The sequence below is a fragment of the Corvus cornix genome, chromosome 7 (assembly GCF_000738735.6).
Source record: "Corvus cornix cornix isolate S_Up_H32 chromosome 7, ASM73873v5, whole genome shotgun sequence".
NCBI lineage: Eukaryota > Metazoa > Chordata > Aves > Passeriformes > Corvidae > Corvus > Corvus cornix.
This window is the reverse complement of record NC_046337.1, coordinates 26,722,955-26,845,496: the sequence shown is the minus strand read 5'-3', so window position 1 is coordinate 26,845,496 and position 122,542 is coordinate 26,722,955. Positions and strand designations below refer to the sequence as shown.

Genomic DNA, 122,542 nt, shown 5'->3' with positions numbered 1-122,542 from the left:
CCAGAGCAGGTGCAGATTTTCCTGAAGGAACTGCAGTCCATGAAGAGGAGCCATGCCAGAACAGGCTTCTGCTGAAGGACTGTGGCCGGTGGAGAGGACACGTGATGGAGCGATAGGAAGAAGCTGTTACAGACTGACCCTACTTTGCCCTGTGCTGCCTTGGACAAGGGGAGACAGAGAATTTGGGGGTTCAAAGTGTGAAGCTGAGTCTGAGGAAAGAAGGCAACATGAAGGGAATGTGCTTTTTTAATTTTCCTTTGTTTCTCAGTGATGTAATCTGTTTTAATTGGCAATAAATTAGTTTTCCTCATATTGATTCAAGTACTGAAATTTACATCTGGATGCAAGTCATGGTAGAAAATCCTGATTTCTGTTTGATCACTGCAAGTCACTATTGCCTTCAATTTTTTAAGTAAGACAAAAAATTGATCAAATTTTGATTTTTAAGAATTCATTCTGTGTGTAGGAAGTAGTTTACCATGTCTGAATCAGGAGTTGCATTTCTGGATGTATTCTGGTTAGGCCTTTCAAGTTCAGCTTACTCACCTCTTCACTAGAGTAGCTCTGAGCTGGAGAATTAACTCAGGAACATGTGTAATCCATTACATTTCAGCTGGAAAAGAATATGAGCCATATCTTTACAGCTTTGAGCATGGGAGAATTATTCTGAGGCAAGGGTGCTGTAGCAGTAGATTCTACTTTATCTACTTTGGTAAAGCTGTTCTTACAGGTGTTAAGGGTGTGGCATCTTCCCGGTGTTACGTCTTGCAGTGCTTCAGAGTGGGGCAAGGTTTGCAGTGAGTGGCATCTTCGGTGAAAGTGCTGTTAACTTTGGGAAAAGAAATACACAGAGTTTGGGAATAAGATTTATATTCTTGTGCGTTTCAGAGATTATTTTCCTGAATAAGAAGGGAACTTCCTTGAGAGGGTAAGTTTTATATCTATGTTCTTACACCACCTTTGGAAAATACCTGGCACTGGACACCAAGGGCATCTAGACAGGGTACTAGGTGACATGACACACTTACTGGTTTATACTGGGGGCTCTGTTTGGAATACAAAATTGATGGATAGCTTCCTAACGTTAGCTAAATTAATCTCTTTTTTTTTCTTCCGCTCTCTTCACATCTCACCATAAAGAGAAAAAAGGAACATGGTGAATTGTTAGTTGTCCATAAAACTGTTTATGAAGAGTTGGGCGAAAAGGACTTCTTTGATAATTAATTAGATGAGCTTCAGAAAGAATTGCACTGTCATTGTAACTTCATCAAGTAATTTCTTCCAATGATATCACTCACTGTTGATTATTGTCTTACTGTTTATTTGCTGTATAATTTATTCATTAAACTTCTCTGGCCATGTCAGAAAAGAAATAATAGAAATAATACATATGGCAATTCTCTTTTCTCTGGAAGTTTTATAAAAAGGAAAGGAATTCCTCATTTTGCATTTAGCCACCAGCTGCTCTGGAAAAGTCCATGATTATCCGTGTTCCATAACTACCAAAAAGTCTTTTGTGCTGAAGTACTCCATAATCTTGTGATTTTTCCTTGGATCAGGCAGAGTGAATCTGACATCTTTAAAAAAAAAAAAAGGCAGACTACACTGGAACCAAATTTAGCATCTTTAGGAGCTGTGACCTAGGGTTCATCAGTTGCAATTGTAAAAAGATTGATGTTTTCATAGTGAAATGTTTTCATTCATCTAGTTTAATCCATGAACAAAAGTGTCTCCTCTTATTTCAGACTTCTGAACTCCTTTGCAGAATGAGGGATCACTAGTGAGATTAGCTAATAACTGCAAAAATGGAAAAGTTTCCCTGTGGACAGGTGCTAACAAAATGTACCATAAAGTCAGCCAGCATCATTAACATTAGTAAGGTAAGATCTTCCAGAGATTAACCACAGGCTAATACTTTTGGTCGTGCACTGATGTTTATTCTGATCTTGCAAACAAAAATAATGTTTATGAGCCATTGCAGAAATAACTGGGAAATAAAGCACTTTGTAAAACGTCAGTCTGTGGTGGTTTTGGTTTCTGTTGGCTTTGTCAAGCTTTTACTTGGTGTTCGTTCCTTTGTGTATCCAGTGTAGGGTCTGTTTTATTTGATCTCTTATGCAGAGTAAGTTAAAATAATTTAATAGTTAATACTTAGAGCATAAGACACAAGTACTTCATTGCAAGATATGATATTTCATATATTTTCTAACAAATAGTAAAAGTTGAATATTCTTGATAATTACCAAGACATTTCAGAGAGACTTCACATTGTATTCACTCTTTTTATCTGTGTTTCGGAATTGATGAATTACCATTTCTTTGAAGTTGTCAGCATTTGTTAGCAATAAAATGACTATTTTGAAATGGACTGTAGGTTCTTGACTGCAGCTAAAATGGTTTCAAGTAGGGAAACCAGGATTGTATTTAATTTTGAATGGCCAGAATTTCCAAAAAGAAGAGATGCTGGAGCCACCTCTGCACTCAGAGAAACATACTTTTTGGGCATAATGTTACAAAGATAAACAAGGTTTCCAGAGAAGTCTGACTGGCATCATAGCCATGTGGTGTGAGGCAGTGATGCTTCCTGCTCTGAGATGCCTAGAATACTTTGTTCATTATTCAGTGTCTTGCTGCTGACATACCAGTGAGATGATAAAAAGAAGAGTCCATGATAAATGTTTCATTTAAACCCAGAAACAGAGGCAACAGCTGGCATGTTTAAAATTTTTACACTGGTAAGTGTCTTGAGATATTTGAGGAATAAAAAGTTGTTGGTTTGGGGTTTTTTCTCTCTCTCTATAGCATTGTCTGGTAACAAAAGATAATGTTAAGCTTATTTGCCGAGTTTTATAGGATCCAGGATCAGGTAGTGCTAATAATATTACAGATTGGTAATAGTACAATTTGGATGCTTTTTTCAGATTTCCAGTTTCTGTCACTTAATTTTTCCAGGGAATTTTTGTCAGTATATTCCAGTAGCATGCTGTTTCCACTGTGTTGAAGTAGTATTGTTTACTAACTTAGTCAGAAAAAATTTTCTTTCCCATTACTTAAGTGATTTACAGAAAGGTTAGTAGAGTTGGCTGTCTAGATAAAACCTTGTCTTCTGGAGATGGATTTATTTAAGGCTGCTGAGAAGGCAAAGCTGGCATAATATGGTGAGTACTGACGTTTTGAGGAATGAGGGGAACAATTTTTTGATGTTACCATTGTTGAAGCATAGCATTCACCAAGGCTGATATCTGAAGCAGAACTTCCTTTGCACAGGTCAGCCAGAGTTTACCATCCTTGCCCACAGAGGAAGAACTGAACTAGGTTCTTGACTATTTGACCAGCACTGACTCTGATTCCTTCTTGCTGTTTTAGAATGAATGGTTAACTTTGGGCTACATGAGAAGTGCAATTTCACAACCAAGTACTTTAGCTCTCTTCTAGGTGACAATGAGCTGTGTCAGAAATTTCTAAAAGAGAAGCAGTGGAAAATACTGAAGAAAGATCTAGGAAAGTCTGTACCACAAAGAAAATGTGCACCAAAACTAACTCTTGCTTTTGAGAAGCCCATGGAACATGTTCTTAAATCCTGGAGCATGAGCTGCCAAGCTGGGATTGTGGACCTGAGCACATGCTATCGCAAACCTCCAAAACCTTCTCAGCAGCACACACACAAATTTGTTCCTGTTCAGCCCAAGCCAGAAAAGAAGTCTCTAGTTGGGCCACATACTCAGTTAAAGGTAATTTTTAGTGTCATTTTACTGCATCCCAGTTTAAATGGGTTGCTTGAGAAAGCAGTCTAAAAACGATGCAGTCAAAAATTGAAGCTCCATTTTTTAAAAGTAGAAGCTGAAAAATTGAATCTCTGTTCAAATCTGTAGTTCCTGTTTTCCATTAGAAGGGAGACAGAGGGAAAATAATATTTACCTGACTATTTCTACCTAGTGTAATAGGTAATAGTCTGATTAATTTGTGCCAGAAAGGAGTGCTCATATTGACTTAAACCACTGGGACAAAAAATACCATTTTGGGGGATTTTTAATTTGTTTTATTTTTAAATTTTCTATCTATATTTATGTGAACTGATATTTTAATATATTGTATGAGGAAAGCAGGCAATTATTTGATTTTTTGATGGTGGGTTCTCATTGCTAATGCACATCTTGACATTCTAATCCACATTTATAACATTATCACTAACACAGGGACAAGCAGTGTCAGACAGGAGTAGAGAATTAGCACAGAATGGGGCATCCAAAACTCTTTCTGCTGGCTTTTATCAGATTTTTGTTTGAGTGGCAGTAGATAACTGACAATAATAATTAAGAGCCCACTCCTTCCTTGGAAGGTCTTTGCCCTGCTGAAAAATTTTTGTCATCTACCGAATCAAGCAGAAGAGATAGGCTGAGGGTGCTGCTGTTTGGAAGACAATGGCTGCAGTTATTGAGTGTTGGCTGGGGACACAGCCACCATCCCTATATCCAGCAGATGAGAGAACAAGGAATGAAATAGAAGATGGATGTGAGCCCTGTTTTAGGTGTTACCATGTTAGATCAAAAGATTTCTAGGGGAATTCATGAGCAGCACTGCAAGAGAAAGCAGAGGTGGGAGGTTGGTGATGGCATCTGGTTGAACTCCACAAAGTCATCCAGCTACTTCTGTAGCATTAGAAGTGAGAAGAAAATTTCCCAGTCTTCTTCAGGCTGTTTGGAAGGAATATATTCTGGCCCAGGCTATGGATTCCCTAGTTCTTGGCTTTGGGAGGGATGATGCCAGCAGGTCCTTAGGCCAACAGGTTATGAGAAGAGATGGATGTTGGATAAGTGCACCCTGCTCAGACACCAAACATTAGTAGCTGTTCTTGTAAATGCTGCCAGTTCTTTCTGCAGCAGGTTGCTCTGTACACATCGAGAGATGGCAAATTTAGGAAGTAACTCTACTTCTGGAGGCTGCAAAACCCCTGAGATTTGTGTGTGTGTGTGTGTGTAGCCTCATGCAGTGCACACACACATCCAATACACATGTAACTATGTCATAATTTGTTAACAGTAACTGCTACAAAGAGCTTGGCAGAAAGCTGCTTTCAGTCATCCTATGAAAAGCAAATAGCTTGTTTTCATGTGACAGCTCAATAAGGCCTTAGAAACTATAGAATGTACAGCAGTTTGACAAAGACAGTGATTAAAAAATTCATATTTCCTGAAGTGTAAGGTGTTTTGCTTGCATGTTAAAAGAATTTTAAACATTTAGCATGGCTGTTACCATGTATTACTGCTTCTATGCTGAGCAGGCACTGAAGTCTACATTAAAATTACGTACGCAGAAATTTGATTTTTTTTACCTTTGATTAGAGAATAGAGTCTCCAAGCTGTTTTCAAGCTGGCATTATAGGAGAATTAGAGGATTTATTCTAATTAGATACTGAAAGTTAAGAAATGTAATAAAATCACTAGCAGCTGTAATCAATGACAGTCTTCAGTGAATTGTAAAGCCAAACTCTTGGGAAGGGTCTGGATTGTGAATCATTAGTGACTGTTTTCTTCAACTGACATCAAAAATTCATTTTCAGCTTGTATTAGCCAGCATCCAGGGATTGCTTTGTTCTGCAAATGGAGAGAGAGGGATTGCAGTGGGGAGGCCCCTGCAATCATAGACAGGGGGTCTGTGAGACGGTGCATGTAAGACATCAGAAAAGGTAGCACTGAATGAAGGGAGAGGCAGTGCCAAAGTTCTAAATGTAGATGAGCGCTAAGCAATTACCAACATAATTAGGTACCATTTCTGGAACATCAGCACTGATATACATGTGCTTATCTCAGCCTGGCCTGACCTGGTTTTCTACATCAGCTGATTTCCCTGCACTTCACCCTTTCTGTCTTTCCCCCTGCCCTGGGCAGTAGGCATGTGTGGCAGAGGGTGCAGTGTTTCTGCTCAGCACTATGCTGTTCTTTTCTAAGAATAGCCACAACAGATCTGTTTTGTGTGTGGGTAACTGGGACTCTCCAGCCACAACATGAGTGCATGAAGTTAAAGCATCTCAGACTGTATGAAGGGAGAAGGAGAGATTCCTGGACTTTCAGTGCTGTGTATTCTGCAACTTGTATTCTGCAACTTGGAATGAAGTCTGTGGTCCTCCCAGCAAGACTGGACCAGTTTGGATTAAACAGAGAGAAATTCTTGCATTAACAGCCTCTTCAAAACTGAAGCCTTGCAGTGAATTTAATTAGGTGCTTGATCTTTCAGGAATATTGGTGGCACTGATGGACACGTGATGTATATCAAGGACAAGACTTGGATGTCAAAGACAGGACACCAGACGCTAGCGCAGAGTCATTGGGAATGTCACAAACAACTGAAATCTGCAATGCCTGCCCATACTACAGAGTTGTGGCTTTCTTCTGAAGATGGGAGAAGGAGCTCTCTTAACTACTGAGCACTCTTGTGAAGAGTGCCATAGAAGCTGGTGTTGCTTCTATGTACTAGTTTGGCTTGCAGTTTTGGCCAGCAACTATGTGTAGCAACAAATCCATTTGACCTTTCCTCTCTCGTCAGAAGTTCTGCCTCAATCTGACATTCTTTGCTCCCTCTGTGTTTTGAGAGAATTGCTGTGCCATAGAGAGGGGCTTCCTGGCCCTGGGCACAACAGAAATACTATAGTTAGTGGAGCAGAGACATACAGGCTTTAGCATGTTTGTGCTTGTCACCTCTAAAACCACTCCCAAATGCCACCAAAAAAGTTGTTGGTTACATCTCTTCTTCTTTCCCTGGATCTGGGGAAGGAAACTTGCCAACACACTCTGGAAGATTTAAACCATAGCCCTTAGATGCCTTTCTCACTCACATAATTTTCTCAAGGAACACCATTTAGGTATTCCTGGGGAAGATGAGCTCTAACACCACTGGAACAATCCTGTTTTGCTTCCAAATGCTATAAAATGGAAGTAGTGACTAGAGAATCTCTAAATGCCCAACCTGCATACTGTCGGCTGAGGTACTCTAAAGGATTAGTTCATCCATTTATTATCCAAGTTAGTTCTCTTTTCTCTTTTTATTTCCTTTCTGGTGACAATGATTATTTAAGCAATGAACACATCTTCAAGGCCAGAATCACCATCTTGCCAGTTTATACACTTCTGTGAAAGCTGAGAACCAGAGTGGACTTGTACAATCTGTACCTGTATTTCATGGATTAGGATGTAAACTAAGAGCCTGCCTTTTTCTGTCCTGTGAGTGTGTTTGCCTCATCGTTCTGAGGGTGACAGTGTTTAGCTATGTGCACATAAATAACTTAAAGGATTTTGGTTTGGTGTTTGTTTTTTGGTTTTTGAGGTTTGGTTTCGTTGTTTTGGTTTTTTTTTCTTTTGGTTTATTTTTTGTCAAAAAAGAAGAAAAGAGTCAGGCTTCCTTCGTCTTTCTGATATTTCCTTGTATTTGCTCTCTGTTCCTTTAGGATGACAAAGGTACCAACTGCATTAATCCTTTTGGATGCTAGAGGGAGCCCATGGCTTGAGCAGTCAGAATGAATCACTATACCTTGTACAATTCTTGAGGAAACACAGATGGAAAGTAAAGTGCTATTGATGACTGTAATGCACCTTTTTCCATCACTGGCAAAATTAGAAGGGCTGAATGTATCTGCTTAGGAAATTACACATGGCTTTCAGAGACACTCAGATGATGAAATGCTGTAGCTGCAATTTCTTCTATATCTGAGCAGCTCTCTGTTGTGACTGGATTTATCTTCCCAAGTTCCTCTGAGGAAATAAGTTGTCTCTCGTATCCCTGTGAATACACGGGAACTGTAACACAGGGAGCACTCGTGTTACTATGTGTGTGTATATATATATACACAAAGTAGTATTCCAAGCAAAATTTTCCAAAGCACCCAGGAGGAGGCTTGAAAACACAAGGTAACATCGTGAAACGTATTGACTGACTCTTTTGCCATCTCGTTGTTTTGCACTAGGGATCTGTCACTGTAACAGTGCAGCTGACAGCACATTAGCAGCCAGAATTTGGGGTCTTTGGAGGCTGAAATACAGCCACACTTGAACTGACCTAGCTTAAATATATTAGTTAACTTTGCATAATCAGAGCAAATTTTAATTTACATTACATCTATTTCTACATTCAGAGTTCTTGACATGTGGACCTCTAATCCTAGTGAGCACCACCTCTATCCTGTTTAGTTGTATTTCAGCAAATCATTATTCCTCAGAAGTAGCTCAGCTGTCACTGTAATGCTTGGTGAGGTTACTTTAAGTGTCAGGGCAACAGCAAATGGACATTCCCACTGCTCCAGTGCCTGAGGCAAAGCAATCTTACTTGCTGTGCAGAGCTTTGGCAAGCCGGGCTTGGCGTTCTTGTTGGGGCAGCTGTGCCCGGGAGAGGGCCGTGATGCCCGGCCACGTGCTCCGGCAGAGTAGCCGTGGTGGGGAAGAGGTAACATATCGGATAGGAAGGTCCATATAGACAGGCGGATATGAGATACGACACAAAATCACTCAAATGCAAGTCACAATACTTCAGTGGAATATTGCTGCCAGAAACATGATGTCCTGCTGGATATAGATCCTGTTAAGGAAGCCAGACAAGGGGGCTCTTGCAAAGGGCTGAAGATGGGATGGAATTACAATGGCACTGACTTCATAGATACCTATGCACAAGTATTACAGTTTTCCCAGCATTAAGTGTTGATGATTTGCAGCTCAGTCTGATTTGTGGAATAGAAGATACTTCAGCCCTCTTCAGGGTATACTCGGATACAGAGTGGCTAAGTTTTTCTCCTTGGTATCTTGTGACACAGTTGCATAAAGCTTGATTGCTTGGGCTTTACTCTTACAGGATGCAGTAAGTACAAAAACCAGCTGTTACTCTCTTAGAGGTGACACTGTAGAGACTCCTCTGCCTAAGGCAAACTTATGTTCCTTTATCACCTAAGAGGTTCATCTGCATGAACACCAACATGTAATAAATGAATTGGTTTCGGGGTGTTGGTTGTTACTGTTTGGATGAGATATAAAAGAGGGGAGTTGATAGTTGAATAAATGGGCATGTTAACTGAGGATATTACAAGACTGTCCGGGTGTAATATCAGAGTGTGAGCACCAGGTGGAGACGCAGTTGGGGATGTGATGATGTGATGGACTAGAAAATTACCTCATGCAGGTGATGTCAACATCTTGGACCGCTACTGGATAAAGGATTATCCAATCATTCTGCGCCCTCGGGAAATGATTGGACAAAAATGCATCTTGATAAAGGCCAATAGAACCCCTGGAAGTGAGCCAACCAGAAGGATCCAAAATCCACCCATTGTGAACGGACCGAGGGCATAAAAACGGACCTGGGACTTTATCTGGGGTCCTCCTGCGGAACTTGGGGTCCAAGGGAGCACCCAGTGGGTCGCACTGTCCCAACTGTCTGTGTGTTGGTTTACTCTGGCTTGTCATGCGGAGCCTGGGCTTATCCTGGGTTCCTGCTCTCAGCTGTTAATAAATAAACAAATTGGCTTTTCTTTTCAGAAAGTCTCAGCCTCGTTTATAACAAACACATCATTTTTATTTACTTGGATTCCCTGTTAATTCTATCAGCCTTTTCCCCTTCTTTTTATTTGTTCCCTAGCTTTAGAAGTTAGAATGAAAAAGGCCGAGACTATTATAACACACACTATTGAGGTTGACCATATTCTTGGATGTACTTTGAACATGAGTACCATGATGGGTAGATGGAGTAAAGAGGATTTTAGGTCTCAGGATAGTATTTGTATAGCAGTTGTAGCTATGGGGAAATTATACCTGTGGGCCACATTTATCGTCTTAAGAGCTCTGGTCCTCATACAGAGAGAAAAAGAGCCCTGAGGCTGCTCTAACTTCTAATTTCCATGTAACTGCAGCTGCACCTGAAAGGCTAAAACATCAGCCAGAGTTCCCTGCTCTGCTACTTGCTAATTAAATTAGCATTAAGATGAAGACTCACTGTAGAGGAGTGCAGAGGCAGACACTGAAGGTCTGTCTGTAACTTCTTAAGAGAAAATAAAAGCAACTTTCTAGCAGCAACAATTATAAGCAGTCAATTGTTATAGACTTTTTCAAGGTAGAGTCAACAGATTATATTTGTGAAAGCTTTGGCATCTCAGACTTCTTCTAGATGGGATCTGGGTCAAGGCTTTCCACGGGAATTGGGGTGGAAGTTATTGCTGTATAACATCTGTTCACTCATCTCACTCCAGTTTCAGTATTTCCTTCCCACAGCATTTGCATCCCAGCAAGGAGCTCACATAGGCCATATCCACACTGAATGCAAGCAGTGTCTTGTGAGACACCCCTGAATTGGCTGGAGGCTCCACACGGTTGTGCTGCCATGCAGAGGGACTGGCCTAGGCTCTGGTGCAGGATGGCTGCTCACAGGGCCCCACAGGTAGGTGAGTGAAGTGTTACACAGCACTGAGGTGTTAGTGTTCCTCCCAGTCCCAAAGCTGGCAGGATTGGTGCTGGATAGGGGAATCTCTGCACTGAGCTGCCTCCCGTGGTATAGATACTCCTCTGCTGTATTAGAGACCTCACAGGGCAAGTGAGCAATGTCCTGACATCAGAATAAGGTCTATGCCTATGACTGGGAAGCTGGAGAAACCATGAACTGCACCAAAACAGGTCACAAAAGGCCAAGGGACTGTGTGGGACCAGGACAAGGAGAGAGATGGACCTGGAGCAAAGGCAGGCAGGGAGAGTTCATAGGTAGAGCAGAGCAAAAGACATCTCAGGAAATGAGGATACTGAACATTCAGCAGCATCTCTTAAGGCTGCCTATAGCCCCTTAAGGTGGGGAGGCTAAACACGGTGCAGGCATACAGAAGCCCCTCCTGGTCAGGACAGGATTTAATGAGCAAATTGATTTCTCAGTCTCTATCAGTGTAGAGTTCAAGTGTTCTCAAATGTATCCCTGCAGCAGCATTCCCCTTTCTGGACAGGGAAATTGAGAGGTGGAGACTAAAGCTGCTTGCTTAAACTCACACAGGAAGCCCATGGCATACCAGAGGAGAAACAGCAGAAAGTCACCACCCTAATCTGGCATTCCTGCCTGTAAACCTTTCCAAATGGGGCTACATGGACAGGCAAAAATGTCACATGGTTGCTACTGTCCCCCCTGTTCTAGTGGGCCCTTGGTCTACCAGGTTGCTGAGTGAGTGCTTCTCTGTACCACTCCTGTTATCCAGGAGAATGGCCTGCAGGAATGAAAAGGAGGTGCAGGAAACACCAGTTGAGGGCATTAGAGGGACAGGTTTTTGCTAAGCTGGCAGAACAAGACCGGTTTAGTAGAGAAAGAAGAGCTCTAAGGATACAAAGACAAAGCAGGGAAGTTGCATTGAACTAAGCCAGGATGCACTTGCAGAGATTAATAGCTGCTTCCTGTCCCATATAATATGTCTTTCTCCTTGCAAACATACACAAAGGATTTTCTGGAAATGTATACTTTACTCCTCCTTGCTCCAGTCTAGTTTCCCCTGGGTTTCAACACAGAGGTGCAATTGAATAAATGGCACAAGTCTACATTAAATGAGATCAAATGCAATTCGAGGCACAATCCAGAACTACACAGCCAATGAAGGCCTTTTCATTGTTTTAGTAGGATTCAGATCAGATCCCAGTTAGTTTATTTAAAGTGTAACAGGATAGCAACAGTAGAGTGAAGTAGAACAACTTGGATGAATCCACTTATTGTCTGTTAGCTTCAAATGCTAGCAGAATTAATAATAATAAAAATAAATAAATAAAGGGGGAAGGTGGTGAGAGAATATCTCTGTACTAAACTATAGGTGGTAAAGAGCAAGGCTAAATAGAACTGGCTTGATGAGATCTGATGTAGTCATTCCCTGCTCACTGCAGGAACTAGACCTGAAGGAGAGTAAGTTGGACAAAGACTTGCAGACAAGATGGTGGCTCTTAGACCAAAGCTTTGCTTCCAAGACCTTGCTTTCTGAGTTTCCATCTCTTTTGTACCTGATGCCTCACCTTCAGCTGTCCTAGTCTGGCTGAAGTTCTAAGAACTAGATCCACCAGTCTCTCATTGCCCATCCTATCTCTGTCACTGGGATATAGGATACGGTGAGCTCTCCTCCCTTCTAAAGGACCATCTCATTTCAGTCTGCCATGCACAAGCTGCTCATTGAGCTTTCCTTCATGTGGGGTCTCAAAACTCCCCTTTCTCATGACAATTCTCTGCCTTGACCATCCCTTCTTTACATGCTGCAATTACTTTTTTTTGTGGTATCCATTTCTTCCAAGCCATAAACTAACTTTTTTTTTCACCTCTCTATTCATTTCCCCTTGCTTTGGATATAAATGAGATTTCAATTCTTCCTTCTGAGTCGCTGCTTTGTTTTTGTTCAAATATTGTCTTCATTTGCAACAAAGCTGGCAGTATTATCTGCTAGTGGCAACGAAGGAGGACTTTTAAAGACACTTATAAAGCAAAACCCATGCCAGAGGCCAGGTCCTGTGCTACTAGTAAACATTGCTTTATGCATGTTTAATGATTATTCTTTTAAGAAGAAAAAAAAAGAATATAAACAGAAACTGATTAACACAAAGAATGAAATGCTGAAAACAGGATGGATTTTCTGTATCAGGAGTGTGATCCTGAAGTGTGACTCAAAAGAGGGAGAAGGAATACCAGTGATCTTGATACACTGCAATAAGACTCTGGAGAAAGAACTGTATCAACTTCATAGCTCTGGCAAGAATTTTAGGTTTTATTTAATTTCACTGAGGCTTAGCTCTCTGTGTGTAAAGGGTGATTGCTCTTTCTTTGACCTGCAAGGTTGTTCTGAGGTGTTTTGATCCTATAGAGATGGTGTTCAGAGGAGCACCTTTGAGAAGTTTCTTTTGTTAGAAGAGATGCAGTTACTGGTGAAATGTTGAAAAGGCCAAAATCATGAAAATTTCAAAACTACCAAGCCCTGAGGAAACAAGGGTAAAATCCTTTGTGGAAGCAGTTTCTTCAAACAAGAGTCATGTGATTTAAGAAGTGAGGAGTCTGTCTCCACATACCTTTCTTCCTCTGCTTGTGATAAACCTTTAGTATCAGGACATTTGCCTAAGTGGAGAGGACTGGGTGGGTGCCTATGCAGAGAATTTTGTTATTCCATACCTCAGCTGAATGAAATGAAATAATTGATCATACCAAAAGAGGCTCAGCAGTGAGGTTCCCAAGACTAGTGCCCTGCAAACGTATAGGCACAAAGGCACTGCTTTGTCTCTCCAGTCCATGGACTGGTTGTACAGTACAAACATCTATTTGAAGGTGAGATAGAATAGCACAGTGTCCATGGCTTGGCATCAGTAAAAAACCTTCCCAAATATTGGGAGAATAATTTCCTTTTATTGTTCTTGAGCTTCCTCATTGGCTAAAAATGAGTCTAGCAGTTTTCAGCCGTATATCCACAACACCTTGGAAAAGGCTGTATAGTTTATCATTCGTATCCGTGTGTACCATTACAGTTCCCTCTTTCAATGCGGTCTTTTGCAGAGGCCTCCTGAGACCTCTTGGCCCCATTTCATTGTTTTAGTGACCAGCATGCATCTGACCCTGTAATATTGCATATGGCCTTAAAAATTGGCCCCTTACAGCTGGTGGTTGAAGATGGAGGCAGTTTAGGAGCCCTCAGAAAAATTTTGCTGCGTGCTAATGCAAGCGGCTCTGAAGAACGTCAGGATAGAGGTTCATGCTTGCTTTTGCCTCAGTCCATCTCTTCATCACCAGAGAACTGCCCACAGCCGGAAGGCAGGAGACACTGGCTCATGCTAAATCCCAGCCTGCCTTCTCTGGCAGTGTGGGAAGGGGAGGCTGCTCCAGTCCTGCCTTCCCAGCAGCATCTCCCACTCACAGCTACTGGATAATGGACAGCAGCCCCAGGTTTTGCTGCGAGAACTTAATCTGCACTGTCGTCCCTCATTACTGCCACTCAGTGCCGTCGTGTCTAGCCATGAAGGGTCACAAGATGACATGAGGGAGGTCGGGCAGAAGGTGTACAAAAGGGTCTGGCAAGCATCGGGAAATACGGAAAGGCTAAAAAGAGAACAGCTACCCAAACGATGCTCCAAGCGGCTCGGTGGGGATGGGGCTGAATGCGGCTGGGTTCACACTAAGTTTTCCCGAAGGTCACTCTGCAATATGGTAACTCCCAGCCCGGCTGTCATTGCCCATAAAGGCAGCTCTCCTCACAGTGCGGGGGTGGGGAAGGGAAGGAGGTTTGTTTAGAAGCATTAGTGCGCCCCTCCCCCGGCCCCATTAGTGGCCCTTATTAAACCAACACAGACAAAGAGCAAAGATGCCCTCGTTAATGGAGAGTCTTCGATAATTACTCTGCTCTGCCGCTTCTTTTGGGGTCTGAATAGCCTTTGAATAATGTTTCTCTTGCTGTGGTTGCAGACAATACCCTCGCAGACTGCTTTAAGCGGTGCCAATCCCATTAGCAGAAGAATAGCAGAGCTTTCTGGTTGTGTGGGTGTGTGTGCTCACGAGAGGACAGCGGGCTCGCAGTGGGAATAGACTATTCTGCCCGCTGCTTCGCCTCTCCTGGCCTCCAGGGCCCAAGGAAGCAAAGCAGGCAAGTGCTGGGCGAAACTCCATCTCGGAAACCATCTCCCTGTTTGGGCAGCCCCCGTGCCAGGGGGCTTGTGAGAGCCGTGTTGCTACTCACTGCAGGATCGCAGAGACGGGCATGTCTGCTCGCCAGAAGGGAAGGGAAGAGCTGGGAGGCAGAAACCCCGCAGGACTGGAGTGCCTCCAGCCTTTCCTCATCTTCCCCAGGGACAGCTCTCGTCGCGCCCACACAAAATTCCAAAGGGGACGGAAGCCAAATAATCCCCAAAATCAGAATCAGGCAGCGCTGCTGCTTTACTATACAGAGATGAGATATTCATCCATCTGCATCCAGTTGATTACAGAGCATGAAAATGGTTATACCACCCAATTTTGGGAGGGTTAATTTTGTGCTGCACACCCCACGCAGGAAGCTAATTAGTGTGTTCAGTGGGTAGCTATCAGCCAAACTTGGAAGAGTTGGGATAATTCTACCTGAGCCTTCTCTTTGATCTCCCCTTCTGCATGATAAGTGAAAATAGTGTATAGCCGGGCTGGCTGTGGAGTTTAATTTAATCATCTGATGATACTTATTTTCACAAACATGAATTCAAGGAACAATTATCAGAAAGGCTTCATCTTGTGCTGAACGTTCCAGTTAATGGCCTTTCTTTGAGGAAATAGCTTCTATGTAGGGAGTCAGTAATTAAAACGTGTGAAAAAAGGCCACTTTTTCAGAGGCAGTGGAAGACGGGTGGGTCTAATGCTCAGCTGGTATGAGCTGTCAAAGTCAGTCAATGGCCACAATAAATAGGCATTGCTTCTTCCACATTATGCCAGCAAAGGATATGCCCAGAGGGTTGTTGGGAGTTTCCCAGCTTGAGAAAGATGTTTGGATTCTTTTCAACAGGAGCCAAGCTTAGGAATACATGGTGCAATGATCTGGTCTTTGAAAGATGATTCTGCAGTACTCCTGGAAGATGTTCAGATTGAAGGAGCACTGCAAACTGTCCCACAAGGAAAGCAGCTACAGTAAGTTTCTAGTATTACTAAAGAGACCCATTTTTTCCCCTCTTTCAACACAGTGTTAAAATCTCTCTAGACTTGCAGAATCATAATCTAAAACTAAGGAAAAACTGACATTTGACACATTCCAAGTAGCAGGAAGATGGGTTCCTTTATGTCTTTGTCACATTGACAAATAAGGTACAATTCTTTTACTCATACAGGTAACCACCATATGGCTCCATGCACAGTTCAGTGTTGAGCCATGTGCTGATGGTTAGTGAGTAACGGGGACAAAGCTGGAAGTCAAGTTATGTGGAAGGTTCTGATAGATAACCACCACTATGTCTTTAACCAGTATACCTTACTGGAAACATCTTGTGATTCCATGTTGGGGGACAGTGATATGCTTAAACAATGAAAATTGCAAAATCTGGAGCTTGCATTCTGAAAGACATATATAGTAATAACAACAAAAAACATTTCAAAGGTTCCTACTTCTTTAGAACTGAGAGTATTATTCTGCAGCTTTGAAAGATAATGTCGATAATTGGTTTTTTTTTTCCTTTCTCCATTAGCATACAGACTGCAGGAAGAAAAGTCTCTACTAGAGAAATCGACTAGAGGAATCAGAAAGGAAGAAATGGATTTTTATACAGCACACACTACGTGCCTGCTCTTCTCCCCTGACTGCTGTGTCCCCACAGGTAATGGACCAGCTTGCCCTGTGTACGATTTGGTTGGGCCTCAAAGGGAAACTTTCAGTTTGTAACTGAAAGAGAGGCAAAGTTCTGAAACACTGTCAGACACATGAGTCCTTGAGATTCTCTTTCCTTCTGAGGAGCCCAAGAGATAAATGTCTAAGTACCATTTGAGAAAAGGCTGTCTGGTGATAAATAACGTGGCACGTAATGATACTGCCTTGTCCTTTGTAGGATCTTGGTGCATACAGCTGAATTGAATAAAAAGATCAATCCTTGACTGTTACCCAGTGAAGAAGCCATTCATCTTTCGGAGCAGGACTTGGAATGTATGGTGGTCTAGTAATATGTTATTCTTGAAGGCAAAGATCAATTAATTTTCAGCCAGATTAACTGGTATTTTTTGTGCCAAAGGCTCTCATTTATCCCTGCTGTCAGTGAAGTGAGATAATCTATATAAATACAACTTCCTTAATTGTGCCGGTTACATTTTGCAGTATACACTAAATGGTCGATGTGTAAGGAGATGAAAAACTACTGGTGGAAGCTGTCCAAACACTTGCCTTTTGCAGTGGATTGTGAATCCTCTTTATGGAATCAATTCAGCACCACATCTTCATGTAGTTCCACTTCAGCACTAACCTGATCTCTGCTGCTCAGCACAGCACCACCGACTCCCCTGGGGCGCAGCCAGCGAGACACCACCATGCCCGTGAGTTTTGACACGTGCGTGGTGCTACTCAGAGGTGGTCTGCGAACAGGGCACGTCAGAATTCAGGTGCATCCCTAATCCGGACGTGGCTATTTCTTGCCGTGAGGTTATTTTTACAGGACCAGTATTGCCGGGTGGGTTGCCATGCTACCTGAAATAAGCCATTTGTAATTGTCTTGTAACTCTTTTGTTTTCCTTGGGTTACAGGTTCTGCTAGAGATCCTTTTGCTGCCCTGTGGCGATATGAATTCATGCACCACGCTGCTCCTACAGCCTTCACGCCTAGGTAAGTGAGCTTGCACTTGGGACTGTTAAAATCCGGTTAGGATTTTGCATTTCCCATCTCTCCTGTAGTCAAGTGCCAGCCCCCTGAGAATCTCGGCTGCTTTAAACTTGGAAAGGTGCAACTTTACCCTTGATGTTTATACAGGAAAAGCTGTGGTTTTTCTATTGCTGTGTTTTTAAGGGAAGTGAGACCGGTGGGTTGCCGGGACGGGCGGCGGCCGCCGAGCCGCACTGCTGCGGTTCCGAGGGCTGGTGCGAGGCCGGCGGGCCGAGGCGGCTCGGCCGGGGCTCCGCGGGCGCGGCGCTCCGCGGGCGCGGCGCTGGCGGCGGCAGGAACCTTGGTGCGGCGGAGCCGTTTCCCGCGGCGGCCGGGACGGCTTTGCGGCAGGACGCGGCGGCAGGAGGGGCGCGCTCGGCGCCGGGCCGGGCCAGCGCGGGCCCCTCCCGGAGCACGGGCACAGCGCGGCCCGGGCGGCAGGTAAATAAATCCTCCCTTCGGTCCGCGGGCGGGGCGGGGCCGGAGGGGGCTGCGAGGCTCCCCAGCCCGTCCGGGGCGGGCGGCCGGGCCGGGCTTCCCGCAGCCTTCGCCGCGCTGCCTGCCCGCCCGAGCGTACGGGGCTGTGTGCAAGGGCCCGGGCGCGGCCGCGTTTGCATTTATAGCACAAACACGCCTGTAGTCATGTGCCCGTCTGAAGGACACGTTCACCTCTGCATAAAAAGGCTCCGTGCTTTTGTTTTCCTCACCCGGCTCACGGTCTCAGCAGGAATTTGGGTGCTCCCCGAGTCAGACTCCAGTATGTGTAGGCACAGGGTGCTGACATCCCTCTCTATTTTAATAGCCCGGAGTATGACATAATGCCGTGGTCTTCTTACCTTACAGTAAAATTGCTTCTTTTAAGAAGCAGGCACCAAGACACAGACAGTGGAATTATACCTTCTGGAATCAAACAGGCCTGACAAGAGTCTCTGTTATGTGGGAATGAATGTATGCTAGCTGGAGCATCAGCAGAAGTGCTAGGGTCACTGGCAGTGTGAGGTAAGATAAGGGAAGAAACTCGACTGTACATTTGTGTAGGGCATCATGACTTTCTCCTGATCTGTTCTGCAAATATGCACAAATAGCCGTCATCCCACAAAGTTTTATAGGCAAATCTCATTTTCAGCATTGCATACCATGCTAAGTGACTTCAAAAAGTTGCAATGTGTAAGAATAAGCCTCTGAATCTTAGTGGGTCCAATGCCCATGCACTTTAAGCAACAGTAGTTTTCATCTTGCCACTTTTACATCTTATTTATCCAAAATTAAAGAATTAAATTTGGGACTTAAATCAGAAATCTAAAATGTGAAACAGAGCACTGTATAGTGGAATGAAAGTTCTTATCAGTCTATAGTAGCTAGATACATCATTCTGTCAGGACCTTATCAGACTGAAGTCAGGTTATGTGTTAGCATTTCAGTATCATCAGAAGCCTTGACGTTTCTACAGGGCTTCTGCTATGATTTTCTGTAATGAAGACGTAGTTCAGTTTAGAACAGAGCAAGCACTTGTGCTGAGTAGTCACACAACTCTGTAGTGGTACCTGTGGTTGCAGCCATCCCTCAGGGTCAGCTGTTGTGGCAGGGCTGCCAGGACCTGAGCACTTGGACCGAACTTGAGAATGATTTGGATCATTGCTTCTTTTCCTTCTGCCAATTTATGTGACAAACCACTGTGGTCCTGGCTGTTTGAAAAACAAGAGAAGAGCTTAGTTCGAGGTCTGAAATGAGGTTGTTATTAAGCACTGTATTTCCATCAATGTCAGCATGCAGCCACTAACAGTTATGGGAAATCCAGGTCTCACTGTAGAATGGCTTGTACTGTCCCAGCTGATTCTTAGGGTACTGCAGCTGGAGAGAGGAGTTAGCTCCAGTTGCAGATCTGGGTTACTTAGAAAGCTGTGTGCAGTACAGATTTGGATGTCAAGTGTATTTTCTTACTGCTGTGCCAGGATCTCAGGGAAGAAACGGTCTCTTGTGTTCTTGTGGGAGATGCCGTGTTTCTTACCTTCTTTTGGGCCTCTGGGGCAATGCAAGCTGTTATTTCCAGCTGTGCTTTTTACTTCTGTTCACAGCTCAACAATGGCAAACTGAAAAGTCTTACTTTCTGAACTTTAAAAAAAGAAAAAGTATTTAAGGACTGACTGTCTTTCCTCTTCAACCTAGTCCTAGGAAATGTGGAGTGAGGAGGTACTTATAAAATTTCAGTTAGCATTAAATGGAAATGTTTTGGGTTTTTTTAAAGAAAAGTTTTATTTCACCTGACATGTACAAAGTTGCTCCACATCCTAGCAGGAGCCAAACTGCTCCATAGAGGCAGATACAATTAGAAGTATTAGACTGAGTCATGTCGTTTGTTGTTTCCTGCTTGTCTAGTTTAATCATGTTTTGTCTTGTACTGGAAGAGTTTGTATTGCTCCTCTTGGATACCCTGTTCCCTGACAATTTCTGTACTCTGTGCTGAATTCAGGAGGTGTTCTGTGGTTTCTGTGTGCCTTGGCAGAACAGGCAGTGTTCGAATAGACAAGGACAGCATGTAAAATCCAAGTTATACAACTTTGGACAAAACTGGAGTATAAGCACAGAAATCATTCCCTCTCTTGGGTTGTTATTTGAGGGTTCATGTGTGTTTAAGACCACAGATCCATGTCTCAGGCCAAATCACTACACTGCTTTGTTCTTTTTGTCCCTGTGGATTTTGTGAGGTTGGGCAGCCACCAGGCAGCATGCAGAGCGGGGTGGTCTGGATTTCAGTCTGATGTGATTTAAGAAAGTGCCCACGTGCTGATGGGTTTGGCTGGCTGCAGCCTGGGCTGTGTGTCACCACCAGCTACTCCCCTGTGGTCGGTCTGCTTGGCTTTTTCTTCCTTTCCATGCTAAAGGTCCTTCATCCTTCATCCCAGTCCAGCTGCTGAGATTTTAAATGGTTACTCATCCCCAGGAAGTGATACAGCCCTTCATTACTTGGTGGTGCTCCACAGCCAGGCGGGATGTGTGTCAGATGGCTGCAAGGCAAATGAGTCAGTGATAAAAATCTTGGGAGAGCTGTCCAGCAGTCGGTTTCTGGAAAAGAAATCCTTCTGGTTGTCTGTCTTCCGCCACTCCTGGGTGCTCCTCAGCCTCCGGCCCTGCTTTGTTCTGGTGCAGGCTCTTGTGCTCTTTGCAGCTTAGTGTTTTTTGTGTTTTAATCACTGTTTCCGAATGGCAGTTAAAATTAAAGACAATGTATCCTGTAAGCACTGTTTATTGTGCATTGCTGTGGCTCATCACTGGATGAGCTGCTCTGGAGCTGTGATATGTTAGTTCTCCACACGGGGAGGATGCCTGGGGAGCTTCCTTGTTAGAGGCACTGGGTGAGATCAGCAGCCGGGAAAAATCTGTGCTTCACAGAGCCAGACTCGTGTGTCCTTGCTAAGGGTTTGCTTCTCCTCAGAGAACATGGCTTTCTTCTTCCTGCCTGTTTTCACTTCTTTCTTCAGTTCATCTTCTTGCAGTTGATGAACTGAAGGAAGTTCGGTTTCTTTTTTGTTTTGTTTTCTGTAGAGTAGAAGACATCACCACTATCTTCCAGCTTGACTGTAATTAGGCTCCAAGTTAATTGTAGCTGTTCCTGCTGTTTGCCTCTCCCTGGGTCTAGCAGACAGGATGTGAGAGCTCTTCTTCATTGATAAGTGTTGGTAGTTAATGTCATCCTTAGGCAAACGGGGGTTTGCAACATGGAGATAGTTATGCTTACATTCAGCTACCCACCCTTCACCTGTAGCCAAGCATTCCTGACCAGGAAGTCTCTTTCTCCAGTTTTTGTGAGTTTTTCCTGAATATTGCCAGTGGGTTTGTGCAGGAATATCAGTCAAAAGGTATTTTTGTGAGACACTTTAAAGTTGGGATAGTCTGAAAAATTTAATCTATGACTTTCTCGGTTTGTCTGTTGGGGAAAGAGGCCTTTGGAGAGGGGCTTTAAAAATGTGATCTAAGGACAATTGACCAGGTGATGTTGAACCAACCATTGACTATCATATGGCAACCTTTTGAAACTGTGATCCCCTGTATATGAGGAGTTTCCTGTAGTTTTCTCTTCTTTGCGAGGCACTGTAAATTTCCTCCAGCCATTGAAATGGTGAATCTAACGAGCTTGTGTGCTCTGTCTCACTTGATGTAAACAGCAGTAGGTCATCTGGGGTTTTGGAATCACTTGGGAAAAGGCTTTCCTTGTGCCATGGGAACAAATACAGCCAGGATCCAGGAGAATGTGATAGCTTGCACAGGGACAGAGTCCCAGCTGATGCTCACTCTGTACGGTTGTCCCTTGTGAAATTCCTCCTTATCGGTTGCCTCTCCAAGATGAGTGTGACAGGCAAGCAGGAGTGCAGCCTTCAGCTGCTGCTCAGAGAACTGGCTATTGCATTGCCTGGGGTTCATAACCACTTGGAGTGGAAGCATTTTGAACCAGGACTGCTCTTTGATTACATGTGGATGGCACACAGTGCAACAGTTCTGACTGGGGATGCTGTATGCTGAGGCTTCATCCACAGCAGCTATGATACTGTGCTTCTGTACAGCTGAGGGAGAGGGGGCTCTGCCTGGGAGAGACCAAGGTGCCATCATGCTTTGAAAGAGCTTCTGGGCAGAACAAGATGGAGAGTGTTTGCTGGGTCAGCCTTGCTATACTGCAAATAAAGAAGGCATCAGCTGTTGTCTAGTTGCAGCAGGGTGGTGCTGGAAAGCGGGCACTCCACAATACCTGTCACTGTCAGCTCTTCAGCTCCTTGTGCAAGCACTCCGTGCCAGTGATGTGCAGACCTGCACAGGCAGTGGTAAAGGCTGTGTGTGTGACGGCCATCTGTGCATCCTTTTTCTCTCTTCTGCCCACTCAGGTGTGCCCACCTGACAAATACAGCTCAACTTCTTAACTGTTAGGGAGCACGTAAGTCATCAGCTTCATAGCTTTTTTCAGGGATTCTGCACAGCAGAGCCTGGTTTTCAAGGATTGTCACTAAGTGTGTCCTGTTTAGATTCAGGGCAATACTTGTCTGATGTGACCCACAAAGCAGATCAGAAATCCTTGTAGCAGCAAAACCTGTAGGTTGTGATTGTGTGAGGTACCACAGGAAGACATTCAGGTTGCAGTCTGAGGTTGCTCAGACTGACAGGTAGAAAAGCTCAGTTGGTGCTTAGCTGCTCCAGCCCCAGTGGATTGTATTCAAACAGAGAGTGGATCCACCTCTTCTTCAAATGACCTGTTGTTCAGGTTTGTTGCAGCCCATAAACTGGACTGTAGTGGTCCAGGCCTGCAGCATAAGACAAATGAAAGTCCCTGAGGCGCCTTGAATTTGCTCTGCTACTCAATTATTACCCAACTTCTGTTTTCCTTCTTGGCCTTGGAGTTTCAGCCCACAGTTGTAATGTGGTGTGAGATTACGCAGAGCTGGTTCCTGCAGCAGGTTCCAGTGCATTGAGAAGGGGATAGGGCAAGCTCCTCAGTGTCTGAGGGACCCCTGCTCTCTATTTGCATACAGGTAGCTTGTAAAACTCCTCTTGTGCCCTTGAGATAAAATTCTCAGAAACCCAAATCTTTGCCAGGAATTTGAGCCCAAGAGTCATTAAGAATCAATGAGACTTGAGGGACTTTATATATTACCTGTCTTTTGCTACCTTTTACTGACTGAGAGCTCCTATAACTTATGCATTTTCTCATGAACATCATTGATTGTGGGTGCCTGTTGTGGTGGTACATACCACCTGCGAGATTTACTTTCTGCCCTTGCATTTTCTATGCTGTTTAAATTTTGCCATGCAATGCTTGGATATTTTCCATGACCCATGAGGATCCAGAAGATGTATCAGGAAGTTAAATGATCTCTTCCAGTGTATGTTCCTTGGCATTTGTCATACATGATTTTTCTCTGCTGTCAGACTGTGCTGTCACCTAAGTTAAGTCCATGTGGCTTCTCCAAGGGAGGTAATCTTTACTAAACTGAACTTCAGTGTCTTATGTGCTATGACTAGTAATCCTTGCTGTTTACCTCAGCCATGTGAGTAATGGGGCCACTATAAACTTGTAATAGTAAAGACTACTCATGTTCCAAATGCACATTAATTATCTGACTGCTGCTTGTTCATGCTGGGCAGATATACAGAAAACTGTTTTTCAGCTGCTGCAATTCCTGTATCCAGCAGTTTTTGCTGAGTACAATGCAGCATGTTCCTTTATCCTTTTTTCAGTAAGACTGGTTCCCAGGGGCCTGGATGAGCAGAGATCCATGTTTATAGTTGCCCATAGCTACATCAGTCTTTAATAGTTTGGGCTGATGCTTCTTTCTTCCTCTCATATTCACTGCCTTAGACTGAATGTCTTTGGAAAATTTAAGGTGTCTCAAGAAACAATACATAAGGCAATACATTTTATAGTAACTTAAAAGGAGTTTAAGTTATGCCATTGTTTGCCTTTTTTACCCTTCACATGAAGGAAGTGATTTTCACTGCTTTCCCTCCTGGAGGAGATTCTGATGAAACTTTTTGCTGCCATGTCAGAGTTTGCTTTCACTTGGCACCAAATCCATGCAGACATTTGAATTAAATTTTTGTTGAGTGCCACTGTCAGAAAGTGCCTAATTGTGTTTATGAAGGATACGTGATTGCAGGATCCCAGTGCTAGTGGGAATTACTGGCACAACTCTGTTGGTGTAGGAAAGGATGAGCCTGCCACCACTGACGTCACCTTTCATGTCTTTATTGAGCAGGGCAAACAGACTAGTTTGGAAGGTATGAATGCTGCAGTTTGTGAACCATGTGATACAGGGGGGGCCTGTCATCTTGTCATGACTGTGTGATTCAGCACCCTACTGGATATGAGGTCAGTTTGTAGTTTGGCATCACCACACTCGGCTGCGTGGCACTGGATAGCTCCAGTCTCACAGGATCCAGAGAAACATTCAGCCACTTGAAGCCTCCGGCATTTAAAAATGAACTTGTTAAATGTAAGTGTCAATTTTTATCCCTTGCTTTCCACCTTTTCTAGTGACTTAAAGAACAGAGCAACATTGTGTCTGCTGTCACTAGAATGCTGCAGTGGCGTGTCACTCTCTTCTGGAGTGATTGCCACTCCAGTTGTGTGAGGGAGTGTAAGGCTGCATTCTCTGCCCATCCCTATGAGGTAGCATCTTCAAATGGACCAGGCTGTAGCCTTCACTGCAGGCCTATGGTTATGTTAGTGCTAGTTTTGTTCAAGTGAATGCCTGTTGCAGTTTGCAACTTCAAAATACCATTCTTGCTTTAAAAATATGCCACAGAAGGACGTAAAGTAAGTGGACAGGTTGCACCAAATTATGTCCCTTAGGCTGTTCGTTGAGCTCCCAAGCTCTGTGGTACCAGGGAGCAGAACACTGTTTTGGGGCTGCTGGCAGGAATGAGCTTCAGGAGTAAACTCCATGCTGCATAAGCTGACAATGCAGATGTGCCCAGGATGACTTAATTTCCCACTACTGTCAACTGGCACAGTTGCACAGCTTTGCAAAGAGTCTGCTCCCATACTGTTCTGATTTGAAATAACTCCAGGTCTGTTTTGTTCAGCCCTCTGGTTGTGGTTTTGTCTCTACCTTCAGTGTCTTACTCTATGTTCACTTGTTGAAGCTGATCCTACCCTGGTTCACTATGAGACTAGCAAAGTGAATCCTTGCAAAGAGATAGGGGGAGAAAGATCTCAGTGTAAAGGCTCGATGTTCCAGAGTTGTGTATGTGATTAGTTATTGCTTTCGAAAGTTACTTAGTTGGAGTGTCTTTGTGGAGATCATAGTCTGAACTGCAGATCTGTTAGGAGGGAGGGTGAACTGCTGCTTTTGAGCACAACTGTGTCATGGCTGGCTACGATGGAAGCAGGGGTGAGAGGACGCCACTGGGGGATTGTGGAGGGGATTGGTTTGTGCTACAGAATTCTGTGCCCCCTTCTTGGAGTGCTGCTGGCCACCTTCCTCTCTCCCTTTGGCTTGCTATAGTAAAGGGTGCCTATTTAAGCAGCTTTCCTAATGGAACTTAGGCTAATAGACTGTTCTGGATTAAAAAAAAGCCACCTTAAATAGAAGTATTATCTGGTTTTGATGCTGTTTAATAGATGTTTTTTCCTGCTAAGTGTAAATCTTCATGGGTCCTGGTAGCACTTCGGCAGCACTTACAAGCTAATGAGCTGCTAATTATCAGCCCAGCCTAGGCTAATTAATTTTGTTTAGGGTGTATTAATCTAGGCAGAGTTCTGAGCTAATGCAGCTTTGCTGCTTCTGGGACTTGAGCTGATGTGTTCAAAACTCTGACTTTAAGCTGTTCTGCATGTACAGGCTCTGGGTACTGTGATTTGTTTTAGGAGACGTGAGGGCTGTTCTCCTGCCAGTACAAATGCCCAGTCTCCAGGTCCCAAGAACTTGCAGGGTTCATTTGACAGGTTACCCCAATTTAAACATACCTACCATGCATTTCCTTTCAGCATGGCAGCACTGTGGATGGAGCTTCAAGAGTGAGAAGCTGTATGGCAGCAAACTTGGTGTGACAGAAGTCAGCAATGGGACACCCCCTTACTGCACCACAGGGAATAGAAACTCTCCTCCTTTCCTCCTTACAGGTGTAAGCTCAGGTGATGAATACAGCTCTCAGTAGTTCCAGCCTTAAATCTCTTTGCTTGTCTTATGTTTTGACTAGTTAATCAAGAGTTTGGAAGTAAAGATCTGCGGATTTGAGACGGTGCAGGATATAGTGTATTTTGTTTTGCTGGTAGGATGCACTGTTTCTCTGGGGCTTAGGTTGCTACATGGCTTCACTTAGGTTCACGGTGATATTCTGGAAAGAAACTATATGCAGTTCTGTGCAGCAGCCTTGTAGCACTGGTTTAATTGATAAATGTCACAGTTCTGTTCATGCAGACGAGTAGGCAAAGAAGCCGCTGTAAAACTCATGCTGGTCTCCATAAAATTGGGAGTTCAAGCAATCTAGGACAAAAAGACAAACTATTTGAGGCTGGTTGGCCTATTTTGCGACCCTGTAGTTTATCAACTTTTTCTTAGAGCCCTAAGGGAAACTGTGTGAAGCATTCCTTAGGTGGCTACCTCTCAGTGCAGCTTTCTAAAACTTGGTTGATAAATCACTTTGGTTTCCTGTCATCTGGTGCCCCATCCTGCTCTCTGCAGCTTTCAGTTCAAAAAGTGATTACACACAGAGTTCATACAGAGTGTGCAACAGAAACCACAAAGGGTTTCTGCATACAAGATAATATTGGTGCCAGTTGAAGGACAAAATTGAATGAAGGGGCTATGACTGTGAAAGGAGTCATTGGATTAAACATATTTACCTGGGAAGACTCTTAACTGATGTGATGTTTTGTGTTTCTTTACAGGTACTCTTCATCACTATGAGCTTGTTTTTTACAGGGAACATAGCCCACTTGTTCAGTGGGTGTTAGGTCTTCCCTCTGAAGACAAATTGAGTTGGTTACTTCCTACCACTATGGTTTGGGGTTGGTGACTGTATTTGCCCACCACATCTAAGTTCATGGTGTGCCAAGGACTGATGTGAAGCAGGTCTTTCTCTCAATATTGATGTGGTATCTTCTTAACACTTCGCAACGCCTTGAGCCCACAGCAGCAAAGGATATGGAGGCTCTTGAAGTGGATGACATTAGCCCTGCCTTGGAAGTGACTGAAGACTTTTTCAATAGTTTTGATACTAAGCTTGAAAAGATTGTGCAGCCCTCTGAGGTGTATGGTGTACAGGAGGTCCCTGAACTGGTTGGGCACGAGGTATTTGATCAGATAACAGAGAGCAGGAACCTGAGGAACGTCGCCTCCTTAGCCAAAAGTAGCCTCATCTGGGATCACTGCAAAAATGGCCTCTTGGAAACCAAAGCTCAGACAGCGTTCCCTGGTAAAGACCAACTCACAGCACAGAGGAGAACAGCTGCTGATAACCTTGCTTGGGCAGGGGAAGGGGAGACCACGGCTTTTAATATCTTCAAGATCTGCCAGCGGCGGAGAGATAGGCCTCGCTCAGTGAATGACATCCTGGTGCAGAATGAGGAAGCCTCCATGTTCAAACCAGGACACAACAGGTCACGCTCTGATATCAGCCATGTAAACTGGGGAGTGGTCTTCACAGGCACCTCCCTGCAGCAGCCACCTGCACCTGGTCAGGACAATAACTGTGCTCTGCTCTCCTACCTGGCATTAACCAAGGGAGAGGACATCCAAGGAAACACAGGTTTGTGCTGGTGCTTTGTTTCTGTTTATGTGAGGAGTTTCCTGTTTGGTTTTAATATTTGTCTTGAAAGAGGAGCTGGATGTTAAAACCCACAAAAATACCACCCAAAACCCAACTGTGAGGTAACTCTTAAAAGGAGAAAAATCAGTATGGCTGTGTTGTCTTTGATGTGGCTCTGTGTGTTTGCCTGCCTAAGGATCATTTTTTAAACTTGATTTCTGTTACGGTTTAAAAAACTGAGCTTGTTTTACTTTTTGCTTCTATCTTGTTCAGTTTGACTCAAGAAAAAAAAATTCATTTGCTGTGTATTTCTGATCATTTCCTTGATTGATTTTCCCAAACTTAAAAAAAGCTTTGAATGCTGAAGTTATTGGAAGAATGGCAAATCTAAACAAAAGCAGTTCTCATAAAGTGAAAGAGCGGCCATTAAAAGGAGGGTGTACAGAGCTTTACTGTAAGGCCTGAGATCTCTGCTCTCTTTAAGTGATGTTGACTGTTCAGTCCATAAACAACAGAAACTAAAGCACTCAATTTGTCAATATTGAGCCATCCCTGCCAGCTTTGTGAGGGGTACAGAAAGTGTTGTTATTAGACGGGGGCAGGCATCTCCAGTGAGCCATATGAAGCGGTGTTTCAGCAAGTGATACTTCTTACTTTTCCTTTCCTAAGCACTGCACTGGAAGAAGTTGTGCTCAGGGCTTTGGAAACACTGACCCAGTGTCTCCATCCCTGTGATTTATTTTGTAGATGCCAGAAGTGGACTGGGCACTTACGAAGAAGAAAAGCAGCTAGTGCCACAAAGATTTTTATAATCTAAATAAAGGCAGGGCTTAACTGAAAATCAAGGGATTGTGAAAGCGTGCATGTATGCATATGGTGGATTGACTCCAGTTATGAGTAGGTGGCCTGATAAGGCTTAAAACGAACTTTTTGTGTTGGCTTTTCCAGGTAAGTCAGCTATATTGAAACGTGAAAAGCAGGTGCCTAAGTGTGTTTGGGGAGATGTGTGCGTGTATAAATACATATAACATGTAAGTATGTATAAGTGTATATATAGGTACAAACATGTAGGTTATTGTGTTATATTGTGACATAGTTGCTATATCCCAGAGAAGGGTGTTCTTGGTTGACAAAAGCAAGTATACCTGCTATTATGTTTGTTTAGGGAGATATATTGCTTCTTGTAGAGTGGGGTCTCTGTTCTATATCCTTTCTATGGAAAGGACGCAGAATAGAAGTGCATCCACAGGTCTGGAGACAGAGCTCTTAGTTTTTGTCAGCTGTATCCTGAACATCTCCTGGGTTGGACTTGATGTGTAACAACTTCATGTGCCCACAGAAACTCCATTAAAATGTAGCCATTGAACGTCCTTACATGTCCCTAATAGTGTTTTAAGCTTAAGCTGTGATTCTGTGATATGAAATTCCCATGGACCCACTTCTCGAGGTTGTCAGTGCTTGCTGTGTGCCCTCCAAGAGCCTTTCTGTATGGAATGTTTGAAGGTAGGGGTACCTTCTTTGAGGAAGGAGAGCTTCTGTACTCTGAAAATACACTTTTTTTACCTGTTTCCTTTACCTGTTCTGCTCAGCTGCTCTGCAGGTTTTACAAGGTAGCCATGCTATTTCTTCCCTCTGTGTTTACAAGAGAGCCTCACAAAGAGTTTGCTGCTACTGTGAGCTGAGCTGAAAAGAGAAGCGCAAAAAGGAAAGTACTAGGTTTTGCAGATGTGTGTATCTGTGACTACTAATTATTCTTCAGAAAAGATGGAAGAATGTATTTTGAGGTTGGATAAAACCTGCTGCAGTGGTTGAAGGGGTCATAATGGCTGCAGCCTTAGGAGACATCCCTTTTCAGGGTTTTAATCCAAATTAAATGAATGCAATGAGATACTGAGAGGACCTTCAGCAACTCCTGTTGGTCGTCAGTGCGGCAAAGGACTTCCCTCTGGAGCCTGCAGAGGTCTCCCAGTCCTCCGAAGCTGTCTCAGTTACTGCATAGATGAACTCTTCACTTTTTTTTTCCTTACCTTCATAGTATCCTCAATACTATGAGCTTATCTGTTCCTCCTGCTTGCTTTTTTATAGAATCATAGAATCATTTAGATTTGAATAGACCTTTAAGATTATCTGCTCCAACTGTTAACCCAGCACTGCCAATTCCACCACTAATACAAGTAAAATGACACTGGATCCTTTCCATGTGCTGAGAAAGAAAAGGAGCTGAAAAGAAGCTGTGCCTTTTGGGGCAGTATCTTCTTGGGCCTGCTGGTAAAATGGCTTATGTGCTAGAAATAAACCCTGTTTGTGCTATGAGACACAAGTGGGAAGCAGAGCTAGCAAAGACAGAAGTTGTAAGCAAACTCAAGGCAGGCTCTTGTATTTCTGGGCATGTGGCCTGGCAAAAAAAGAGAGAATACTTCTTCTGTAATATATGGTGAAGGCTGGCTTGGATTTTTGAAACACAGTGTTTTAAACACAGCATGGTTTGATAGTCGTGTGGATGTTATCTTTCAAACACCACCACTCCTGGCAGTGTGGGTGCTATAGTACTTTTTTCAGGTAGCTGTTTGGTTTGCCTGCTGTGCCTGTGAGCTTGGGGAGCACTAGAGCTGTCACTGTGTTGAGCACGTGCACAGTGACAAACCGAAAGATATGTATCTGCAGAGCCAGGTGGGAAAACAGGTGGGAAGAAAAAGACTGTATTTTTAAGTAGGAAGATAGTGGACATTGTGGATCTGAGGCACAGTTTGTCCCGATCAAGCAAATCCTGCCAAGGTGACTAGCCCAACCCAATTTGAGAGCATTTTAGGTCCCAAACATGTTTTGTAAAAATGCTCAGTTTTGTAAAAATGAGAGAGGAAAACTATTGACAAAAACTCTGTAACTTACACTCATCACTTACTAAGCATTAGAGAATTCAGAGAGGAGTGCCCCTCAAGATGCAAACTCCTCACAAACTAGGCATCTCTGCTTCTGCTCTTTTCCAAGTTACTTGGAATGACTGTTGTCAGAAACGTTTGGTGGAAAAAGAGTAAGTTTTCCTGCCATGCCAACTGAGATGCAATTACAGTCAGTTGAGCGTGTATCTTTTGGACATGCGGATATAACATTTGGCCTCTCTCTCCAGGGATGCTGGTTGCACCAGCTGCCCCCAAGTGTGACGAGTGGTAGGTGGGTGCTAGGCTGTCCTGCTTTCAGTGCTGTGTGCTGGGTTCCTACCTGGGACAAGCGGGAAGTTCCCAAGGGAGAGGAGAGGTGCTGAGGAAGATAATTATTCTGTCCCCAGCTGCTGAGTCTCTCTTTGTTTTCCTCTGCCTTCTTCCACCTCTTTCCTTGAAATTATAACTCCAGGTGGCTCAGATGTGGGCCATTTACTGTGATTATTTACTTTTTTTGCTCTTCTTCAATTTACTCTGCCTGTGTCCATAAGGAGGAAAAGAGATGCAGTTTCGGTTTGGAAGGTGGATAGAGAGATGGTGCCATTTGCTCTCTGAGTAAGAAGATATTATCTGGCACACTGCTCATGGAGGAGATGAAGGAGCAGAGCCGTAAGGTGTGTGTGTATGTGTAGCATATGGATTCAGCCTGTCTCTGCCAGCATCTATTGCCCTGACCTAAACAATACGAGGCATTTGAATGTTAATCAAGGTGGCTGCTGGTTCTGTCCCAGTTAGAGCGAGAGCCACTGGAGCCAATTTCACAGGGCTTGAAGGGAAGGAGTGGGGTGAAGGAGGGAGAGGGGAGTGCCTCTGTGAAAGACAGGGAGAGAGATAGCCTTTCTCTAACTCAACAAAGGACAAGCAAATCTGTGTGCAGATGAAGGAGGGGTGACTGGGGGAAGGTTATGAGTTGTCTTATTATGGAGAAGCTTGAACTGTCATCTGTACTTGATGGAAGCGAGAGAGATTGCAGTTGGAGCTGCAGAAGCGCTGCCTCCCTGATTGGACTAATAGAAAGGGAAGATGACTCTAGAATGGCTGTCCATTATCTGCACTACAAAGGGATTAGTGTGGGTTTCAGAGAAATTAATGGCTTTTGAGTTAGCACAGAAATACTAATGAATGTCAGGGCCAGAGATGTACGGTAAACAAAATTGGTTCTCTTTTAGTGTGTCCATGTGTGTGCATATCTATCCATTTGGGCTATCAAAGTGTGCTTTTTCTCTACCGTTTTGGGTTATAGATTAGTCTTCCAGTTTTCGTACTTAGCTGAAATACTCTCAAGTAGTTTATTGATATGCAAGGTGTAGTTATACTGACCTTTTTAGACCTAGTGCCAAAGTAGCGATTTAAAAAATTTTTGTTATGGTTTTAACCATATCTGCAGGAAATCTTTGTAGATGGAGTGCTTTGAGAACGGTGTTAAAACCAGGCTCCATTCTGAGTATTTGGGTGAATGGGGAAGCTGAGGCTGAGCTGTCAAAGTGAAACCTAAGTGCCTCCTTTTCATTAGTGTGGCTGCAAGGTAGCATCCTTCCCCCATTTTTAACCCCCATGAGATTTCCATACTGACATTAAGTATATCAAACAATTACTTTTCGCGTATGTTCATTAAGTTTAACTGGAGCTTGTCTACTTAATCCTTTTAAATCCTTCAAAGTTGGTCTTTGCTGAAGAACTGGCAAAAGCCTTTACACTGCTGCTATTCTGATTCTTTCTCCTGCCCATAGAGGAAACAGAATTAGCTACAGGAGTACTTCCAGCCAAGGGCAGGAGCGTCTTCTTAGAATGAAGGTTACAGTCCAGGGTTGCACCAGTTGGTATCAGAAGCCCCTGGACAGTAACTAAGTTCCTCAAATTGTCAAGGGTCCCTGACTCTGCTTGTGCTCCAGGAGGACAGACAGACTCACCCCTTAGCCAGCAGTGGTGAGAGCAGTTTGGTCAGCAATCTTGGCTGTATTAGCTGGGAAGCCCAGTACGGATGGGGATGGTAGTTTCCAACCTGGTTTTGTTTCCAAGCTTCATCCAGTCTAGATGTTTCTGTTCTCTTAGCTCTGTGTTGAAGACATCCTCAGTATACTCAGAGATGGTGTCTAAAGCTTGTTAGGGCGTGGCCTGTTAACATGAGTGTAACTGGTTAAGCTGAGATGCTGAAAATGTTTTATGCCTCCAGCTATCCCTGTTTCAAAGGCTGTCAGCCCCAGGGCAGAAATCTCGAGTAGAACAGCTCTTGTGTTGCTGTGGTCTGTAATGCTGTGTGTTAAGGTCAATTGATGCTGATTTTTGTTGTGACCTAATTATGCTGGGGAGTGGATGAGGAGCTGTTTCCAGGTGGCTACCTTGCTGTTGTGCCAGGAATAGCAGACTCCAAGGGAGATGGACAATCGGAGGCAGTGCCCTTTACTTGTGTCTGCTAATTCTGTCACTGTAAGTCAAGACGCATCACAGGTACCCTTACTGGAAAGGTGAAGTAGAGCTCAGATGGGAGTAAGAGTTTGTTCCTCAGGCCTGGGTTGTTTTGGGGTGCTAAGTGTTACAGTTGGTACTCCAGTGTGACAGTGAATGCCTCTGGATTTATGCAGGGACCAACAAAAATTGCATAGAGCCACATAACTAGCCCAAGATGAAAATATGATACTTGCCTGTGGTGGCTGAGGTGGTGCAAACCAGATTGGAACAAATTTTGCATGGAAACCTTTTTTTAAATTCAGAAATGCTTTAGATAATTCCTTTTAAATTCGCATCACTTTAGTGCCTGGAGTAACTTGTGTATGGTTGGTTGTAGGTTTCGGGGGTTCTGGGGTCCTGTCGGGACGGCCGGACGTAGACGGTAACGGATGGAGACGAGAGATCTCTATAGGCAGGTCTCGGGACACAGCCGGTTTATTGTAAAGGGCGTGGGTATTGGGGCACTGCTCAGAGCTGCTAGACTCAGCTCTGAGCAGGCCCAAGAGAGCAAGAGAGTGAACGGGTGAGAGAGAGAGTGTAAGAGCAAGAGTAAGAGCAAGAGTAGAAGTGGAAGAGAGAAGTATGAGAAAGTCTGAAGTAGAAGTAAGTAAAGGAATAGAGGAGAAGTGAGAAGGAGAATGAGAATTGAGAAGTGAAGAGTCTGAAGTCCTGGTTACAATACAATAAATCATCTTCTGTACTGAATATTCTAATTGTCACTAACCAATCTAATACAAGATACAAATCCTATAGCATTTACATACAGCCTATAAGAGTTCTTGTATTACCATAGAGTGTTACATCTTAACTTCTAAAAACTACTCTTTGGACCCCTTCTGCTGAGCTAGTAGGGTCTGCTCTGACCCTTGGACCTGCCTGCTAGCAGAGGGTATTGTTCAATCAAAAGGGGATTACTTCAGTGGCCATACCATTGTTTTCTAGTTGTTTAGTAACTAAGACCTGGTATTTCAAAAGTGGCTTTCATTTCGATGTTGCCTGTAGTTTTCATATTCCCAAAATCTTTTGTCAGGCAATCATATTTCCAAGGCTTTCCTGTTTCATCTTCCCCAACAGTTGGTTTTCTGTGGATGAAGAAATTCCCCTCGACTTTGCCTTGAGCTGGGGTTTGTGAAAGGGTCTGCTCCGAAGTACCTGAAATGCTGAGATGCTTGGGTTTATGTGTTTGAATCTCTCTGGGCAGCCTCTTACTTTTCAGTTTTGGTTGTGTCTGCTACTCCTGACCTGATTCTCATAAATCAGCAAAACTCCGGAGTAAACAGAGCTGCACAAAATGTTGTGGTCCCAGGTCGTGCTGAAATGTGGTAAGAAGCTGCTGTGTTGGGCACAGTTCTGCATTCCCCGGGTCCGTCCAGGTGCCAGGTGCTGTACCCGAGTGCTGGCAGCAGGGCTGTTCCAGCCAGTTCCAGCAGCCCCTCCACAGGACACAGCTGTGCCCATCAGCCACAGGTGGGGCCTCTTTGGCAGAGCACATCTCAGAAAGGGCACAGCACTGACAGCTGTGTCAAGAGCAGCTGAGGGCCAGAGGATGAGAAAGTGCTCCAGCCCCTGGGGAGAACATGGTGGAGCAGGATCTCCCTGCAGCCCCATGTGGGATCCCATGGTGGAGTGTGGAGATTTCCTGAAGGAACTATGGCCATGGAGAGCTCGTGCAGGGGCATGTTTAACCTGAAGGACTGCAGCCCCTGCAGGGGAAAGGTGTGAAAAGGAAGGAGCAGCAGAGAGGAGCTGACCAGATACCACTATTCCCTTTTCCTCTGAGCTACTTAAGATGGGGGAGGCAGAGGTGGTGTGTGTGAAAACATGAAGTTGAGCCTGGGAAGGAACAGGAAAGAGAGGGTAAGGTGTTTTAATTTGTATGTGTTTCTCACATAGTCAAAATCTATTTTAGCTGGCAATAGATTACTTGATAGTATTATCCACTTCTGGACTGGGTTCTGGGAGACTTACAGTGTTTTGTTGCTCTGTCACTGTTGTCCTGGATGTCTCAGGAAAATTGTTTTGTTCCCTTTTTGTAAAGTGTTTTGGTACCTCTGGGTAAAAAGTGCTGTGTTCTCGGTGGCTCAAATGTAGAGTCAGTGCTTGTGTTTGATAATCGTAACCTATTAGATGAAGGCTCTGTGATCCTACCCTCAGATATGCTGTGTATGGGTAGGAGAGATGTAGAAGCTGGAATGATGCAGTAATTTGAGACAACTTAAAAAGAAGTAATTAATCGTAATATTCTCATTTTGTTTCCTCCAGAACACAAGACAGTGTTCCCAAATCTTCTGAAGAAGGGATACTTAGAAGTTAGAAGAGACAATGACAGCTACTGGCAAACCTGTTATGCTGAGCTCTCCCAGTACAAACTGTACCTGTATTGCTTGGACAGCAGTGGCAACCAGACACTTCCCACAGTGTATCCACTCATGCGTTTTCAAAGGGTCACTGTTACTGGTGGCATTGAAACCAAGGTGGTGGACACTGTCCTGTCAGACAGCTCACAGCTACAGCTGAAGGCAGAGTCCTCGTGGGAGACTATGGATTGGGGACAGAAACTTTGGGAAGCGGTGCGTGCTTCTGTGCCTGCTTTTACAAGACAGCAGGAAAAACTGGAGAATGTGCCAAAGCCTGAAAATAACAGTGACCTTTCTCAAACCAATGGATTATTAGAGAAGCCTATGGAGCTCTTCCTATCCATGAATTTGACTGAAAACACTAAAGAGTACCAAAATATTCTCAAATCAGGGACTCTTTACAGGTTAACTGTCCAGAATAACTGGAAGGCGTTTACTTTTGTCTTGAACAGGTCCTATCTCATGGCATTCCAACCTGGTAGGCTTGATGAAGATCCCCTGCTGAGCTACAATGTCGATGTGTGCCTGTCGGTCCAGACAGATACTCAGGATGGCTGTGACTCGTGCTTTCAGGTCATTTTTCCCCAAGATGTGCTGCGCCTGCGTGCAGAGACCCGTCAGAGGGCCCAGGAGTGGATGGAGGCACTGAAAGCAGCAGCCAATGCTACTCGAAGCTTGACTCAAAACCCACAGGTTACACTTAGGAGCAAACCTGGAGATCGGCCCTTTGGAAATGATCTTAGAAAGACCAAGCGCCAGTCTGTGACCACCAGCTTCCTGAGCATCCTGACCACACTGTCTCTAGAGAGAGGGCTCACAGTTCAGAGCTTCAAGTGTGCAGGTGAGCAATCAGGCTGCAGCATCTGCACCTACACCCCTTCTGCAGGAAAAGAAAATCACTGGAAAGAGCATGTGCGTGTTTTAGCAGCACAGCTGTTCCCTGCCTCTCACCGTGGCTGTAGTAAAATGTGGAGAAAAACCTGTGGGATATTCAGAGGTTCATCTGTTTTGATGAGCAGTGCTGAAACCTTAGATCCTGCACATACAGCAGTACATGGGCCAGGACTGCCCTACAGGGTGGCTGAGCTGTTTTCTTGATGCAGGACACTGTAGAGGTGCTTTAGTTACACTCACTTAGAAATTGTCTGCTCAATCAGAAACAGCTCTTTTGGAGAGTTTTTCTCTTGTATTATGGGAGCTGTGATGGTCCTGCCTCCTCCCCATGCTGCTTTGGGGTGGGGTTCTCATTTTGCTCTGGAACCACACGTGACTCAGGGGAGTATCTTTGTGGGCCCACGACCTGCTGGCTGGCCTGAATCCCTTCCAGGGGAGACCTGGGCCCTAGAAGTACTGGACTGCCCTCAAAATTTACTGTGGGTGCAAGCTGGATTTGTTGCTCTCTGGGTAGTCACCTGCAGGTCATGTTCCTGCTTGTCTCTTCACAGTGCATGGCAGCTGGAGCATCATGAAGGTCGGCATCATTGCAGTTTTTGGTTACAGTATTTGGGCTTTGCCTCTGTTCTTGGCCACATTTGTATGATTTGATGTCATTTTTTTATATTTTGCTACATTCTCTGACTGAGGTTCCAGAGAGTTTCAAGTGAATATTTTCAATTATCTCCTCTAAAATAGGATCAGGCCCTGGGATGGCAACGAAGTATACATGTCTCCAATGTGCAGCAGGTTTTAGTCTTGCTTTATGTAGTATGGGAGCAGACTTTTCTCTGGGAAAGGATGGGTTCCCTCTCCCAAACATGGGATGATCAATCTGTACTCACTCGTGTATTTCCTGCAAAAATGAGGTGCTCTGACCAGAGTTGCATGATGTCTTTTCCTGATACACCTGAGGCATTCCCAGTACTCCTGTGGTCTCTCTTTAGTCTGCCAAACTGAACAAATGTTCTTGTGCAGAGAAATGTGAATTGTGGAGGGTCTGTGGGAAGCTGGTCACTGGGATTCTCTGTCCCCAAGGATGGGGATTCACAGCACTTACTGTGGGAGCAGATCCTTTGCCACTTCCTGGGACCCTTAGAGCCGGCTGGAACTTGGAGCTGTTACCATGGTGCAAAGAAATAAGTAATATTAGTTATAACTGGGGAAACTTGTTTGGCTCAGAAAAGTTTGTGCTGAGGAGGCACACGAGCAAGCTGAGCCTTTTTCCTTGTTCCTTGCTCCCTGCGGGCAGTTGTGCCGTTCCGGGCATGGGCTGCTGTTTAACCTGAGGGGCCTGCTGTTGGTAATTACGGCTTGCAGGCATTGAGAGTGGTTTTCCCCAGGGCTGCTGGGAGGGGTAAGCTTGGAGAAAGATGAGGAGGGGGGAGGAAGAAAAGTTTTGCTGTGAATTCTTCAGCCATTTAGTGCAAATTCCTGTAATTACCGTCTTTGTGTCCTGTCCCAATGGCACATAATACAGCAGAAGCCTTTCCTAATTGAGACCTTACAGGAGGTACAAATCCCTCCTTTGTTCAGCCTGACAAATTAGTGCCAGAAAGTGGCAAGGTCCGAGTGGGAATCAAAGGCAAGCAACACAAAGATGGAACTTAAGGCTACAGTAATAACCCTCTCTAGTCCTGCAGGGGTGGGAGGGAAGGAAAAGTAATGACCAATGAAAAATGAAGGGGTTTTTTGTTATAAATTCCCTTGACATGACAGCACCTCAGGGCTGCTTTATTTATTTAGGAAAAGTGATTAAATAGTAATACAACAGGGCAGACCATTGTCTCTCAAGCTACCCCCCTTCCTACAGACCCCTGCTGCCTTGGCTAATTGATTGACAATGAACCTCTGATAAAGAAGGTTGCTGGGAGGACCTGATGGGGACAGGCTTTTTAAAATTTATTTTCTCTTTGCAGTCTTTGTGGGGTTCCCCCCTGGGTTTTTTTTTTCTATTTGAAATGCTCTCTGCATCCCCCTTTCCTTTTCTCCCTCAGTAAAAGCTTTTCAAGGAATTGCTCCCAGACAAACAGCTGATATTCACAAGCAGGTAGGGAAGAATGTGAATGTCTGTGCCTTGCTATTGACAGGTTTATCTTGGAGTCTGACTAGCACTTTTCAACTTGTGATATAAGCCAGGGCGGTGGTGTCAGATGTAGTCATGGGGCAGGGAGGACAAACTGTTGATACACTGGAGTCAGAAGGGCAGTTTGAAAAAAGTTGTCTTGCTTGATCAGCAGATACAAAAGCTTTTCTCCACATTTCTAACTCTGTTTTACTGTTGTAATTTGAAAAAATGAATGATCAGGCCACTGATTAGCAGTGGAGAGGCAGGGGGTTTATAAATGCTTTTACTTTTGCGGCCATTATTTATATTTTTGGCTTAGAGAAAGGGTTCTGGGGAAAGGTAGGCAGTTATCCTGGAGGTCTGTAAGGAGCAAATATCCCCAGGTGCCCTTCACTATCGTTATTTCTTTGTCATGTGGCATCACTTTTCCATAGATGGGGAGGACAAATGGCCTTTGCCCTTGCCTCCTGTTTTTGCATAGCTTCTGTTCTTTTGATGTCTCTCTTTTGTTTTGCCTTTTATTTTCTTTCCCCATGTCATTTATTAAAACAAACATTTTTTCCAGAGAAGTCAGTTGTGTCTGCCAGGAACTCCTGTTACTTAGACAGCAAGTCCTAATGGATGTGGGAATTTCTGCCTTCTGGAAAATGTGCTCTGCACCCTTTCATTTATCTGTGTGGCTTTCCTTGCTCCTCTTCTGGGGTGCCTTCTGTCTTTTCCTCCCCGCTTTCTCCATGTCTCCTCACTTGCCAGAAGAATAAATACTGCTATTAGGGCTTCAATGACTTGGCTGGCTGAGCTGAACACTAGATGCAGAGAAGCCAAGGTTAGTAAATGTGCTATTTCCTGTGCTCGAAGCCCTGTCAAATGAAGCAGCAGGTGGAGAGCTGTTGTCTTTCAAGGAATCATTCTGCACCTAGGTCTGTGATCATGTGTGTAGCTGGGGGACAGCCCAGTGCAACATGCCCAGCTCATGCAACCTCTGCTCTAGCTTGGCCTGTTGGTCTGGAATCGGTCCCTACTGCAGTAAAAGTAAAATGCTTTTTTTTCCCCCCTCAGTGAAAAGAAGGTGTTTCCTAATAGCTTGCAAGCTGGCAAATGTGATTTAAAAACAAAACAAAATAGTCAGGTGTAATGTCAACTTTGTTTGAATTCTCAAAAAACCTTGTAGTTGAATCTTCTCAAATACAGATAGTTGAGAAGCATCCTTGAATTTAGCAAATGCTTAGTGACCTGTCATTGCACCCAACACTTACTTGTAGCATGTCACTGAATTAAAAATGCTAGAGGATAAACCATAGAAAATGCAGCACAATAATAAAATGCCCTAAGGTCCTTTGGAAGGTTTTCAGCACTCTTGTTGCCTTTTAGTCCCAAATAACCATTGTTCTCACCTGTCCAGGGCTTTTAGGATTGTGCTTTTTCTAAGTGCTGTATTTGTTTTGTGCTTGGTTTCATTTCAATTGATGTCTTTCTTCCAAGGCTTTAGCAGCTTTTTACCTTCCCTGTATTTGAGACTGTAAAATCCCCTAGGAATGTTTTGTACTGTAAAGGTTTTATTGTTTAAGTATCTTCATGTAAGGCTTTGGTCTTCTAGTGTTGTATGTGACTTTCATGCCCTGTTTCTATTCATTTAAAAGTAGAACTTCCACTGCTAGCAGTGGTATTTCCAAACCAGCTGAGCAGAAAAAACCATGGTCTAAGTTAGTATTTGGAAAATACACCACGTTTAAAAAAGGTCACTGACTTCTTGGGAGGAGTGGGGGGAGTGTTTCCAAACAAGGGCAACTGGAATTTGTGTAGCAGCGAACACTTTATTTGCAGTGGCCCTACATGCTTCAAAACACGAGGTTGCTGGGCCCCAGTGCTTTGCCATATGACAGCTTGTTTCAGAAAAAGATCAGAACATGCTTGAGTTGATTAAACCTGTTTATCAGTGATCAGTTATGATCACAGAGGCCATTTAATCTTCACTGATAAGGCGAGTTCTTCAGTGCAGTTTTAGGATGGCTTGACTAGAGGAAGTGACAGTGAAAACTGTCATCTTTGGTAGAAGTTGGGTCCTTCACCCTCCTGGGATTTGGCTGGCACCTTCACAGAGTGAGATTTTCTCCTTCATGGGATTCGGTTTGGAGTTGGCCTGCTGCTGCCTGGAAGTGCAGTTTAGATAAGTGCTTGATCAGTTCGGTGCCTATTCTGTGCCCTGATGTGCACTTCGCAATCGACTGGTGTTTAAGTGACTTCTTTGTCTCAGTCCTGCAAGAGGAACTGCTGATCCAACTGTCTTGGCTGATGAATCTACATATTCCTCCTGGCAGGCTCGAAGGGAGCCTTTGCTGCCTGTATGGGGGTAGGTGACCCCTTGCTCTAATCTGCCCCATCAACAACTCTGCAGGTTTTCAGTAGGTTCTTGTGCTAATTTATTGTACTGTTGTGAGCCCGGTTCTGCTGGATGTGAACACATCTCTACTGTAAACATAGGCTGTTTGTTCTTGGCTATGCCTTGTTTCTTCCTGGCTTGTGGGTCCTAGATACGAGTTCCACTGCCCCCAAAGAGCTGTTGGTTGCCTGGGGATTTTTTTGGTTCATTTATTGTACAAAACTATTCTTGAGGGATCTTTTGGCATAGAGTTCAAAGAAAAGAATGCCCAAACCAGGGAGTCTAAATGTCCAAGTCTCACCTTTGTTGAGATGGATAAAAGCTACATCTGGACAAAAGGAAATATTTTTCCAACTTGAAAACTCCAACATTTATACACCACCCCCACAGTTCTCTGGTGAACCAAGAGGTTCTTCATGAATTGTGTGCAAGGGACAGCGTTATTTGTTGGGCTCGCATCTTTTAAATCAGTCAAGCCAGCTTTTGCTACTAAAGGCCTTGCCTTCCCAGAAAGCCACAGGCATTTGCACAATACTTTCCTGCAGCTGCAGTTTATACAAGGTTCCTAAGTTGGTTTGGGCCATGACTGTTAATTTTGTTTCCTAAGAAAACAAAGCTTATGTTCCAATGCTGTTTGCTACATTTTACTCTTGCCCCCTAAAGTTTGGATCTACTTGACTGTTCTAACAAAATTTGACAGAGGAAGAGAGGTAGCAAAGATGTGTGAATCTCAGAGGCGTTACAGAAGCCAGCATCACAGGAGCCCGTCCTAATGCTGCTCTGGAAAAAATCCTGTGATGTGCACTGTGCATTTGCTTGGCATCAGAGTGTCCTTGCAGATGTGCAGCCTTGAAGGAAAATGGCTGCTTTTGGGTCCACTGCTGCAAAACTAGGGCATTTGTGTGTGTGTTGGCAAGGCTCTCCCTCTTCTGTCACATGCCAAAGCAGTGTATTATTGCAAAGCTCTTGGGTCGCATCGGGCAATGTAAAAGAAATTACAGAACAAACCAGAGGCCACCTGGTAGGAAGGGTTTAGGTTCTCAGTCTTCTTGTTCTTCTGCAACATCTATAGTCTCTGATACCTGTGCTGTGTAAAGTGGGATCATTCATATGCCCAGGGCAGTGCAGTGGTAGTGATGTGTGACGAAGAAGAAATTCGGCCAAATAGCATTGGCAAAAATATGTAACCACGCTTACTGCACAGTTGTTCCTTGTGTTAAAAGGAGATACAAACCCAGCTGTATGTTCAAACAGAAACAGAGCTGGTTATTTCTAGGTATGTTAATGCTGTATCAAATAAATGAAACTTGGTGAACCAGGTGGCCTGCAGTGTAAGTCATTGAGGGAGCAGTGCAGGGGTAAGTGGTCTTCAAACTAACTGCAGAACAGAAATGAAAACTGGGTTAAGTAGAGACTCGTTTCGCTAAATGACCTGGCTGAGGGTGCTGGCACCAGTGTTTGTTCTAATCACACAAATGACTGGCCTGCTCTTTGCTCTGTTCTCTGGTCTACCTTCTCAGTATGTAGAACCAAGCATGAATGTACTCCACTGTACAAATGGGAATGCCATTATTAATTTTGCTTACATTATCTCCTTACTTCCAGCTGGCAGGCAGACTTCAAGAGCCGGCCCAGGGAGTGTGTTCATTTCTCATTCCTGACTAAAGAGCTGGTGAATTACTGAATCTACCAATAAGTCATTCCATGGTAGATCCCATTTCCTTCCGTTGGGCAGCACTTGAGAGTCTCAGCAAAGCACCAGATACTGCAGAGAATAATCCTCTAAGGGCATGGGGGAAAAGAATACCAGATTAGTTTGAGGTGTATGGTGTTATTCCTCGGCACTGTTGTCCTGGGAATGCAGGGAAAGGATTTGAGAATGTGCAATAGGAGAATGCAAACTGGCCATGTGCTAAAAGGGTCGCAAACAATCGCTTATGTGTAAAGCATGTCTTCAAAGTTGTTTGGAATTTCCTCAGAGCATGTTCTCTGGGAGTAATATAGCTTTGCCACCTCTTAGAATTTGACACTAAAGGTAAAAGAACCTATCTTCTGATGAAACTCAAATGGGGAAATCCAAGCACATAAAAAAACTAGTTTCCAAATGTATAGTTTTGTTGCTTGTCATTTGACACAACTAGGATTTTTGGTTCTCATTTATTGATGAAATGTTATTCTTGACTGTTACATGTGAAATTCAAACTTACACTTTGACCTTTAAGTTTTGGTGTTATATTTGCAGGCTTAACTACTATTAGTTTTACTGGGAAGGCAGAATTTGGCTGTGTAAGCTGCAGCATGCCTGTATGCTGTCTTTCTACAAAGGACATGTACAATACAGGCATGCAGAATGTTGTGTATGCACCCATATGTATATGCTATCACCTGACTTGTTTCCAACATGGGGATTTTTTTCTTGATTGTTCATATTCTTAGAGAAAGTCACCGCTCTGTGCATTCAGCATGACTGATGTAAAGGGTGTTACTCACTTCACCTACCCCCAGCCATCTAAATATTGGATGGCTACAACAGTCCAATCTTTGCTGATTGGAAGAAAGCCTGAGTGCCTACGGAAGAATTCATCTCATGTGCCTTGAAGAGCTGTTCTGAAGCTGGGTACCTGTGAGACATCTCCAGTAGGGAGGGGTAGGTCACTGTCTGGAGTGTCCAGTCTCCCCAGCTCAGAGCCATCAAGCCTACACTGGTAGGCTAAGTCAGCTGATCTGGAATGTGTAAGACAGGAAGGACAGGCCTATGCATTGTACCTTCAAATGGTGCTAAGGAAGACGGAAAATCTGTTGTTTTAGCACTTAGCCCTGACCTATAGCTGATAATCGAGTTTTCCATTGACTTGGAACAGTTGGGCCACCCTTTGGAGTCAACTGGGGATGTGTGAACCCTTCCTTATTTCTGGAGAAGCTGATCTAGTTTATAATTAAAGTGGGATCTGTACACTGCTGACATGATATGGGTTTTATATGTTGCTTAGGTAATTATAACTTGATCGGGTCAAACCCACATGGTTGCAGCACAGAAATTTCTTTTACTTTAATCTGTTACGGTTTTATTGTCTTTTTTTAAAGTTCATAAGAAGCTCACAAAAAATGTAGGCAAGGTGAGTAGTGTCAGACTTTGCTTGGAGGTTTATAAGTTTTTAATTACTTACTTGAAATAAAATTGCTCTGGAAAGTAGTGGTGGGGAAAAGGACAAAGTGTAATGCAAAGTCAAACCTGGGTAGGCATAAGAGAGAACTAAGCTGGATTGTTGGTGTGTCTTCCTTGTGAGTTTGAGTTTTCCCATGGTGGAGTGAATTGGAATAGGTGCACAGGAATAAAGGTAAGCAACTGAAGTAATTCTCACCTTATTTCTGTTTGTGCTGAGGTGATAGAGCAATGTTGTAGGTCTGATCTAACATTGAAAATTTGTTGCTGTGCTCCTTCTGCTTTATGCCTTTATCAAACTGAAAGCCTTTTGAAGTCTGTGAAGCATTTTCTTTGTATTGTATGTTGTTTCTAAATGAATTAGCTTCTAAGCTAACCTGTCACAGATTTAATTATGGCACACAGTCACAAGGGACTTGCTTTTTCCTGATACTGAGCAAAGAAGCTTACTGAATAAGGAAAACAGTTGTGTACTTGATTCTAATTTGGTCTTCTACTTTCTCTGTTTCACTGTGGAGCTACTCCAGTCTTTTCTTGCTGGAGATTAAAGAGAAAGGTATCTGGATAAAAAGGATAGTTGTGTATGTCTTCCTTGACCACAAGAGTATGCAGCAACCTGAAAGTGGTGTTTTCTGTGCTTCACAGAGGAATTGTGTTCAGATGTCTTGGATTCCTCCTCCATACTAGACCACCACCTTAAGTCAAGGAGGGAGTTTTGTTACAACTTTTTAACCTCACCTTCTGTACTACTTTCTTCCTGAAGTCTTTGCATTTGGACATGAGCCTCTTGATGTTGATACTCCTGCTTTGCTCACAGACATGTTGTTGAGAGAGATTCATCTGTGCCCAACAGCACTTTCTTGCTGCTATTTTTCTAACCCCTATTTTCTTTCCTTGATTCCAAGGCTGGTTTTGTTGTATTTTCCGTGATGAAAGGTTTGGGATGATTCCTTCCCTCTTTGCTAACAGTATACCTTACAGCTGTGCTTCTTCCCTCTGTAGCTTGCTCTGTAACATTCTTTAGGGAGGGATGATTTTAGGTGCTAGCAAATACTGTGGTATTCTCTTTTCATTAGGCTCTGGGTTTGCCAGACCTTTGTACAGATGTTACATAGATAATATTCTGTGTGAGCATTAGGAATAGGTGAGAGAGGTTTGGTGAAAGCTGTGCTGCTTTTTTCTCCCATCCTGTGGAAGGTGCTTTCTCTAGTTATACAGGCAAATAAGTGTTTTCTCTGCAAACATGGTCCCTTCCCAAACCCTAAGCTATTTTTTGAATTGTGTTAATCGATCTCTGAGGTGGTCAGCTACATCTGATTGTCCTGCTGGGAGAGGTGCTCCAGACTTTAAAGCCAGGAATCAGTCCTAGCTTTGCTTCTTATAAACATCATGGCAAGTTTATGTACCTGAATGCCCAGGTGCAGGATGTCCAAGGCCATTAAGCCAATGGCTATTCCTTCTTCCTCTTTTTTCTCTCTCATTCTTGATCTATTTTTTTCCGTCTTAAAAAACAAAGTAGCATAAGTGGTCTATGCCACGGAAATATGTTTGTCACACTACATCACTTTGAACTGCATAACATCAAAGAAAATCAGTGCTTTGATAACTTGATTTGAAAGGGTCGTAGAAATAGCCATCATTATGAATCACAACAGAGAGGAATGGAAAAGATGGTGATTTTCAAACAGCAAAGCTTGTAAAGTAGGGGAAAATGTAAGGTGGATGCCAGCGCCACATTATCATCTAACAAATGCCAGCTACACAACTGGTATGTAGCTTTGCAGAACACGTTTTCTTGAGGATATGAAGAGGAATGAAAAATACTAGGTCTAAAGAGGAACAAGGAAACAAATATGGGCTCAGGAAAGGGTTGTAACAAGGGAGGAAGCAATGCATCCTGCTTGGGTAGGAATTTCTTCCACTTCCTCCTCTTCATAGAACCACCCTTCCTGAAGATGAAGGGCATCCAAGATTGCTTGCTGCGACTCTCCTCACCCCAGAGAACTTCAGGTCTTATGGGCTCAACATAGGGAAGAGGAGGGAAGCCCCCAGCATTTCTGTGCTTTGTCACTCCTCTCTGGAGAAAACTCTCTCCATGGACTGGAATGAGTTTCTGGCTCTAGGAGGCTGCAAGAAATTAGGCCTTAAAGTGGTGAGTGGTTTTAATTTAAAATTTTGGCAGTTCTAATTGGACTTTAGACTGAAGGCAAGAATAAGCTAACAGAGAGGAGTTAGGGCATTATGACAAAGTGGCAGCCAGTGGAGTGGTAGGGGATGTACGGTGCTAATTAGGTGAAATCAGTGTGTCCTGTCCCATCCTCATCCCCAGACAAGTAAGTTTTGGCTAGTAGGGAATGTTTATAAGTTTCAATGACATAGAGTTGAGAGACTATTTGCATTCAGACACAGCTTTACCACTAGTACTTTGTCAACTGGTCCAGACACACTGAGCTAGAAAATATATGACATTTGGTAGTCTGTTTCATCCAAGGAGAGTTAATGGTTGTATGTAATGAAGGCTCAGGTTGGAGCTGTGTACAGACAGATGCTTCAGTGTTTTTCAATGACGGGAAATTCAGTGGCAGCTAGTAAGGAGAATGGTACAGACCTTCCACTTCTTCTAGCAAGGCTGGCACAGAAGAACGTGCTGTGCTGAGGTATGGCTAGCACAAACATGCTTTCTGAGGTCTTGTTCCCATTTGGTTTGGGAAAGGGGAATGCCCTCCTTCTTAGATTTCTTCATCTTCCTCCATGAGGAGAGGAGTGGGCATACTTCTCTATTTCTGTTACAGAGGGGAAAGATCTACCTCTGTTGTGCTATAAAAATCATGGGCTCCCTAGAAACAGTGTGAGTACCTTCTGCAAGCATCTTACAGGGCTGCTAGTCAGGTGAATGTCATGTCAGACAGACAGGACTGGTATTTCGTGTCTCATCAATTGCTCTAAACCTTCACCTTTCTGTATGAATGCATGTAAAAAGATGGGGGAAAAAAAAATCTGTATGCACTACATAGCACTAATATGGGGCTTACTACCAGGTGTGCCAGCTGATTCCATCCATAACAGCACAGGGGAGCAGGACTGCTCCATGGATACCCTCAAGTGACCACTGAGAAAACTGCTTTTATTAAGAAAAGAACATGAGAGAAAAGATAGGAGAATGCATGCTTTGCCATGAGGGAAAGATGAAGTTTTTGGTTTCCAAGTTCTGATCCCAAGCCACAGTCATAGGTAATTTTTTTTGTAACATACTGCTGAATTACTTGAATTTTTTTTACCCTTATAAAAAGGATGCCTGATTTTTTTCTGCCTCAAATGTACTGGTTTGCAAAAAACACTGCTAATATTTACCATACAAAATTATTTCTGCAATTATAATAGTTTACTGTCATAATATTTGGGGTTTCTGTTTGATTATTAGGTGAGATTGCATTTTTTCATTATGTATATTAAATTATACTAGAGATATGTGTTAATACTTATGCTTTGGTCTTATGAAGGGTAAAGGAGGAGACATGAACATAATTATTTCTTTTATTAACTGACCTGTTTACATATTTGCTTTTTGTAAGAAACTGCATGTCCTTTCTTAAAAAAAAAAATGGGTGGGGGAAGAGAGAGAGATGGAAACAGGACATATCCCATACTGATTCACTTGGTGGTGTGTATTGCAGAGAATCAGTGGCCAACTGGCTCTGGAGTGTGGAAGAGGAAGAAGTGAGCTAACTGTGTTGGTTAGGTTTTCTAATGATTTTTAGAGCAGAGGGGGTCATGGTGACATCAGTTGATGTGGGGGAGGAGGAGCTCAATTTATGCCTAGAGTAGCTGACCTGCAATCTTTCCTTGAATCAGTGTAACTTCTACTGGGGGGAAAAGATGCCTTCAGCTGGAGAAGTCACATAATTACTCTAAATGAAATTAGTTATATTGGCAAAAGCAATCGGTCATTTGACTTCTGCTTGAAAATCTCTGTTTAACCAATGCTTTTACTGCAAAAGTGATGTACAAGGATTCTGCTACTCAGCATTTCTAACCAGCTGCAGCAGAGACCATCTGAGCATACAGCACATGCCAGAGTGGCGCTCTGGTGTTGTGGCTGAAACTATAAATGTCACATGGGGACACTGGCATTTGAAGGAAAAGCAGAAATACCATCATGTGTGCTGTGTCTAGAGGTGTTGTTAACAACCGCAGACATCTTGATGTGTCTTACCCAAACATTTTTAGCCTCACTTCCTGAGCAGATTGTTTAATGTGACTGTGCTGTCTGTCTTCAGCCATCCACTCTAATATTATATTAACCTTTTGGCTTATTTTAGTCACTATTGGAAGAAAGAAGTGTCAAGTACATTGAGTTTTTATGTGTTTTGTGAAAACAGGTGATCAGGTGAAGGAGAACTTTACATAAGTTCTTTCCAAGTAAAGCAGCAGCTTTTGAATACGTTGTTTTACCCCAGAGACTCCACACAAGAAGGCATGGGAAGAGGCAGGGGATCTAGCTGTGAAAAAAGTATTAGGCAGACCTCAGATCTTGTAAGACACAGAGTGATGCAATCGTAAGAAAAAAAACCCTGCTGGAAATTGAGCTGTGTCACTACTGCTAGTCAAGAACTACTCATTCTCAGTGTGACTGCTGCTCAGTTATTATTCATGATCTGACTGTGGTTTGCCTTGGCTGTGCTAATTCTGTGGCTGAGTCTTACCTGCCAAGTCAGCATCCCTTCTGGCTGTCAGCGGGAGCTGGCTTGCACTCCTGCAGGTGGGCAGTGTTGGCCCATTCTGTTGTGGGGCAAATGGGAGCTCTCTGGAAGAGAGCTACTGTAGAATGTGGCCTGTCTAAGCTTCAGGCCATGGTTTTCAGATGGCCATGGCTTTTAAATGCTCGGTGTCTCACAAGCAAGTCTTCTGCCTTTGTTTCTTGAGAAGTGCTAAGTATCTTTTGACTGCTGTCTGAACTCTTTGTCACAGATGCCCAAGTTATCATGTGCTTTTTCAGCACTAGTCCAAGAATACTGATATTTATTTCTATTTTTTATGGAATGAGAAATGTCTCTTAGGTAAAATAAATAAAATATTAAAAGGTCTTCAGATGGAGGAATACTTTTCTGACTCCATCCTGAATGTGTATCTCTGGCTTGATGTACAAACCCAGACTTTTCCCCCCTCTCTTTTCTCTAGGCTGTCAGCGCTCCATAGGTTTGTCCAATGGGAAAGCCAAGGTGTGTGGCTACAGTGGATGGTACTATTGCAGCAGCTGCCATGTGGATGACAACTTCCTTATCCCTGCACGGCTGGTTCATAACTGGGACACTTCCAAATACAAGGTAATCTTCCTCCAGGTTGGATTGCTAGCAAGTGAACTGAATTGCTGATAGAAACACAACAGCTCAAAGGTTGCAGGCATTGACTGCTAATACTGTCATCTTTGTCCCTCTTGTCAAAATGAGCCACACTCAAGACATGTTTTCATCACAGTTTCCTTGGCCAGGCCTAAGGTGTTCCTTCACAGCAGCAGCCATGCTCCTTCTTGGTGGCATCTTTTTCATCATTGCTTATCTGGCTGTTCAAGAGACAGGGAGAGGTAGCACACAACAAACTCTCTTTTAGCCCCTATCCTTGCAGTTATTGGGCCCTCGAGGAGTACCTGTTTCATGACCACCAGGGACTAAGGATTGGCACTGCTTAGTGATGGATGCTAAATTGTGGAAATGCCCATAGGAAACTGGCCTACCAAATGCAGTATTTGTGAGGCCCAGTCTGTCCTGTCTCTTGGCATGAACATTTTCAGGACACTAGAAGGACATTGCTGTAGCACTTGATTGAACCAGACAGAAAGTAACATAATGAGAAAATTCTACGGTTGTTCACTTGCCACACAAGAGCTTTTCTAAAAGTTTTGTAATCTGCTATTTGCTGCTGCCGTGGTGCTTGGTTGCTAGATAGGGGCACTGATTACATGCCTCAAAGCATTATACCAGCAAACACAGTAACAGTGTTGTTTTGCCATCTCAGGCAGTATATGCTGGAAGAATAACAAACTCATAAGGAATCCAGACCATGTTAGAGCTTCAGACCTAGCAGCCACTGTTAGGGGAGGTTGTTTGATGTTTTGTGTCTGCGAATATTATTATTATGTGCTATTTGAAAAGGAAAAAATAACCAGTAAATGCCCTATTAGAGGAAAAGCAGGTCTCTTGAAGAAAATTTGTCAGATGGGGAGATTATTAAAAGGTGGCCAGAGCCTGCCATCAGGAAAATGATAGTCTTGCGCTGTGAAATGTAAGATTCTTCAAAGTTGCAAAGCTGCAATGCGTGGAGACAAAAAGCCCTCCCAATATTTAAAAGTTCTTTCTCTGGATGCTTTTAGCAAGGACTAAACTTGCTAGCACATGGTAGTATAGGTGGACCTGATATGGGGCTAATGGATGGTAAGGCAAAGATCTCATATCAAGCTGTCAGTAATACTGCCAAGAAAACTAACTGGGTTTTTTTCTAAACCTGCAGCATAAAAACTATGCTCTAGTCTGTTTCCTGTGGTATTGGCAGCTGAGGCACAAAAAGAAACAGGACGTTAAAGCTTAAGCATTCATTGAAAACCTCATCTACTGTCATCTCACTGTAATAGTGAGAAATTTCATTTTCCAGTTTTTGTAGACAGAATAGGTATGAGGTGGCTTGGAAACACAAGCAAATTCTGTGCAGCTGCTTTACCAGTCTTTGTGCCAAAGTCCTGAGAGAGGTGTATTTAAGAAAGGAACACAACCCCTCAGGTAGGAAAACACATCATCCCCAACTATTAGAGCAGGAATTAAGGCAGGGAAGGAAGGTGAAGAGGACATTATCTACCACAGTGGCAATGTGACAACTGAACTGAGATCACTGGTTGGATCTCCTCTACTCCATCCCATACATGTATAGCATTAAAATCACAAGTCATTTTCTTGGGGGCTTCCCTTTTCTCTTCAGTTCTGCATAAGTGTGCTTTTATTTCTGTCCATGCTGTATCTCCCTGGGAACTAAGCACTGCTTTTCTTAGATAAAGTGTATATATATATTTGAATACATTTTCACATTGCCATCTCCTTTCTCCAGTTAGAGATAAGGTTTTGTGTTTGTTTATTTATTTTGCAAAGTCTAAAAGTCAACTTAATGCTGGCTTCTGCACTTAACAGTTGTAATGAAACTGTGTGCTTCCTTTGTAGTGTGTTGATCAAATGTGCAATCCCAAGCACAAGTACAAGCTGGGCAGAGAATGGATTGAGACCTAGCCCTGGGGAGAAGGACTGGGTTTTGTAAGACCCCACCTGAAATACTGTGTCCAGCTCCAGAGCTGGACAGCAACTGGTCCCTGTTGTCCACCTTCAGAGCTGGTCCCCAGCAGAAGGAAGATGTGGACCTGTTGGAGTGAGGCTAAAGGAGGTCACAATGATGCTCAGAATGCTGGAGCACCTCTGCTGTGAAGACAGGCCGAGAGGGTTGGGGTTGTTCAGCCTGGAGGAAAGAAGGCTCCAGGGAGACCTTATAGCACCTTCCAGTACCTAAAGGGGGCTACAAAAGTTCTGGAGAGGGACTTTTCACAAGGGCAAGGAGTGATAGGACAAGGGAGAATGGCCTTAACCTGAAGTAGGGTAGGATTAGATGAGGTACTAGGAAAAAATTCTTTGCTTTAAGAGTGACGAGGCACTTGAACAGATTGCTCAGAGGGGCTGTGGACTCTCCCATCAATGGAAGAGTTCAAGGCCAGGTTGGATGGAGCTCTGAGTAACCTGTTCTGGTGGAAGGTGTCCCTTCCCTATGGCAGGGGGGTTGGAATTAGAAGATCTTTAAGGTCCCTTCCAACTCAAACGATTCTATGATTCGGCAAAGACAGATACGTTGTCTCACTTCCTTGAGATAGTCTTGGTAGTAATTTTCTTTTGGCTTACTTTTAAAGGAAAATCACTTAATTTGTCAGCATTTCCCCTCCCATAACTGGCCAGTGTGTCCACGCAAAGCTGTGCAGCAGCATCCCAAAATGAAGATAAACCCTTGTAGGTAGCACAGCACTGCCTTAAAGTGGAGCTTCTGCAGAGGGGCACATGCTGCTGGCTGCACTCCTGGCTGCTTCTGGCTGCACACCCCAAAGAGGTCCTGCAGGAAATAAGCACATACCACATTTGATGGTCAGAACTGTAAGAGGGCTCCAGGATTCAAAAGCTTCTTTGTTTTGCACAGTCTGAAATGTGTCTGTCGATCCACCAAATTGGAAACAAAATTGAATGAAGGGTTTGCAAACCTGTGCTCCTTTCCACAGCCGCCTATTCCTCACCTCCACAGTTTCTGGGGTCTGTCCTATCTGTTTCTGGCAAAGCAAGCACCAAAAGGTACTGTAGGTCATGAGCTTTTATAGTGTAACTGGGCATGTTTCTCTTTTTATGTTTCATGAGCTCAACATTTGAGCAGCAGCTATAGAATAAGCTCTTACATCAATTAAGTAAGTTTGGAAATTGAGAGGTTCTTGTCTGCTTTTATCACGACAGGTCATGAAAAACAGAAACAATAAACATCTCTAGAGCTGTCTCTTCCCATACCCAGGGTCTTGAAAAACAAAAATGTACTTAACATCTAGTAGCACATGGGTAGGAAAAGAGAAATCCTCTTGGCTGCAGTAGAAGCTCTTTGAAAGGACTTGGCATTTAGACATATTTCTTCTGTCAGAACCAAAGCAGCAGCTCAGTCCCCAGGTTCACTTTTTTGCCTGTGTCTCCTACTGTTTTCATATTTGTGTTTTTTATGTGTTTGTGTGAAGGGAAAAGAAAAGAGGCAGTCTTGTGAACACCCTTTCTGCCTTTTGCTTAGGCCAAGTGTTTTCCCTGTTTGCGCACAAAGCCCACTAAGTATTGCCATTTGGTTCAGGTGGCTTTCACCCTGCACAAAATGCCAGACAGGCACAGTAGGAAATGAATTCCCTATGCCAGAAGGTTTCAAGAGAAGCTGACTTCTGGTAAATTGAATTTTGAACTATAAGTTTGCAGGCTCTAGAAAGGAAAGGTCTGGAAATGTTAGCATCCATCCTTGTATGACATTTAAAGCTAAAACCCTGTTGCGCTTTGCATCTTCTCACTTGTCCTCACTGATTTAAAAGGATTGTTTTACTGCCCAGGCAAAGATGGGGGGCTGTGGGTATGCTAGGATGTATACTAAAATACTGAATTACTGTGACTGCCTGACCCTTCCCATTTTAAGACTGTGTTTCAACCTCTCGTAACATTGCTGTTTGGCAATGTTAGTTAATGTTTTAAAAGATGAGTGTGCCCGTGTCAGCCATGCAGAATGGACTGACACCTATCTGTCAGTCAGTGATGCTGGGCAAAGCTACTTTTCCTACAATCAGCACTCCATGGGTGCATTTTATTGGCAAGGAGAGGGAAAGGTGTGCTTTGCTCCTCTCTCCTCAAAGGCTGCATTCAGACCATGCAGCACCAGTGCTGCACAGTAATACTTGGTCACCATAGTGCACACCTATGGCAGAGTCACTCAGGGGACCTCAATTGTGGCATCTCTTTGTCTCTGTGCTCTTAATGCCTCAGGAGAGATGCCCAACACAGGGTGCAGGTGTGCACAGGTGTGAGTGTAGTATTTGGACATGAACCACCCTCCACTTCCCAAGACAGTAGGGCAGGTGGATGAGGAGCCCATCACTTCAACAGAGGCTTAAAGCAAGGAGATAGAAAGACAGCACTGAGCACCTGGTCCTCCTGGTGGGAGGAGCTGGTAACTGTGCCAAGCATTCGCACACCTCCTAGGGAATCATGGAATACATGCCTTAATTTGCTAATTGGTGGAAGAGGACTAATAATTACTGTAGATATGGAAGTTGTCAGGGGATTGCTGAGATATTGCAGTCAGATGGTTAATGATTGTAAAAGCAGGTTGTTTAACTGCAGTTTTTTAATGCACTTCAGTAAGCATAATAAAATATCAACATTGCTAGTGTTAAAAAACTTGATAAGTTTGGAGTTCATAGAATTTTGTTCTACAAAAATCTGAGGTACTTGTGTTGCTATGTTACCTCTGATTCCACTCAGATGGCACAGTTCCTTATACATGCCTGATATTAAAAAAAAAAATAAAATAGTGTGGTGTTTAATATAAATAGGTGGGATATTTAATACAGCTTCAGGGCCTAGGAAACCTGTGGAGTTACGGTCTCCTGTATTTAAAATTGCGCATCTTGTTATCTGTGTAGTTATTGGTGGGAAGGCCGGCCTTGGCATTATCTCTTAGATTTTTATTATTTATTGTGAAAAGGCTACATCTGAGGCTAGCTTACCCTGTCAGTAGCTAGTTAGTCGTGCTGGTTTTGGAAGTGGTGCTATTTATAAGGATGTGTATTGTTCTTACCTACAGCACCAGAAGGGAAATAGCTTCCTAAATCTCAAGAGGCTGTGGTGTGTGTGTGCCCTTTCTACTTTTGTTAGCCTAACTCATCCCTCCCTTGTCTCAGTGTAAACATTGACTTAGAGATCCAGGAGGACTAATTGAATCGTGGAACCAATGGTATTTCTGTAGCAGGTGATTTGCAGCTCATTTCATGTAATCCCATCTTCTCTTTTCCAGCTGTGATAAAATGAAGAAATCAGGAATGAGAGGGAATTTGGCCTTTTCACTTAAGGAACAGGAGTATCTTTTCTAATGGAACAAGAATCCCATTCATTTATCAAGATTACAGTAGCTTTTTGCAGGTGGAGATAAAACAGGGCACTATAATGAAAAACTTCTTGCAGGTGGAACTTTAGGAGTAATACCAATAAGATTTGATTTTATCTATCTGTATTTTAAAAAGCACAACAACTTGCTTTTTGCCGAAAAGAAAGCAGTGAACAAACAGAAAGAAACTGGTTATTCAGATTTTAGACTTAAAAAAATCTAGTAAGCTATGTTACTCTGCAGCAAAAGCATATGTGATTGCAGATATCATTGTACTTTGGGTAAGTAAGTAGCCGTGCAGTTTTGAAGGGCTTGATGAAGTTTGACTTGTCTATAAGCAGAGAGAGTTGGATCTCTCTCAACTCTGTCTCCATTTGTAATTGGTAACAGAGTTAAGTTTTCAGATGCACAGAATCACAGAGGAGGAGATCTGCTTAAAAAGAGTTGGGAGAAAAGTCTAACTAAACTGCTTTATTTTTTAGGTATCAAAGCAAGCCAAAGAGTTCCTGGAATATGTTTATGAGGAGCCATTAATTGATATCCAGCAGGAAAACCCCATGTTGTACAAGCATGTTGAACCTCTGGCAACTGTTGTCCGCCTGAGACAGCAGCTAAAATCTCTGCGAGCCTACTTGTTCAGCTGCAGAGCAGCAGTGGCTGAAGATCTGCGGAGAAGGTAAGAACCACAGCCAACCTACAGCACAAGGATGGAGCTTGCCTGCTGTGTTGCTTCTCCTACTGCCTGTTTTGTTTTTCCTCACACTCTGGTTCTGAAGGCATTACCCATTTAGAAAGATGATGTGCTTGTAGCTGACTTCCCTGGGCAGCTGGGTTATCTTCTGCCAAAGAAAATTATTTTATCGAGTCTGAACGTCTGAAGTTGTTCTTGACAGCTGTAAGCCCTGGGGGGGTCACACATTGTGGTGAGCATCTTTTACTCCTCCTCAGGCTTTCTGGCTGTGTGTATTTTCAGTCAAATGTGCTACCTCATACCCCCTGCCATGGCATCACAGTGAGATAACCACTGCTGGGACCTTTGAAACACCTCACAGTGTGGCAAAGCATGAGAGGGGCAGAATCAACCACCTCTCCAGCACTTCTGCCCTCCTCTGTGATATGACCTCAGCCAGAGGCAAAGGCCAGATGTAGTCCCCTGGCATGTGAGCCAACATATGATTTATGCTGGTCTCTTGCTCAGCCAGAGCTGGTCTGCTGTTTGGTACATAACCTATGTCACTGCTTTGATGAGCCATCTAGAACAAGTAGGAGAAGGATACAACAAGGTATCCTTGGAGAACATTGCTGAGTTCTTGCGTCAGACGCACTGTGAGTTGGCAATATGTGTTTGTGTGTTACTGCTCAAATCTTATTATTTGCTAGGGCGGCTTACAGCATTTTAAAAATTAGGATGGTTGCTTCTTTATTCTAGAGGATGGTGTTTTCTTGCAGAGCTGTTTTTCTATGCCATCCTCTTTGGTAAAACTAAAAGGAAAATAAGATTTTTGAAGGTTGTTCAGAGGAAATAGCAGAAAGGAAATGATGCTTTCTGATTAATATTGAAGAAACGAATTCTCTTATTAAAATAGAAGGAAGCAAGGAACTGAATGGACTTGGGTGAGACAGTAAAAGAAGAGAGTTCAAAGGAGGCCTAACCATAGCAATCAATTGACTAGAGGAAAAAAAAGGGAAAGCCAGGAGGAGGAGGTTCAAATAAGGCAGCAATCTCAGGAAATTAAGAGTTAATGAAGAAACCAGGACAAAGGAGGAGCAACCCAAAATCTGCCTCCAAAATGGAGAGATGACAAGTGCTGAGGAAATAGACAGAACAGAGAATGGACAAAAATTAGCACAGGAATGTGAGCATGTTCTTTTCTTGGAGCAGAGAGGAGAGAGGAAATGTCCCTGTGTCAAAATGAAACACCCAGAATGGCAGAAGGAGTAACTGGGAAACAATGCTCCAAATGCTCCCTTTTCTTATCTAAGAATTTCTTCACACTGTCTCCAGTTAAAGCTGTGTGGTGGAGAGAAGGACCCCAGCCCAAGAAGGGTTTGGTTTTGTACTAGGGAGGCATCTCCAGTTCAGCAGGACTTGCTACAAGTGCAAAAGCCACTGAAGGAATGTACAGTACACACCTCAGAGTCCAGCTGCTTCTTGGTTTGTGAAGTCTCTGTTGAGGTGACTTTGATGCTCAGTTATTCCCTCAGATGTCCCCTAAGAAGTTTGCAGAGATGAGAAGAAGGAAAAGTTCTTTTCCCATAAGGGCTTATTCCTTGCTCAAAATGCTCCCGAGGGCTTTGCTGCCTTCATCTAGTATCCCGGTGTGCAGACGTTCACTATAAATGTAATGACTTTATAGAGCACAGCTGAAAAGTAAACAAAGAAAATATGTGATTTAAATTTTCCTTTGGCTCATCACAGGGATGAGTTGCAAGAAAGGGAGGAGTTCAAACAATATGGTGAGATGGCATTCCTAAATTTAGTACTGTTTCCTAATTAAAATTGAAAGACTGGGAGAGAGAATCCAGTTATCTGTCCTGCTCTAAAAACATTCTTTTTCTGCTTGCTCTTCACCTCAGTATGTGAATAACCATTAATCATGAGAGAGTGAACACAGCATCTTGAAGACCTGTCAGACCCATATAAACAGACTGAAACAAACTGTTAATATTGCTGTCTACAGAGAACTAAAAACAGACTGATTAATTGTATTGGCACCTTGCTGCCTCTGGAACACTGATAGAGCCTGCCTTATTAGGGAAAAGCAGATCACTCCGAGGTTTCTTTTATTAATACTATTTGCATTATCATCTACTTTAAATCTATACCTTGCTCTTCAACCCAGATTGCAAAATGAAGATGGGAATGAAGCTGGAAACTCTTGGTGTCCTCTGTGAAGACAAAACTGTTTACAGTGCTTATAGTCACTTTTTCTGAAGAATTCCAGATGGCTATTAACCAGGTTAGCTCAGGATCCAGTTAGCTTAAATGTGGAAATGTTATTTATAACGTTTGGTGTGCCTAGATAGGTACTTTGAGAACTTTGAAACTTGGCATCTAGCAGGGAACTCAGGACTGCAATCGCATTGTGAACTTTGAAGAAGCAAGTGACTAAGTAGAAAGAAAGGAAGAAAAAAAGGAAGGAAGAAGGGAGAAGACAGAAGAAATCCTTAAAGTAGCTAGAAGGCTCACAATAAAAATGGTCTTTGTCAGTTATAGTGATTTATTCTCACCTATTGCTCCACTGGATTCTAAGCTTTTATATTTGTAGGGCGGAAAAAAATAAGGAACATGGACTCGGCTGGGAGGTCAAATAAGGCCCTCCACTGGCATGTATCAGCAGTGTTCCTCTGATATTAGCCAGATGAGACTCCCAGCCTGTTGCTGAGCTCCCTGTTTTACAAGGGATGTTGTTATGCCTAGTTTGCTGTAACTGTCACCTCAGTATTGCAACACATCATTTGCCTCAAATCTCTTTACTGAACAAGTTCTTGCTTGTTTTGGTTGCCTTGCTCATGTGGATGCTGTTCAGGCAGAGGCATACAGGACTGAAACCTAGAGCCAGCACGGGATTAGTACAAGTGGAGCTGTACAGATCCCTCCATTGCCTGCAGATGGTGAATGAATGGCACAGACAAACCAAGATGGAGTCAATAAAATTGATGGCTGAGAAGCAAACAGTGAGAATCTCTGAGTCCATTAAATAATGAGGGTATTCTATGACACCGTGCTGAATGATGCAAGTTCTGTTCTGGGTGCTTTGTTCTTGTCATGATTGAAGATTGTGAAGGTGAAGGAACTGTGTATGATTTTTTTGGGTAGTCTTCAGGTGCCTGCATATCTACTGTAGGGTGGGGGTAACCCAGGTCAACCTTGGAGCTTCATCTGGGGAGCCCTCTGGGCTCTGTGCTCTCTCAGCTGTACATCTAAACTTCCAGTTCAGGTGCTGCTAGCCCAGATACTTTAGACAGATGGCAGTGACACAAGGTAAATGTTTTGCAGCACATTCCCTTATGCGTTAGTGCTTGTTGCAGCGCCCTTGTTCTGTAAGTAAATCTGAATGGTGGTGAGAAACTATATGGAGAAATTTCCCTCTTGTTACTCATCTCTGTCTGATACCATTTTTCTATCAGCTCCAGAACAGCAATACATTAGTTTTACCCTAGCAAAACTCCAGTGCTGGATACACCACTTATCAGGCTCTAGTTTGGTCTCCCTGTATGGCAGCAGGAGCCGAAAGGTTCACCTCCAGTGCTGCAGACATGTGGTCCTGGCTGAGCCTGCTGGTCTGTCAGCACAAGGTGAAACAAGCCCAAATTCAGTTATGCTGAACAATAGAGTCCTGTCACTTCCTACAGTGAGGCCTTAGACATATCACTTCTGACACAGGAGTAAATTACTTCAAAAATATTTGTGTGGCAATTGGGGAACCTGTCTAAACACATCGCGGGAATCCTGATTAATCTTACGCAATCACTGTACCTCCAAATACCTCATGTATGTGAAGCTGGGGCTATGTCATCTTTCAAACCGAGGACAACAGGAGGTCATTAAGTCATCTCCAGACGGTTCTCTCTATTTTCTTTGCAATGGTTGGGCCATTTGGGGAGTGAAAAATTCCAAAGCTGGAGAACAAAGATACAGATTCTGAAAGCAGTAAACTGCAGAAAGAAAGTTTGAGCACGGAAGAAACAGGAGGGTGTGGTTTCAGGGCTCTGAGATAATGGCAAGACCAACAGAAGAAGAAAATTTGTTGCATGGGTGTTTGGAAAGAGGTTGAGACAGAAACTCATTCAAAGAGAATATCTACATATCCTGAGAGGAACCAGTGTTAAGAACAAACACCAACCCAGAGTGAGGAAATGTGAGAAAGTAAATGCAGAGAAGTGCGCACAAACAATTTGTTTTATTTAGATCCTGCATGCCTGTAGTCATTGCACTAGCTGCAATAAAGTTGCCTGTTGATGGAGCTCATACAAACAGACTATCTCCACCTCTTAGCTTCAGCTTTTCTCTCCTTTGGAAGAAGTAACCTTGCATGCAGGATCTTTGCAAATTAGCATCTTAAGAAGTGTTTGGCTAAAACTGAGGGGATGGTGTTAAGGTGGGATTTAAGCTTTCATTTCAACTGGAGCTAACAAACAGCTGAAGCAATGAGACGTGTGCCAGAGCAGCCAGGGTGGAGGCAGCGCTGCTGTCTGTTCATGTCGAGAGAAGGTCAAAAGCACAAGCTAGTGTTCTACCATGGTAAGCATCCAGCTGAGGAACATGCCAGAACTTTCCACGATAAATCTTCCAGAGGACAGGTGGGTCTTTCAGTTCACGTTAGCGTTTTCCGGTCTAGGGGTCACACACGTATCTCCTTGTCCAAGAGATGAGTCATATTACATCTCTTTCACAGTGGTAGTTTTCATTCACCTTTTCAGACCAGTTTGCTTTAAAGAAAACATAATGATTTAAAAACAAGTTCCTGTTAGATGTGGACACCATGTTAAATATGACTTGTGCCATTTTTATCCCTGTGTTTTTATATCAGAACTTCAGCAGCAAAGTGCAAGGGTTCAAGAGTGCCTGACAAAAGCAAAGACCATTTCCTTATTCTTGTTCTTAATTTCAAGTTAATTGGGGGATCTAAACTATTTTGATTTCAAAATGAAACTGTGTCTCTAGTTCTCATTCTACTTTTAGTAGCAGTGGTACTTGATTAATGAGTTAGATCTGTAGTAATTCTTGTCTTTCACAATGTTACTGTGACCTTGCTCAAGGAACCACAGAGGAGAGAGCTGGTGTATTGCATTTTAGTAGGAAGTTTATAAACTGGTTCAGGATTGCTGATGGATGATAAGAGTAACTGTTTTAACATAGGGATGCTCGTGGGGAATTTCATAACAACATGAAATAATACCTTACCTGGACACGCTGGGTAATAAATCTAGCACTTAGTGTGGGCTGAAGATATGTGGGAGTGACTGTTCCCAGAACATAACCAGACGTGTTCATACCTCACAAATGTGAAATGATTCACAAATGCTTTTTTGCATAAAACCATAGAATTAGAAAAAAAATTAATTGGGTATAATCCCACAAGAATTAAATGAATATGTAGTGTTTTGGTTTGGTTTAAATTCGTTAATTTATTTTTACCTTTTGACTTTAAAAATCACTACGTTTCCCAAGGCCCTACTTTTCTGAATAACTTTTGTTGGCTGGAAAGTTTGGATTCTTCTCTCCCAGCAGACTTCCAGGAGCTAAGATTTCCAAGGAAATACAAAATCAAAAGCCTGAACAAAACTATGAGAATAAGCAACACTGGAAAAAAATCCTACCTTTCCCCCTCACCTCTGATGCTGTTCTCTACCTTAAATTGACAATGTCCATATCAAATGAATTGCAAGAGAAAATCCAGCAAGAGATGTTATTTACCTTGCCACATATATTTGGGATAACTAGCAGTTCACTGGTAGCCCTCTGTACTTTTAGAACCCAATAGTAACTCTGAAAAATTGGAGCTGCTCAGTGAGATCAGAGTGCACGCAGGCCCTGCCCGTCTGCTCCACACGTGGCTGCAGCTGGTGCTGGTTCATGGCTGCAGGGACAGGACCAAAGAGGGCTCTTGCCCCTTGTTCAGGGCCAAATAACCACGGGAACAGCGATAATCAGCATGTGCTGGCCTTCAGCTGCTTTAGTTTGCAGTGTGGTGCAGTAGCTCCAAAGGTGTAAGTTGCAGTGCCAGGGTATGAACTGTGCTGGAGGAGGAAGTGGACTTGGTACCCTGGTGCTGTGCCAGCTGTGGGTGTAGCAGCTTCCTGCGGAGGGGTGGAGAGGAGGCTGAATGCAGCGCTGTGCTGGACTGGGGCATCTTCGTCCCCTGTGAGTCACAGCTCAGTCATACACTTCTCAGCCTGGTCAGACGAGACACTCCTGGCTAGCACATGAAATCGTGGTGCCAGCTTCCTCTCCCCTCCCCCCTCACATACTAGGTTTTAGGAGGCTTTTTGGTGTAAAGGAGACTTGGTTGTGCCCACCTGCCAGCTAACTTGATTTCTTTTGATTGCACTGTAAAAAGAAGAGTTCCCCCTGCTTATCACGTTTGTACTTTGGTTGTAGTGTCAGGCATAGGCAGATTAATTGGTTGTAGCTTTAGCAGAGCTGTCAGGGTGTTTAACCCATTGAAGAAAAATTACCTACTCTGGTGATAAACAGGCTTTAAATGCAGAGCAATTACTTAGTGCTAACAAAGCGCCATGATTACACACTTTATCCAAATGCAAAAAGCAAAGTCTTATCAGTGGTTCTGTTTGCAGGAGGACACTAAAAGATAACCTTTGTTTGTGCAAATACTTACCTGATAAGATCATCCAAGAAGGAACAGATGAAATTTCTGTCTTGCCTGATTTTATTCAGATTACAAAGTATCAAGCAGAAAACAATAATAATGAAAAACTGAGAATGCTCACTTCTTTCTTTTAGTTGGATCAAAAGTCTTGGATGGTGTGTTTCTTTTCTGCTTGCATTGATTGTGTTTATATCTAGGACATAATAATAAAGCAATTTAGAGACCTTTAACCAATAGGACTTTGGATTTCATTGTTCACAGTAAGTGGCAAAGCTAGAGGCTGGTTAGCATTGAACGTGGTTTCTTCATTGCAGGCTAAACCCTGACTGGTAGCCAGGTTTTACAGCACAGCAGTCCTGTGACTCATCAATGGTGAAACTGGTCTGGCAGTTTCCAAACTGTGAAAGCTTAGGAGGTGCTTTTAGTGGGACGTGCACTTGATAATATTTGCCTCTCAAGGGTCACAGGTCACATTCTGAAGCTGCAGAGGTTTGAGTTTTTATTGTGATGAGTCTTAACATCTTGTGTTTGACCTCTGTCTAGTTCACTCCAGTTTCTTTTCTGTGTTAAGATTTGACTGAAAGGCCACTGTTTATTAAATGCTTTTAATTGACCAACTTAAAAAAAAAAAATCGAGTTAGTTGTAGCACATCAATCAAAAGATTTAGAAAAGTGACATCTTTTATTTTGCTTTAAAATGATTAATCAGAGATTTCCCATTTGGTGTTTATAAAGGACTATTATATTAAGAGAAAAGTAAAATTCAAGCTGATGTTTTGCTCTTTTTTGATGAAGGCCTTATATTAATCCAGGCATGCTCAAAGCTCCTGGTGCAACCTCATGCAGAAACTAAATACATATTTTCTAGTGAAGTGTTCCTAAGTGTAGTTATTTTAGCCTGCTCTGGATCTCTGTGAGATTTTTTGGACATGAGTGTGATTTTAGGTTGATCTTGATGCCTTGTAATACTTTGTCTGGATGCTAATGCCATGGTGTGGTATTGGTGTGAGCCCCACCTCGCCTGCTGTTCTCTACTGACTTTGGTTTCCTTTGAACAATTTCAGTTGCAGATGACAGAGGGACAGAGATGGCATAGACGCTACTTTCCTACTAGTTATGTGAGAGGAAGTGTCTGTGTTGGGAAGCAAGAAGCTCTGAATTAGTCCTGTGTGCCTCCTAGAGAAAAGAACTTCATGTAAGCCATGACCTCATTAGGCTCAGAGAACCTGTGCAGGCAAGCAAACTGTTGGAAACTGGCCATCGGACATTTTCTTGCTTGCTGGAGTACTTGCTCTGTATGGATTTCCTGCCCCAGCTGATTTGCTTGCATTTTGTGAAGAATTTTTTTTTTTTAAATGTGTTTGAGTTTAGTTTTTTGATGCCTGTTACACTCTTGTTCCCCATCCACTAGAGGCTGACAAAAACTGGCAATGAACAGACGCATTTTTGGGAGGTGCTTCACCAGTTACATTCAGGTAGCTGTTGTGCTTTGGGTTTTCTTTCCAAATGGGACTAACAGAAATTTTCTGGAGGAGAACTTAATTGCAGACATGCAACACAGCAAGACCTGTTTTTGAAGCAGTTGCTCAGCTCACCGCAGGTGTAGTGAAAGCACTTCATTTATGTGAGTGGGGGCTGAGCTGCCTCCTTTTAGGCAATTTCAGGGTTTCAGAGCCAGAGATGTATGGTTTCCACCTTTGGCGGTGTGGGCAAGTGTTGAAGGAGTGTTTTGCACTTCTGCAGTTGTTGGGAATCACGCAGGGACTGGTCCGGTTGGTTCCTGACATTTGTAAATGCTGTTACATTTGTGAGCTTTGGCTGCTTGGCTGTTTCTCTGTGGCCTACCACAGAGAGCCAATTTCAGTTTTTCAAGTCAATAGCAGGACTTCAAATCTGAAGCTGGACCAGCCTTACTTACCGAGGGGTTTTTTATGCCTCAGTTTCTATAGCAATGGAAATAATCACTCCCCTCACTTGAGTGCTGAGTATATGTGTGTATATGTATGTGATTACGTAAAACTGGGAGGGCAATGCCTATTTTTTTTTTCCTGAAAATAGATTTGGAAGGGAGGAGGTGTATTGGGTACCAGCTCTGCAGAGGTATTGCTGCAAATTAGCATGTTTTAAAGAAGGGGACAGGTACAGGGATAAGATTTGTTACCGGGGCCTGTGCTGGCTGAGACTCGCCTAACAAAGGAATTTGGTTGATCATGAGTTTGCTTTTCATCTGCACACTTTTTACTAGGAGTTAGAACTTGCAGGAAACAGGGAAATAAAAGGCCATCCTTGAAGGCAGGGGAATGTGATGTTAGTCATCAATACTAGCTGTTGACAGTTTTTGCATTATGGACTATTCAGGCTATTTCCTGAAAAAGGAAATCTTTCATTAGCTAATTGTTTTCCTTAGCAGTGCTGTAAGGGCATCAGCAAATGATACAATTCTTGACAAAGCTGTTTAGTGCCTGCCTGTGTGATCAGGGGAGAATGATGGGTAAATTTTAATGAAAGCAATTCTATCTGAGCCGAAAAAATACTAATGCTTCAAAATACTGTTCAGAGTTGACTCCTTAGCTTTTAATGAGTCTGCTATGTGCAAATGAGCAATTCCACTGTCATATGTTGTCTGATGTCTGGATTTTGACTGTTTTTCAGTGGTCTTTGACATTGTGCCAAATGTATTATGAAAGTGTGATGCAGCAGAGCCACTGAAACACAGACCCCTCTAAAAGGAGCAATAGTATAGCCTACAGAGCTGAAAGGGAGAATGGCAGTGTCCTAGTGAGATTGCAGCTGAGCATTGGGTGGGTAGGGTGGATATGCTTGGTGAGTAAGAAGGAGCAATGGCACAGTCCAGCTCCAGAAGAGTGCTATAAGATGGGTGTCGTGCAGTTGTCAGTGCCTTGCTTGCAAAATTCTTCTCCTCCCACCCCAATAAATCTTAATTTTTTTTCAAAAGTACAAAAGGAATTATGAGACTTTGTACTGTAGCAGCGGTGAGAAGTCCTAGTCCCTTCAGTACATACAGCTTTGAAAACTATCAATATAAGGTTGTTCTTTAAGACAACTAATGGAGTACCAGGAGGTATTTTCATTATTTCTTAGATTCAGTATTCTGTGGCAAGATTGCATTTGGTAGTCTTGTTCTATCAATCTGTGATTTAGCTGGTTATGTTGTTGCAGCTCCTAAAATCTCGTTTGAGCTACTGTGTGCTTTCTCTACAGTCTCGTATCAAGATCATGTAAGTTCATACTGGCCTTTTGCTATCTTTGGGGTGTTTTTGAACGTTTGCAGTGGTCTTTCTGTTCACTGCCATTCAGCTCTACCATTACAAACCAGTCTTTGCCAGACCTTTGTTCATGCATTTAATAATATAAAGAGCCTTGTTTCTGTACTGCCTTAAAACTATGTGATTGAGATATAGGAACTGAATATACAATTTCTACTCTGAAAAAGAACGTGTAGTGGGAAATAATTTCACTTCTTAAGATACTTGGTTTCTTTTTTGCAAGAGTAATGTGACTCTCCACTTCCCAGGATACCTGAGTGGGGTGGTGTATTTGTTCTGTGTGGATGGAAAATAAAGCCAGCCAGATTGTTGTTTCTCTGTGTGTGCACACAAAGATAGATGTACTTTTTCTATTCCTGACATCTTTATAGCAAATACATAGGTTTTCTTAAACTTTTTTAGCTAATATCCACTTAACTTTCCAATGTCCTTTTTTCCTCTGTGATGTTATATTAACCCAGTTTTGCATTTTACTGCCAATCGCTCTAATTAGGGCATCTCTTCTCTTAGGCAGTTCAGTGTCCTGTAATTTAGCTTTACTTATCAGGTCTGTCAGTACATAAGCAATGGTCTTGCCTGAAACCTTGGCTTATGTAAGGTAAATACTGCTTTCTTAAGTAAGTCAGTTTAGAGTCTATACCAATACATACATTTCTGTATGCAAAGGGGAATTGATATTGCTCTGTGTTGGAAGAACAGTATCTGCATGACCTTTTTCTCAGTATAGTTATTTCAGTTACAAAACTGTAAATCACATTTGAAACTGTGTTACAGCTTTGTAGCAGACCAGGAATCTTGTACTCAAAACCACAAGAAATACTTCTAATGTGTAGTTTGAGTTATTTGTTCTTATTACTACATTAATTGTTCAAAGAAACATAATCTGTGGTCAGGAAGAGCTTTCAACAGCTGTTAATGTCTCAGTATATGACCTGACAATTGGAAAATGACGCTGACACAGAATTCATTCCTATTGTGGGACTGTTGGGCCCATGCAGAAAGATGTAAAAACAGCTGGTGCTTAGAGAGTGATATAATTCCAGTTTCTCTCTCTCTATCGCTGTTCCTCTGTTATTTGGTGGGGAGAGGAAACTTTGGAGTTTCCCTGTCAAAAAGGTGTAACACACTTCTATTTTTCTCTTTTCAGGATCTTTCCCAGAGAGTATCTTCTTCAGCAAATCCATCTTTATTCCCTGGCAGACCTTCAGCAGGTAAGTGTCTTCAGTTAATTCTACCTGTTACACATGAAGCCTTGTCTCATCTTCAGTGCTAATTGTACATTTCCCTTCTAGCTATTCAGAGCATAAATAGCTGTACTTCCAAATTGGCTCTGTGGTTTGTAGTTTAGTATAAAAATGGGTTAGCAGGCGCATCGGTTAGGGATGAGAGAGAGAAAGCCTAGAGCAGTGTTCAAATGGGGATGGAAGGAGACTGTGAAAGAAAACGGTAGTCTGCACAAAGAACTTTGCTGTGAAAATTTTTCATCTGCTCGATAAATTCTCAAAGTCTCAGCCTACAGGTGACAAGTAATATTTATTTCTTTGCTTGAAAGAGTAGTTATTCAGGAATTTTAAAGTTTGTAAAGTCCCTAGTGCAATATGATTATTTACAAAGTCTGCTGAGCATTGCCACAAGAGAGGGGGGAAAAACCTAACCCCCACCCCCCAAAATGTCAGCAAGCCTGCTACACAAAGCTGAGCTGTGCAGTGTTACTATGACACATGTGACCATGGAAGAGGTAATGTGCCAGCAGAATTTGTCTTTGCATTGATACTGATTCAACTAAGCAAGCACCTTGCAGTACATTTACCTGAACAGCAGAATTTTATTATGTAACAGATTAAAAAACAAGAATTTGGAAAAAAGAGCTGAAAAGAGAGGATAGGGAATCGAAGGTGAATGTGCTGCAGATGCACAGTGGAAGAAGAAATGAGATGAGATGTGCTAGCTGACCTGGGCACCTCTGTGTTCACACTAATACTGTTGGCAGTGGCGTGTAAAACAGTGTTTTAAGCTTCTTCCACCTATGTGTCCCTTTTCTAGTGGTGCCTTTTTTGCAGGATATGGGTAGCATAGTCAGTTCTGGATGTTCAGTTGACACATTAAGTTGAGGTAGCTCAGATGCCCCTCAGAGCTGGAGACCACAGAACAACGGGAAACATGGTTTTTGTTGGCTGGTGAAGTCACAGGGTAGAAATTATTCCATATATAAAATAAAAAGGCCAGTTGCCTGAGGTCTAAAACTGTTTCAACATCTTTTCAGCGTGTTCTGCTATCTCATCTTTAATAATCAAGCCATGAAAAAGCAAGCTACTTAACTCCAGAGCTGCAGTCTCCCTGGTGGGCCTGTCTCTTAGCCCCCAGTGCTTTGTAAGCTGCTTAATCAGTTCCTAGCATTGGTAGTAGATATTTTAGAAGCAATCAGCAGCTTATCAAGCACCCTGGGGGGGAGAGAAGGAGGGTAGAAATCATAATTCATGCATTGATTTGGCAGTCTCCTTTAACATGTTTCTTTGTGTTTGTGTTTGCAAGACACCTTCTCTTTCCCTGAGGGCCCCAGTCCCAAACTTATCATATTTAGAGGCAATATAATTTGATTACAGTTTCTGCTGGGGTGGGTTAAATTGCATTTACCTTTTAATCTAGCTATATCCTTGTTGTCAGCATAGAGAGGGGTTTCCACATTTCAGAGGCTCCCAAGTTTGAAATCAGATTGCCTGTTTTTGTCAAAGTGGATCCAGAGTTGAAAAGACAGGAAGGCCCCATTGAGAAAATGAATCCAATGGTCAGATAAATACTAATACCCTTAACAGCCCCTCCCTCCTGTCTGCTTTCCCCTTTACTGCTGCTTTCTCCCAGTTGTTCATCATTTTGCACTGACCTGCAGTTTGGGTAGTTTTAATCCTGAAAGTTTTCCCTCATTTGATTCCTCTGCTGCCTATTTCCTCATATCCATGGACTGCTTTTGCACTGTATCCTGCTGTCATGTAGATTGCATGTGTTTGGGGAATTAACTAAAAGGTTTATTAAAGATTAATGGAAAGATAAGGCATGGTGAGTGAATTAGAAAAGCAGAGAGGGGTAATCTGCAGATATAAGCAACCTTTACCCTGGTTAGTCTCAGCTCAATTCTGATTTGTTTCCTGGCCAAATTCCCTTTAAAGATCCCAGAAAACTTGGTTGTTTCCTACCAAGCAGCTGAGTTTCAGAAATGGTGTTTGAGGGTCTGTTCTTAGTTGCAAAAAGGTTGAAATGCCTGTTTGCCAGTAGATGAAGCAGCTTATAATACTATTCTAAGATGAAATCCAATAGAAATCTCTTTCCAAGCTTAACAGGGCCTAGATATTATGAATCTAGCAGAGTATATACTTGAGCTGTCTGGTGGTCTGGGAATGGTTGTTGCTTGGATCCATTCGGATTGGGTTCTAGTGGGGAAGACTTTAACTGTGAGGTTAAAAGCAGAGAAAAAAAAAATTGGAACAAAATGGTGCTAACTTTGGAAATTTCCCAAATTCTGGCGAGGCAGTGGTATTTGCTAGTACTTGGGTCATTAACAAATGCTTGTAGTGCAGATGTGAGGCAAAGAGGCAGCAAGTGACAGTCTTTGTTTGTATGTGCACACAAATGCATACGTGTACTCCAGAAGGTTTCACTGCAGACCAAGGCCCCAGGGACTACATTAAAATTTTCAGAAGTCTATCTGTGGGCATTCCCATAGGGTACATGTTCTTAGAATCCTGGTGTCATTGGAGGTGTCAGCAGATGAGATAACTGATTAGGTGTGTTCAGATAGAATAGGCAGAAACACCAAGTGGGATTTAACAGGCACAAACAGCACAGTTTACCTGTTCTGCCTTATTGGCTACACTTGCTTTTCTTTCCAACCCCTGCTTGTGTCATCTGCCCTGCATCACCGATAACCCTCTGCATCTCTGTTAGGCAGTTTATCCAGGGCTATTCCAGTCAATTAAAGCTTTCAAGAGGGAGATCTCCGCTTGTTAGGAAGCAAATATTCACTCCTGAATTTGCTGGGTTTAGCAGACATAGTGCACTGGAAGAATGGATTAGTCTTATAGACCATGATGCGCTGTTACAGTCCAGGGTAGTTTCATCTTAACCCTGCTGGAGGTGTGAACTCTGTTCTCTGCTGACAGTACTAATGCACTTATCAGTGCTTTTGTGTGTGTATGGACAGAGTTCATGCAACAGGAGTTAAATACTATCCATTCAGATTTTACAGATGTGATTATGGGGCTGCTTTTGTTGAAACTGACAGTTTTTACGCTGTTAAACATTGGTTTGGACCAAAGCTGACTCAGACAAGAGTCTTGTATTTCTTATGAAAAGTAATTCTTGCTACTTACACTACATAACATGTGAGCTTTTGAAGTAAAAGTCTAGAAAGGGCTATTGCGGTGATTTCCAAATTCAGATGGTTCATCCACAGAGAGTTAATTAGTGTCTTGCCTCTTTTTTATGTTAAATAGCAAGATACACAAGTGTACAAAGATTATTGCAGTGATGTACAGGAAGTTCCACCAAACCATGAGGAAGAACTTATTTACTTCTTAGTGTGCAGTGACCATGCATGGGAACCAGTTGCCCAGAGGTTGTGGAGTTTTCCCTGTCTGGAGATATTCAAGAGCTGCCTGGACACAGTTCTGTGCCACATGATCTGGGATAATCCTGCTTGAGCAGGGAGGTTGGACCAGATGACCCACTATGGTCCCTTTTGGCCTTACCCATTCTGTGATTCTGTGATGGTCTTTACTGTAGAATCTCTCTTAATCATGGCAATTATTTCATCCTGGTTATACCAACTTTAAAAGATACAGTAAAATGAGAAGGATCTACCTAAGGGCAATAATTACTGAATGTCAAGGATGGAAATTGTGAGCAAGATGGGAGGTTTAAAAAGATGGTAATTTGAAGACTTGTTTACACAGGAGCATTCAGGGAAAAATAATGAAGTGACAAAATATGGGAATTTTAAAAGATGAGTTGAATTACATTGAATCACTGTGTAAATACTGTTATTCAAAATATAAGTGGCTTTCATTTGGTTTATCTCCATTTACTTTGGAAGCAAAGTGACATAAATTGTATTAAGGCCATTTTCATTCTGAATGTGTATGTCCATACAGGGATTTAATGTAGTATAATTCATCCATTTTAACATTGTAGATAAACTAATCTGTTGAAATTTAATTAAAACATTATTGACTTCAGATCAACTTTCCTGACTACCTGTAGATGAACCTATGAATAATGTGAAGAACAGTGCAGAGAAAGGATGAACAGGAGAGCACTTTTGTCACAATAATATGGCACAGATCATACAGTGAGTATGAGGGATGCATAAAAATCCTTAATGGAAATGCTTCTTTGCAGAACACAGTGCATATGAGGAACTTAATGCCACAATAATGTCACTGAGGCCAGAAGTGTATAATCTTTGAGAGGATTAAGTATCCATAATGGGAATATCCACAGTTACAGTACCTAAAATAAAAGGATTAAAAGATTTCAGACTAGACATACTATACTGAAGGGATTAGGAAGATGTCTCCCCTATTGACAGACAGATCAATGATTTCATCTTCCTCTGACATTTCTAACACTGATTACATACAGCACTGACTACAGCCCCTGGTAGCATTTTAGGCTTGGTGGACTGTTGGTCTCACAGAAGCATTCCTCCCTGGGAAATCTTAATGTTTGTGGTCAAGCTTTTCCGCATATAAGGCTCCCTAAAAGAGACACGGGGAATAAAAATGAACTTCAATGAAACAAAAGTTCTACCTAATTTGAGCCTAATACATTGTTAGATCAGGATTAGAAAGCCTGAGAAGAGCAAAGAAATCATTAGGTATCCTTCACTTCTCCAGGCTTTTAACCCACACTGTACTTTCATTTCACCTCCTAGACAGAAGTGAAGGAGGAGATTGGAGATGCTCTTTCTATTCTTTTTTATGTATGCAAAGCTGTAGGTTGATTTAGACAAGTTGTTTCATCAGTCCCAACAATAGCAAAGAATGCAAGATGTGGACTTCTTTTGCCTTTTACTTGCTGTTTTTTTCAGAAGGAAAGCTTCTTTTCTGATAACTCAGTCCTCAGTTACCAGTTGCTGATAAATGCTTAGTATAGATCTGTAACATGCAGCCTGATGAATTCCCAGCCCATCAGTGGTGGTGTCTCTGCCCAGCAGTTCCTTTTTATTCATGCATTAAAGGGATGCAATGTAGCATCCAACCCACATGCCTATGCATGTGGCTGTATTGATTGAAAAAATGGGGTTTGGCTAAGATACTTCAGGCTTCCTCTAGTTCTAGAAGCATTACTGAGTTAGGTACATCACAAACACCCCTGTGCTCTTAGTGGATATAGCTGTGCCTGTGAAAGCATTAGTGCAAACTCAGTTATATCAGTGAGAAAGTCTGTTGCTGTCATTTGTTTCATTCAGTGATCCAATATAAGCTGTATCATCTTAAACTTTTATTTACCAAAGTGGTTTACCCATGTAGCTGTACCAGCAGATCCTTTTAATTTTAGGCAAGCCCTTTTTCTGCTTGAGGGGCAGGAGGTGGCAAATGGGAAGGAGAATCAGGTTTTGGGCAGGCCTGCCTGTGCTGAGATGACTGAAGATTTGTTCTTCACAGTTCTGTGGGAATTGACTGTGCTCAACAAGGGCAGCAAAATGCCAGGCACTACATCTGTGTCATAGCTGCCACAGTTCAGAGTTCAGCACTGTTGGGAAAACATTGGTTCCCATCCCCAGCCTCCCAAGCAAGCATGTGTGACAGAGGTGCAAGTCCTGCAGTGTGTTACTACCAGTATAATAATACCAGATAGTTCTCTACATGAACTATGTAAAGATCTTGGACCACAATGGCAAAATGTTAATAGCTGTCTTTATGACATCCTTTATTGACCTGTGCCTGATTGAGAGTGTTCTAAAGTAACTGCATTAGCAGAAGAATATGGAACTAGTCCTAGGATGGAAAAAACACACAATATACATCTTCGTAAGTATTAAAAGATCTGATAGCAAAGCAGCAGTTAAACAGCTTGTCTGCTTTCCTGTGGCTGTGGCTCCTTTATCACAGACTCACAGAATGGGTGAGGTTGGAAGCACCACATTGTGTCATCTGGTCCAACCTCCCTGCTCAAGCAGGGTCGTCCTAAAGTACCTGGCACATCATTTATTTCTGTCACTCCCTGGAGTTTGCCAGCACTGAGCTGCCTTTCAGCAGAACAGGAAGCTTCAGGTTAGCTGATGTTCCTAGTGTGTGTGTAATTCCCCAAAGTGCTGACAGCTCTGGTTACAATTAGTGGTAATGGCAATGATCTTACTGGCGTTTCCTTTTTACCTCAGCTCTGCTGGGGAAGGGAGTTGCTGTCATTCAGAGTGGCTCATGGTCAGGCAGAGAGCATGGCAGAGCCAGCCAGGCTCGGGGATGGAGAGCTGGCTGGGAGCATTTTGGCAGGTGGCTGTCAGAAAGACAAGTTCATCTGAATTAGGTATTGCAGGCAAAGTCGAGAGATCTAGCAAGATTGTTAGTGGATATTTTCAATAGTAGGACTGGTTCCTGCACTGTGTGAAACCATAATTTTTAACAGGGTCTTTTAAATACTTGTGGTCCTTTTCCATGTGAATATGTAATCTAGGTCACTTGGGTAAGTGTGGCTTTTTAAAATGAAACTCTGTTTAAAATGACCCAGTAGTGGTGCCAGTGGTTTGCAGGAACTTTTGAGTTGAGATCTCCAGAGATATTTCAATTTGTTTTAGCTCACAGAAGTGGCAGCAGTAATATAAGTTACCCCTTTTCTACTGCTTTGTGCTAAACAGGTTTCTTCTGTTATTTTCTGCTGTGCAGAATGAAAAGCACAGTACTGGAGATGCAGGTTAGCAGTGTGAAAGATTGGGCTCTGAACTCATTGCTCTACTTCATGTAAAATGATGATTTGGGAGAGCCAGCTGGGTGTTCCTTCAGGACTAACATCCCAAGAAACCAGATTCCCAATAAATAAAATACTGGCTCAGGGCTATCTGCTTGTGTGAGAGAAGAACTTTTTTTTAGATTTTTCTTCTGAATAGACTTTGTACTCACAGAGGTTTTTTTCAGAGTAGCCACAGCCATTTTCTTGGTATGTTGCTTTCTTGTTCTAAATCCTTCAGAGGACTCCTTGAAATGCCCAGATCCAGTCCTAAGCAAGGCAGGAAAGTTTCTAATTTTGCGCTATCACTCATGAAATAAAATATTCCTCAGTGGGCATGTAGAGTTAGTTAATATCTCTGCATGCAATTGCCTGTTTAATCTTAAAAAAAAGCGTATATATACTCTCTGCCTGAATGCATATTTGCTTCTGTAGTTAGAGTCACGTATGTTTTTAAGCTAAGTAAAGTGCTTTCTGTTCTCTACCAGCCAAATTCCTGGTACTCTTTCAACCCTGTTTGGTTAGAACAGCCTTTAACCTTTGCTTGAATACCTTTTTCTTAAAACAACCTATAATTCATCCGTGCAACAAGATCAGGAGAACTTGGGGTGTGACAAAATGGACATGTAACTGCCTGGAAACCTTGAGGGAAAGAGAAAGGAGGAAAGACAATTGAAACACAGTAAATGTGAGCCTTATTGCAGAGCTGGCACAGGTGATTTCCAGGCATGTTGTTTATACTGAGACAATTCCATCTCCTCTGTACTTGTGCCAGCTTGCATCCAGAGACCTGCTGAAATTTCTGGCATTTCTTCCTTTCAATGAGAACAGTAGGGGAGGGCTTGGAGGAACCTTGTCATCCTCTCCGTCTCCTGCTATAAATTCACTTGAACTGTCACCAGTTTGTTTTTCCTTTCCCTCAGCCAATGTAAAACTCCATCGTCACCTTGCCCCCTGCCTATGTGTGCTTGTCACAGATTAGCAGTGTTTGCTCTTGACCTGGTATTTCTTCCTCTTCCCAGTGCCTGTTCTAGTTAGGAGCTAATTTGTGGAATATCTGGAATATGTAGAATATTGTGTTTAATACCAAACTAAAGTGCAACATATTGAGGAGTTTACTCTGGAAGGACCATCAACAGCAAATGGATCTGCCATCAGTGCAGACTGCCTGGTGCAAACAAGTCAAAGGGGGCTTCTGACTTCTGTTTATTCAAATCTCACTCATTTACTCTGCTCTGCTTTAGTTTGATTTATTTGGCAGTTGGTTTTGTGGGGTTCTTTTTGTTCTTTGCAGTGTTTATTGCAAGGTTTCCTTTCAGGTTGCTCTCTGCTCTGTGTGGGTGATGAGTTAGCGCGGCACAATGTGCACTGGTGTCAGCAGTGGGTGAACAGAGTCCCTGGCCCTGCCTGCTCGTGCCCACCCTGCTGTCACCTGTACCACAGGCTGAACAGGCTTTTGGGACATCGAGGGACCTGCGAAGGGTGTAAAGGGAAGAGGAGAGAGAGGGTGGGGTGGGGTGTATCATTGTTGCTTTTGGGAGTTGGGATTGTGGCCCACAGCATGCCTGTCGCAACAGAAGATGGGGTTCTTCTAAAGTTACTGCTGTGTTCTTTTTAAATTTGTTTTATAGCAGTGCACAGTGACTGATTCTAATGTGTGTTCACACAAATAGTAAGAGATCATTCTTGCCTTAGATCACCTGTAATTTAAATAAACAAGACAGGCAGTCTGAAAGAGATGACTGGGAGTCAAAATGGAGCAAGGAAATCCAGCTGACTAGTATATTGCACAAAAGATGGGGCAGACCTAAGATCTGCTATCTGCCTCTCTGCAACTTTTACCTCATGATCATCCTTCCTCCTTCCATTTCCCTTTCCTTTGAGCTAAAGATTAATTGTGCATTGAAATCATAACAAGAATTTGTGGTGTTAAGAATCTGGCCAACGGAAGAGAAAAAATCCTCAAGGAAATTAGCAGTCCACAAGCATTGTCTGTTCCCTAGATATAAATGACTAGGAACTTCCCAGCCAGGGAATGTTTTCCCTTTATTTTCTCTGCAACTTGCATTGTCCTTAGCTAAGCACATTGTAGCACGCTTGTCTCTGAGTCTGTGTTTTATCACAGAAATCCTGACCCCACTGAAATCTTCATGGGGCAGAGATTCCATTTACCCTTTCAGCTTTAATGCCCAACTGCCATGTTTAATGAATGCAGGGAATACCTGCTTGTTCTCCAGTAAACAAATAGGTAAAGGCAACCATTGTATATTCCCTGCAGCCCCAGTCCACTTTTGCTCGTCCTGGCTTGTGACAGAGATTACCTGTGACAGACAAGAGAGTTTGTCAGAAAAAAGTTTCTGAAACAGATGTTGCAGTGTAAGGATAGGAGGTGTAGAGTGCAGAGTAAAGATAGCTGACTGAAGCAAAAGAGATCCAAGGCAGGCATTAGGACCAACTTTCTGGCTGTTCTGTGCACTGGCCTGTTGTGGGATCTCTCTTGGTGAGAAGCTCTCAAACAAATCAGACAGTCATTTTGGTTGTGCTGGAGGGTGAGGAACGAACTGGAGGTTTCTGAAGGTGCTTTTTCTTGTATCATTGCTAGTTTTTTTAAAAGCATGTTTCTCACCTGTCCTGGAGGTGAAGAAAGATTATTGAGCCTTTAGTCCTCCTCTACAAAGCTTCCACCGGTGGAATTTGGAGGGTGGTGAGCATCCAAGTGGTGAATTGAAGACAGTCTGTTCAGGATATTTTATCTGCCCTTTCATTCAGTCCAGGAAGCATGTTCTCTGTGATGCTTTAAAGTCTAGGGAAAGCTGGAGCTTACCTAGGAAAAGGCCGGATTCAAACTAAATGTTTCTGGAGAGGTAGAAAGAAAACAACCAGTGGGGGCAGAAACATTGTCTTTAGAGGATGGTGGAAGGCTGTGCACAATTGTTGACTGCTCCTTCAGGTAGCTTCCTTCTGCCAGACATGCTTGTGACATTATTCCTGTGAACTAGAGTACTTTCTATCTCTTCAATTTACATAATTGGGGATCATGAATGAGTTTTGTGTCCACCACCCCTCCTGTTTTCTCAGTGCCTCTTGGCCTTTCATGTCTCTTCTGCATTGCATCAGTGCCTCCTGGCAAAGTCTGTCTATGTCTGTCTCTCAGATAGACCCAAGTGTGTGTCTGGCCTTGAGAAATAATCATAAATTTTGTTCTGGCAGGAGGAGAGGCCAGGACAATCCAGTTTAGATTTGAACCTGTAGTTCAAGGTGTTTTCATATCGCTTAACCCATACCCTCCAGACATCACTCGTGTCTGACATGTAGATCAGACTGGAGGAATAAGAGGAATGGATTGCTCAGTGCACCAAAAGGAGGTTTTGAAGCAAACCTGTGTCTTTAAAGAGAGTGCCTTCTAATAAATGTTATCTGCAGAGAAATACACCAGCCCCTGCATAAGTAGTTAATGTTACTGCTTCACTGTTGGCTCATAAAACAACTTTATCACCTCTATGACAATAATGATTAACAAGCTGATTTACAAGGGTGGGGTCACAAAGCCATTTGGCAAATTTAGCTTGTCTCACAGTGGCAGGAATACAGAACCTGAGTTTCACGGTATTTTTACCACTTTACTTGGAATACTTAACCATGGTGTCCAGGCTCTTAAGCAGAGCAGTAGCAGCAGGTTCTCCTTTACGAGGATATTAACCAGGGTTTCCTCCAGTGCTTCTGGTACATGAGGAAATTGCAGTCTCAATCTCAGGATTCAGGAGTGCCGGGGAGGTTTCAGAAGTTCCTGTCTCAGTGTTTATTCCCTGATCACTTAGGCACAGTGAAGTGACAGTGTTCCCAGGCACTCTGTTACATGATGCCTCTGCTTGATTGCCCCTTGTGCCAAAGCTGGCAGAATATCTACCCAGAGATGTGTGTAGATATATCCTCCTACTCTTAGTTTCTGGATAGCTTCCATTAAAATATCCTTCATCTGTTGATTCTCCATTATCTTGGATCCTAATAAAGGATTGTTTTGTTTAGCCTGTGTCAGATTGTACTTTTTTTATCGTATGGTAGGAATTACTCAGAGTAGCAAATACAATTTTTAAACTATTTTAATCCAGAAACACTTTATGTGGTTGAAATATACCATGACACTGTTGAGAATCTGGATTTCTTAACCTTGGCAGTGTCTCACATTGAGCAGAACAGTGTATCTGAAAGCTCAGCAAGCTGTATTCCCTTTACTGTCTGTTCTGACAGTCCTAATGTAGGTGATCAAAGGTATTTATGATCTCCATGCTATGTAAACATCTACTACACTTTTAGAAGTTGGTAAAAATGCACAAAGTAGGCATTTTGATGACTCTCACTCAAACTCTCAACGTAGACTCCTGCAGGGATGGAGGTCTTACTCAGTACCTTTTGCTCCTTAGCTAGCATTGCTGACAGAAGCCCTGCCCTCAAAACACTCACTGCTCTCAGAAATGTCTGAAAACTGTTTTTTCTTTCCTGTCCAGAAAGTTCATCACATCTGATAGACTTCAGTACTGATTTATGTGGCCATGATGCAAAGTTCGGGTATTTCTGTGGCCCTGATCTAATAGGTGGGTGGAAGGTTATTGGAGGTGTTACTTGAAGCAACAGTGGATTACAGCTAACTCATTTGTCCTTCTGTTTCTACACATCTGTCCCCTAGTTCCCCCTAAAGTTGTTGGGATATTACATCTTTGGAAACGACCCAGTCTGAGTTTGGAGGGGTCTTCTATGCTTGCCTTGTCCAATCAGTATTTGATTGCTTTTCAGTTAGTCCCAGCCAGAGACTTCTATTAATGTCTTTTCTAATTTGAACAACTCTCAGGAACTGGAACAAACTCTAATTCTGTGATAGGGTTTTTTCATGCCTAGTTTTTGGTCTTGCTCTGTTTCCCAAACAGAAAGTTTTTATAAGTCATGAGTTTAGGATACCATCTCTCTGGGTTAAAACTCTCAACAGACTTGAGAAGTTTTGCCACTGTTCCCTTGGCCACTTTTCTAGTTTGGTTTTTTAATATGAAAACATACATTGCAACACCGTGTTCACTACATTGCTCTCCCATGGGACTGGTTTGTGCAACCCTCCTTCATGCTGGTAAGTAGGTTCTCAAGGAGACAAGGAGTCTTTGTTGACTGAAAAGGCAAGACAAAGTGACTTGACTTCTCTGCTGTGTGTAATGGGGGCTGGGGGTTTGTGCTGCATAGTGGCAAGGCTGGGGCTGGGCAGTGGGGCCTTCAGAGGTGGACTTCTGCCAGCACTGTGCTCGGCCCAGGGAGCTGGGATGAGGGTCAGGACAGAGCTGTAACTCAGCCTGTGTCAAAGATGAGGGGACCTCCTCTCCTCCAGTGCAGGGCAGTGTTGTGGGCTCAGAAATGCATTGTGAAGGTCGGACACAGGGACACCAGTCAGAGGCCCCTGGGAAACACCCGCTGCTTTTGAAAGTTGTCTGTGAACAACAGCCCTGTTGTGCACACAGTGGGCCACTCAGAAGGGTTTCTCTGGCTTGGAGGATACTCTGGTCTATGGCCTTTACAGTTCTTGTTCTCTGGGAGAGCTGGCTGCCCATTTGTTTGTGAAAACATCACCTTGATAGAGCAAGGAAACTATGAGTAGCTTCCAGTCTTTGAATAGAAGGATCAGGAAACTTCTGGGGGCCAGCAGCCCTCCTGACACATAGTTAAACTTTGACTGATCACACATTGCCCTCATAATCATATTAATGTGATATATCCAAAGGGACTTCAACTTGCACCATAGCCACCACTGCCTTTTATCTTCTGTCTTCCTGGTGAGTTAGGAAACGCTTAACGCAGTGCGTGTGTCCTGTCTTCCCACTGCACAAGACTCTCGCAGCCTTTGCCAGCACCGGTTTGTCTGCTGGTGTTTGGCAGTCCCTGTATTTCCCCCTCACCTCACTCATTCTGAGCAACTCTTTCTTCAGAATTATACTGCTCCCCAACTGAACAGTAGCACAAAGATATACCAAGAAGAAAGTTTGAGTTACCTTTATTCATAGCTTTGACTTGTATGAGAAGCCTCTGTTTCAGAAATAATCTAAAATAATTGTGTCACCACCCTTCCAGCACGTGTTCAGATACTGTGTACCCCTTTTGTTTCTCCCATTGCTGCAGACAAGTCTCTGCCTTCCTTCCCCTCTTGCTTTCCAGTACAGCTTGTGCTTTCCCAAGCCAGGTGCAGGAGGCTGGGCAGTGGGGCATGTAGCTGCTCATGCTGGATTTCCTGGCTTCTCCTCTCCCTTCCCTGGCAGCTGTGGCACCTGCAGCCAAACTCTGGCCAGAGGGATGCTCTCTGCAGTGTGGGCAGGGAGCCTGTATGGGAGGCTCATCCAAAATGCAGCTTGTCCCATTTCAGGTGGGAGATATGTGGCAGTTACTGTAAAAAGCAGTGTTTGCTTTGTTGGTTTAAGCTGTAAGTGCTTTGAGGGCAAGGCCTGGCTTTTATGTATGCACATGTTAACGTGACACACACAGGAGCTGCTCTGTGCAAAGCCATGGCTTTCTGTCTTGTGGAAGCTTAGAGAAATGATTTTCCTGATCCAGAGAGATGAACAGTGATTCTCATCTGAGCACTGGGGCTGTTCAGGGACACAACTTGCTTTGGACCTCTGGACACAACTGTTTTCCTTCTGTTGTCACCAAGTAGGGTACACCAGTATATTCTGGGTACAGCCTGGCTCTGTGTCCACAATGATGTTGGGATGGAGTCCTTGACCAGTTAAGGAAGAAAAAGCTGCATTGTACCCTCTGTCAATTGCTGACTGGGAAGCCATCATTAATCACCTCTCACCCATAGTTTTGACCATTTAAACAATTGCTTGCTCTGCAAAGAATTTGGATTAGAAAACAGACTTTGCTCTTTATGTGTGCTGCAGGTAGAAGAGAATCTGAACTCAGCAAAATTTTAATTTGTTTTAAGCTTGTTGCTTTTTTCTTTTTAACAGACAGGAATATATTTTTAAGCCTTTGCCAAGCGTGTGCTGAGACATCCCCTATGTTAAAGGGATAAGTCAAGGGTGAAAATTTTGGTTTCTGTTCCTTTGGCATACTCTTAACTTAGTTTTTGTGCTAAATTGCCACACTTCTGAAATGTGATGTACTTTTCTGCAGCTTGTAGTGTGTAATTTCACAGTTGCTCTGTTTTGTAAACTGAAATGTTCTTAGGAAAGGTTCAGGTCAAAGCTTAGGAGCGACTCCAGCAGTGAGAACAGACGTGTGCTGGATTAGACTGCATGGGGGCTGTGAAGTCTTCATCACTGAAAGGCTTTAGGAACAGATAGAGCTGTAAAGAGTGATATAAATATTAGTGGCTCTGCTAAGACAGCCCCTTGAGGTCTTCCTTTTCCTCCCATAATTTCCATGATACCTGGATAATGCATTACATTTGACTATCGCACTTCTATTCTTTAATCAGTTGTGTTTCCTTGAAACTCAAAATCAGATTCTAGCATCAACTGGGAACATCCTGGGACTCTTCCATCATGGTTCTGGGGTGTCTAAACTGACTGACTCTGGACCTCTGGCCGTCACAGGGGAAGTTTTGACACCTTTGATTACATGTTCTGTGCTCTTTTTCCCAAGCCATAAAACACTCACTGCAGAACTGTTACCACAAAACAGTGAGTAGACAGCAAGTAGACTTGGGACAGCAAGTAGAAGTCTTCCTTTCTGCTTGCCTAGCATAAATGGAGATGAGGATTTTATTAGCTGCAAACAAGAATGAGAGAAGACTGCAAGGAAAAATCATCCTGTGCACAGAGCCTTGAGGTCTCTGATGAAACAAAATAACACAAAATTTACAGATGCTAAAACCAGTGATAACATCGATTTGATGCTGCATTTTGTCTTCCTTCTATAATACAGTAAAATGGCCTGTAATTCACATTGCAAAATTGGCATGCATGGCTCTTTGAAGATACCATCTTCTTTGTATGTCTGCAGTGGCCAGAGTAACAAGCCCACCCACTACAGTGCTACAACAAGCCATACAAATAAATAAATAAAGAGGGACAAATAATGCTGTCTCCTCAGGGCAGCTACCCACTCGATGCGTCTTGCTTAGGTTGTGAACTCTTCAGCACAGGAAAGCTTTTGTTCCTTGTACAGTCTTAAATTCTCCCTCAGTGCTTAGGAAGGTAATAGATTATGATGATTGTGTTTATTATATATTATTTTATATATATATAATATATATATAAAATATATTATATATATAATATATATAATATATATTTTATATATACATATAAAATATATATTATTATATAAAATGTTACTTAAGAGATTCAACTTTTAAATCATTGCTGACAGTGACATTAGCTCAGATTTAGAGAGTTTGTTTGCAGTGTTTCTTTAGCCTGGCATTTTAAGCTGAGCACTTGTGGCCTGAGGTGGCTGCTATAGCGCAAAAATTCTCTGGAAAATTTGTATGCATTGTGGTTTATTTATTATCTTTGTACATGTATTTCGTCTATTAGTGCCTAAAGTGAGTTTTTGGAGGGTGATTGTAGCCTTATCACTAGCTGGGTGGCTTCACTCTTGCTTTCTTTCTGTTTATTGAATATTGTCAACTTCTGTGTCTTTCCCCTACTCTCAGCTTGTGTGGCTTTCAGACCCTCTGTAACTGTGGAGTCTGCAAGCAAAATATTTCTTCCTTCAAAGTGAAAAACAAACCCCAGCCTAGGGGTGCTAAATTAACTTCTGACCATCTGTTAGAAGGTTAGCAGTATCACTACCTTGAACTATGGCTTCATTTTCATATTTCATGCAGCAGCTTCTCTGCATTGTTTATATTGTGGTTGAAGGGGATCTTCCTATACCAGGATGCAATAGGAACGTCATTTTTCCTCTGACATGAGCAGATGTCCTATCTGCAGTAGTAGCAATAACATTGCTGCTTCCTGTTGTTGCAGGTGTTGTTAGCAGGCTGGAGCTGAAGGCAAAGAAGGGGCACATTTCAGCCCATGCCATTCCATGCCATCAACACCAGTACTCCCCATGCACCTCCTTTTCCAGGTGTACTTGTTAGTAGTGGCTTTCTTGGCTAGTGGGCAGGAAGTTGCCCTGGAACACAAATTTATTTCCTTACTACCTGGCATTTGCTTCCAGACTCTCTGTTGTTCTTCTCTGCCTTGATGTCTCTGCTTTCTCTAGATTTGTTTACACTAAACCCAAATTACAAGTGGTGTGTTACCGTATTTGGGGAAGGGATGCCTGAACTGAGTCTGACACTCTTTTGAGTGTAAAACTCCCCACTCTTGGGTTTCAGGGCACAACCCTGTGCAAGTCTTCAGTCAGCAATTACTACATTCTTTTTCCTTTTAACAGGAGGTTGCTATCAAATCCCATGACACATTTCTATCACTAATCTGGCAAGCTGCCATTCAGACCACAGGAAGCCCCGGAGAGAAGAATATACACTTAGGGCCTTATTCCATCTTCATTATTCCCTACAGCAGCAGAATTCCTTAAAGTCTCTAGAAGTTTGATCTGAATGGAAAGTATTTTGCCTGAATAGCACCCCTTATTGGGGCATTGTCTCCAAGTCACAAATTTAGATGAGTGTTGTGATTAGCAGTTTAATGTATATGGCTTGGCCATTTTTTCCACACCAACACAAGGAGTGCTAATCACTTCTAATGGTCTAGCAGGATTCTCTGGGACTTCTTGATTTGAGAACTGGGCAGTAAAGGTAAAAAAAAACCCAAAACAACAAAAACAGTTCCTCTTCAAGACTTTAGCTAAGAAGTTACTCATTTTGGCAAGGAGCAGAACATTATATTTGAATGGTTTTCAATGGGAACCACAGTCCTACTAAAGGACTAAAGCCAGGACTCTGTTCACAAAATACATGCAAGAAACTTGTACTTTGGAGGAAAAGAAACAAAAACAAAACTGCAATACGTGCATAAAAAGTAAAAAGAAGGGAAAATTGTAAGGCAGTGTTTGTAGCTGTCAGAGATAATGTGGAAGCCTTAAACTCCTTTCCTATTTACTTCTTTGTACCTTATTGTATGAATGCATCGTTGTACTTAAAATGACTACTAATGTTTTATATTATTGCCATGTAGAAACTTAGAAAGTGATAGTAAGTTACTTTTCATGTTCAGATCATTGTTGGATCATTGACTACTATTATCACTTGTGTTTCCATGGAGCTATAATTGTTGGGAAGTAACTTTCCTATTGTTTTAACCAACAGCACGTAGCTGTATTTCTGTAGTAATAAATACTATCTCAGTCCTTCAGGGCATTCTGGTTATTTCTAGGGGGGGTTCATTCAATATTGTCTTCTCATTCCAGGTTATTGAAGGAAAGCTGGCTCCTTTCTTGGGGAAGGTGATCAAGTTTGCCACCTCTCATGTGTACAGCTGCAGCCTTTGTAGCCAAAAGGGTTTCATCTGTGAGATTTGCAACAATGGAGAAATCCTTTACCCCTTTGAGGACATTTCTACAAGCAGGTACTCCAATGTGGTAATGTCAGTCATACATTTGATTTGAGTGTTAAAGCCTTGAGGATTCTCAGCCTCGTGACCTTTTATTTAAAGAATTAGGGACTAGATTCTGCTAATGCACATTTCTAGGCAGCTAGAGTAGATCACTGTTCCAGGGAGGCCACCATGAACAGACACGGAAACAAATGAGAAGTGCTACTTCCCAAAGCCCTATAAGTCTCAGAATAGCTGTTCAAAAAGGGAAGAGTCCCCAATGTCATCACACAGTGTGATTTATACAAAGTTCTTCTGAGTTTGCAAAGTGTCCTGAAAAGCCAAATGACTTCTCTGGAGTTATCACAGACATCTTTCTGTTCTCTGGTGCCACTGGGCCCATAATGTACTGGGATCATCCATTATAAAGCAATGACCATCTATTCTGAAGTGTCTTTCCCATGAAATGTTATGGCTAGTGCTCTGCTCTCTATCTGCTTATTCCTCTGTGCCTGTGTATGCAAGTTGGTTTTTTAATGACATTGCTCTTCTCAGGTGGCTACAAAGTTAGTATAAGTGTATGCCAGTCCTAAACTAAACAAAAGAAACTTTATTTCACATCATGTCGAGTACTGGATGCCAGGTCAGGGACAGGAGTCACATGGAAAACCTAGAAGCAAAATACAGGAAGCCAAAGCAGACTTGGCAACACAGCAGTGTTACTACTCTTTTTCAGTAGTGTCTTGGATTTTGAATAAAGGAGATACATTTTTTTCCATCCTTAACATAAAGACAGTATATCTGAGAGCACATCATTCCTCCACAGATAAGTATTTTTTGGACTGTTTGAAATACAGTCATTGTAATTTGTTCTCTAAAGTGTTCATTTGAAAGGGGGAAAAAATCAAGGACCCACTTTTGGAAACAATTGGGACCAGCCGATTAAAAGGGTTTGTTAAGAATCTGATTCCCTTGCATGCACAAAGATGTTAAATTACAAGTAACCAAGGATTACTCTTAAGGGATTTTCAGTCTGATCTGAGTTTCAAAGATTGTTTGCACATTGTTTTTCCAGAGTCTTATTCTAAAAAATGTATTGACAAAGCAGTGGATAAAAGCTAAACAAGGTGTACAGCTGAGCTCTATAAACAATTTTAAAGAAAGAATGTATCTAGGGTGCATGATGAGATAGGCTGAGTTAAAAAGAAAGACTAAGGTGGCATAAAACATAAGATGTCTGTTGAGACTGCATAAAAGGCAATTGAAGATACTCCCAAAAGATTAATGAGAATGTGAAGGAACATTTGGGAAGGCAAGTTTACTTTAAAATTTGATTTGTCTGGGGGATTTTTAGTCACAAAAACATTATTGTGTGTATGGTTCCCCACCCTTCAGCTGAGATCAGACATACCTTGCAAATACAGAGTTTAAAACCTTCTGGAATCAAATAGAATTTGTCAGCAGCTCAAGGCAACAGAAGCTGCTCTAGCCCGTTTTTATGTGAATTAGAAGCCAGAAAGGACTTTGGTTCATGTTTCACAAATGTGAAGTTATGGTTGATGTCATGCCAAAGACAGTGGTCTTTGTTAATGGTTTTAATTAAAACACAATCAGCATGCAAGGTTCTCCAATATTTCTCTTTCTTATTTTGTCATTCTGCTTACTCCTTTTGTATTCCTGATAAGCGAACCTTGTTTTTATCCCCAGCATTTTTTATTTCCCTTCCTAGTTCGTTTTCTCATCTCAGTACTACACATGCACCTATGTGGAGCTAACCAGATTATTTCAGTTCCATATTTTTGCTCTGGAGGCAAGTTATGCCAACAGAAGAGCTTACACAGCTCCATCAGCTCCAAAGCAATGAGGGAGAAGGCCAGGTGGAGGGGTTTTGTGTTTGTTTCCATCTCTTGAAGATGCAAGAGTTTTCTGAAGCAGGTGTACAGACTGCTACAAAGACAAGCGTAAGGTGAGGAGGCTACTTAGAAATAGGGAGATGTACAGGGTAACCTGCAGCAAATGGAATGGCGAGTCCAAAAGGTTCATGTGAAGACTTGCAATTACACCTGAAAATTCTAATGATGTGTTCAGCTTTCCTTGTCAGAGCTCTGAGTAAACAGCTCAAATTTGTGATTTAGTTGTACTATTCTGAGTCCACAGTGTACAGAGATAATTGACTACAACTCCCTTTCCTCTGTCCTGGTTTTCTGGAATTGCTATCTACAGCAGAGTATTCATATTCTGTACACAGTACTGGACTGCCAGGTACCCTGGCTGAAGCTGGTGAGTTAAAGAGGAAAGAGCTGCTGAACTCCAAAGACCATGTTTTTCTTTTTGCATTTGAATGATTGTTCACTTTTGAGCTGTTAACTCTACCAGCAAACTGGGCTCTTAGGTTAGAAATATTCAAAAGCTGGTGCATGACAGCTTTTGCAGACTTCAGCTCTCTGCTGCATGTTTGAAAAGTGAAGCCTGCTTTTGTGTGTGTGTGTGTGTGTGTATGTGTGTATGTATGTCTGTGTTGAGCTGGCATTTGGTTTTTTGGCTACCTCCCTGACTTTTTTTGCTCTTTGGAGAGAAGAGTGACAGCTGTCAGAGTGGCCATTACAATTCCAAGGTGGCTCTCAGTTGGCTGTTATCTTTCCATTCTCATGGCCTCTTAGATCAGCTTTGAGGTGAAGAGATTGTTTCTCTCCAAAATATTCTCAGCAGTTTCTGGCGCAGTGTTCGACAGGAATTTATGAAGGATGGGTATTCTTTAGATAGGTACAGCTGAGAGAAAAAGAGGGCCCCTCTTGAGGGCTGGAGTTTCTCTTTGGTCTGGTTGTTTGCTTGAGAGTCATTTTTGTCAGTCCTTGGGCAAACAGAGTGAATACCTGGGTTATGCACTCCTCAGGGTTTGAATACACATATATTGCATACCCTTCTCTCGCTAATCAGTGTGACACATTCCTTTGTTGGCAAACGGTTCCAAAACAAACACAATTAGTTCACTTAATTAGTGGGTCTGTGGGCTGTGCTTGGCAGGCTCTTTACATCCCGCTCAACAATACAGCGCAACAGTTTGCTGCCCTGAATGTAAGGGTGGGCTCACAAAGTCATAAGCTTTCTAATGATATGTCCTTTCTCTGGCTTTTCTTGGGAGGTGGCCATTCTGCACAGATCTTAATGAAAGCTGTTATTCAGTAGTTAGACAATTTCTTAAAAATTGTCCCATCCTTTTGATGCCTCTTCCAGTCAGTTTGATTCTTCTGTCCCTCATTTCCCTCTTACCTGTCTTACCCGTATTTATATAATACTTAATCAGGGTTCTTTCAAAATTTCACCATTTCACCATGTTTTTGAAGGCCTTTAAATCATGAGAACTATATTTAAAGCCTCCTGAATTAATTGCACATTTCATGGACCAAATTTTCACCTAATGTGAACTCTCACAGCTCTGCTTTTGCTGGAGCTCTGGCAACTTAAACAAACTGAGCATCCACCTCCTATTTTATTTCTTGTATTAAATTTGCCCTGGGCTTAAATTTAGTGAGTAAACATATAAAATTACCATATTATATCACTTACTTTATATTTACAAGTGTTGTGCAATGACTTTAAATATCCTTGGCTGTAAATTGGCTTGTTAGAGCTATCGTTGCCTATTAGCAAGCAGGCACTTCCCCTCAAGTTGCTGATTTTGCTTGTTCTTCACTAATGTGGGGAAGAGTTTTTGTTTCTTTCTCCTAAAATTAAAAAAAAACCCAACAACCAAACAACAGAAGTGAAGTCTGTGTAGCCGCACAGCTGCCTATAATAGTGGCTGTATTTGTTTTATTACTTAGAACAATTTTTAACAGTTTTTAAATCTTAAGGAATACTGAGAAAATTACCTTTGGAATGAGAATATAATTCATTAAAACGTGTGTTCTGTCCCATCAGTTAATTAAGCATTTAATAATTGGCTATTCATTAATTTAATTAATGGCTATGATAAGATTATTTTCTGTTACCCAGTTGATAAAGTTTTGGTCTTACCTGAGTGTCATCATCCTAGTGATTACTTTCACAGGCAATTAAATTTGTTGTGTTTTGCTGGTAAAGTTACTTGGTTGTTAAGAACAATTTAGTCCATTCCTTTCCTTTTATGTGCTGACTGTGGATGTATGTAAACCATGGAGAGTTGCTCTTTTGTGTTCATATTCATTTATCAAGGCTAAATTGTTTTCACTTTACTAAGTTAATTTGTTCTGCTGCTCAGTTAAGACATGTAGACCTTTTAAGATACAAACCAGAAGACCCAAGTTTAAAATAGACTTGCCACAGAACAGGCTTGACTATATCAACCAGCTTGGATGCCTCCATAATCTTTGGCCACCATCCTGATAAGACCTGTGAATGTACTTTGCACATAGTGACAAGTCTTAATAAAGGCTCTGGGGCTGTGCATGCCAAAGTCTTTGCAAGGTTATGGCTTACTGTGTTATGGATGCTGTGTCACTGGGCAAATGCAACTTTGAGCATTTGGGAGAACGTTAAAGATAGATACTAGGGGGAGAGACTGAAATATGTACTGTACAGCATTTGCAGGAAATAACTTGGCACAGGTCAAAGGCATCACTCAAAGTACATAATTTTCCCTCTTGCTTTGATTGGTTTGTCTTATGCTAGAAAGCCTCTCCCCAACCCAGGCTCATCTGAGTTGTGCCAGTAGTTTAGTACCTAATTTTTGAAAGAGCTTAGCTTATCGGATGCTGATAGCTAGTTCAAAGCACTCTGAAGTGATCTGCTCAGCACTTCTCTGAGGAAGTGTGGGCACCTGAGTAGATGTTAAGTTCTCTTGGTAATTTAATTTATTGAATCTGTCAAAACTGATCAAAATCTTCTGGCCCAGATTGTCTTATTTTTGTTTGTTTATGTAAAAAGAAAACAATCAAATATACCAGCTTTTCCATCAAGTATTGTCTTTTGCAACTGAATTAGCTTTAAAGGTCGGTTTTACTTGCCTCCTGTCAGAGTGGTTTTTAACTAGAATGTTCAGCCTAAAGGCAGATACTTATTTCAAGTAGGAAAGTCTCTGCAGTGTTGCCTTGTGCTCTTCCCTGCTGGCTGGACATGGCAACTATCTTGCTTACACTTTCTATTTTGCAGCTTCCTTACTGTGCCTTCTTTTTCACTCTAGATATTTCCAACTTGCCAGTCAAGACCTTTTAATTCTTTCTTCTTCTTTCTCATGCAAGATAGACTTCTTTGTCTCCCAAATATGGTTCCTTGAAGCTTTTTAGCCCATTAAAGCCAACACTGTCAACTCTTAAGTGCTCAGAAATTCTAAGATCACCTTATGAATTTGTTGTTTATATATGTACTTTACTTCTTTAAATGTTAAGTTTCTTTCTTCCACCTTGGATCCAGGTAGGCATGTCTTCAACCTTAATGCAGAGTTGTAAAGTGTTTTCTTTTATGAAAAGCAAAATCCTGGCTTAGTCACAGGATTTTTGGACTTGAGACTTACAGAAAAATACAAAGTGATAGAATCAAATTATAATAGTGGAGGGCAATATGTTAATATTACTGTTAGTAGTATTGTCAGACTCTGCTTTTAAATCTTCAACCCCCACTTTGTGAATACAGTTTGTTAATAATAGGAGAGGTAGAGGGGTGCAGTGCAGTTTGTGGTGTGGCAGTTGTGGAGGCAGAGGATATGTGCCTGAGCAATGTAAACACCTGAATTTCTGTGGCATTTCAGCCTCTCCAGTGCTTTTCAAGTAATGGATCTATCATGTGTAGGGCTTTTCTGTGCTCCAGAGTAACTCAACTCCACTGGCGGACGTGTAATCTCATGAGTTTCAAATTAAAAGTTTTAATACTGATTTTAGTGTCCCTTCACTGATTTCTTAGGAACTGCTGTTTACAGGTCACATTACTTGGCTTGGGATATCTCTGAGCTTAACTCGCCGAGCACAGTACTGAGGTCAATAGTCAGTCCTTAGTTCTCCTGCTTGGATGCAAGTATGGAAATATATGTAGATAATATAGCATAAATCCCTGAACCCACAGCTGGGAAGAAGCTGAGGACAGGCTTCCCTCCATAATCAGGAGTGACACAGCTTTGCCAAGAGGGCTCTGGGAGCTGCAGGATCCCATTGCTCCTGCTGCTATGTCCAGTGCAATATCTCAGCCTGTGCACACCCCTGTAGGAGGAGAGCAGGTAGTTAAATCAAGCTGTTCTTGTTCAGCCCTGGCCTGTAGCAAGTTGTTCTGTGAGCACCCAAAATGAAGGCCTGCTTTGCCATTTCTCTGGATGTAACAATGGAAGAGTTGACACTGAAGCTCCCCTTCCCTGGAGCAGCACTGGTGGTTTTCCCTCCCCTCCAGAGCTTCCCACTTTTCCCCTCACTTGTGAGGCATTAATATCTCTGAGCACTTTGCACATCTGCTGGATGCAGTTGACCTTGGCAGTGGGTGCTGGCATGACAGGATGAGGGGCATGAGATGGCACAGATGGGTGAGCCAGGATGGGGGTTTATTCACCCATCTTCCCTGCTTCTTCAGTGCTTCTTCAGCATCTCAGTCTAGCCCATGCTGCATAAAAGGGAACAGACCCCGGTCCAGCAGTTTTCATGCTGGGTGGTGTGTCCTTTGGCCATCCTGGGGTGGCATTACTAGAGCAGCAGGGGTGGTGGTGTTCACAGACACCATGTGTGTTTAGACTGGTCCCTGCAGCTGCTCTGGAGGTGCAAGCCATGGGTGCTGTACTTGGTGAGTCCCACCAGTGCAGTCTGGTGGTCACTGTACACCCCTTGCTGGCTGCCCTCTCTAAGCAGCTCATCCCTCTGCGTTGGTTCCCCCAGCACATCAGCTGCTTTCTGTTGTTTCTGTACCCTCCGGGGCCAGCCCGGGACCCAGTCATGCCATTATAAACAAGGAGTGTCTTCAGGCTCTGCTGGCTTATCAAGGGTGACCCCTTTCTGATGAGCAGGTGGATGGAAAGGAAAACTATGACTGTGCTTTGAATCACGACCAGTTCCCTGAACACTGAATTAATAATTTAGAGTGAATTTCAGATATATAATAACTTGAGGGACTGGGTAGTGGGCTCTTCCTTGTTTTCTGCTTCAGAGGCAAAGTTTTCAAAACCAAGTCTGAAAAGTATTAACAGTTTTTAAGTACAGTATATAAAAAACCCCGTAGCTATGTCTAGTAGAGGCCGTGTCTGTCATACAAGGTATTACCGTAACAAGCTCCTTATAGGGACAAATCAATGTCATGTTAGTGCCAGCTTTCTTCCATTCATTTACTATGTGGGCATCCCTCCCTAGGCAGGCTCCTTGCATTGGTTTCTAGGCAACTGGAATAATATTGCTGCACGTGTGTGTCAGGCATTGATTGCCTTTGGGGCTTTTTTTGTGTTGTAAGTGAACACAGGCTAGTCCTTTTTCCTTTTCTTTGTGTTCTGCTAAAGGCTCAGATTTTTGAAGGGCCCGTCTGTGATAGTCACAGCTGAACAATTCAGAAATACTTGCAGACAGGCAGGTATGTGTAGTGTGGGATGGTAATCATGCTGGAATCCCCAGGCAATGCTTACTTCAGCTAGTGTGGTTTGCTCTTCTGAGTTTTTTAATAGGCAAGTTACAGGTGATTTAGTGTTTTGGATGCTTGGTGAAGGTTTAGCATCATCTAAGGAAAACATAATGAACAACCTCATTTAATCCTGTTTTTACTCTGCATGGTGGGAAAGAAGATATTGAAGAATTTAGTCAGTGAAGGGTTTGGCCCTAAATCAATCCGTGCTGAAGTTCATTTCAAGGGATTACTCACTTGACCAAATGTGTGCAAGGTCTGGCACAAGGGAAGTGAATTTTTTAAATGAAAAAATGAAAGCTAATATATAAAATTACAAAAGAAGGGGTGGTGGGTGAATATGGCACTGCAGTGAGACAGGGGAGCTCTTTGCCCTTCTCAGGTCTGCTAGGAGCCCCTGGCTGACCTTGAGCCAAGCCAGTTCACCTCTTGCTTCCCGTTGTGAGGTGGGAATGGTGGTATACCTGGTACAGCCAGTTAGGTACAGCCCATGTGCATGGGACTGAAGGCATCCTAATAAACCTTCTTGGTTCCAGCAGCTTTATCCCGACACAGTCCCACTGGTAAGTCTGTCAGCCAGTAAGGTTCCTAGAAGACAAAAACCCTGTCTGTCAGATGACATCCTGGGCCACCTGTTGATCACCCCTGCTTTATTTTGTCTGTTTAAGGTGAAAGGTCTTTGAGGCCTCTTTGTGTTGTACCCACCACTTCGGGCACCTGATTCTGCTCAGGGGCACTTAAAGATGGTGCAGTACAGAGGAGAAACATGAGCATAATCAATTGGTCGTGCAGCATCTAGAATTACTTGAGCCATAATCCTGTGAAAAATAGGTGGGAAGCATGAGAAGAACATGCCAAAATTTACAATTTACTAAATATTGATATGTTTCAAATGCCCAGACTTAATGGGAGATACTAACATTGGCATTTTCTCAGCATACAAGGAATGATTATATGCTTTTAATGTAGAAAGGCTTTTCTTTTGTAACTAGTAATGATAATAATAAGAGCATTATAATGCCTGTCTGGCTGTGGAGAGCTTTGCCCTTTCTCTTACACTTCCCAGTGCAATAGAAATTGTTTAGAGGATTGAATAATTCTCTGCATTTTTTTTTTACTCTGCACAAGTAAAACTTCCTTAAAACATAAAACACCCCCTAAAGTCTCAACAGAAACTGAGTTAGGTCGGGAAAGAGGGGAAAAAAAGAGAAAACACCAAAATAGAGAGGAAGCTATTTCACCTGCCTTCTTAGAAGACTACAAGTCTGCGTGAAAACAACATGCACTGTTCACTAAGTCTTCAAATACGGATTGAAAAATAGCAAGATGCTATTAATGTGCAGTGTCACAATATCATTCATTAAAGAAGGAAACATGAAAGGCCTGAATGGCTATGGGCTCATCAGCTTATTATCAGTGGTGAATAGCATTCTCACAAAGGATGTAGGGACTTCTTGGCCTCTAGACAAAGAATAAGTCAGGATTCAGAAATAGCACCTGAATTGTGAATTACTTATGACAACAACAAGGGTTAAGGAAAAGATAAGTAAGTGTAGTGAACTATTAAGTGAGCCTTTTATAGGCTACAAAATATATTTTATTCCTCCAGAGAAAATAATTTTTATATATATTGAGGCTTGAAAACAACAAAAAACCCCATGAAATTCACATATGGAGATAAAATTCGATCTCAAGATTATCTAGGAAGCAATCTGTTTGTAATACTCTAAAAAGGAATATAATGTTGGTGCAGTTTTTGGTATCACTGGAGAATTTCTCGCAGTGAGATTAGAAATGGTCAACCAGTCGGCATTCCAGGGGCAGTTAAGACTGACTGTATTTGATATGAGGAAAAATAAAGGTGTGTAGGTGGCTTGGGGTTGTATAGCTCCACCACTTTAAAAAGAGTAACTTGCCAGTTGTCACAAAAGCAGAGCAAGATCAACATTGCCCCCCTGCCCTGGTGACCTTTTTTGTCAGTGAGGGGGACACAAGCATGCAGTGAAGGCTGATATCGGTGTCCTCTCTACTTGTTCCCGTGCAGAGCTAGAGGCAGCTTTGTTCTCCAAGTCAGAGCACCCTTCCTCCAGGCTGCTGCTTTGTTGTCATCTGCACCCCTTGGCTGAGCACCCCTGGGCTCAGCCTTCACCAGAGAAGGCAGAAAATAAGTCTTCAGAGCAGCAATCAGGGGTGGGGGCACCAGAATGGACCAACCATGGCAGCAGTGGGTGCTGGTGCAGTGACTGTGAGCTCAGGGCTGGCTGGCTGGCTGCTCTGCCTCTGCTTAGTGCCTGACAGTGTGGGGTCCTGGGCAGAGCTTCAGCTACTGCACCAGCTCTAATGAATAACAGTTCAGACAGTTTTTCTCTCTGTTTTGATTCTGAACGATGGGAAAAATGTTTGTTAATCTTTTCCACTGAGCTTATTTCTGAAAAATGAATTCATATTAATTTGAACACCATCAGTCTTTGTTTGCTCTGCTGATTGCCTTTGACTTGAGAGAGCAGGTGTGCTGGCTCCTCTCTCATCCTGCTCAATCCATTTCAGCAGCAACTTCTGATAGGTTTTGTCATTTCCATGCCTGCTGTAGAGAAATATTGGGCTAGCATAGGGAGTGGCGATGCGAGAGCTCAAAATTACACTCCTCATCAATCATTACCCTCTAGCAACTTCCAGGGCACTGTAAACTGCTGACTAACAAGGGAGAATTAGCTTGATAAAATCGCCATTAGTGTCAGTTCAGAGTGGTGTAAAGTTTTAAAGACACTGCTGTCTTCTGTCTCTTCTTTGCCCATTAGTGTGTCTGTTTGTGGAGATCCCAACCCAGCAAAGCACGTAAGCACACTTAATGGAAGGCAGATCGTTAATCGCAAAGAAATCACTGGGATATGAGTCCTAAGCATGTGTTCATGTGCTTCAGTGAATAAGGGCAATAACACACACTCTCTGAGCTCAGAAATTGTAAATGGCTCTGTGCGAGCTGGTTTCTTGATTCAAAACCAGATTTAGACTCTGTAGCTGGACTGAGAAATACAACAGTCAAGTTTTACTGCAAGAGAGCATGGAAGCCAGTAGATACACTGCTTTATACTTAGCCTCATTCACCTTCCTTTTCTTACTCATATTTGAGTTATCAGTTTATGCTAGTTAGAAATGCGCCTCCTTAAATCTCTGCACAGCCTTCTCAAAGCTCTGCAGTTACTAAAATTTAGGCCGTGTTTGGACCCATGCATAAAACTTCAAGTGCAGCCAGACCAAGAACAGTTTTTTTAAAAGTTACAGGTGAGATGCAGCTGATAAGCTAACAGGTTCTGTTAGCTTATGGACTTCTCTCAGTATTGTCAAACCGCATGCCCAATACTGTAGTTGGCATTATGGCTTCTCAATTTTTGGGGGTTTCTTCATGGTTTCAATTTTTCTTCACAGTCTTGAAGACAAGAACCTTACTTCTATGAAAAATAGGTTCAAAGCAAACCAACAAAAAACCCCACTAAAGTTATAACAATGGACACTTGGACTCTCATATACAATAGCTACAAGAAAGGGGAAAAAAAGTGCAAGGCATTTCAAGATGTCTTACAGAATCACCAAGGGTGACCAGAAATCCCTTATTTGAGTTTCAGAATTGCTCTAAAGTTTGATGTTTTGTTGCTTTTATTATTTGATTATCCAACTGAAATCTAAGACGTTTCACCTCTGACAGTCCTCCTTTTACTTTTTCCTTTGGTTACAAAGCTGTAGCAACTTAACTCATCACTACAGATAGTTATTTGCATTGAAAGGCTGAGAATGTCCAATTGTTTAGTTGTAGCCCACTCAGGATTGCCAGATACTTCATTGCTCAACATCCATCTGCAACTGGGGCTTGATCTGCTGTGACATTAAGTTCATTGCCTCACAGTGCCCTGAAAGTAAACCAGTCATCTTGTTTGAGCAGTTGATTTGTTTGAAGTCTTAATGTCACATTTGAGAACAGAATAGCACAGCTTTGAATGCCAGAAGCATAGCTCAGTGTGTTGATCAATTGATCAACATAGATCAGTTGTGTTGATCTAGTCCAGTCTTCCACAGGACACAGAGCAGACAATATCACCTACTTCTGTATCATTTTCCACTTTGTGAAATGACAGCTTCTCCTGCTGTTGCAGTGGACTGTTCTTTACTCTTTCCAGAACAGCTGACCACTGGAGCTTCAGTGAGGAATATGTCATATCATGACTGTTGCAAATCACAGACTCCGTTTCTGCAAATGCTAAAATATACCGTATTGGAAAATAATATTGTTACTCCTCATTTACAAATCAAAGCAAGACTTGTCTTTCATAAAACAAAGTTGATGTCTTTTCAGTGATAGACCTGAATACTAGTTACTAAGAAGGTAAGTTTTAATCCTTCTAAAAATTTGTTTGTGAAGTAGAAGTGCTGGGACAGATTCTCAGCAACTGCAAAATGGATGCAAGTCAACTTATTTTAGTGGTCCTGAGTAGCTTTACACCAGCAGAGGTGTGGGCATGCCAGTGTATTTTACAATGCCACTCTTATGAAGCATAATGCTCTTTGAGCTCCCAGAATGATTTCAAGGCATACCTACTGCCCTCAGCCCACGTGAAGCCTGTTGCATGCTCTGGTCCTATTTTGTGATTCAATTTTGACACTGATTTGTGTTTGCAGGTGTGAAAGCTGTGGTGCTGTCTTCCACTCTGAGTGCAAAGTGAAGGCTGTACCATGCCCCAAGTGTGTGCGTAAAGAATTGCAGAAGAAGCAGAAATCCTTCTGGAGGCAGCTGAATATGGACGAGAACTTTGAAGAGTCTTGCAACATGTTTGAATTGTCGTATCAGAACACATGAGTTCCTTGAGGCAGTGGCCAGCCTGAAGAGAATCCCTCTCCCAGCTGCCAGCTCAAGCAAATTCTCAGCTTAGACAGGCAGAAATTTTTTTGAAAAATACTACCTGACCTTCTTCATCTGTGAACAAGAGCTGCCAAAGTGGCCATAAAGCCTTGTTGGCTTTGAAATACCAATGGCGGAACTGCACTGAAGTCCAGCCGTTAGCTCTCATACAAAATGTGGTTTACGTGAAATGCTTTAGGTCTAGCTAATTAAGTACCCAACTTTCTTTTCCACCTCTGGAGAAGACTTTATCTCAAGGCAGAAAATACTTGCTGCCATGACTGCATTATTTTTTATGTTGTTCATTTAGAATTGATGAATCATCTACTTATTTATATGTATTATTTATTTATTAGTAGCCTTGGCAGGGGTTCTGGTGAGGTGTTTCACAGAACCCAATAGAGCAGGAATTAATTTAAATCCACTGTCCCCTTCTGTTATGGGCATGTGGTTCCATTTCCTCATGTTTTCAGAGAACTATCTTAAAGGATCAGTACATTTACATTTTAGAGGATCTCCTTGCCAAGGAGAAAGGATCTCCGATCAAACTTTACTCGGGGTGCTTACAAACGTAAGATGCAGAATAATTCCTTCAGTTATGTTTATACATTTATAACCACCCCAGTGAACTACTTCATATTCAGATAAGCATGGGACTTGCTATTCTTTTTGTTCAGGCTGGGAATATCAGTTCAGCTCTGTCACTGAAGTCCGTTGAGATTTACACTGGTCACTCTTGATTTATGGGAGGCCGTGTCCTCATCCGTAGTAACGTGATGTTGGTTCTCCTCCTTCCAGTCTGAAACTTTAAGGCATTTTAAATGTTCACATTGGTTTTCTTTTTATTTCATGAAGTTTACTTTAAATGTTTTTCTAATCTGAGCCTGTTAAACTGATAGTCAGGAAAGTGGTCTTGCCCATTTTAGTTAGAAAGTACCTCCAAAATTGTGAAACACTAGTTTGCTGTTTTCATGTGCAACTTGTGTCCTGCATTCTCTTTGAGCTCCAAGGCATTTATAGTTCTGTAATGACTTCTTCCATGGTGGAGAGTGAAGTTCCTCGAGGTATGATTCTGCTGCACACACCTGGAACACAGGGAAGTATTAAACACAGTAAATTATTTTGTAAAGGAAAGTACATGATGGATTTAACTGGGGAGGTGTGTGTCGTTACTGGCAGTATGTTTAATTCATGGCGAGTTCACCTTCAATGAGCAGTTAGATTGTCTTCCCCCATTTCACATTCTTAACTCTTTTTCACCCCCTGCAGTGATATGTGTATTACATACATATGAAAGCATTCATATATGTATACACACACACATTTATATACAGAAAGCAAATAATGGTTTCAGGAGAATAATGCCAGTTGCATGTGTCTTTTTCCTCTCCTCTCACATAGGTTTGTGAAAATACAGAATACTGATTTTTGCTTCCTATATAATCTGCAGACTGTTGTATTCAAGGCAGAAAGCAGTTTTGATTGTCGAAGCATCTCACTAATTGCTGAAGTATTTTAAATAAAAGAACAGGGTACATCATGCTTACATTAAAAGGTAAAATGCTACAATGAGTTGCCTTGTACTGGAATGTAAGTGGTTACCTTTTCCAGCTGCCAGTCAAAGAAAAAGTAACTTAATCTGAGCTTTCTCAAATTTGAGTGCAACTACTATATACATAGAAGCATGTTTATATCTGTACACATTAGACAACCAGTGCCTTTCCTTTCCAGAAATCCTTCTTTCATTGGGATTCTTTAGAAGGAAGTGAGGGTTTTTCCATGTTCTTGGCAAAGTGCTGTAGGGATTCCCATACTTAATAAACTTGATGAATCATGAACCTTTGTCACTAAAATTAATACTTCCCATACACAGTGGTGTCTCTGTCTCAGCTCACTGTTCCTCATGTGAAATGAGTTGCTTTTGGCTATCACCCTTAAAGGTATAATGTTCCTTGCAAATCCATTCCCATGCAAAGAATTCCCTGTGTGTTCAGAAATGCAAACACTGGGGAAGTATTGTAGAATTAGTCAGGCAAACAGGAACTGCACTGGTACTGGCTGAATAAACAGAACGCTCCCATGTTGTTCAGCTTGTGTCACTACAATTACTCCTGTGGCAAAGCCAGTAGCTCTGAAAGTGTCAGAATCTGGCAGATACTATTTTGAATTATCTGTAGACATAATGTTTGGTCATTAAAGAAAAAATGGTGGTGTTTTCATATCACCATGCTCTGGTATTTATGATACCTCACAGTGCTGTTCATGTCCAGCTCAGCTTAGAGAAGGCTGCTTGAGTGCACTGTCAAAAACCATATGGAGTCAAGGAATCAAGGTTCAGACACTGCAAACTATTAGTTACTTTGACAGATGGCCTATCTCCAAAGTACCAGTCATGTGGGTGGTTGGATACTGGAATTGAATTCTGGAATAACAACATAGACATCATGGGAGTCGCTCTGGGTTTGTACAGGTATTACAGAACAGTTTCTTCGCTAACAGAGATTTACAGGATAAAAATAGTATGATGTTGGCAAAACTGCTGAAATTAGCCATGGGTCTGAAACCACTGCCATTACCAATAGCATAGAGCAAAAGCATGTTATGATATTCTGTCAGTGCCCAGAGCTTTATGTAGAAGGATACTGTACAATACAGATCATGTTATTTGCTTTAAAATCCAATGTTGTTGTAAACCAGCTAGTTCCTAAAATGAATAGACATTCATTTCTACTTTGGAAAACTTTCACAGTAGCTCTAGGAGCAGGCTGTAATGTGAAAGATTATGTCCTCTCAGGGATGCCTAGCTCCTATCTAAAAATAGTTATTCCTCATGAATGGGTAAGATAAAGTATTCTGTCACCAATTTTTGTAAGCATAATGAAAGGCTTAATTCTGCCCTCAGTCGATTTTCTTGCAGGAGCCATCTGCAAGCAGGAGCCTCAGCCTGGGGTTCTGCAGGTGGTTTGGGTTTCAGACAGCGCTGTACCCTTGCATGGTTGTCTCTGCTGTACTAACAGTGCTCCGTGCTGGTCCCCACTGCTACTCCCTGCCCGTTCTGCAGCCCACAGCCTGCACGTGGCTCTGCTCTGCAGCCTTCTGGATGAGCATCAGCCGGTAAAGTTCCTGGGGTCTTTGCAGATTGCACGACTCTGTCTGCACCCCACCCCCACCCCAGGTGAAATTATGTATTAGTACTTCCAGTCTTGTCCTACCCACGCATGAAATAAATTGGAACAATGCTATTTCATTGTGAATCAATAATAAAATATGCTGTTTGTCTTCTTCAAAGAGAAGATGCTTTCATAGCTGACTGAGGAGGAATTGATCTGTTATGCAGTTACTGCTTTAGCATTTGTACAGAACTTACCAATGTAGAAATAGGATGCTTCACTGCAGTGGACTATAGCTTCACACTCTACAGGTACTTATATTTGTTAGCCTGGTATTATTTTAATCTAGGGCACTATAGAGATCCTTATTCAAGTCTTTTCCTCTTTAAGCTGACCATCTACCTTTCCTTTAATGGGAAGATGGGCCTACCTAGGGGATGCAAACTGCAGCTCTTTCTTTATTATCAATCTATGAAGAGAGAAATTTGTATTGCTTGTGTAGGAATCTTCCTATTTTTTTGGGGGGGTTTATTTTGTCTGTCTTATGTGGTGGAAAATGATGGGTTCATGATGTGACAAAACATCCTGGCTGGGACATATCAATATGAGCTCACTGCTGGGATTGATAAGAATTGGCAGGTGTGAGGGAAGATACTTTTTGGTGAGGAACTTAAGTTTTTCACAGTACTTCACAGGCTCTGATGGCCCCGTTAGGAGTGAATCATCAGGGTATCTCTAGAGCTCCTCTTGTCAAGGCTTCTCTTATTATTGGGATAGTGTGTGTATTATAATGGATTGATGATAATGTCCTGAAAGATTTTGTAGAAGAGCAGAGGATGTCTGTTTACAATGAAATGGGGAAGCTGCCCAGTTGAATTTTGCTTTCTAGCAACAGAAGCCACCGAATTTCCTAGGCTTCTCAAGGTCACTGCCTGGATTGCAGCTGACTCTTGATCTGTATAAAAGAAATTAATTGAATAATCATCACAATCTTCTCATTTTTTTTCTGCTGCTCAGCTGCAAGCCAGTCTCCCCTCTCTCTCCACTGTGTCCCTGTCCTTACTCACAGTACTGAGCCTATAGCCAGACTTGGAGCTTCATAGCTCATTGTGTAGCTTTTTGAACCGGTTGAGTCCAATCATTCTCTCCTTCATAATTTGCCTTCCAATTTTCCCTTCCCAGTAGGAGTGCCTTACAGTACTGTATATTAGCGTCTCTCTTCCTGTTTTGGATTTTCTGATTGCATCTGCTGTTGGATTAACTTGTAGACTTAAACTGAAACTCTCCTGTCGCTGTGCCTGCTCTTTGCAGGGGCAGCTGAGTAATCAGTTTGCTTGTTCTGCCCTCATGAAGTGAGCTCTACAGGCTGCATGTACCAGCTCTGAAGACACCATGCTGTGTGGGAACTCCTCACTTTTGCTCATTTTGGTGCCTTAAATTTTGAGAAGTGAGTAATTTTTTTAGAAATGCTCTGCCATGGTGCAACATGTTTGGCATTGGAGCTTGAAACCCTTGCTCATAACAGTTTCCATCTTGCTAGGAATGGTAACCATAAAATTTGTTTACTATCTATGCCTTGTGAGGGCATTATGAGAGAGGATAGCGTGGAGATGGTATTGGTTCTTAGTATGTGTATTTTTGAGACTCACTGGGCTGCTTAGCCCGAGATTGCAGTTGTGCAAGACCTTCAGAAGCAGTGCATATAATAATGTCAAGTACAGGGAATTAAAACAGGGTCAGGTCACATGCAGTTTTGCTCCTCCTGGAACCCCTGGCCAGTCCACACCACGTGGGCAGGGACTCCCATACAGTGCTGCCTTCTCACTTGCACAGCAGGGTCCAGTGCTGTGGGAGTGAAGACATTTCCTCAAAGCTCAATTTTAATGCAGCCTGGCTCCCAGAAGGCTGACCCAGTGAGGGTTTGGTCGTCCTTACCTTAGAGAGAAGGTTAATGAAATTTTAGCATTATTTGCTAAAGTATGTGGCACGTGTCAGCCTGGGCCACGTGTCCATAGTGACCGTGATCTTACAAGTCCACATTTGACACCAGTAGCAGGAATCCCATTTGACAACAGCAGTGCTGTTACTGCAGTTTAGCAATACAGTGAGGAGACAGTCTGGATAATAATGTGCAAAGTCCTTCTTTACCTGAAAAACCTGGTGTGGCCATGATGGCTTGAGTCATATCTTAAAATGCCAATTTCACCCAAATTTCTTAGGGTCGTCGTTAATCCAAATTGCAAAGATGCCACTTGTGGTCAGCATCAGAGATATCTAGGTCTGGAGAGCTATCAGCTGTGTAGGACCAAAGTGTATTAGACTTTGTGCACAAGTGTCAGTGGCTCAGTTGTTTATTTATTCCTGTCTAGTCCACATGTTAAACCAATATAAATCCTTGAATACACAGCATTGTTTTGGTGGAAAAAGGAATTGTTGATTCAGTTTTGCTTATGCACTTGTCTGCCAAGTTGATTTTGCTTATATTAAACTGTGCTTTCAGGCTGATTTTTAATCAATACCTGTGATAGCAAGTTACCTTAGTGATAGCAAGTCCCTGCTATACTTGAGGTAAGCAAAAGTAAGAATTCATGAGCAAAATTAAGTATTAAGTGATAAAGGCAGCTTCCAAATCAACTTCAGCTGAGGCAGTTAAAAGCCAGGGAAAGTCAGGTGTGAGCAGCAGAGCACAGTGGCTGATGTGGTCCCTGGCAGCCTGGGCTTTCCCTCCTGCCAGAGCACCAGCTCACCTGCACCACTTTCAGTGAATTTTAGCATTGCTGGCAGTGCACCCCGAGTTTTTGGAATACCATTATGTGTGTGTGCTACTCTGTTAACTTATTTGCAACATCATTATGTATGTTTCATTGTTCTTGTGTTTGCATTGTTGTTTTGGTTTTTTTTACTTTTGACAAGGATTTTTTTTTTAATTATCTGCAACTACTGGGCAATAGTCTTAATTTATTATTGATGTGTAATGATGTTATAATTTAAATCCATTGAGTTGAATTGCTTGTTGACACTTGAGCAGGGTTTATTTGGGTTCACTTGTGACTGCATCAGAGCACCAGTCCCTCCTGTATAAAGGCAACTCTCAATAAACACTAAAAAAATGTTACTCATCCTTTTTAATTTGCCTTCTGGTGGGTACGGTACCATGGGTAAGGCAATCTTTGAAAGAGTGATAGTTTTCTTAAAAATACTTCTCTGCTGGTTAAAGTCATCCAAATATAAGAAAATATGATACTTACGGTTCCCAGATCTCAGCCAGGAGGGTCTCTGGGGGTTTGGATTCCCAGGTAAATCTCGTGTTTTTGGAAAGCCACAAATTCCTAGACTTTTAATGGTGCTCCCAGGGGAGCTTACTGTGGCTTTGAGGCACCCTTGGATACAGAGCTCCTGGGAGGCTTGCAGGAGGAGCTGCCTACTGTGTGGCTGCCTTCTGCCAAAAGAGTCCAAGGTCAGGGCCTTGAACTCTAAGTGAGGGAGGCATCTCCCAGGTGGACTGAGGGGACCACTGAGGGGCTGGAAGGGCAGGATTTTTCCCATGTTACAAGGGTTTTCACACCAGTGGATGTAGGAGCAGGCATGGTTCTTGCTCTTGGTTATTTCTTCCAGTGCACCAGCTAAGGAGCTTCTGCCGCTCCTTGAATCTGGATTTGATGATTAGAGATTGCAGCACTGAGCTGTGGTGGAGTTCATGGGCCTAAACCCCCTGCCTGAGACTCCCCAGAGCATTCCACACCCAGCCCTATGCTCTGGCAGCTTTCAGAGAGAAGGATATTTCCCCTCCTTCACTATCTTCCTGCCCCTCCTCAGAAAGACCAGAAGTCCATCAGGAATGTCAGTCCTCTCTCCTGCAGGAACCTTTGGACTTCATCCCTGTGATGAAATCAGCCAAAAGCAATGAGTTAATGTTTGACCAGGACCACACAAGCTGCACAAGGAAACCATGTGCAAGACCTTCTCTTCATCCTTATTTGCTTTACAAGGCGAGCAAATTCTGCTATGACATCTCCTTCCCCTTGCACTGCCACGTCCCCTCCTCACTTCAGCCTGTAAGAGATGTGAAAAAGCATCCATGCAGGGCAGAGACATGGGGTCTTTGGAGCCCTGGAAAGAGCATGCCAATTCAAGCTCTAGCTCTTCTTTTAAAGTCAGGACAATTAATTTTTAAAAAGCTACCCTTGTAGTTCTCAGATCAAAATTAACAATATTTGGGTTAATATGTGAAACCGACTGGTTTTCTGAAAGAATGGAGCTAGCATCCTCCTTCTTTCCTTAGGGACTGAGGGGGACCTTCCAGGTCTGAGGCTTACCATACCTTTTCAGTGAAAGCACACTGAGGGCAAGTGAAAATATTCTGGGAGTGTGTGTACATAGCTCTGGACTGTCTTGTTAAAAAAGTTCTTGTTTAACTAAATACTTTCCAAAATAGTGGTCCCATCTAGAGGCCTGAGTACTACCACTATGAGAAGGTAGTGAAAAGCATCTCAGATAATCGTGTCACCATTAAAACCAGACAAAGTCTCCAAGACAAGCAGGAGTAAATTCCATCCATTTTAAGTGTAGACAAATATGAAACTTGGCATTGAAGCCTAAACATGCTAAAAAAAGTCATTCCATTGTTTATAGTAAGTGACTTCCAATTTTCTATAATTTAGTTCAAGGCATTAGCATTCATTTAGATATTAAAAATGAAGTTGTAAGGCTCATCTGGAAAGCAAGACAAGTAAGATAAGAGCTTGTGTTAAGGGCTGAACTTTCATTGACTTGAAAGTTCTTGGGTGTTTATCATGTAGGTGCAATATGATGCATTTGGAGGTAAATAAGAAGGAATTATTAGTAAAGTTAGGTACTGTTTAAAAATAAGAAAGTGCACGTTACTGAATCAGTGTAAGAAAAGTAATAGATGTAATCAGCATGACTGGAGCAGTTCAGTCCAAAGTGCTTTCCTAGCATTTAAGATTATAAATTAATCTTGTTTCTGACTGACACTGCAGGCAAATATCTGAAGTGCAGCAACAAAGTCATGAAACACAAGGAGTGTGCAGTTTTGGGGACCACAATATAAGAAAGACATTAGGCTATTAGAGAACATCCAAGGGGGGGTAACAAAGATGGTGAAGGGCCTTGAGGGGAAGCCATATGAGGAGTGACTGAGGTCACTTGGTCTGTTCAGCCTGGAGAAGAGGACATTGAGGGGAGATCTCACTGCAGTCACAACTTCCCTGTGAGGGGAAGAGGAGAGGCAGACACTCATCTCTTCTGTGCGATGACCAGTGACAGGACTTGAGGGAGTGGCCTGAAGTTGTGTCAGGGGAGGTTTAGGTTGGATACCAGAAAAAGGTTCTGCACCCAGAGGGTGGCTGGGCACTGGAACAGGCTCCCCAGGGAAGTGGTCACAGCACCAAGCCTGACAGAGCTCAAGAAGTGTTCGGACAATGCTCCCAGACACATGGTGTGACTCCTGGGGATGGTGCTGTGCAGGGCCAGCAGTTCAACTCCCTAATTCTTGTGGGTCCCTTCTAACTCAGTTTATTCTGTGATTCTGTGTCTCTTCCCCAGTTTGTACCTTCCCCTGCACTGATTTCTGGGAGGAGGGGTACAAATGCCCACAAAAGCAAGGCTAGTGTGGAAAACAGATCCCATCCCAACACCATCCTGTCATCAGACATTGTCACACAATGGCTTGTGACACTGGTGGATACTTTGTTGTGTACATATTGCAAAATGTCCTGTTCTGGCTTGGACTCTGCATGTCTGAAGGACACTTGTTTCTGATGTAACAGACAGCATGTTCCATCCTTTAAGCAGATCCAAGATGTACTGGCTCCAATGAAAGCTGCAGTTTGTCAAAGAACCAAAGCTGGGCTCTCAGTGGTTAAAGACAGGAGCTCTAGCAGTGTATAAAATTGGCATCTAGCACAGAGTTAACCCTGGGTGATAACAGGTAAAAGAGGGCAAAAGCGTAATAAAATACAGGTCTCTACTGTAGGTATTTACACAGTATCGACATTGTTAGCTGTGCTTAGAGATTTATGTCAAGTGTTAACTGCGCTGTCATAAAACAATAAAGTACTTCTGTGAAGGGCTTAAGGCAAAGGGGAGGCAGAGAAGTCTCACTATATAAGGCCCTTCTCCTGCATCTGTGGTAATCCATGGGAATGTTTCCATAGCTGTCGGCAGGAGTTGTGTGGAGGCCTGCTAGGGGAGGGCAAGCAGAAGCACATTTGCTATGTTTAGAGCTGGTAACTAATGATTTTGTCTTGGGGAGGATTTTGGCACCACCAAATTCTAGGAGCTAACACAGCTGATAAGTCCACCTTGCAATAAGTGGAGAGAGATTAGGGTTCCTCCTGGCAGCAGGGATGTCCTTTGGTGTTTCATAGAAATGTTGACAAAGACTCATAAAATTTGAGAGATTACAATAGGAGAACTGCTGTGCTCCAGGTGGCCATGAAGGGAAAAGGGCAAGAGTCCAGTGTCCCAGGGTTTCTACACAGTGTACCCTGGACTCTGCACACTTCCAGCTCTAGGCTGTTGCAACTCTGCTGCTCACACTGGGCTCACAGTAGGCTCCCGCTCAGCATTTTGGCTGCAGGACCAGACTCCTCAGCTGAGCTCAGTGTTTATATGTAGTGGACCAAACTGAAATGCCAGTCCCAATCAGTCAGAGCACCCGGGAGTTTAGATCCAGGCATGGTGCCTGCCTGTCCATGGGTCTGTAGCTCCAGTTTGTCCTCCCTGCTCGTTGTGTCTGCTCTTCATGAGGTTATGGCAAGATTTCTTCTCCAAGCCATGCCGATACACGAGACTTAGTAGAAAAGTATTGCTCTTCCACTAGAGGTGGTTCCTGTGTAGTTGTTCCCTCTTTAGATGCCACTGTATGGGAAGGTGTTTTCTTGCTTCTTTCCAGATGCAGGGGGTAATACTTTTTCATCAAAACATTTAGTAGAAATCTTCCCCACCACAGCAGCCCCACAGCTGTCCTGAGAGGGGTAGGAAAATGACCTGCTTCCTGACCCTGCTCTGGACAATGCTTCTCAAAGGTCAGTCAGCTTCAAATAAGAGAAGCACCTCTGTCAGAGGTGTTCAGAGCCCTTCATAAACTTGAGTGTTGCTGCCAGCCTGGCTTGCTTTGCTTTCACTGTCAGGAACCAGAGTGCTCCACACCTGCTGGTCTTCACTGTTCTTGGAGGGAGCTGATAGGAGCTGTTTGGAAAACAGATGGGTAGGTGTTAAGTGCTTCAGCATGTGACCCCATGTCAGTAAACTGTCTAAATTAATTTTGAGCCAAGGAAACTGGATGAGCCTTCCATACTTCTTTCTCAAAAGCATTGTCCATGCCATTTCCTGTCCTAGATTTTATCTTAAAAGCTAATGAACAGAGCTGAAATCTGTCCCTCACTTGTCAGGTCACATCAGCTTTCAAACTCCAGGGCTAACTTCATACTGGGATAGCTTTCAAAGTCCGTGGGTCACTCTTGAGATATTTCAGTGTGAGACTGAGTGAGTCCCTCCTGAGTCCTGGGTGGTGTCACAGTGGCATTAAACAGCTTCGGTCCCATGGCACTTGTCCCTTTCATCCCTCCAGTCCTCAGTTTCAGTGGTGCTGGAGATGTGGCCCAGATTCATTCCCCTACTCCCAACAGCACCACAAGCTTGTACTCCACAGGACCACCACCTACCCCAGCAGAGTGCTATAGGACACCCTGTCCTTGCATCCCACTGTCCTGGTGCAAAATGCTGATATGTTAAGCTCAGTTTAGAAAGAGGTGAGCAGTCTCCCATATGTACCCAGAGCAGAGTGCCCCAGCACCAGCATCTTCTTGCCTTTGTGTGTGACCTTTTCCCATGAATATCTCAGTGGTGTCCTCATCACATGAGTTCTTCAGCCTCTGGCCTGGTGGGACAGCCTGGGAGATTGAGATGACCCTTTTAGATTGCACATCTCTTGCTCTGCATAGTCACACGTTAAAATTATTCGCTTTACCCTTCCATGTGGGAATACGGGGGGGGGCGGGGCCTGGAGCAAGCTGCCTGGGACGGGCAGGGACGTGCCCGCGGGAGAAACGCGGAGTGTGTTTCTCGCTCCTCACACTTTTCTTTTTTTATTGACCAGCCTCAGTGATTGGAAAGGACCCATGTCCCGTGTTCCACCCCCACCCCCCCGCCCGGCCCCCTCTTCTTCCCCAGCCGCACAATTGTCACCGCCAATTAGTGCATTGTTAGGGCACACAATGGCGCTGTGGCCACTGGAATGGGCCGCTTTTGTGCGTCTCCAGTCGGCTGTAGGGGCAGTCAAGATTCATTTAGGGCCTTACACAACATGGACAGAAAATACTATCAGAAAAGCAAAAGGGGGAAAGAAAAAGGGAGAGGTAGCGGGGGGGCGGAGAGCCCGCTATTCAGGGGTTAGCCCAGCCGCATGAAAGGCCCAAGAAGCAGTGCCACATTGAAGACGCCCCTCGGAACACAAAAAGGAACCAGGGCTTAATAGTAATTAGTGGGCAAACTGCAAAGCGCACCGTGGCTCTCCAGTGAATTGTTCCTGCACTTACTGCCATAGCTGCCCCTTCCCCCTTCCCCCTTCCCTCCGATCTGACTGGGAGGGGAGCAGCTCGGGGGTGGGAACTGGCAGCCCTCCTTTACCCACCGGCTCTGGGGAGGCCTCACCAAGCTCTTCTTTGTGGCAGGTAAATTGGATTTCATTCTCTAAAGCTCGTAGCCAATTACAGGAGGTACTTTGCAGCCAGGGCAGGGCTTTGGTTTCAGAGTCAGCACCGTGCCTGTGTCCAAGACCTTTAAAACAGCCCTGTCCCTTCTTGCAGCCTGGCACTACACACCTTGAGGCTGAGCTGTGTTTGTCCGTGGCCAGTCCCTCTTTCCCCAGCAGAGACTTGGAGGCCACTGCTGTTGTTTTGCTTCTGTTGTTTCCCCCTTTGCTCATAAAATAATCACCTGCACAGGTTTTTATGATCTATTTAGGGAAAGGCCTGATAGCACCTTGGTCAGCTTAGTAAAGGTGAGGAATCTTCTCAGGCTGAAGACCAAACCTTGTCCATCCTTCCAAAAGTCTGTGCAGTGCAAACAGCACTTGCCTCCACCTGCCTCCCCTCACATCTATGCCAGCTCTCAGTCACACTAAGGCCTTCATTGGTACATACAGAAGTTCTTAAAGAACATTTTGGCCCAGCACACCTTGGGATTGTCTTAGGCAGCTGCATTAGCGTGCAGCTGAATATGTTTGATCCCTACTTCTGTAGAGATCAGGTTGCTGCTGCTATCAGTTTCAGCTCATCTCCTGAACTTCTTGTACTAGGTTTAGTCAGGGGCCTATGTGTGTAACAGAGTTAGCTGTGTCTCTGTAATATGCGAAATTAAAAGAGCTACAAGGCAGGTTTGACCTTACATAAACGTGGTAAGTATTGAGGAGAAATTCAGGGCATCTTAGCCCCAATGGAAAGCACACAGATGCACAAAATTAAGAATCATTTCCTTTTATGCTGTTAGGGAATATAAATAAAATCTATGGGAGAAAGCTGCAGGGTCTGATGATTAGTTGGTTGGCTCTTCTTAATGGATGTGTGTTTCAGCTATCCTTGAGTATAGGGCTGCTGGAACAGGTGCTCATCTCAAGCACAACCACACACAATCCCACAGATTTAAACTGGGCTCTTGCAGATTAAACTCAGTGTGGTTAGACCAGGCACCAACTGACCAAATTTAGTAGTCTCAGCTGGAAATGTTTCCAAACTGCAGCATGTGAGATACACACACACAGTTCTGGACCACCAGCTCACTTCTGGTAGAGATTGAAAATGCCTCCTTGTTTCCTCTGGTAGCTACGAGTACAACACTCTCCCATCTCCTAGATACCCAAGCAAGCTTAGGAAATACAGATGCTGCTCCAGTACCAGTCTTTTTCCATGACCTAGAAGCCACAGCCACTCTGAATGTCTATACAAAATAGATTTGGTTGTATTAGAACAGTGAAAATAAGATTCACAACCAAGACTTTTTGTCTGTCCAAAATCCCATCAAGGGTTTCATGTGGGGCTGTGGGCAGCACAGTGGGCATCAAGGGCTCAGCTGGTGTTGCTGGGATGCCTCCTGCAATACAAACACAATCAGGGAGCTCACAGTGTCTCACAGATAGAGCTGGTTGAAGGCGCTGTCTCGCAACACAGAACGTGTCTGTCTCTCACCAGCCACAGCACATCCTCTCTCTGCTAATTAGCAACATCCTTGGCAAAGTCTCAGCTGAAAGGATTACATTGTCTTCTCACCTTGCTCTATTCCTTCCTCCCTCAAAGAGGGATGTTTAGTCCCATCAGGATGCAGCCTGACTGGCCCGGTAAGGAATCTGCCTTGTTTCCCTCCAGACTGCTTGTGTACCAGAAGAGGATTTTGTCTCTAGGACAGTAAGTCTGGCCCTGACTGAAGGGAGGTGCAGCCTTGCCTCCCTGCAGCAGAGAGCCAGAGGTTGTCAGTCTCGTGTGCTCTAGTGGAACAGAGACAGGGAGCAGCATCTGCAGCAGGAGCCAGAACGGTGTTTGTCCAGCTTAGGACTGTGGGGGTTGATTTCCCAGCTCTCTCTGGCCATAGAAGCAAACCACAGAACTTTCATGTCTGCAAAAACAGGGAGAATTATCTTTCTTTCCTCTGTTTTTGTGTTCCCTGTCTGCTCAGCCCAAGAGCAGTTTGAACTGCAGGTACATTCAGCACCTGGCACAGGTGGAAGCTTGCACAGGAATTTCTGTGAGTGCACCCAGTAGAATCCTGTCTGCCTTGTGATGGTGTAATGGCTGGGGGTTTGGCAGTGCCAGTCTGGGAGACATGGAGAAGGGCTCAGCTGCTCCTTTGTCCCAAATAGTGGGACAGTTAATTTACCAGCATAAGGGAAATACATTTACAGCGTGAATTCTTCTGCAGCTGGACAGACTTTTCTGAGCAAAAAGCTGAGCCAAGCTACTGTAGCGTTTTCATGCCATAGGGAAGATGCTGGCCTACATGAGCCACATCTTTGCAGCAATTGTGCTACCTTTTTTGTCAGCTTGTTGCTTATACAAAATCAGTTTGATTGTATCAGTTTGGTAAAAAAAAGCCTGTAAGAGGACTGCACAACCTTGTCATCTGTATTTTTGGCAACTCTGTGCTAGGACTTGTGGAGTATTTTGGAGCACTTTCTTGCATCACCACGTCATGTCCCAAGCAGGATAACATAACTGTGTGCTTGATGTTGCTGTACATGGCAGTGAGGTACAGGATTTGGAGAATGGATTCCTTCTTTTGCCCAGCAAATCTCCTGATGTGCTCCGATTCTGTTAACACTAGTCCTTGCCCTTATGGCCACAGAGAGCTGGGAAATCAACCACTCAGCCTTGAGCTGGAAAAAGACCATTCTGGCTCCTGCTGCAGACGCTGCTCCCCGTTTCTGCTCCACTACAGCATGTAAGGGTCACTTGCATGTGTTAATCCTTTCACATCTGACTAATACCTGAATGGGAAGGTTGCTAGCAGTGTCCTTTCCAAAATCACTTTGACCTGTGTATTGTATTATGCCGTGAATGACTTGCAGAAGGAAGTAATCAAAATGTGCATAGTTCTAGCTAGTGCTAATTGCCTTTTCATCTGCTTCTGGCTCTTTTTATTGTGTCCAATAAATGTTGATTATGCAGGGATTTAAATCTGTGTTTCAACGTAGTTTCATTCACGTGATGTGAATGACACAACTCACTAAATCTTAGCTCCAAATATTCTTCTTGCTCTGTGTCAAGCACTTCAAGGATGTCAAAAGCAGATAGGGAAAAGCTGAAGTGCCTGATCTTAGCAAGAATGCCTAAAAGGTCAGGTAGAGGACATTGTTTCAGGAGGTCTCTGGCTTCAATACTTTCTGGTTCATGGAAACATGAAAACACAGCATCTGTGTATTGTATATGAACATTCTTCTAGGGTAATACAGATAAGTACACATACAGGATAAAGTTTTCAAATGCATAATTTTTGATTGCTTCTGATCTTAATGCAATATGGCATGTTGCAAAGGTGTCCAGTTTTTGGCAATAAAGATCCCTTAAGGTTGCCTCAAGAGAGTCCAGAATCACTGCATCTGGAAAGTCTTGATCACAGTGTCTTGAGAGGTTAGTGAAGAAATGCAGTCAAACTGGCTTATGTGTTTGAAACTTATTTTAAATAAAATTTTAATTTTAAGGCCAGGAGAGACCACCCATAACTGCAGATGTTCATACTAAGAGCAGTTTCTTTGTAAAGTGTCCGTTCAGCAGAGACAGAAAATTTATTGGAAACATTTCTGTTTTGACTGACCAACTTTCTCTGAAAATCAGGCAGGACCTAAGAGACAAATGCTCACCAGGCAGATTCCTGCCTGAAGTCTGCCCAGTTTCCCAGCAAGATCTGTCACTCCAGGATTTCCATGTCCCCCACTCTGGGTCCTCCCCCATCCTGTGCTCCTAAGGCCTTCCTGGGCAGTGGGCTTCTAAGACTTCTCCACATTTTGACAGGAAACCTTCTAGCTTTTCCTGATGCTGCAGGATTGCTCAGAAGTCTGGGCAGCTTGCCCTCTTTGGAACAAACTGGTGTGTTTTACGTTGTTTTTTTGATGTTGGAATTTTCCACAAAACAGAAACTGTAAGTTATAGCCAGCTTCAGTCCAGGCTGCTTGTCGGTTCTCCAGAGGATTGGCCATTACAGCCTTGCATCCTAACTCTGAAATACTCGTGTGGTTCATGGGAAATGCCTTGCTCTCTAATTTAGGAAAAGGCCTGAGCTGCTCAGACCACTAGAGTGCCACGCACTGGCCCCTTGGTTGAGAAAAAAATCTCAGATTCCATGTTTCAAGGCTGCTCATTTTGCAGCTTTCCTGAGAGCTCGGTTCACTTACAGCTATAAGCATACAAGTATATGTTCCATGCAATAACCTGGCTTGGAAATCCCAATGGAGTAAAGTATTTAACTCTGAAAAATATTTGGAGTAACTTCTTTGCAATGTATAGAGCAGCAAGAGTTTTAGAAACAATTTCACTGTATTTAAACAGTCATTACTGCTTTCTGGGTAAATAACACATGTTTTTAAAATGGTCTCTATACACAGTAGACACTAACACAATAAATCCTAATTGCTCTGAAGGACCCATTAGGCTGTATCAGGTCAATACATGGCGGAGGTTTTTTGAAAGTCACTCACCCTGTTGTTATACAAGCCACAAATTGAAAGTCCATAAATAAGTATTTGCCAAATGAAGAGTGAGGGCTTTGCCAGGGCCATTCTAATTTATCATGTCAACTTCACTATGGGGACTGTTTTCTTTTCAAGGCGCCATGAGAAAAAAAGAAAAAAGCATAATGTGATGTGTTTCAAAAACTACGTATCTGAAAAGTTTCAGATGTTTCAGGCTGCACTACACCCCCCAAGAAAATAAAATGGAAGGAACTTCACTGTCTGGGATGGGAATATCCCCTCAGTATTCCAACTGTGGCTCATGGAAAGGTTCTCAGTGCCTGGGGAGACCAAAGAAAACTAATGACATAAATTTTATGTGCACTTATATGTACAAGTATAGTTAATTAATAAGTGATGAGTTTGGCAAAATTAGTTTTATGTGCAGCCATCTTCCTGATTTTACTTTGGTCTACTTGAACTTCTGGTGGCATTTTTCAAACTTCAGCACTTGTGTTAGGTGTTGTTAAAGTCTGTGTTGCTGTTAGAAATCAAGTTTTGGATTCATTCACTCAGAAGTTTTCAAGTTCCATGTAACTTTTTGGATATGGCTACAGTTTGGCATGGTTTTGTTTTCCTGCAATATGTTAAGGTGTGTAATTGAACAGGTGTATATAAAAACAAATTGTATTGATGTAAGCTAGGATTTTTAAGGGAATTTCAACAAGGCATGGTGAAAAGCATTCAAGTGATTTAAATTCCTGTCCCCAGGTCACAGCCTTTAATTCATCTGGACACATGAGAAATGTCCACCCCTGCTACTGTTGCACTTCAGGAGAATTTGCGTGCCAGGGTCCCTCTGTCTCACTGATTTGCACTTTGCTCTTCCTGCTCACAAAGGGCCAAGAGTCCCTCTGCCTCCCTGCCTGCCAGGTCCCTCCTACCTATAGAGCAGCAAGGACCTTGCTCTTATTTAGGAGTCCCCCGCTCCAGGTGCTGTTACCAGGCGAGGTCAGTCTCAGTGCTGGGGTTTGCAGCACAGGCAGCCTGGAGCTGCAGCTCTCAGGTGGGAAGGCAAACACTTGCCACGGGTGGAAGCAGAAGCACACCTGCCTTGGCGCAGCGTGCAGCCGTGTCCTCTGTGTGGGGTGAACACCAGCATGCTTTTGTACCAGTACACAGTGGGTCTGCTGTGCTGGCGCTGGCTGCACCATGATGCCAAATGTGATGTCTGTGCCTGCACTCATGACAGGCAGTAAGGCACGGTCTTGTGCTGCTGCAAACCACCTTATGGTCCCCAGCACCCCCTCGCTCAAGCAGTTTGTTATCAGGGGTCACTGCTAATTCGAGCAATGCCTGAGCCAGCACAGCTCCAGCTGGGGTGACTGGCAGGCTGCCCACCAGCACCAGGAGACCGGAGTCACCTGCACTGGGCCCCCACCGCTCCCTTCCTGGGAGCTGGAGACTTGTCAGCAGTGCAGACAAAACCAGGATTTGACGCTTCAAGCAAGAAGGGTCGAGGGCCAGGGATGGTGTTCTGATCCTATGACAAGAGGGGCAGGAGTGTCCTGCCCTGCTTTGGTACCAGCAAAGCCAAGAGCGAGATCATTGCTCCCTGGCTTTGTCCCTGCCCAAAGCCTGGGTTGAAAAGCTCTTTGCGAAAGTCTGCTGAGTCCTCTAACAAGGGCAAGGGCAATAGCCAGTCTTTACAAAGGAAACCCACTTAGTCCTTTTCTAAAGTCTTTTAAAAGTCATGGTATCCTTCACAAAAGCAGTTTGTCCAGGTAAACAGTGTGCACTCACAATCAGCAGTGAAAGAACCAAATACAGAAATATTTGTCACCTTTTAACTTTCTGCTTCTACCAGGAACCACTGCATCCCAGCTGAAAATACCTCAGTGGGTGGAAGGTATGTCTGTGAGGACACGTCTCGTCAGTCCATGCCTGTATCCTCTGGGCTGGAGCCAGGAGCAGGGATTAGCTGAACTCCCAAGCAGATCTGTCTAGCGTGGTGGAGCTTCATGGACACTTTCTGCACATGGATAAAAGGTAAAGCGATTTTTAATAATTTAAGAGTTTTTTAACAACAAAAAGTATTTTCTTAGGGCCAGGAAACTCTTTTTTGTCTGCAGGGTTTGACACAGTAAATTTTGTGCAGACACATTTTCTGTTACTAATATGCTGGATGCACATAAAGCACTGTACTCTCATATGATACTGAAGAGATAAGTAACAAACATATCAACTGCACTTGCACTTACACCATATTTAATCCTGTTCTGGTTGTTCTGCTACATATTCATAAAAAACAAAAAGGAAACAGAAGCACAGAGCAAGCCAACAGATGTCTACCTGGCTCTTAATTGGATTTTATGTGTCCCCAGTGTAGCAAATACAACATTATTTACAGCCAGGCTCTAAGAATTAGATACATCTGGAGGAGTGGCAAAACCTGAACCAGGCTACAAGAGTTGATAGATTAACTGAAAGGGAGAGCTGCCCCATTTTCTCCTTATCGTCTCCCTTCCCACCTATGTACTCGTTCCCCATTGTGTGTCAAATCAACTAAGATATTGCCCAAGAGAACGCTTATAAAAATGAAAAATGCCAACAAAAAAGAGAATTTCTGCTCTTATGGAGCTTCATCAGCATTTTCTAATTGTACAGCAATGATGATAATAAAAAGGCTGCCCTCTGCTCTCAGCTATAATTTGGATAATCAACTGACAGCCATAATGAAACTGTCTGTGATTGCTTTCTGCTGGGCTGCTAGTTCACAGAAACTCATTGTTGGGGAGAATTAAAAGTTATGACTCCTGCTACAAGGATATGCCACTGTCTTCCAAAGGAACATGTGACTTGTAATTTTCTTCTGTATAGCTCTATTACAGGGAAAATTTACAGTGTAAAGCAAGGAGGTATTGGGATGTGAGATTTTTTTTCCCTTTTTTTTAGAAAAATGTTGTTAAGCATCAAAGTTGACAGTGCCAAATAATATGCGTGCCTAGGCTGGGTGGACGTGGATTTCAGACCTCACAGTCTCTCGCCTTAAAATCCCTGATGACTTCGGTCATCAGCAGCCATCTCTGTCTGTGGGTACATCAGCCACTGGCCACAGAGCAATAAACAAGCCAGGTTTTACTTCTGGGAAGAAGGCAGGAGCTAAGTCATGCTTTCAGTCTTTGCTTTGGGCTCTGGGTGCAGTTAGGGGTATTTTGGGTGCTGGTGTTCCCTAGCACCAGGCCTTGAATGCAAGCTGTATCTGTGATATGCCCTGGGTATGTCTTGACTAGCAGATCCAGGCCTGGATGCAAGTACTTTAGTCCAAATTGCCCTTCCATCGACATCCACTGAGGTGGAGTGAGCAGCTCCTGTACAAGGGCTAGGGAGCAGCCTTCTGCCTTGGCCAGAATACAGGCTCTGCTATAGCAGTTGCAGTCTGTGACCCCCGAATCTGGCTTCTGAAACAGGTCGGTTCCCCTGTGTGCCCCGAACATGCGGGCTTCAGGGCTTTCAGGGAAGCAGCTGAAAATCAGGCTGGCAATTTCGGTGTTTGTGAATGCATGGATTGGAGGATTGGAATTCCTGGCAGCTGAGCGTGACCACTTCGGTGGCCCTGGCAGGACCCCGCGATCCCAGGGCGCTGGGCAGGGCCCTCAGCCCCGACACGGTCTCGTCGTTGGTTCGCGCTGCGCTCCAGCGCCTGCCACCCGCCTGGGAGGGAAGGAAGGGGCTGGGGAAGTGACTCCGAGGCGGAGCGGAGGGCGACCAGAATCCGGGCCAGGAATGCGGTAGCGCAGCTGCCTGCACCTGGGCAGGGACAGTTTCCCTTCCCGCCGAGGCTCAGCGTTCCGGGAGTCGGGAGCGCTGCCCCGCCGGGCAGCTGGGACGCGGCAGCGCCGGGAGGCAGCGGCGGTAGATGCTACCGTGCCCCTTGTACCCGGGCTGATGTGCCATTGCCGGAGCAAGGCAAATCCGGCCAGGACCTCTGCACGTCTTCCCGTCCCCGTTTCCCCCCGTTCGTCCCAATCCCGTTACGGCGGAGGGAGACCCCGGCCCCGTCCCGCGAAGACGGGCTGAAGGGCCCGAGGAGGAAGGGGCGAAGCGGCAGCAGCACCGCGGGCACCGCCTGCCCTCCTCCTCCAGCCGCTGCCCCCGGCCCGCTTGGCTCTTCGCGCCGAGCCCGGGAAGCCGGGCCAGGCCGTCGCGGCGCTGAGGGGGCGGAGGATGCCGGGTCTCGGGAGGGCCCCGGCGGGCAAGAGGGGAAGGAGATGCACAGATGCGGAGCAGTCAGTGGTGTGGCAGCACCGTCATGTTCTCACTTCGCCGCCTGCCCCCGGGCCGCCGGGGGTCTCCGAGCGCCGGCGGACGGGAAGCCGGCGGGCCGCCTCCAGCAGGCGGGGGCTGGGGCAGTTTCGCCGCCGCGGCACTCGGTGCCCGGGCGTGGGGGCGGCCCCGGGGAGCCCCGGCGGGGCGGGGCCAGCGGCGGGGGCGGTCCCGGGGCGGTCCCGGGGCGGGGCGCGGGGCGGGGCGCGGGCGCGGCGCGGAGCGGGGGCGCCCGCCCGCCCCAGAGCGCAGGTGGCGGCGGCGGCGGCGGCGGCGGTCTGGGTCCCGCTCTCGCTCCCGGCGGGGCCTCGCTCCCGGCGCGGAGGCGGCAGGTGCCCGGGACATGCGGCGGCGGTAGGACGCGCGGCGGCGATGGGCGGCCGGGGGCTGCCGGTGCCACTGCTGCTGGGGCTGCCGCTGCTGCTGGGGCTGCCGGCGGCGGGGCGCGCCGCCTCCAAGGCGCTGGTGTGCCAGGAGATCACGGTGCCGATGTGCAAGGGCATCGGCTACAACCTCACCTACATGCCCAACCAGTTCAACCACGACACGCAGGACGAGGCCGGGCTGGAGGTGCACCAGTTCTGGCCGCTGGTGGAGATCCAGTGCTCCCCGGACCTGCGCTTCTTCCTCTGCAGCATGTACACCCCTATCTGCCTGTCCGACTACACGAAGCCGCTGCCCCCCTGCCGCTCCGTCTGCGAGCGGGCCAAGGCCGGCTGCTCGCCCATCATGCAGCAGTACGGCTTCGCCTGGCCCGAGAGGATGAGCTGCGACAGCCTGCCGGTGCTGGGGGACACCGAGGTGCTTTGCATGGGATACAACCACACGGAAGCCACCACCCTGCCGCCTTTCTTTGGGAAGCCCACACGCCCTGCCAAGGACATGGCCAAAAACCTGATGCCACTCGATGGGCAGCGCCTCTCAGGGCTGGACTGTGGTCAGACTTGCAAGTGCAAAGCACCCCTGATCCCCATCTCCAAGGAGTCCCATCCGCTGTACAACCGCATCAGGACTGGGAAGGTACTCAACTGCGCCATCCCCTGCTACCAGCCCTACTTCACCCAGGATGAGAAGACCTTTGCTACCTTCTGGATCGGCCTCTGGTCCATCCTCTGCTTCCTCTCCACCTCAACCACTGTGGCCACCTTCCTCATTGACATGGAGCGCTTCAAGTACCCTGAGCGCCCCATCATCTTCCTCTCTGCCTGCTACCTCTTCGTCTCCATGGGCTACATTGTGCGGCTGGTGGCAGGGCATGCCAATGTGGCTTGCAACCTGGAGCACCACCACATCCATTATGAAACTACAGGCCCTGCTCTCTGCACCGTGGTTTTCCTTCTCCTCTACTTCTTTGGCATGGCCAGCTCCATCTGGTGGGTCATCCTGTCCCTCACCTGGTTCCTGGCAGCTGGCATGAAGTGGGGCAATGAGGCCATTGCTAGCTACTCACAGTACTTCCACCTGGCTGCCTGGCTCATCCCCAGTGCCAAATCCATTGCGGTACTGGCACTGAGCTCTGTGGACGGTGACCCGGTGGCTGGGGTTTGCTATGTGGGCAACCAGAGCCTGGAGAATCTGCGGGGCTTTGTGCTGGCACCACTAGTGGTTTATCTCTTCACTGGCAGCCTCTTCCTGCTGGCTGGCTTCGTCTCGCTCTTTCGCATCCGCAGCGTGATCAAGCAGGGCGGCACCAAAACTGACAAACTGGAGAAGCTGATGATCCGCATCGGCATCTTCACCATGCTCTACACTGTGCCTGCCACCATTGTCATTGCCTGCTACATCTACGAGCAGCACAACCGGGAGGCCTGGGAGCAGGCACAGAACTGCTCCTGCCCGGGGGACCCTCACCACCCCAAGCCTGACTATGCTGTCTTCATGCTCAAGTACTTCATGTGCCTTGTGGTGGGGATCACCTCCGGTGTTTGGATCTGGTCTGGCAAGACACTCGAGTCCTGGAGGCGCTTCACCACCCGCTGCTGCCGGGGCAGGAAGCCTGCAGGCGCCTCTGTGTACGGTGAGGCCAGCCCGGCACTGGTGGGCAGGACGGTGCTGCCCAATATGGCCTCCTACCACAAGCAGGTCCCACTGTCCCATGTGTGACCGGAGGGAGCCTCGGTGACCCCAGCCACAGGGAGGAGAGGGTTGCAAAGACCCTGGGCCACAGAAGAGGGGGTGACAGCTGGGCCACCCCTGGCATCCTCAGCCCCACCATGGTGGTGCTGCCTGGGACCGAGTGTGTGTGCCCATGGGCATGGAGCAGCTGCAGCCCCAGGCAGGGCAGGGGGAGGTGCTGCCAGCTATGTGGGGGCAGAGGGACAGGGAGGCCTGGAGCCTGGCACTGCCATGTATGCCCCACTTGGGGTCCCACATCCTGGTTGCAGTCCTGGGATGCTTCTGCCTGTGGGCCAATCAGGTGGCAGTAGCCCTCGAGCACTGATTTGTGTCCCACAACAAGGCTCTGGGCAGGTCTTGCTGGTGCTTGCTGGGGTGAAAGACAGAGCTGTAGCAGGCAGGGCAAGTGGTGGCCCCCAACCCCAGGTGGGGGCTGGCACTGCCACTGAGCCACTCACTAAAGCCCAGAGAGTGGGAGGGGATCAGGGAAAGCTGGCAGGGGGTGCTGCCTCTCTGGGTGCCCTGGGCAGAGCAGGAGACTGCCCTCAGTGCCCCCAGGCACAGCTCCATATTGGGGAGGAGAAGGCTGGGGGCCCTTGGCGTGAGGCAGCCGCTGGCCCCGCTCGGGCAGCAGCACAATGAGCCGGAGGGAAGGAGCCGCGCGGGCCGGGGCTTCACGGGTGGTGGTGACAGTGCAGGACAGAGGGGTCGTGGAGAGGATCTGCCACCCGGCCCTCAGGACGGGCAGGGACAGGGTCCCAGCTGTCTGCAGCGCAGACGGGGACCAGGTGAACCCCCTGTGGTCCCTTCTGCCCTGGGCAAGCACATCCGGCTCCCTTCAGTCAGGGGCTCAGGACCGGCAGGAGCTGGCTCCGGTGGGCTCAGCGGGGTGGTACCAGCTCCACCGCCCATGGAGCCACTCGCCCCGGCGAGCCGAGGGGCTGCGCAAGGTGGTGAGGCTGCCGTCCCGGCGCGGGGTTTGCAGGGAGCCCTGGCACCGCCGGCTCCGGCACCGAGAGCGGGGCTCTCCTGAGGTGCCCTGGGAAGGGGCCGGTGCTGTCCCGCGCCTCTGCAACGGGGTGAGTTCCTGGCGTCTCCCTTGTGCCGCGCGGGTTACCTGGGGCGAGGGAGGCAGGCCCGGTGCCCTGCCCGCCAGCTGCGGCATAGCCAACCCTAAAAGGGTGGCTGCGCCCCTGCAGTGAGTAGTGACTGCACGGGGGTGTCCCAGCCAGGCGGCAGGCTGTCTCTCCGGAGCAGCAGCTGGGTTTTCCAGTCAGGCGACTTCAATACGTGTTGCTGCTTTTTTCAAAGCTGTGCCTCTGACAGAGACGGTACCAGGTTTGAAAGAGAGCAGTTAATTTAGGAAAACTTAGCAGAGTGCTTGTACTTCTTTTCCTCCAACTTCCCAAGCCTTTTTCACTTCCCTGGATCAGACAGCAGCTGAGCACTGACAGAACCATTTTCTGGCGTTAAGCAGTGGTGACAGCTGGGTTTCAATAAGTAGAATAATGGGGGGGGGCTGTTGTCAAAATCACTAAATGCAGCCAGGGCAAGGGGCTCCAGCAGTGGCACAGGATGAGGCTGGCTGCCTCTGGCTTCAGGCCACTTGTGAAAGCACCTGGGTTTAATGGTTTATTTCCCCTGCCCTAAGCAGTGATCATGTATGTAAAAACCCAGCCATTACCGGAGTCCTTTTTGCTCTCCTTCAAGCGTGGCACTGTGACCCAGCTGCTCAAGCACTGGAGAACAACTGCTGGCTTTGCTCCTGCGGGACTGAGGTTGTTCTCAACACCTTTGGACCACTTCCAAAAGGTTTCCACCTAATTTTAAAACCAAAGCCTGGGAAGTGAGGGAACGCTCAAGTGGCACATCTCCAGATAAAGGTACTGCATGAGTGTCTCTGGGGTGTCCTGGATAGAGGAGACAGAGGTGCAAGGACGGAGGGCTCACCAGGGACTGTTCAGCCGCACCCATCCGCAACTCTTGCAATAGGGCTCACCCCCTCCAGAATGTTGGAGTTCTTTATTATGGACATAATTGCACCATATTGTGTTACAAACTGTAAATAGTTGTATTATAGCCTAATTTGTACACACAGAAGCCGTAGTGACCTTTGATACAGGTTAGGGACAGGTGTGTTCTCAGCAGTGAGGCGGGTCAGGTGCAGAGACACTGTGGGTAGTCTTGTATTGTGATCCAGGGCATTAAATGATTCCAACCTGCTCCAGTCCACACCTTCCTGGACTCCTCTCTCTCTATAGTGCCTTTTGTAGATACAGCTAAACACACATCATGCAATACAATGAACAAAACCATGTCAAAGGTGGTATTTTGCTGTTTTTGTTTTTTCCAAAGTGCAACTGACTGTGTAAAGAAATCCAAGATTAGCTACAAACTGTCGCCTATTGAAAAATGCAAGAGTGTTTTCAGCTTTGATCTAACGGTAGGGTAATACAATCAACTTGTGTTTGAGCCTGGCTTCTCAGCAACAAGTGGCAGGGGGGGGAAGGAGCCGTTTCCGTGTGCCCTGTCTGCTGTAGCCAATTTACATGTTGGGTTTTGCCTGTTCCGTTACCCATGCTGTTCAATGTTGCTTAAATAACTGTACTATATTTTGTGAAAAGCTGAAGAGATTTTATTCAAAGAGAAGTATCAAGATTAGTTATTTATGAGGATAAAAAATAGTGTGTGTTGTTTTCTTTACTTCTGCTTCTGTTAGAGTATTTATTACCTTAAAAACTTACCTGTCAGGGGGAGGGGGAGGTATGTGCTGTAGGGCCGTGCAGGGCTCTTTATCCCTGGGGATTGTGGGGAACTGGTGAGGCAACTGCACTTGTGTAGCACAGGAATAGCATGTTCCATGTGCACGAACCCCACGCAGAGCTGCCCTTGGCACGGAGGATGCCACACATCCGTGCCCTCAGCACCGGCGTGCCCAGGCTGGGTGGTGCAGCCAGGCTCTGCCCAGAGCCGGGTTCCGTGCTTGGGGGCAGCTGTGCTAGCTGTGCCCATGACCTCGCTGACAGGGCATTCCCCTGATGGGCCAAGGTCACGCCTCGCTGCTGAAAGAGGGTTAACTATCAACTTTTATTGGTGTTCTGCAGTTTGCACAGTACGTGTCCCTCGCCCTGCGCTGAGATCAGGCCCTGAAGAGGTGCCCTTTGATACTCCTAAGGCCAAGGAGATGACAGCTCAGAGCCAAGCGGGATGTGGCACGCTGGCCCATTTGGGTGGCCGTGTTGCCATCTGCTGTGCGACCTCTCCTGTTGCGAGGAGCACTTGAGGAGGGACAGTAAGGGGTTAAGGCTGGCTCCGTGGTGACTAATGGTGCAGGACTCTGCTATCTAGTTAGGTGTGTAGGCACACACCAGGTCCCACTAGATAGGATCTCTTACCTGGAAGCAGCATTCCAGCACCCAGTACTGAACCTGACAGTCCCACAGCCTGACTCACCTGGTTCTGCAGGGATCTGCCCCCCCATGCTCAAGTACGGGCAAAACACACCATTTGGGCTGATCCTGTCGCTTGAGGGGCAGCAGTTTTGGGGCGTGGAGGGGACATGAACCATTTCGGCATCAGGTTCTTCCCATGGAGCTGCGGACACTCACTGCCTGCTCCCGGAAGTAACTCCAGCACCTTGCTGGCAGCCTTGTTGTCATTCTTGCCTGCCAGGAAGCTGTTGTGTCCCCAGCTCCTCAGTAAACAGGAGTTTGGCAGCACTGCCATGCACCGCCTACCTCAAGCCACGGTTTCCGAGCAAGGGAAGGGCTTTTCCTGCAGGCAGCTGTGTGAATCAGCTGCAGGACTC

At 44.0% G+C, this 122,542-nt stretch overlaps 2 protein-coding genes across 6 annotated transcripts; both read left to right on the top strand.

The window, feature by feature from the left end:
* The first annotated feature begins 17,187 nt into the window (after window positions 1-17,187).
* PLEKHM3 (pleckstrin homology domain containing M3) lies at window positions 17,188-102,228 on the top strand. 5 transcript variants are annotated; one of them, XM_019290565.2, is made up of 9 exons: window positions 24,088-24,291; window positions 25,788-25,934; window positions 26,691-27,550; window positions 35,200-36,135; window positions 49,017-49,162; window positions 55,010-55,203; window positions 66,296-66,359; window positions 83,428-83,585; window positions 95,784-102,228. In XM_019290565.2, the coding sequence occupies exons 3-9, from the start codon at window positions 26,893-26,895 to the stop codon at window positions 95,959-95,961; spliced, it is 2,334 nt and encodes a 777-aa protein (XP_019146110.1). In that variant the 5' UTR covers window positions 24,088-24,291; window positions 25,788-25,934; window positions 26,691-26,892; the 3' UTR covers window positions 95,962-102,228. The 5 variants fall into 5 exon arrangements, with proteins under 5 accessions (XP_019146111.1, XP_039411037.1, XP_019146110.1 ...); XM_019290566.2 differs by lacking the exons at window positions 24,088-24,291; window positions 25,788-25,934 and adding an exon at window positions 17,188-17,278; XM_039555103.1 differs by lacking the exons at window positions 24,088-24,291; window positions 25,788-25,934 and adding an exon at window positions 17,671-17,755.
* A 14,648-nt stretch (window positions 102,229-116,876) lies between these two features.
* Window positions 116,877-121,437, top strand: FZD5 (frizzled class receptor 5). The gene has a single exon (XM_010407277.4). The coding sequence runs from the start codon at window positions 116,992-116,994 to the stop codon at window positions 118,720-118,722; it is 1,731 nt and encodes a 576-aa protein (XP_010405579.3). The 5' UTR covers window positions 116,877-116,991; the 3' UTR covers window positions 118,723-121,437.
* Window positions 121,438-122,542: the final 1,105 nt, after the last annotated feature.

Coding starts and splice junctions, on each gene's coding strand:
- PLEKHM3 (XM_019290566.2), top strand. CDS start 26,893: ATGTGGTATCTTCTTAACACTTCGCAACGCCTTGAGCCCACAGCAGCA. Junction 55,204..66,295: donor GCTGAAGATCTGCGGAGAAG/GTAAGAACCACA, acceptor TTCTCTTTTCAG/GATCTTTCCCAGAGAGTATC. Junction 66,360..83,427: donor CCCTGGCAGACCTTCAGCAG/GTAAGTGTCTTC, acceptor TTCTCATTCCAG/GTTATTGAAGGAAAGCTGGC.
- FZD5 (XM_010407277.4), top strand. CDS start 116,992: ATGGGCGGCCGGGGGCTGCCGGTGCCACTGCTGCTGGGGCTGCCGCTG.